Raw genomic sequence first — 144,179 nt, 5'->3', positions numbered from 1 at the left:
ATCTTATTATTGATACAATAATTATAATTTGATACTCTTCATTATTTATGCTGGGGCTAATCCCATATAATTAATAATGGATATGAAGAGTGTTTGCTTAATTGGATATCCATTGTGAATTTGCGTATTTGTTAATTTTTGTGGCGGAAAATTTTGAAATTTTTCATGATTTTTCTTGAAATTTTAAGACTTTCATAGCTTTCACACACTTGGTCCTAGGCTTAACAGCTCCATGGCACAGCCTTTTTCACTACTTCGTCACTCGGAATAACGAATACTTCCATCAAAATTGTTTATTTCCTTCAATCCCCTTCATGTTAATAAGGTTAATAGCTGTTTTTCTTTAATCTTTTTTCTCTTTTTTCATTCAATCATCTTTAAACCCACAGCGATCATCTTAGTAATATGCATGCAAGTTGAACGAAAAGAATCAAAAGATATATTCAGGCATCTTAACATGAATTACTTTTATGTAAAAATACACAAAAAAACGAAGCAAAAAAGGGAAATTTTTTATAATAGCGATAAAAAAAATGTGAGAGGAGGAAATGAAGGCAAACAATTGTTAAGTACAGAGGAAGAATTTAATGCGTTTTATGTAATGTGCGAGTAAATACTTACAGCTTTCGCGAGGCACAAAAGAGAAAGAATAAGGCGGAAAGTTAAATTTGATAAACTGAAAATAATAAGAAGAAATTTTTTACATTTTATTTACAAAGTTGAGAAGCGAAATTTTTATTTTTGGCTTTGTTTCGTGCAATTTTCTTTAAAGATTTCATTGCCTTTTTATGTTTTTATTTTAGGATATATTTTTTTGTGTGTGTATGAAATGAAAAATCTGAATCCGAGTGACACATGTGAAGAAAGTGGAATTTTTAAGGTTTGGCAAAAGCTCAATAGAAGCCGACTCCTTTGATATCCATATCAAGACAGCTTGTACGAATAATCATGACCAACCAGCTCCGATGGACACGTTCAGTCCAAGCTAGGTAAACGATCACTTGGAAGTCTCAAGAACTCATAGAAAGACGATGTCGATAGAGTCAGTTTCAGACACAAACTACAGATCAAGTATGATCCATGCGTCCCTCATTTGGCGCCTGAAGTCATCCTGAAGTTGGCGGCTTCGATTTGGTTTTATGAACAGATGCTCAACTCAGCCTTAAACAGCTCCCTAGCTGATCTTTCTTCATTCATGTCACTCAGAATAATAAAAGAGCATCATCAGAGCCTTAAAAGCTCCATACACAGCCTCCTACATTTTTGTCGCTCGGGTCTAAGCTTATAAAAGACTTTCTTTTATATTTCATTTTGCAATTGTTGTCTTCTTTGTGTTATAATAGCGAAGCTATCATCAAATGAATTCTCATGATAAGAAGTATTCGATTTGGTACTTATTCTTGGTTTTGTATTTCGTGGGCGTAATCTGAACTGGGGTGGAAAATGAGAGTTTAAGACAAGTTTAAGACTAGAATCAAACTAGAATTTACATCAAGTCAGGATCCTGAAATGTCAATTGTCTATTTTCAAGTTTTAAGGATGAGAAATTGCATTACGACGAGATTAATCTGCGTTCAAACTGGAGTTAGACTTCGAAATGAAGAAGATTCTGCCACGGAAGCTTTAAAGCACCAGAATTTAGGAAAGTCCCATTTGTTGCTAGTAATAGAGACTTAGAAGAGCATTAAAAGCTTCTATGACCAAGCCTTCTTCATTTGTATCTCTCGGGATCGTCGTTAGAACTAAAATTGCATTCCCGAATGCAACAAAATTCCAAAACTCTTGAAAAATGCTCAACTATACATTCTCTGTAGCTCCCTGATACTTCACCAAACTAAAGAATTCAATCAAAAATCAATTCGACAATTGAAAACTCATAAAAATTGCAACAAAACTATCAAAAAAAATCATTCACATTCCAAACAACTCTGCTTCTGATTTCGTCATGCTTCACTTCGTCTCTCTTCACAATTTTTATTGTCAATATATGTATGTAAGTTTGTCTTTTATCTCAGCTAACAATTCAACGATTTTTTTTTTTTGTTCGAATTCGATTCTAAATTGAGTATATTGCATCAGAACACTATGACAGAGGTGGGGAACCTGTTTGCTGTGTCACAATAATGTTTTGCGACATAATTTTTTGGTGCCATGCATTTTTGGGTATGCTATGAACCTTATATCATGTCCAGTTTCAATCGAGGCTTACCACCAAGGTGTACCGTGAAATATGATAGGTTGTCAGCCCCTGCACTATAATAAGGCAGTCAGTGAAGAGAGAAAAAATATATAAATATATATAAAACAGATAGCAAAAGGACTTATCAAAATTACTTTTTCATTTTGGCATATAGTGTATGTGTATCGAATACGAAAATAAGAATGAAATTGCTTCTTGCTTGTTAGAGCATCGAATTGTTGTCGTATCGTAATGGATGAAAGAAAGCAAGGAAGGAGAAGAAAAAATATAATCGTTGTTTGGGTATATGAATGCAATATTGCTTTCTCAACTATTATTGTCAAAGTTTATTGCAAAAAATCTTTATTGAAATATAGGAAAAAATATATAAAATAAAATAGACGATGTGAAGTGGAAGGAAGAAGAAAAAAAGTTGTGAAATAATTTTTGCCGCTCTTTTTCCATTTCTGAATGAGATGTGGAGCAGGGATGGAGTTATGATTGAGTTAGTAGGGGTGTGAAGAATTGATACAATTAGGGTAGGGTGACTCTATTCATAATTTTAAACATTAAATTTCATTCAGGCTGCACATTGCTATGAAGCAGCTATTGAAGTTTGAGTAGGTCTATTATGGATTGAATTTGGTTGACTAAACGTGATGTCTGTTAAGAAAAAACCCGAGCAACACAAAACAGGAAAATGCAGTTTTAAAGCTTATATTAGATTAGTAATTAGTCATCCTTACTTTACTTGCCTTGTTATGCTTTCTTTAAGCAAGCTGAATTCGAAAATGGTCGGTTGTTAACCTTTCCATCCCTAGTCTGACTGAGGGGTTGCTATCTTTAAGACAAGGTAGTTTGGATAGACTATTACTCTACCTTTTGACGAGCTTATCCTGGCAAATATCAGAAGTTTAAAGGATAGTGTATGTCCTTGTTATTTGGTCAGTTTAAGAGTCAGACTTCGGGATTCCCAATTCCTCAAACATGTCATTGAAATGGCAAAAATATGACACTAAGCTGACGTGACTCTAGATTGTAGATTCAGTGAATTATAAGCAATTGACTCGATGTTCCCACAAAAGAACTAATTGACTTGACATTTTTTAAGGAACTGTGCAGTCTTTCAAGTTGGACGTGCGTCTCTTTAATGTAGATTTCTGTATCCATTTCTACAATTTGTCCAAGCCTACAATTGCCACGACACTAGTCAGCACCTCCTCCATCTCTTCCTCAAACAATTCCAAACTCACCTCTGTATATCAACGAATAAACAGTAAAATTTATGAACATTGCAAGTTTTTTTGGCTTTTTTTTTATATTTCCATTCCACTTTACTTCCCACCATTCTCAGAGCCAGAAATCAGCCATTATGTTTACGTTTCAAGCAGTTAGCAATGTAGAAAATAAATGGATGAAATAAGAAAAAGTTTATAATTTTCCAATTGCGAAATAGATAAAGCGGAATGGAGCTGAAAAAAATAAGATGAGAAACTTTACGTCGAGCAAGTTAGGAGAGTAAATGGAAATAATTTTTTTGTGTGTTGAAAATTCACTGCTATTAATTTATTGAATTTTAAGGGAGCATTTGTGGATAAAGTTTAAAGATATTGGAAAATTTGATTTTCGAGTGAGAAAAAAAAGACCGTTAGAAGTTTATAATGTGCTGTTTATTGTTGGTGGTGAACATTTTATGCTTCTTTGGTTCTTTTATGCAATTACGGATAAATTTAATGCTGAACTTAACTTTTTGGTGTGGAAATATTGCGAGATAAGTGGACTATTTTGAGGTTATGTTGAAGTTTTTGAATTTTATTTCATAAAGTTCTAATTGGAATTAATGTTTTTGGTATGCTTCAAGTTGGAAACATGTGTGCTTAAGAGTGTATTCATGGATAGCGGGGTTTGGGGGTCAAAACCCTTCTTTTATTGAAAAATTTTCAATTTTTTGGGGTTTCTTATGAAAAAAATCCTAAAAAAGCCCCTAAATTTTGACTGGAAATTGATACTCACACTTGGGAGCTATGATCATACACTTTAATGTAAGATTGTCCATTTTGGGTACTTACTATAATTCAATTATAGGTTATGTAACTTAAGATATACACAACATTGCATAACACATACAAATCAAATGTCCTTCAATCACAATTCAGACATAAAACTGCATTAAACTAAAACATATTCACAAACAGCATACACATTCCCTGCAACATCCGTATAAGTCATTCATATTCACATTTGTAAAAAAATTTCGACACACCGACAAAATTACTTGTCAATACTCTCCCATATTACATTCAAATAAAGCACATTGTAGTGTTGAGGAAACATAGAAAGAAAGAAAACTTTATCAGAATGCTTCGCATCTGGCATAACGGAAATTTACTTTTTTCCAGAGCTCTAGTTCTGTTTTTGTAAGAATTTTTTGTTATTTTGAGAATTGGTGGACTTTTGGCTGGAATTGCTGATTGGCGCATTGGCTGGGAGTGTGAATTGGGAATATTAGGAAATTCTGGTGCAAATTTGGGAGTGTTTTATAGCTTATTAGACAATTATAGCTTATAATGAGATATAGCCAGCTATACACAAGTATCTGTTTCTTTAGAAGAAGGGCAAGATCCACTTATAGCCATTTCAGGTCCATCATTAGGTGAATGCAGAGTCCACATAGAGAGATCATTTTGAACTGCACGAGCTACAACTCAAAATCGATCAAATTGATCAAACAGAACAGATCAAACTTGATTTCCAGATTTGTCCAATAAAGTGATAAGGACAGTGCAATGAGTGCTGAATAGAAGGGAAGGTTTAAGTGTGCTTTATGCCGCACTCTCTAACTACTTCCGTTAGCTCAGGAGATAAGAGCACTTGACTTAAAATCAATACAGAATTAAGTGTTCGAGTCCCACTTAGGCCACAGTTGTGGGAAAGTGTGATTCAGACGGCATTAAGGTCTAGAGGATCCTTGCCTTGAAAAAGTCCTTACTACCGTCTGAATCATCATTGCATTGATTAAGCTCTTTGATATTTGTCCACTAAGCGCGTCGATAATGACGACTTCACATCAAAATGCGCTTCATTTCAACACAAACCACAACTCCACACTCATTCTGATTTTAATTCGCAGCAATATATTTTACTAACAAAATTGCTATTTTATTGCGAAAAATTCCCAATATTTATATGCGAAAGCTTTTGGCATTGCTGGCAACAAAAATAAAATCGAAAAATGAAGTAAAAAAAAAATAAGAAAAGTTTTTCAGTAACCATCAGTTGGGTTTGGTGCTATATACCAAATACTCTAACTCCGTATATCGCTGATTGTGAACAATTCATTTATTTTATTTTTACGATGTACAATTTTGTTGCTGCATGACTTTTCACTTCAACTCGCTTTTTTACATCCCAAAAGAATCTTTTTTTTTTTTATTTTTCAATTTTAAAGGAAGCAAAGAGCATAAAAAATTTCTTATGTGTGAAGGATTTGACTTCCTGAATGTTTACAGAAAAAAAATCGGGTAAATATAAATGAATGGATGAAATACGTAAAGCACTTTAGAATGCCAAATGCCAATCAACTTCAGACTTTTTTTTTCTTTTTCGTCTTTCCTCAACGTTCCAATAGCTTCCGTTTGACATTTCATTTCCTCAGCTGTTGTGTACTGCGGTTTTCTGCATTCTACATGATTCTCATTTGATGAATATAAAAACAGACTCAAGCTAGCTCATATATCATCCTCAATCGTTAGAGCTTTCGCCTTCTTTTCAAGCATGAATGTCATTTGTGTGATTTCAGGAAATGGAAAATTTAATTTATCTTCTTTTGCTGTCTTTTATAGTTTGCTTTACTTGGTAATTGATAAAGGAAAATTCAAAATGGCGGATTATAAGTTCAAAAAGTTGATTTTTTGGAGGATTTCTTAAGAGTTGGTCTTTTAGGGGTTTGAAATGTTGTTTGCTCCGGAATAAGCTACAATATTTTGAAGAAATTTTCAAATTTTATCACTTTAGCTGCTGAAAAATCATAGTCAAAAATCGCAGGTGGCAAATCAATTCAAAATTGAAACGTCAATCCAATGTCAATGATGTAGCTGCTTAAAATTCAGATAATTTAATGAAAAAGTAAACTTTCTTACTTAATATCTTCATTTCAAGCCTTTTTAATCCAGCCACCATTATCCCGTCTTCTACTTATAAAGTATAATGCTGTTCATTGACACAAAAATAATTGAATAGCTGAGCAATAAATTTTCACTTCACTTGTAATGCATAAGAAAAAAAAATATATGCGAAAAGTTTTGTACACAAAGTGAAAACTTTACAAGCCATAGAAGCTAAATGCATTTTTAAAAAGAATTTATTTCGACTAAAGTTTGAAAAATGTTGTAAAAATTTTTCATCGCATTTTCTTTTAACGATCCAAAAATGTAAAAAGTTCTCTTTAGCTAGTTTTGCACACACAAAGAAAAGAACCTTCAACAAACAATTTCATTTATGCTATCGAGAAATGTTTCATTTGATTTCTCTAAATTGATGTTTAAACTTTACATTTGGATTGGCATTTAAATATTTGCTGTAAGTTTTTGAGCTAGTTGAGTTTAATTAGAAATGCATTTTAGTCATGTTAATAGGAAAATTTTCCAATATGCAATAGTTTCTGAACTTAATGAGTTCTATAATTACTAGACATGCAAAATTAGTGCTGTATTCATGAATTTTCAAATTAAACAAAGTTTGTAATGAATTTTGATCTATAATATTTGAATTAATTATAAAGTTTTCAAAACGATTATACTTCAGTTGATTTGAAGCTATAAATTTCAATTATTAATTATATCTTCGAGGATAGTTCTCTAATTAGATTCGGTTCATGTATAAAAACTTAGCAAAAATTAGCTGTATGATTAAACAATTAATTAGTATGAAAATAATATTTTTTGAAAATATTGAATCCATGGACCCCTATAAAAATGGAGTGTTCTTTATTTCTAAGATTGTCCTTAAGCTATACAACCCCGAACCTTCAACTGTCTTATTTAAATAATTTATCAAAAACACTGAAATAAATATTATTCTTTTTGGATCCTCGGGGCGTTTACTTCCCATCGATTTGAGTGTTAACCTTTCTTCCGAGTTGAGCGTCAACCTCGCTCCAGATTGAGCGTCATCCTCGCTCCTGGTTGAGCGTCAACCTCACTCCAAGTTGAGTGTCAACCTCGCTCCAGGTTTAGCGTCAACCTCGCTCCAGGATGAGCGTCAATCTGATTCCAAGTTGAGCGTCAATCTCCCTCCAGGTTGAGCGTCAATCTCCCTCCAGGTTGAGCGTCAATCTCCCTCCAGTTTAAGCGTCAACATCGCCACAGGTTGAGCGTCAATCTTGCTCCAGGTTGAGCTTCAATCTCGCTCCAGGTTGAACGTCAATTCCTCTCCGGGTTGAGTTTCAATTTCACTCTAAACGCCAGTAAAGGAATCCCTTAACAAACATCAACAAAATCAAATAAAATTCAATAAGTTTTTAGAGCATAAAAATCCACCTTACCAACAACTTAATTGACCTTTAAAGCAAACACCTTATTTCCATCATTGAAAAATTAAACCATTTGTAGCAAAATACTCTTAATATCATGTTAAAATGTCATTAAAATTTTCTCATTACTCCGTCATTCTCCCTCCTTTTTTAAAAAATTGAAGAAGCACTGAATGAAAAACTTCATACTTTTTTATGCTGTTGATAAAGAGATGAAAATTATAAAGGACGATTACTAATTAAGTGAATTGCGGCAACAACAGTAAGAGGCAAAAAAAAAAAGTAAAGCACTAAAGCAAAAATGTCATTAACTATTTATAACAACTTTTCATCACCATGAAAAATAGATAAGACACCGTACACAGAATTGAGTCGGGTGAAAAATAAACTTTTTTAAAAAAAATCGCACTTTTGTTTCCAAAAAGATATACAAACTGAATGAATAAAGCACAAAACTGAAAAACCGGAGGAGGAGGCGAGAAAAATTCTTTTTAAAGCTTGCCCCGAACACAACTTTTTCATTTATTCATTCATCTCTCATCTATTTAGTCTTTTTATTTTCTTCCGATGCCTCTCTACCCACCGCTGGATGTTTCTGTATTCTTTGAGCTTCATCCAATCTCTCTCCATCTTCCTCACACTGTTCCGTCATTTGGACTTTTGTTGTCGAGAGAAAAGAAAGAAAGCAACAAAAATATAACAAACTTTTGGCTTTGTGGACGACACACCGTATAAATAAGGACAAGTTTTGTGGAAACTGTATCAGACTTAATGATGAGATTGCATTAAATATCTTTATGCTTCAATGAAATAAAAATAAAGTTTCTATCTTTCTTTCTTTTGCTATCATTCATTCTGTTGTACTTTCTTTCTTTCTATTATTTTATTTTTTTCTATAAAGTTTAAGTATTCATTGTATTAGACCGAGATAGAGGAGTTTTTAACGAGGAAGTTTGTTTGCCCGGGATGTGAATGGAAATTGGGGTGTTGAGTGGGAGCCTAAATCTGAGCCTGGATAAAGTTCTGTTGATACTTTACGTTCTAATGGATGGGCATTCTTGAAACTTTCAAAAGATATAACTTCGACTTCCAGTGATGATGATGCATTAGTTTTGAGCAGTGTTGTCCAAACTTTGAGCCACGGGATATCTTCCCAAATGTTTTATTAGCTCACTTTTGTGTCATGGCAGCTCAGTATTGTTCTGCAGCACGCAGTTTAGACAATACAGGTTTTCAGAGTGAATTAAAGCTCTCGTTTCAATTTTCTATAGGGATAACTTGATAATTTCAGGTTCAATCTATCAATATTCCCATTTGTAAGACAATCTAGAATCTCTCGTTCCAAATTTGTACTAAACTTTAAGTTGCTTACACAGTTCTTAATCCAAAATTATCCAACGTTCCAGTTTTTTCTTAAATTCATACATTAAATAGCTCAAGTATCTTAACTTCTGAAAAGACACAAAATTGGAAATGACAGGATTCGAACCTACTACTTTTGAGTTACCATACCATATTTGAGTCAAGCGAATTGCCGATTATTCTAGCGAGACACTCAACTGCTTGATTTTCACTTTGACGATTAAAAGATACAGTTGAAGCTATCATTAAGATTTAAGGTTCTCCTATATGAATCTGTCAAGACATTTCTTAAGATTAAACTCGCTTCTTTAGCTTGATAGGTAATTAATCTAATCAATACGTCGATGCTGCCTAACACTATTCTTCTTTCTTAAGCAAGCTATCTAAGACTACGCAAGACTTGCGATCAAGTCTATTTCAACAAATCACATTCTTTGTCAAAAAGCAATCAAAAAATCCATTCCAAAATTTGTCAAACTCAAAATCTTTAACAAAGTTTTTTTTATTCAAACTAAATCCATAAACCTATTACATCCCTTCCATGCCACATTCTGCTTCATTAAAATGAACAATCTCTTCTTGTTCTCATAAAAAATTTATATCCTACAACTCGGGCTGTGATGATAGAGCATAAGATTGTTAAACAAAAACGACAAAGTTGTTCTTTCAAAAAAAAACTTTTTATTCCTATTGCTGATGTCACTGAAACTGTTGGTCTTTTCTGACACTTTTCTCTATACTTTTTTTATGTGTGACATCAGTTGACATAAGATAGTCGAGATGAAAAAGAACATTTTACGCATAAAGAAGATTGCAGCTTAGAATTTGTCTTGAGATGATGATTTTTCATGGTGACAAAATTCTTTAAGGTTAGATAGAAAATTTTGAGGTTATGAGGATTTTAGAAACCACAGGTCAATTTGTGAGAGTTTAGATTGTGAATTTGTTGGATTTAATGAAACTGACTGTCGGGGGTGTTTTTGGAATGGAAACTTACAAATTTTGAAATGAGTGATATTAAGTATTACGCTTTGGAGTAGTTCATAAATGACGTCTAACTAGAAATTGAATTTTGGGATGGCCAGAGCTCGAAGTCGACATTTCCTTACAAAATCCCAAAAGTCGACTCTGATTTTGTTAGGAAATGTCGACTTCGAGCTCTGGGGTCGACTGACTCGTATGAGACGGTTCATTTGCTACATTACAGAATAACGACTTACTTACTTGGCCTGTCGAAGGTGTGTAAATGCGTAACATACGTATCCTTGTGCTTCACATAGTCCTAACACCACCAGATAGCAACATGTCCTTCTCGTGGTAAATTGAAGGGCGAATTCGAAAGGGCCACTGGATTAATAGGCTGTGTTGGTCTACTAAGCTACCAGCTTTAACAGCAAGTCTGAGAAACTCGAAGGAGAGCTATTAGAGCTGAATTTATCAACGGCGACTACAACTAAACGACAACAGAATAATGAACCCCTCCTCATTTCTTCTGGAACATAACAAATGAACGACCCCTTTGTGAATTAGGAGTATTCCTGTAGCTTAGAAACGGAACTACTAAATCCCTGTTAAGAATAATTCCCAAAATTCATCTAATTTTCACTTCCAAACAAACTTCACGAATTTTTTTTTTCTCATTTCCTCCCTCCACGCCTCATAAACTTTCACCCTCATTTCCCGTTTAAAGAAAAAACTTTCCTAAGATGACCAGCTGAGGTTTGTTCCACTCTCCCTAATCTCTCTGTTTTTTAGATTAAATCCTTTAAATAATAATTGCTGAAGGATCTCGCATTTTTACTGTAATAGTCAAACCGTCATAAAATTTTATTTTCAATTTCTCAATCGAGGACTGACTGGATATCCTATTACAGTAATTGTAAATTGGTTGTTTTTGAATCAAAGTTGATGTTTATGGTGAGTTTATTGGAAGTTTGTTATATTCTTGAATTAAATTGGATGTTTGGTCATATTCATATCGTGTTTCATGCATTTAAAGGCATTTTGAGTGGATCTGAAATGTCTGAATGGAAGGGGAACTTCAGGGATTGATACTTTACCCGGAGAACCCCTTACAAGTAACAAGCCCCTCATAAATGAAAAGCCCCTCGAAAGTAACAAGCCCCTCACAAGTAACAAGCCCCTCGAAAGTAACAAGCCCCTCACAAGTAAAAAGCCCCTCACAAGTAACAAGCTTCTAACAAGTAGCACTTCATGATAAATCTTCCCAAAATCACCTTAAAGGTCCGACCATAACGAATATGACATGAACATATCCACCCCCACTTTCCTTCCTTTAAATTTTTCACTCAAAAAAGAAATTTCCTCCATTAATTTAAACCATAAATTGCAGGTGATGTACAAAAAAAGGATTCTCATTGCTCCTTTAACTTCAAGTTCCACTTTTTTTAGCCGACAATGATGATGCTCTTGCTCATCTTACCTTAGAAGTTTTAAAACCAACTTTGTTTCCTCAAGTTAAATGGGGATGATTGTGGCAACTTTTTCTACTTCGTGTAATTTTTTGAGAATCTTTATGGACAAGAACTTCGCAATCTTTGTGTCTTATGCAGTCTTAAAAGAAAGAGTTCACATTGTGCATTTGGTATGATTCTGGAATTGAGGATGAATAGACAATTTTGAGGTTAGGGTAATGTTACTTGTGAGGAGACTGTCACTTGTGAAGGGACTGTCACTTGAGAGGGGACTGTCACTTGTGAGGGGGACTGTCACTTGAGAGGGGACTGTCACTATGAGGGGGACTGTCACTTGTGAGGAGGACTGTCACTTGTGAGGGAACTGTCATTTGTGAGGGGACTGTCACTTGTGAGGGGTCTGTCACTTGTGAGGGGTCTGTCACTTGTGAGGGGTCTGTCACTTGTGAGGGGTCTGTCACTTGTGAGGGGTCTGTCACTTGTGAGGGGTCTGTCACTTGTGAGGGGTCTGTCACTTGTGAGAGGTCTGTCACTTGTAAGGGGACTGTCATTTGTGAGGGGACTGCAGAAGGAAGGAAATGTTTAATCAATTGAAAGATCCAATGAAATATGACTACAATCCATGCTTTAAATAAGCTATAACAATTCACATCGCACAGTTTAGAAGACACTGAACACCAGTATTCTCTTAAGAGCTAACAAGATCTCTAAATTTAAAGTATGAGTAGATAGAAATGTTGGATGTACAGCACAAGATTAAAAAAAGAAGGAACTGAACAAATAAACTTTATAAATATATAAAATAACAATAATTACATTCATTTAAGAAAGATTTAATTGTGCTGAGGTGAACAGTTTTTGTGTGCTGGCACTACTGATGATACTACTCTTGCCTCATTTACCATTTTATATAGCCACATTAAATTCTCATTCGAGGATGGAGAAATTGTGTGGAATGAAGTCGAGTAGAGTCGAGTCGAAAAAAGTTGTCAAATATAATAGCGACACAACTGTGCACCAAGCAAAAAACGGCAGTCAGCAACACAACACAAAAAAAAGAGGCAAAAGTTCAGCTTTTTATCAAATTAAGGCAATTTACGATGAAAGGAGAATGCGTCCTACATAAAAACAGTCTCACCGACAACGGTTATGAGTCTCAACATGATAAATTTTCTACACCATTTACATTTGCATTATCTCATTATCTCATCCAGCATAAGTCTGTTGTTTGTTGAATGTATTGTAATTGACTGAAATTTTTGTTTACCAACCAGATTTTTACAGATAAAAATAGCAAAGCAGGCACCAGAAGAAAACTAAGCATTTCATTATTAATTTAATGACTCAAATTTATTTTTTAACTGCCATGTTCTGGACATTTTTTGTGTTTACTTCCATTAAGTATGCTATGTCTACAGCACAACTGTATCTCCTTTTTTTCTTCCTTAATTAGCGTATTAAAATTACTTGCCTTCTTTTTCCATTTCTCATCTTTCTTATCATTTTGTATTCATCTCATCTTCATGCTTTCATCATTTTGAAGATCCTTTAAAACTTAACGATAAACTTTTTTGTTCACATTTTTATTCATGTTTTTAAGAAATATGAAGTGATGAAAGGAGAATGTTAAGCAAGTTGAGGAATTTTTCTGTGATGGGATTTTTTGGGGATTGGATGTCTTTTTTAAGCTGAACTGCTGAGTTGTCTATTATTGAGATTTTGTGACTGACTTGTGGTAATTTGGGAGTTGAACTTGAGTTTCTACCAAATTTAACTATTATCTGAGCAGCACGATTCACTTTCACAGTACCCTCTTGATGCCATCAAGGCAAATTAGTGTCTTATCGTTAATACGGCGAACAAGCGACGTCCGTTCAAGCACGGTTTGCTTTTCAGGTTTGTTTTGTCCAAAAAAAGACCGAAAACCTCTAACAGTTGCATATTCAACATTTCAGCTGCATATTCAACCCCTAACAGCTGCCTATTCAAGATTTCAACTTCATTTTTAGCATTACTCTTCACATCATTCATAAACATCACTCAAATGCACCCCACAAACTCCCGTAACTAAGTACCTCTCAGCCATAAAGACAAAATAACCCTTAAATCCATCATTTCCTCCAAAATAAATGCCTCAAACTTGATTAAAAATTAATTTTTTATTCTTAAACTCACAACAAAAGTTTTCCAGTGACTTCAATTAGTACTGCCTGTGCGACGCTCTTTATTTGTCCACGTAGTTAAACTTTTTGACACTGTTTTGACTAACAACTGTCTGCAAAAATTAAAATTAATTTTTTTGTATTTAAGTTAAGCATCTTTATTCTGTGCTAATTATAATTAGGATTGCGATTTATGAATTTTAAAAAGTTTTTTATCATGAATTTGCATGATTGTTGGATGGATAAACTGAAGATAAACTTAGAAAGTTTGAATTAAGAATGAAAAAGGAGGAATGTCAATAAAGAAAGGCGAGAGAAATGCAATTTATGCAATTTTAAGGTAGACAATTCGTTAGACAGTGGATATTCGAAATGCACATTGCATAGAAATGGTGGAAAATCTGGGACTTGGCTATCGTGGCTCTAGATAGCGTAGCTCTGGCTAGCGTGGCTCCCGGTAGCGTGGCTCTAGGCAGATTCAATGAAATTCAGAGACACATCAGTGTCAAGTCTGTCTGAGGTTGCATTTTTGAATATTTATTCACCGTGTGCTTTTTGGGATAGTAGTCCTAATGGTACACAGCATCAAAAACAGTTTGATGATGCCATCACCATGATTGGATAGGATCGTGCTAACTTGTTGTCCATTCCATTCCAAATCCTGCTTTACACTGAACTATTGCTGGTCTATTGCTGGATTTTGTTGGGATTGTACTTTCCGGGTAGGTAAAATCATCAAACAAAGACGATGTTATTGCTCAACAACTAACTTAGCTCCAAATTAGCCTAAACTATTAATAGATACAGTATTGCACTTGGTATTAGAAATTAGCAATCAGTACCCAGTGATAGAATAAGTCTCAGGCACCTTCTAAAAAATATCATGAATCTCAATTGATCTTCACAGCCAACAATAATGGAATCATGCGTTTCATCTCCACAAAATCACTAAAATCTAGGGTTTCTGATGCCGTTAACGAAAACGGAAAACGGGCCGTTTTTTTGAAAAAATAAAAATGGAAAACAGCCGTTTTTCCGTTTTTTAATATGACTTTTTTCCTGAATTTTTTGAAATTTTTCGAAAATTTATTTAATTTTTCGACTCCAAAAAATTTTTTAATAAAAAAAAAAAAAAAAAAATTAATAATCGTCAAGTTTTTAGCCTTCGGTACACTTTTAAAACTAAATTTTTCATGTACATATTTTGGCAAATCAAAAAGGACTTCAATTTGAATGTGACGTATTGTTTCGGTACTAATAAAAAAACGGACCCGTTAATAGCCCTTTTTCAGAAACCCTACTAAAATCCCATCAACATTGCAATATTCATCCTACACTTAGCAACCCTCGATAAGAACCATTTGCTAAATGAACAAAAAATAGAACTTAACCTTCAATTTTACCATTTCTAATTATTTTTATCCGAAAATATTTATGAAAATCAGCATTACATCAACATAAAATGAACTTTTTCATCTATTTTCATTCTCATCATTTTATTTATTTTCTTTTTCTCATTTCCGTTTTTTCTTACACAGAAACAGAATTACGTAAATAAATGACCAAGGTTTAAGAACAGCAGAAAATAACTTGAATGACGAGATGGTTTCTTATACATTTAATAAAGGCTCTCATTGTCGATTATAAAGCTTCTTCAAACCAAACCAAAAAATGTAGCATAAAAAAAATATAAGATAGACAAGGACATCAAGGATGAAGGAACTAAAACCGCTTCAAGATTAAAATGAAAGATTTTTGTTGTCATTATGGGACGTTGAGATACGAATGGTAAGGAGAGAGATTTAGACAAATGGAAAAGGCAAGCAAATGTGGATATCTAAATGGATGACTATGGAAGATGAAAATTTCACATAAAAATTCTCTTCCATGATAATAATTCAAAGATAATCCCCCCTTTCGATGGATAGATGAATGGTGACTATTGTCTCGTTCTTTTATCTTATCCTTCTTGGTTTTGCGTGTTCATTTGGAATGGAGAAGCATATTTTGTGGTGTGTGGGATGTAGATTTGACAGACTGACTAGAATTCGTTTACTTATGTACAAAGATTATCGACGGTTTTCTCCTCTACACCTGGAAGTTCCTCAAAGTGAATGACCCTCTTACACCTGGAAGTAATAGAAAAGCATATTTTGTGGCTTTTGGGATGAAATTTTGACTAATTAACTGTATTTTTCAAAGATTATTACCGAAACCCCTCTCACCACCTGGAAGTGTTCCTCAAAGTGAACAACCCTGTTACACCTGGAAGTAATGAAAAACCATATTTTGTGGCTTTTGGGATGGAGTTTTGACTGTATTTTTCAAAGATTATCGACGAAACACCCTCTACACCTGGTAGTCCCTCAAAGTGAACGACCCACTTACACCTGGAAGTTTTACACTTTTGAAATTCTAACCACGAGTCGCAAAAGCTCTTCAAACTTTTTGTTGTATCTTATTTAACTCTAACTTGTCTCCCACTCTAGATGCTTATATTATCGTGCTTTCTTTTAGAACACAATAATCTCCTATCCTTGCATCTCAGAGAAATAACCCCTATTTTTGGGAAACAAATCATTTTGTGTGGACATTTTCTTATTTATTTTATGTATATTAAGCATTAAAGCTGACAAAATAGAATTTTATTAACATTCAGAACTTGAAATCTGCTCCAATTGACTCGACTCCATTCAAAATCCTAGTCAACTTCGAGCTCTGAATCAAATCAAATCGTAATAGCTGAACGTTTGCTGTGGAATATTCAAAATCGACAATATTCCACTGCAACAATTTTCTCATGCATACATAACATCCATAACATTGCACCAAATGCAATTTCCTGATTTAATATTAAAAATTTTTGCATCTACATCCATAAAAAAGTATCTTCAATATATTCACAAAGTGTTTTCATAAATCAAACCATCCATTTATCCAGAACAATAAACCATAGCTCAGTGAACAAAGTAAATTTCCTTCAATTTCCGAGAAAAACTTTCATTCCCAAACTCCCGATATAGCTTGTAAAAGAATTATTAAATGGGATTGTTTGGAGGTTATGGGGCATGTAGGGGGGATGAGGAGGTATTGGGATTTGACAAGCGGAAGGCGGTGATATGTTCAGGATTAAGCGGTATCTTGAGGTCAGAATTGATCGGTTCAGACAGCGAAGTACGTTATTAATTAGTGGGGAGAAGACTCAGTGGTAAGAAGCCATTTTGGAACCAGACCTTGGTGGTATGTAAGGACCGAAGGACAAGGCATGCGCATTATGGCATTTCTACAACATCGCACTAAAAAGTGTGTCACGACACACATATTGACCATCTTTGCGATATAGGCAAGGAAAAAGTGCCCATAACCCATAACTGAAAGCCATTTTCACCATTACGTCATTTACGAACTTTCCCCATTTAAATCCATGCCATAAAAGTAAACATCAAAAAAATTTAATAAAACAGAAAAAAAGAACACAAAAAAAATTAAATTTGTAACAAAAATTAATAATAAAAATTCGTTGGGATAGAAGGACTGCTGTACAGTAAGTGGATATAGAAGAAACAAGAAGCAAGGACCAAGCATAATAATTATAAACAATTTTTGATTCTTATTTAAAGATAAGATGTGCTTCGTTGAGTGGCGAAATTATTTCTTTTCTTCATTCCTTTTTTTTATATCCAAATCTGCTTCTGGCTGTTATTGCTAAAGTTTTACTGCAGCACTTATAAAAACAGAAGAATGAAGAGGAAAAAAAAAGATGTGTAATTAATGAAAAAATGAAATAATTGATATAAAAAGCGCAGTAAAGTTTCTCATTTTTTTTTTGTTCCTTGCTTCTTCTTTTCTTTTTGTTCAAGTGGTTGGAAAAACTTTCATTCATTAGCCAAAAAAGATATTGTACAGCACAAGGGAGGATTGAATTGAAATTTCATTTAATATTTTTGTCGATGAAGAATGGGAAGAATGAGCTAAAGAACTACTTTAGGTTGCTGTATTTATGGATGTTTGGTGATTATTTAAGAAAATAAAATTATGAAAGTTATTGTTCAAGTATTGGAGATGAATGTGAATGAGTTAAGGTTGGAATTGGATAGCCAATGGTTTATCTCGAGTGATACAAATGAAGAAGACTCGGCAAGGATGTTTTTGACAAAAAGTGTAAGATCTATGGATTTTTTGAAAGCTTTTTTGAAAACTTGAAGCTTTTTGAAAATTTGAAAGTTTTTTTGAAAAAATTGAAACTTTTTGAAAGTTTTAAAAGCTTTTTTCAATCTTTTAGAAAAATTTGAAAACAATTTTTACTAATAAAACTAAGTTTTTGAAAGCTTTTTTAACAAAAAGAATATTTTGAAAGCTTTTTGACTCTAATTTTGGCATTCAAAAAATTTTGAAAAATTTTGAAAAATCCTTTGAAAGTAAAATTAAATATTTTAAAAATCAAAATAAACTTCATTGAAAAATTCAAGCTTTTTAGAAATTTTGAAAGCTTTTTTTGACAAAAAATATTAGATTTTTGAATACATTCAAAGCAATTTTGATAAAAATGAGCTTTTTGAACATTTTACAATCTTCAGAATTTTTGGAAGTATTTTGAACAAAAGTTAGGTCAAAAAGTGAAAGGAATTTGAACACTTTGAAAGCTTTTTTGACAAGCTTTTTGAAACAAAATCAGAATTTTCATAAATTCAGAAAGCTTCTTGACTTTATTTAGAAATAGCTTAAACTTCATTTTAAAGAAATTTGAAATTTATGAAAACTTTTCTGCTTCAAAATTTTGATTTCCTTTTAAATTCTTAACTAAACAATAAATCATCTACAAATCTAATTTCCAACCCGCAGTTCAATCAAATCACAATCACCTTCTGGAGTCAGCAAATTTTCACTCAATTTAGTCCATTTGAAATAATTTCGCCTCGTTATGAATTTTTCTTCTTTTTTCTTTACCAACTCAATTGAAACTTTTCTTTGTTTCTTTTTTACTTAAACATTGAAAAAATGTTGAAGCAAAGAACCTGAAAAAAAGTCTGCTGCTCACTCAATTCTTCTTGATTCTGTTATCATTTCAATTATGTTTAATTTCTTTTACAAGCAAAGTTTTTCGCCATTTTTTTCATATCTTCTTCTTTTTTTCGTTCTGGTAAGTTAACAATATCAGTCTTAATTCTTTATGAAAGTAGGCAGGAGGAGGAGAAGAGGAGATAAAATGAGAAGTTTAAGAGCTGTTAAGGTTGTTTTTGCAAATGCCTAGATAGCTATTCATAATAAAAGAAGTCTTAATAGAGTAAGAGTAACATTAATACAGAATGAAGAATTGTTAGAGACATAAGTCGTCAACGACGACATGGGGTGGAGTTAGGGGTAGCTAGTGGGTAAAAAATGGTGCTTGTAGACTTGCAGTCCATATTATGCCGTTCATATCACATGTGACTGAGTGAAAAGTCACATAAAAATGTGGTAAAGCTATTGGTATGCCTCTAGTTTAGTCCACTTGACACTTACCCAGTGGTGGGCAACCTGTGAGCTGCGGCACCAAATTTTTGAAAATGCAATGAATTGCATGCCTTGCTTTGGTCGAGGTTGACCAATATGATGTACCTCGAAAAAAAGGTTGTCCACCACTGTACAAACCTCAAAACAGCTTAAATTCCGAATAACTCTAACCGATTAGTCAATCCAAAATCCGTCCCCAGAACAGCGTGACTCTGACTTAATCCCCAACCCAATCCGAATCCGTCCTCAGAACACCGTGACTCTGACTTGGTCACCAACTCAATCCGAATCTGTCCCCAGAACAGCGTGTCTTTGATTTGGTCCCCATCCTAATCCGAATCCGGCACTAACTTGTGCTACTCAGGAACAATTCTAACTCCATCCCCTAACCGACGACAACAACAAAATTAGCGAGGGGAGCCAAAAACTTTCCTTCCTTTTCCATGCTGTTTACCATTATTATTTTTATTTCCACCATCCATCGCCATTTAAGCAAATTTTCATCAAAAGTGATATAACTTGGCCGAATTTGTTTTTATTATGCTTTCTCTCCATCTTTTGTCATTTGCTTACAACATCGTAAATAGAAAAGTAAAATTGTCGTCCATTAATGGTAAATATTACAATCGCTTGCTAAACAGAATTCATCTCTAGTACTAATTAGTGTGTGTCTGCCAATATTTCACGTTTATGAATTGTCGTAAAGATAACAAAACACAGAAGACGTTCTTCCTTTTTATTTGAAATTGTCTGGCTTTTTTGTAGTGGTGGTTTGATGATTCTAAATTTTGTCGGATAGTTTAAGGAGGAAATGGAATTAGGAGAGCTTATTTCCGTTTAGCACATTGAGGCGAACTGCATTTTATGCCGAAAAAATCAGCCGTCACGACCATTCAGGGCTACTTCGTGTCTTACCGGCCACATTTTGGTAAGATAATCTTTGCCACTTAGATCAAATTATTTTGTCTGCTACAGCTGTCGTGAGGCGGTTGGCATTGAGGTTGGTAGTAGGGTCAGCAGGTAGCAGTTAGACTGATTGGGTTTTATGTGTCTTCGGTTTGATGGGGTTGATACTTTTAGTGTATGTTTGCGCAAATTTGAGTCTACAGGATTGTCAGTGTTAATTGATCTGATGAAAATGCAGGTTCGAATCCTATTATGACTGAACCTAGTCGAATCCTATCCTGACAGGACCTTGTTCATTATATATCGAGGAGGATAGACAACTCAGTTGACAACTAATCAAAATATGACAAATAGGACAAACATTGTCTGAGTTGTCCATCCCTCTAACATATCTGAATTGATTCCTGAATTAGTTCCTGAATCGCTCGCAACGCTGTCAACGTGACGTAGCGGTGCTATTGTGACTATATTATGTGGTTTTATCTGAATATTGAATCTTAAAAACGACAATCTGTCTTAGATACTAGGTACGTACAAATGGAACTAATCATCTGAGCTTGTAGGAGATCAGAGTGCATTTTGGGTGGTCAACAAGGCTGTTCCAAATAAGTAATCATCTTGAGAATGCATCCACTATTTACAATAACTCATAAAATGCGCTTTTATCTCCCATACCTTAACAACTCCCATCGTAGTTCTTCTCGCCACCAGCATTTTGTAGTTTGCCATCTTCTCCCATAATTTTCGACGCCAATTCTCATCGCCATCATATTTTCTCATAGTCATAAATTGTCGCTTATCTTAAGTAATTGTTTACGAACGAGGAATAGAATTTGTCAAGCCTACTTTCATTTCCACATCCCCATAATTTTTCTTTCCTTGCTAATTTTCATCACCGAATAATAAAAAAATAGACACGATTCTTTGGGTGACGATAATGGATGAAGAAAGAAAAACAAATCAACAACAATTTTTTTTGCTTTTCTTTGTGGTTTTTCTATTAATTTTCATCTTCCTTTTCCTCTATATACTTTTTTTTTGTTGTTTATGATGCTGCTTTTCCTTCCTCATTTTATAATCACCGGAATGGATTTGAGACATCGACGTTGTTTATTTTTCTGCCATCAATTTTAAATTGCAAAAAAATTGAGAATGAGGAAGAATATTGAAAAAATATTTTTGCCTTCCTGTGCTGGATTATCAATAAAGGTATCTGTCATAAACTGAGGATGAGCATTTTTTGAAGGTAGATTTATTTTGGGAATTAAAAGTTGTGAATTGAAGGTAATTTTGACTAATAAACCACATCTACACCTGGAAGTATACTCTGTGCAGTTCTAGTGTACGTGCTAGATTAGATGAGGAAATATAGACAGGTGCAGATGAGTACATATGAACCAAACTCAGATCATGAGTATAAAAGCCTCCTTAAATAGATCTCCACAGTCGATTGCTTTGTATAGAACATTGATAGGCAATCTGTAAGCTATGAACCGTGTATTATGTGCAGTTTTGGCCGAGGCTTACCCTTTCTGGGTTCCGCGGCACATGAGTATAGTAAAATAGCCACTCTCAGTATGATCTTGGCATACCATGATGCACCTAGGTGTGCTGTGGCAGAAAAAAGTTTGGACAGCACTGCTTTAAAGTTACAAATTTAATAATTTATCCAAGTGAGTAAAAAATGGTGCTTGTAGACTTGCCGTCCATATTATGCTGTTCATATCACATGTGACTGAGTGTAATGCCACATAAAAATGTGGTAAAGCTATTAGTATGCCTCTAGTTTAGTACACTAGACACCTACTTGGTCACCTACTATGATCCCTACTATGATCTTGGCATACCATGATGCACCTAGGTGTGCTGTGGCAGAAAAAAGTTTGGACAACACTGCTTTAAAGTTACAAATTTGATAATATATTCAATTTTTCCCAAAAATACGCCATCCTATATTTTATACCATAAGACGCCACTATACCTCGCATCCCCACCAACATCCTACCTTCTCCAAACAACGACACATCAAGTAAGTATTTGAGAAAAATAACAAGTAACTTTTTAGAATTTTTTTTTCACTTTTATTTAACACCATAAATTCTTCTACTGTTCCTTCCTCAAAAAAAGATGTTGATAAATTTACTCATGAGTCATTGATTAATTTATTTTTATGTTATTCCTTGCTACAACCTTGCTACTCCCCCTCCCGAAACTCAAACTCAACTTTTTTTATGGTCATAAAATTTATTTTTTAGAATGAAAAATATTTTGGGGCTGCAGAAGTGTGATGTTGTTGATGATTGAGATTTTTTTTTTTGTGCTACTTTTAGATACTATAGGTTGAGGATTCATGTTGTTATTGTTTGTTTTACAATGTTTATTTGTTTTTGATTTTATAAATGTCGCATGAACATGAATGTGATGCTGTAAAGTGTCAATTTGAGAATTTTTTAAGAGAAAATGTCAAGAAAATTTATTGGATTTTAATGTTTGGAAAAATTATTAGAAATGTAGGGAAAATTTGGTATTTTTTGGACATCAGCTGTTTCAAACAGTTAATGTTATTAATAGAAATTTAGTGGAACTTGAGTGTCACAAATCTTTATTTAGCAATTATTGAAATCATAAATTCAAATTACATTTTTGCTTCCTTTTGTCAATTTTGATACATTTGAGATTGATGGGGAGCTCTGGGTAGCTCAGCGTAGTTCTGCGTGGCTCTGAGTAGCTCATCATAGCTCTATTTAGCTCTGCGTAGCTTTGAGTAGCTCAGCAAAGCTCTCTGTAGCTCAGGGTACCTCAGCATAGCTCAACTTAGCTTAGCGTAGCTTTGAGTAGCTCCTAATAGCTCAGCGTAGCTCTTTGTAGCTCAGCATAGCTCTGTGCAGCTCAGCGTAGCTCTACGAAACTCTACTTAGCTCAGTTTAGCTTTGCGTAGCTCAGTGTAGCTCTGAGTAGCTCAACATAGCTCTTCTTAGCTAATCGTAGCTCAGAGTAGCACAGTATAGCTCAGCGTAGCTCTGAGTAGTTCTGAGTAGCTCTGCGTGACTATGCGTAGCTCAGTGTAGCTCTTAGTAGCTGTAAATTTGTGAACCATGATGGTCAGCCTCACTAAACACCCAAACCATCCCCTTACACATAAAATGCTCATCTCCATGACCCCCCACAAGTCATCCTTATTTTAAAAACATCCACAAACATTGAAACTTTCCATCTCATTGATTCAATTGATACAAATTTGATCATTAAAACCTAACCAAATGAACAATGTAACAAACCAAACAATTTTCTTTTCCTTTATCAAATAAAAATCATTAATCAACTTGTATCCATTTCATCAACTTCCATTTTTTTTTTGTGCCAAAAAAGATTTTCAAGTCTTCTTGCTTGACATTTAAGAGAATGTCAAATGATGTCGAAAATAAAGAAAAATTCAAAACTTTCCATTTATTTTTTTTATTTTGTTCCTGATAAGAGGAACTGCCATTTTGTCATTCAATTTCAGGTACGGATTTAACAATTTTCACGTCAATAAGGAACTGTGCCTCAATTGTTTGTTATTATTTGTCGAGTAAAACAAGTTTATGAAATTTTCATTCACTTCCAAATATTGTTTACTGTGCCTACTTAAATACTTAATAATAATGACGTCATTTAGCCACTTTTAAGAATTTGTTTTCTACCATTTTCTCTTCTTTCCTACGCCTTACTTCCATTATGGAAAATAATTTTGTTATTGGAGAAAACATTTTGACTACATTAAGATGCGAAAAATTGCCTCAAGTGTTGATTTTGTGAGAGTAGCTTGAGATGCTGATAGGAAAAATTTTCAATTATTGAAAATTTGAATAATTTAAGTATAAACTCTGTTGTTAGGTACGATAAACTAGAAATCATATGGGGGTCGTTTGATAATGATGTCTTGTACTAAATAAGGTTGGTTGTTCCCATCATTTGAATCATGTTTTGAAGCTGTGTGGATCTCTGTACTTCAATTCAGTGTTGATTTGGATTTGCCATTGCTTTTACAGAAATTCTGAGCAGCACATTACAGTGTGCTCCATTTTTCGCCGTAAAAACTGATCGATCTGAGCTTTTACAGTTGAGCAATCAGAGCAACTTTGCATTTTACAGTTAATACGACGACTTCGCGGTATCCTAGCGAACACTTTATGCTGTTCGGGGATTAAGCTTTTGATCGGTACAATCTTGAACTTTTACCTTTGAAATATTTATCTTTCTTTGATAATCTTTGCATTTAAAAGATTCACCTTTTAAAAGTCAAAGGTAATGTATGAACAATACTTAGAGGTTATTATCCGAAAAATGAATAGGAGTTGACATGTTTTCGAACAGCACAACGTGTATTTTAGGGCACCAGTAAGTCGCTATACTATCGGTAAACCACAACCTGTGGTTATTCTGTTTCATACGCCCTTAGATTCGCAATGTCTCAGTTTAGGCAACTTCACGAGATCAAGACAATTTGGGATTATCAATTGGCTACTCGATCGGCACAAGTTTTCATGTCAGCTAGAAGGCGTTAATGGCAACTTTTATGGCAGTTAACGTGAAAATGGCCACTTGGAAGTCATACGTCAGACACTTGGCGCCAACGAATAATTAATGTCTACCGAACTGGTCTCTAGAACCTATACTCGAGAAGTTACATGCTAGATGAGTCCCAAATCATGTACATCATTTACAAACATCCCCAAAAAATGAAACTTTAAGGAAAAAAAATTCTTGTTTTTCCAAGCGAATAAAAAAAAAATTTTTTTTGCTCCTTCCAGCTCGATAACACGTTTTAGACATCAACAAATCCTGTCAAGAAAATTGCGACGAGAAAGAAAGAGAAAAAAATTCATTGTTATCAACTCAAGATGCTGTTGTTGCAGTTGTTTGTGTCTTCTTATGTTCTTGCCAAAAGCAATTCTTTTTCAAGACTCTTGTTTTCCATTTTTTTTGTTGCTTCTTCCTTCCCACTCCTTTATCTCTTCCATTTCACAAAAAAATACTCTCTTAAAAAATTTGTTTTTAAGTTGTAAATAAAATAAATTTAATGCCAAAGCTTTTGAAGGAAATAAACAGGAATAAATCACCCAACGAAACTTCTACCTTTTTTTCACTTCTTTTTTTGTTCAATAAGCTTAAGATGCATGAGAGGAAGAAAGGAAGCACACAAAAAAAACTTATTCTCATTCATTTCATCAATTTGTTTGTGTTTTTTCAGGCTTCCTGATATCGTAAATGGCTGTCGGAAGCGTCAAAAACTTTTCCATTTGTCGTCTCTTCATGCGATTTTTTTTTGTGTTGTTGTTGCTGTTTGAAGGATGGTGGATTATCTCTGACAGTTTGTCAGCTCTTTAATTTGAAATGGCGTCAATATTTCTTATTTGTGGTCGTTTATTGAGTGTGCTTTGATATTGTATGTATGCTTTGGTTTATTGATGTATGCCTAACAAGATGGTATCATGGTACCATGTGAGCTTGCTTACAATCTATTCAGGTATGTCCTTTTAGTCTTCATCATGTTAATGGTAAATGCTCAACTATAAGTCACTAACATGAGAATTTTGTACTGAATTTTTAGTTTGACGATCACTCCGAGTGGAACAGGCTGCGATTAGTCAACCTAATGTCTAATAATTAAATTCGACATTTGTAGAACTTGCCAAACAATGTCATGTTATAGTTAGACGTTCGGTTAGCTGATCACAGCCTTTTCCATTCGGACGGGAAGAACCAATTGATCCTTTTTCACTTATTCTTATTATTCTCATTCTCATTTCACTCTATTCACTTTAGGATGCAACACATCGAGCATCACAGGAGGTTGCCAGGATATTGTTCATCTTTGTCTTGATGACGCAACTTCAAAATGTCATTGAGGAATCTTAAAAGTACTGTTTTTCAGCCTATTTTGATGCCGAAAATGTTCGAAACCTTATTACTTCTAAGGTTCTAGACACAATATAGCCTGAATGAGATTCGAACCCACGTTCTACGATTCCCGGTCACATGCTACTCACACTGAGTTACCTGAGGTTGTTAGGGAGAGTGGCATTAAGCATATTTAAACGTTCTTTCTCTATCCAGTGCTTATTATGCAGCGTATACCGTTGTATTGGACCACAAATCCAGCAGAAAATTGAAATATGTCCCAGTATCCCAATCGAAGCTCAATATCATTTAAGAAATTCACTTTCATTTCATTCCGATTCCGTTAAGGCACGATTCCGTTAAGGCTGTGAAACATTTTTCAACACCAAAGTGAATTTTACTTCCGCATGCCTTCTAAACAGCTGACGCTTTTTAAGGAAATATCCTCCAAAAATTAAACATTTTCAACTTGTTCTTCCTACATCCTTTCTATTTTTTTCCTATCATCTCATTCCTCCTCTCATCATCATCATCATCATTTATCGACAATACAACCTACTTACGTATGAAAGTATCTCTCTCCATCCCAATTCCATACCAATGACGCCTTCAATTTATCCATCCTTGTGATAACAAATTGACGGTAATTATTTTAAAATATTGATCGGAAGAATGTCACTACTGCTGATGTTGCTATTGCTTATGTATAATGTAACGACATGCTGTTATCATATCGATAATTTCAACGCCTTCCTTTTCCCATTTAACCATCCTTTCACATCACTTTCCATTCTTTTCATGCTCGCATATATACATTCTTTTTTGTTAACATGGTGGATTTACGTATATACGTAGACGAATGTTCACAAAAAAATATGGAAGCACAAAAAAAAGTATGTCGAGTGAATGGAAATGATGAGAAAGAATTATTAGAAGAGAACATTGACATGAAAGATTGACAACGAGCTTTAAGGCAAGGAGCAACAACAACAAAAAAAGTATTCAATATCAGAAGACAACGTGTCTCTTATTATAGATTGATGCATGTACGGATGAGCGCTTGTTTATGAAAAAAAAATTTTTTTTTTACTTTCCTTTTGTTAGTTTTCTGCATGTAACTTGAATAAGGAAGTATCATGTAGGATAAAGGGAAATGAAATCTAAGATGATAAATTGTTTTTGATGGAAAATGATGTAAATAGTTTTGTAAGATAAGGATGGGGAGAAATATGAGTAAAGTTTGAGATGAATCGTGGAGTTTTGAAGCAAACTTGAGTAATTTATTTAAATAAGGACTTTAATGTGTGTGATGGGGTTTGAATATGTAGGCATGTTAGATGTAGCTGTGAGATATGGAATTTAATTTTGAGTTAATGATGCTACTATCAAGCTACTTTCAATTACTATTAATTTGTAGACACATATTTTTAAGGAGGATTTTAACTTTTTTGTATGGAACTCAATATAGTTACTGGTTCATGGTGGATTTTGGGACATTTGCCTTGAAAAATCCTAACAAATCGAAGCTGAGCTTCGATCTGTAAGGTTAAACATACAACCTCCTCCTGACTATACTGCTACATCTATTATTTGAATCCATTCCTTACAGATATAGAGCATGCTTTCATGGTACAGAAATACCACTACAGTACCTAAAAGCGGTCTCATTTGCCTATTATGAAATCTTATTTTGACAAGCTTATGACGGGAATTGAACCCACGTTCTTTCAAATAAGGATACGGCCGGTTCATTACTTTGCCACTCCACTACTGAGGTCTTCTCTTTACACTAGCAGATTCATTTACATATTCAATCCATGATCCGAGTGACATGCTTCAACAAATCTAATTTTCTGCCATCAAAAATGTGGGAAAAATAGTCATCACGATGCAATTATGTAGATCATCTTCACGCAATTTTTACGTTTTGTCATCTACCATATGTAGAAGAAGTCTACCATCGCTACTGTGATTTACTGCCCTGATAACATCTAAATTTTCTATGAACGAACTCATACCAATCATAAACATCAAAACCATGAACACCATGGACTGATACTTAAATACTCAATATATTTGGACAAGGGGCCGTTCACCTGTTAACTAACGTTAATTGGGGAATAGGGGAAAGGAGGCTTTAAATTTTATTACTCTTTATGCGATTAAATTGACTTGAATTCCAGATTTTGTTGCGCAGAGAAATGGGAGGACGATCAAATCGTAGAACCTCCTATTGTTACGTAATAAGTGAACGGCCCCTAATGAAAAATTGATTGATTCCTGATCAAAACCAAAAGTTCGACATCAATCAATAATTTCAATCACATCACAGTACATCACTTTAAATGACACCGCCAAAAACCCCACAGAAAAAAGCTCTTAACCTTAAAGTCCTCTTATGACCCGTAAAATTCCATTTACTCTCACCAAATACATTACTTATTTTTCCAACACACAGCAATTGAATTTACTTGACACACAAACAATCAGCATCAACATCAACATCAATTGAATTTAAGCCTCTTCAAGTGAGATTAAGACTTAAAGCTGATTGAAATGTCCTAGGCATGCTTTTCAAAACAGATGACGTAGCAGAAAATTTGATGGAAGATGAAATCAAATTGGTATATGGGATGGTGTGGAATGAGTGGAAATGGAAATCAATATGTGTGTGTGCATGAGGAGAAAGCTCAAATCATTCAGAATACAAATCACTAAATGAATGACAAAGAATGATTTTTTAAATCTGATAACATTCATTCTGTATTCTCTTCTTCATCATTTTTATTTTCTATCTGTGTAGCGACTGTGATGTTGTTATTGCTATTAATGTTCTGTCATATATTCATCTGAGCATATGTGTGAAATAATGGATGGAAAATGAATTTTGTTTTTTTAAGGTGTTTGAGATTAAGCGCATTTTTGGGTTAGGGATGTTGGGGATAGCTTTGGGTATGCATAAGAAGGATGCATGTTGATCGGTTGTGAACTAGTTTCATTCTTCTCCGAAAAGCACATGTCGATTAATCGGTCCAAAAGTAGTAGATTGAAACTGAATTCGACATCAATACTGTGTCACGGTTTAGTTGAATACAAGAATACTAGCAAGTATGCACATGCTGCGTCAAACCTGCGCTTAGTAGGGTATGCAAGTATTTTACTGATCAATGAACCGATTTATTAGTATGAGCTTAGTAAGGTATGCAGCTATGCGTATACTAGGATATGCAAGTATATGCAACTATGCGCATCTTAGGGTATGCAAGTATGCACATACTAGGGTATGCAACTATGCGCATATTAGGGTGTGCAAGTATGCTCTTATACACAGTCAACTCTTCCAAAACTGATTCCTTTATCATTCAACCCTTTTTGACCAATCCAAAGTCCAAATCATCAAGACAAGACAATCATAGTCAGTCACATCAAACTCGATCAAATTTTCTCATTTCCCTTACTCCAATCGTCCGAAAATTGAAGAAAAATGAAGAAAATTTGTAGCATACATAGTGATTATTCACTTCCGAATCACTGTCACTGTATGAATTCCCTTCATTTTTCTTATTTTCTTTTCTTCTTCGTCATCATCATGATCATTTTATTATATATGTGTTTTTTGTGCTACTCTTCATCTTTTAGATTCTTTTGCGTAAATTCACTTCTCATTTTTATTTTCGTTCTTCTTCTTTTTTCATCATCATGTCTCTCATTTTTCGTGTACATATTATATTTGTGTGCTTATTTATGAAGTGGCTTAGCATTTTTTTTATGAACAAAATGAAGGAGCAGCACGATAAATGAAAGTAGGATCATCTCGTTGCACGTCGCATTCTTATGGTTCAATGTCATAAAATGAAGTAGAAAGTGAGATGAAGGGGAAATAAGAAATGAGAAATGAGATGGAATGGAATGAATGTTTAAGATGAGTATTTGGATTTTTTTATGTTTTATGCTGAAGAAAATTATTTTTTCAAGAAGGAAGTTGAAATTTGAAGAATTTGATGGTCTAAAATGAAGGATTTGGAGCTTATTTTAAAAAAATCTTTGTAAAATCGTTTTTACAAGAAAAAAAAACTAACGAACTTTTTAAATTTGAATTTTAACGGTCATTTAAAATTCAAAATATTAAAACCTTACAAATTAAATGACCAAAACCGTAGAAAATTGTAAGGTTTTAAGAAAACGCGTGCGAAATTCAATAAACAAGAAATAAAAAGTCAATTAAAGTCAGGAAAACAGTAAGTTAAAGTATAAACAAGAAGTAACCTCAATAAACAACATCAAAAACATCAAAATTCACCAAACATCACCTAATAATTGAGGGTCAACATACAATTAATATCAAAACAAAGAAATACATTCTAAAATTCACAAAAAATCATCCTCAAGTTACATGACAAGCACATAAATCCACATCACGCACCAACTTTTTGATGATTATTGGTCATAGCAACTGCATTACATTTACACAATTTTTCATATCTTGTTTAATCCTCCTTTCACTTTTACCAGCAATTATTTGATTCTCTCATGTTTCATGACAGCACTAAAAAGAGATTCCTACAACAACAGCAATAATCAAATAAAATGTCAGCAATAATAGTAAAAAAAAAGTATAGTTTCCCTCATCTTTTCATACCCATATCTGTCTATCTATCTATCCACATGTTAGTTTCTTTTTGTTCTCATTCATGCCTGCCTTTCTTGTCATAATATTTCTTTTTTTTTTGTTGCCTAGATATGAAGAGAGAATTTTCATTTCATACTGGCACCTTTTGGTTGCAGCTCGTGCTCTCTGAATCATGCCATATATACGAATATAATTTTTCTTCTAATTCTTTTTAATAGTCTGACACATTTTTTCTGTGTTTCGAAAATAAAAAAACTTTTTTTTTTGTTCTGTTCTATCCCAATTCTGTTTTATTTCGTGGCTTACTGGCACCACAATATGTCGAGTTTTGCATTTTATACAATTGTTTGTTTCATTTAAATCTTTTTTTCGGGAAGCTGCTTTTTTTTTTAGGGGAAATGAATTGGATTTGAGTGTGCAGTTTGGGTTGATGATTGGATGAAATTGAGAATCTTATTGCTCCAGTGATTTTGAAGGTAAATTGGAACCAGAGTTAACAATGCTCCATTTTGGTTTCGACGATAAACGAGAACTCATGAAGTCCTGCCAACTCTGTCTGGAATTCTATCGATTTTAGGTATACTACTGATCCATGGCCTCCTTCAGATGTCGCCTAAGACTGGTTCTAACGCCGGTTTCCGCCTGCCAAATGCCAATACCAAATGATGACATCTATAAAGCATAGAAAAAGCAAAAAAAATGGTTCCAAATCTGCTTGACTCTATCTAGTTCCACGATAAACTCATGCCGGTCACATTTTGAATACCATGTGCCTTTCGGGTATATCCAAGTTGACAAAAATAAGTTTGAACAAAACATCAACTGGACAATACCTGGCTATTGATTAATTACAACCTATTCTTGAATATATTTTAATCCAATCAAGCTAATAAGCAATCCAAGCAGTAATCTACTATACAGCCAACCAACTTCAGCTCACTAATTCAGTTCTCTAATAATTAAAACCCAAAACTTCACAATACTTCCAAGATCAAGATGAACTTAGTCATCAACATAAAATCCCTAAATTACACAAAAAGCGCCAAACTCCCAAATTCCTTTACAACTCATAAACATCACTTAATTCACATCTCATTCCAATCTTTCTAGTTTTGCCTGAATAGACTGTATTCACATCACACATCGTTATTGCTTAGAGAACAACCAGCTGATGAGAAAAAAGGCATAAATTCCCCCAAAAAAAATGTACTGATAGGGAATTGAAATATTGTTTTATCAAATTGGTTGACTCTTCTGTTGGATTGTCTGGTTATTTTCATAAAACTTCTCGTTCTGCATGGTCTATATGGTAAAGTACACAATCGAGAGAGAAGAAGAAAATGTAAAAAATAAAATTGCAAAATAAACAAAGTTGAAAATGTTATTTCTTTTTTGTTTTGTCGCTTTTTGGCAGGGGTGCTTAAGCTGTGTGAGACGGTACACCTTGTTGATAAGCTACGATCGAAACCATACAGGGTATAAGGTTCATGGTATTACCATGGCGCACACTAATGTGCCGCGACACTCAGGTTACCCACCACTGCTCTATATCCTCTTCCTTCTTATATCCACCACCCATTCCAACCTCTGTGAAATTTCATAAAAAGAGATCGCACATAAATCGCACAAATATGAAGTAAAAATTTTTTTTTATTTTTCTGCATTGTCAAATGGCTTTTATTTGAATTGCACAATAACAATACTAATAGTTGTTGTTCCATATTGCACAATGTTGTTATATTTATATATATCCATCTATGTACATGACAAAGAAGAAAATGAGTTGCTGATGCTGGTTGGTCAACAAACAATTGCTTGTTGTGTACATTTCTATTGTTTAAATGAGAAAAAAAGGATGGGGAAAAAAATTCTGATAAAAATAGAAATGAAATGAGAGATTTGTTGTAGTGTTTTGCAATATAAAAATGAAGTCCCCGGGTTTTTATTGTTATAGAGAAATATTTTTTATATTATATTAACAGTGCATGTTTTTATTTGCCTTTTTTTCTGGAATGTAAAGGGCTGTTCATTTATTGCGTAAGGCCACCTCCCTTTAGGTAATAAGTAGTCGTTAACTAATTACACTGTTAATCGACTTTCTAAAACCCATAAACCCTAACTACTTTTAAGTAGCAACATTTCAAACTGCACCCATTGTCCGTTTCCTCTACCGTCCGTTACAAAAGGGTGTTGTTTCGTAATAAGGTAACGGTCCCTAACGCGGATTTTTGAGTAGAAAATCTTGGAGAAAAATTAGCTTTGTTGTAAAATAAGTTTCAAATGGAGATTCAAGTGGTTCAAAAGGGGTATTAATGACACGGGATTAAGGGGTATTGATGACACACTAGCATGGGACAGCTAAATAATTTTGAGGGGAGAATTGGGTGACTTTTGAATTCCTTGTATGAATTGCCATAATATTGGTAGGTTTTTATGCTTTCTCGATATCGGGACGGAACCGGAAAGTTCCGAAAATCTTCCAGGACAGAAAATTCAGAAAAGCATATAGGTTTTGGGATTTTTTCACAAGAAACTATAAAAAATTGAAAAATTTCTTGTAAAAAAGAGGAGAAGGAGGTTTATGGGTCAACCTTCCCTTGACGACCAGTCCATCCTTTTTCTGAAAACTTCCTAGTGTATCACAGAGCAAAGCTAAGAAAGCACTGCTTTAGCCTACATAGCTTCAGAAACACTTAAAGCACTTTGAGCACTCACCTGCACACAAACATAAATTGGAAAGCTCTGTTCTACCCAACATAGCTTCAGTAGCACTGTAATTGAGTCAATCTTCCAAAAATCACGCTCAGATGCATAGTTTTCCATCAACTATTTCCCCAAACTTGTTCAATCCTCTCGTTTCTTTTATTCCATTTTTTTCCTCATCCCTCAACTCATTTAGAAGCAAATATTTGAGCTTTTATTGAAGCTGCAAAGCGGGAAGAATTATGATCAGTGAATGCCACTTACACAGTAAAAAAATATGTGCTATATGTTTTATTATTCAGCATCCGCATATCCCAATGTTGACCTCTCCGTTTCTTTTTTTTTCTATAAATAAGTCTATAAACATCCAGAAAAATAAATAAATACATATTGTATATGTGTAGTGCTTACATAAGTAGTGGCATTTCAACCACTCTACAAATATGCACACATATGGCAACATATAAAAAAGTCGCAAGTGCTATTCAACGTCAAAAATATATAAATCGTAAAATCCTTACTTATAGAATAAACTTTTCATTTTTTTTTCATTTTCGGGTATGTTTAGGAAATTTGCCATATGGTTCCGACAGTTTCTCAATAATTTTATTTTATTAAACAAAAATTGGAGCTTTTTTTGTCACATAAGGACTCCTTTTTTAAACATTTTTTACATGACTTTGTTTCAGAAAGTTAATTTAGAATTTTAATTTTTTTCATTATTTGTGGCTTTAAACAAAAAAGTTTGACATTTTTACGGTTTGGTGTTAGAGAAAGTTATGATTAATTAGAATAATTTAGATGCTAGTTCTAGCTTGGGTTTGGGAGAAAATTTGCTGCTTGAAAGTAGGTCATTCAGGGATATCTCTTTTAGCCAGAGTAGCAAAATAAGACTAAGACATCTGTCATAGACAAAAACCGTACAATTTCTTCATAATTTGTATGGTTTTTCTTACTAAAGGCAAAAACCGTACAATTTCTTCATAATTTGTATGGTTTTTCTTACAAAACCACATAAAACCATACAAATTATCAAGAAATTGTACGGTTTCTTACAAAACCACATAAAACCATACAAATACGGTTTTTGCCTGTATCTGCCTGTTCTGCAACTCTACCTACAACTCTCTTGTTTGTTTTGAATCAGAACAACCAGAAGTAAAATTATCAATATTATTGAAATAATCTCTGTCAATTCAATGATATTCTCAGCAGCAACATATTCAGGTTTAGAATTTGGAGTCAAAAATGACGTCGATTGAAGGCAGCAAGAAGCTGTTCAAAAAAGTAAACAAACTGATAATTTAATATATAACTCTTAATTTTTTTTCCTAGAATTTAATCAATGGGAGTCAATGTCATGTGTTATCACTTTACGAGGTAGTAATTATTATGGTTAAATCACATAAAAAGATGTGTATTTAAAAAAAAAAATAATTTTTATTTTACGTGACGGTTCATTGCTGAGGTTCACTTAAATAAGAATAGTAAAGAAAACTCTCGAAATTGACAGCAATGCCCGATCAGCACAAACTTTTCATGGCAGTTAGATGGAGGTCGCATGGCATGCAAGTGTGGACTTCGAAACAGAGTTGCAAAACAGGCACCTGTGACAGGGTAACACCGCACAATTTCTTGACAACTTGTATGTAATTGAGAGAAAAACCATACAAATTATCAAGAATTTGTGTGGTTTTTGCCTGTCACAGATGCCTATTTTGCAACTCTGCTTCGAAGCTTTATCGCTGCAATGAATAATTTGTGTTGATCGGGCTGTTGTTTATAATTCTTAATATTATAATGAACATTCTGTAAAGTCATCAAATTGCAAATATAAACAAGACATAAAATTGTACTATGCAATAATCAACAATTTTATTGGATCATCAGGAATCATTAAAATTAATACTTTATTGTTTGTTTGTTTCATCATACCCACATATATTAAATAGATGCATTTGAATACTATTCCATTTGACTTTCAATCCATTCATGAAATGCATCTAATTTAGTGTATACTCCTGGAATACTACCACATCCATTTGAGTATGATACAATTCCATACAAGTGATATTGACTATCTAGTGTAAGAATTAACATAATTTAATTAGGAACTGCAATTATAATTCTCGAATAGCACGACGTGTTCGCAGAAGCATGGCCACTTCGTCGTATTAATGCTCAATTAGACAAAAGTATGTTAGACTTAGACATGAACTGGACATTAATTAGCAATAAGATATTCTTGTCCACTAGGGACGGTAATACGCAAAGTTGCCTTGTAGGCACCTTGACGGCTGATTTCTGCTTGATACGGTTCAACGTATTGTGCCATATGGGTTAAATGTTTTAAGTCAGGGCTCTAAGTTGACTTGAATTTTGTATGGAAAAGTCATGCCGACTTCGAACTCTGCTTTCATTATCTTGGATACTTACTTTTTTGATAAATAACTGGACCTGTAAAGTAATTTTTAAATCAAATTGTCTATAAAAATCAAACGAATCAAAATTACCTCCCGAGTCGCCTCTACATGAATCTTCTTTATTTATTCCTAGGGCACAAAATTGGGTGTCATTAATGTCTAAATTATAATTGGCTTTTTTTATATCTCTTATGTTTTCTCTGCATTCATCAAAAGGAGTTCCTTGTACTGTAATTTTTTGAAGCCAATCTGATTTTTTTAAAGCTGAAAATTTAATAAAATTAATAATTAGAATAAGCTGCTTGGAACTTTGCAAGGTTTTATTTAGGGGAGAGAGGGTTTGGGATCAATTCCGTCGCTAAACATCCCAAGCGTCTCCCTGACTATACCCCTGAGCCTTTAATAATAATAAAGTAACACTTACTGTTCATATCGACAATTCCAAAACCAGTGACTGTCATATTCTTATGTGTCATATCCTTAGGACTAGACAAGCATATAGGTTGAATAAATTCATTGAATTTAATAGCTTTGCTAAGTTTTATTATAGCAATGTCATTTTGTTTTATGCCTCTTTTGTAATTTGGATGAATTTTTATCATATTTTTCTGTTAAAATGTTCAATATTAATTTTTATGAATAATTTCAGGAAGCCTTAATACTTACTTGAACTCTCATGTCAACAACAGGTCCATGGTCATATTCATTTTCGACGAGCGATACCTGAATCATTTAAAAACTTCACATAATGATTTAAGAGCTTAACTCGATCGGCACATATTGAAATGTTGCCACCACGACGACAAGGTAGCAGTATACCTCGGACCGAATGGCAGTCACTTGGCAAATTTGGTTGTTTTCGCCAAGGTGACAACATTTCAATAAGTCACTATAAAAAGTCACTAACCCTTCCCATCCTAACGATTACAGGAGTATCATAATTTACACAATGAGCAGCTGTTAAGACAATTCGATCAGAAATAATGGAACCACCACAATTAAACTCTATTTTACTCTGTGGAGTTTTTTGATATCCAAGAGCAACATGATGTGGAAATTCCATAGGTTGAGCCAATTCTCCACCAATTATGTTTTGAGTTAATCGTATTACCGGCGTACTGTATTCGCACAAAAGTCTTTGGAAAGGAGTGACAAGGAGAGAGGGTGCAGGAATAAATTCAGGTATATTTTCACAGCACACAACTATTTGATTTTTATCAAAGCCACACAAATTTATTTCTGAGAAATTTTTCTGCAGAATTAATTCTTTAATTGATCCTTCACAATCTTTCGGTTTTTGACAAATTCCTTCCGATCCATCACGCAAATGACACTCGTCTCCTAGATAGATTTCAAAATTATTTCTGAATTTTATTGGAGTTCCGTTAGAAAAAACACAATTCACGGTTAATATAGCAAATATTAAAATTTTAGCACACATTTTTATGCCTTGAGACTAAGCTTCAAGTGATCGCTATGAGATTAAAAACTCGAATGAAAGTAAACAAATTGCTGTCTTAGCATTATTAAAAGTGATATGATGAAATTGAAACCTTATCATTTTGTGAGTAGTATTAAATGTCTCCTTCATATTAAGTCATAAATTTAAGCCGAATAATCAAAAGTATTATGGAATTAAAGAATCACGAAATTTTCAAGGTTCAGCAAAAGTGTCAATCGGACGGTTTCTATTCGTCACGGAATGTTAACTTCCCCACGTGACAGAGTCTTCTCATTTGTGACGCTCTGGTATATGGTGTTAATAAAAGAGCTTTAGTGGAGCCTTGAAAGCTCCTTGATTGAATTTGTGCTGAAAACATGTGGAACACATTATGTGCCAAAGACCTCAAAACTCCACCAAACACACGAACCGAGCTGCATAACTAGAACGGTGAAGTGGAAAGAGAGCTTCGAAAATTAGACCTGACCTGGGATCGAACCTAGGACTTTTGGCACGTTAGGCTAACGCTCTACCATTTAGACCACTGATGCCATTTCACCACTTGCGTCTAACATCTAAATCCGGCTCTATCCTTCGAGTTCGGAATGTTAAGGACTTTAGCGTTCTTTTCTACAGATCCAATCTAAGATTTCTTTCGTCTTCCTCAAAAATACAACGATAAGAGCTATTTAATGAACACTGGATAGAGAATAAAGGTTCAAGAGTGCATTGTGCAACGCTCCCTAACAACCTCCGGTACCTCAGTGGTAGGAACATGCGATCGGATATCGTACGGCGTGGATTCGCATCCCACTCGAGCTATGTTTGTGGGCAAGAGTTCTTTTCAATCGAATTGGTAACAATTGGCAATCGGTAGCCAGCGATAGAGCCAGCCCCAGGCGCCGACTGAGGGAGGCCATGGATCACACTTAATCTGTACGGCCAGCGAAATAAGTTCTTCTCTATAACCTTAGAAGTAGTAAGATTCTGAACAAAGCCATCTTCTCTCGCTTGAGGATAACACCTGTCGGCTCTTCAGCTCCATATATTCCAAATTATGATGAGCTTTCAAAACTTTTTTTCATTTCAAATATATTTTCGCCATCTACTTATCATCAGATCATATTTACGACAACAGACTCTGTTTTAAGTAATTTGTCATGTACACAAAAGCTTCAAACATTTTTCAAATGTAGTTGCGAGATAAACAAGTAAAGTACTAGAAGAAAAAAATAAACAAAAAAGTCATATATTGCACTCTAAAAAATATGTTTTTTTTGTACTTTTTATTCTTACGAGGATTATTCCTATTATATGAATATCACCATCATCATCAACATCATGTGTTGTTGCTCACCACACTTTTGTGGCCTTCAGTTCTACATCCGAAGCTGAACAATAATGTCTATCTCATTCCATATGGAATATGAATAGGAATAACAGCATATATGTTCATTTTATATTATACTTAAGAGAAAAGACAAACAAGATAGAAAAGAAGAACGGAACTATCGCAAGTTATTTACATAAAAAACAGCCAGTGCACAAAAGTAGTAAAAATGAACTTCAAACTGCCATTTGCATCCATATCCATTAGTCTAATAACTTGTCTCTCACCATTCATAATATACATTTACTTATTATTATCATTATTATGGTGAGTAATTTTCTCTCTTTGAATGTTAATGGACCATCCCATAGAAACTCATCTGGAGAGTAACTATTTTTATAATCATTTTGGAATCATTGACATACTCTTACTGGTGTATTCCATATTGATTACATAACTGCCAGTTGACATAAAACAGATACAACTTTATGATTCTTACTGCATGTCGATGTTAATAATGCCTCAAAACAAGATATGATTCACTGATTTCTGTAATGTCGTGAGCATTGTCCTTTGTCATATTCACAATCGCAAATGAACCGTAAGCTACTGTGTGGTATCGGTCGTGGCTTACCAACTACATGTGTCGTGACACATGATTAAGAAATCGGTTTCTGTTAGGAATCGAACCCTCGTACTTACAAACGAGTGATGTAGAAATCTGGTCTGTTGACTAAATACTCGGCCCCAAAGGTCTAACTCTAACCCAGTAGATTCGTCTATATATGATTCGATATACTTGATTTAACTTAAACTCTTGTAGAGGAGGCAGTACTCTGATACAATTGATAATTAATCACAGTGCCTCCAGCTCATAAGGCTGAACCCTTCAAATATTATGGTTTTAATGCCAGTATTTAATTTTACATGTACCTCAACCACTGTTCAAGCAAAGACCGCTTTAATATGGTCTTTCTGTTCCGAAAAGAATATTTTTATATGTTTGGGACCTCTGGATTAAGCGCAATTTGATCATTGATCCCCGATACATTACAGATCAGTGACTCAACTAAAGCATGTACCTAAAACTACATTGATTCCATTAAACTACAAAAATATGGAATTCCATATAAAAATTCACCAAAATATTTACTACCAAAGAAAACAACCAAAACATTCCATCCATTAAAATATATCCAGCAATTCTAAAATAGTAGAGCATCCAACAACAACAACACAAATATCTATATAAAGTTTCATCTCAAAACCATACGTAGAACAAAAAAAAATGATTGCAAATAATAAACGGTATTACGAGTGGGTTGGTTAGATAGATAAAAGAGCCCTTGAGCATCTCTCCATAGCACATTATTTGTATGATTTTAACCTCTCATAAATTTGTGACTGCCATTGATGCTCCCAACATATATAGCACATAAAATGATTCTTAAGTCAATTAGATTTCAAATGGTGAATATGTTTGTAGCATATTGCAGGAGAGACAAACTTTATTTGAAGCTTATGTGCTTCTTATTGCTTATGAAATTTGTTGCCTTTCTCCAGTGCACTGATAAAGGTCAATTTATTCTGTCTTTATACTTTTTTGGTTGTTGTTGTTGTATTTGCATTACTTTGTGCTGTATTAAAAGTTCATTAGAATTCACAAAAAGGACCAAATAATCTTGTTATGTGTAAGGGAATAATTGATGCAAAAGTTTGAATCTATTCAATTACTTTGAATATTTGAATGAATGTCTAAAGATTGTTCTATCAAATGTCAGGTATAGTAAAAAGTTTGTGGCTGATAAATGCCAACAAGGATTCATTAAGTAAATCCAATTTGGAGAAATTTTCAAATTATATTAGAACAAAATGAAGGATCAAAAGGAATGTGAACAAATAAAGACTTTTAAATATTGCATTTCTCATCAAGTCACACAATGTTGACACATTGTTGTCCATATGGTTGTATGCAATATTACTTGTATGCTATGGAATGCAACACAAATGAAGACTTTTGCTTTTGAACAAAGCTCGAATAGCACATGTCGTTTGCTCACTATTCGTTCAGATCAATTGTGATCCATGACCTTCCATTGATATCACCTGAAGTTGGCTCTATTGCTGGCTTCCACTTGCCAAGTGCAACACTATCTCAAACAACAGCTTTCTTCCAAAAGAGTTAGTTAATAGAAGCAAAGTCCGGCACCAGATCGACTTGACTTTAGGATGGCGCACGATTTAAATCAAATTCGACACCAAATTATAGTCAAGTCAGTCTGAGACTGAATTTATGGACGATTATCCGATTTGTGCTATTTGGGAAGCAATATAACTTTAATTTACGTGAAGGAATGTATCCAAGAGGCGGAAAGACGGCAAGCCTGCAATACATGCTTAGATGCACAGGCCTGCATTTCTTGATTGTACCTCATAGTTTGTCCATGGCTGTAGGTCAGCATTTTTTGTCTGCAGATCTGGAATTCGGACAAACCTATCTATACACATACATCTTACTTTGCTGATCCTTGGGATCTATAATGATTCAAGTCCTACCTTACATCACGCTTAAAGCTAACTAGATCACTGGCTACGACTTGCCAATTACAAATTCTAAGCAAAACACTGCAATTCTGTCAATACTGTTTAATATGCATGACTACCCTAAAAATACTCAACAACAATACAACAACAATCTCATGTTAACAACCTCCAAGTCTTTAATATCATTTAAAGCAAGGCATTGACACTCTTCATCCGCTTTCATCCGGCCCATACAAATCATTCATCCGCTTTCATCTTCTTTCATCCGGCCCATATAAACTTTTCATCCGCTTTCATCCGGCTCATATAAGTCTTTCATCCGCTTTCATCCGGCCCATATAAATCTTTCATCCGCTTTCATCCGGCCCATATAAAACTTTCATCCGCTTTCATCCGACTCATACAAATCTTTCATCCGGATGAAATTTTTGTATGGAAAAAGAAAAAAACAATTCATCCGGATGAATTAATTCATTAATTAAAAATAAATTATTATTTTAATTTATTTAGAATGATAATTTTTTAGAAAGCAGTTTCTGTGATTTTTAAACATTATGTAAATACAGGAAAGAATTATTCGAGTTTAAAATTAAGATTGATTAAAATTTTGTAATATTTTACTACATTTCAACACATTTTTCTATTTTTTCACGTATATTAATAGTTTTTAATAACTAATATGGATTTTATGATGCAATATTCATCGCTAAAATGTTGAAAATAGCTCTTATGTTTCTTATACAAGGATAAAAATCCTCGAAAAGTCTAATTTTGCTTAGATTTTCCTGCATTAGGGTGAAAATTCCTCAGAAAAGCTCTGCATGGCCTCGGTTCTTGTATTATACAATAAAAAACATCGAAACAAGTCAAATTTTGCAAAAATTTCTTTATATTATGATGAAAAACTTATAGAAAAGAAAAAAATTCGCCTCCGTTTTGCTATATTTGAGAAAAGTTCCTTCGTAAAAGCCATATTTTTCCTGAATTTTCCTCTATTAGGGTAAATATCCCTCGAAAATGTCAATTTAGCTTTAATTTTCCTATTTTAAAATGAAAAATCCTCATATAAGCCCAATTATGGCTTCGAATTTCCAATATCAGGGTGAAAAACTCTCGGAAAAGCCTTATTTGTCCTCGATTTTCATTTATGATGGCGAAAAATCTTTGGAAAAGCCAATTTCGACTACATTTTTACATATTAGTTTGAAAAACTCAACGGATAAGCCGATTTTAACATCAGTTCTCTCATATTAGGGCGAAAAAGTTTGAGAAAAATCGAATTTTTGGCCGAAAAAGGATGAAAAATCATGAAAATTGTTATTTTTTATCTTAATTTTTCTCATATTTGAATTTTTCATTCAAAAATGCAATTATTCAAACTAATTTTCTCTTATCAATATGTTAAAACAACTTAAAATGTGATTTTTGTATTAAAAATATTCAATTAAATATTTATTTAAAATCATTCATCTTCTTTCATCCGGCCCATATAAATCATTCATCCGCATTCATCCGACTCATACAAATCTTTCATCCGCTTTCATCCGGCCCATATAAACCTTTCATCCGCTTTCATCCGGCCCATACAAATCTTTCATCCGCTTTCATCCGGCCCATACAATCTTTCATCCGGATGAAATTTTTGTATGGAGATGAAGAATCCTTTCATCCGGATGAAACGTGTGTCAATGCCTTGATTTAAAGTTATAAGCTCCCTCCGAAAATAAGAAGAATTTCATTTATTCTCAAGAACTCCTTAAATACTATAAAAAGAAACTAAATCCATTTTCTTTGAACTGCTTATTTATTTATTAAATGAAAAATCTTTTCTTTTCCTTAACATCCCTAAACTTTTTATTTGCTCTTCTTTTTCAAGCAATACACAAGAAAAGGAAAATATCTTCTTTTTTTGTACCTTTTTGTATTCATCTTCACACCAAATAAAGCTCTTTTAAAGCTTCTTTTTCACTTAAGCTTCTATGCCAAAATGAGAAGTGTGTTGTGTATTATTGATGAGTTTGTACTTCTACAACGTACTTATTCTCTCTCATTTGAATCCTTGGGTGGATTTTGAGTTGAATTGTTGAAAGTTTGGATGTGCTGCTGACTCTATTTTGAGGTTTTGAGACCAAAATGTCTAGTTAAATATACAATCCATGAATTTTCTGGCTGTGGACACGATTGCAATTTCCAAACGACCTCTTAGTGGTCCAGCGTGTTGCCCGATTGCTACACATTGAGATATCGTCACTACGGTGCCGAAACTTAGAGTTAAGTGTCAGTCAATTGACGAGTTTAATAGATTTGGTGAATTTTTGAAGAATTTTCTGATTAACTCTGATAACATGCACTTGGTATCGGAAATTGGCCAAATGGAAGCCAGTGATCGAGCCAGCTTTAGGCGACTCCTGTGGGAGGACATGGATCACATTTGATTTGTACGATCAGCGAAGTAAGAAAGTAAGTAACATGATACTTGCAGCTATATCTACTTACTTTCGTCCTTGTCTGAGGCGAACATGAACCCATTGCCGCGCGAAGTGATCGTCTAAAGCTCTGTCCTTTAAGAACAACTGCCAGTGCGGGATGTTACCGAATTCTTCGTCCATTTCGACACATCCAGGAATTCTTTGGACTTCCTCTAGATCTCTTACCATCCACAAAGTCCGATACTCGCCTATATAGTCACCTTATATACTGGAGCATCTTATGGACGTCTGTTCACAAGTCCGATTAACATCAAACGATTAACTCGGAGAACTGTAATGAACTTGCAGCTATAGCATTCTGTAGCAACCCAAAAAAATCACCACAAGGACACAAGCAATGCTAAGTTCAATTCAGTAGGTAATATTGTCTAAAGAATAAAAGCGATTTACTCGAAAATCCTCAACAAAAATGTTCTCAATTTTCATTTTATCACCTTCCCAAAAAAAAAAGAAATATCCTTCCTGTCGTCTTTCCACATTTACTACCCCACCTCCGTATCTCTTTATACATTGATTTTATTCTCTTCGTATAAATAAGAAGCCAATATTCAACAACAGAAAAATATGTACGGATAACAACAGCAGTAGCGGCAAGAATAATAGAGTGAGTGAGAGAGAGATTGAAGTGGTCATGGCAATATAAGACGATAAAGAAGCGTTGAAATGGAAATCTGATGATTTTGAGTACCTTGTTGTACAATCTCAAAAAATTGTGTTTTGTATTTTCTTTGTTGCTGCTATGTCCCATTAAAGTATTTTTGTTTATTTTCAACAATGTTGTCCATTCCGTACAGCATTTTATTTTTTCGGGACACTTAAATTAGACAAGAATTATTGAAGTAAGTCTTCAACGTAAGAGTAAGAGTAAGATTTGAAAAAAAAGTGCTGAGAAAAGCTTCAGACCACTCGAAAATCACTTGAGCAGTTAACAGACCAATTCGTAATTCTAATCTCAATCATTTACAGAAGCCTTTTTAAGGAGTCGAGTAATCAATTTGAAACATGGAAGGAATTCGAGCAGTAGAATTAAGTCGAGACGTTTTCCCAAGCGACACTAATGAAGAAGGCTCTATATCGGAGCTTTTAAGGCTCCGCTAAACCTCATTTATTAACATCAAATAGGAGAAGTCTATTCTTGACATTATAAATGGACCAGGTAGACCAAAGAACTCTTGCTGGGAATTAAAATCTAGAAGAAGCTACCTAAACACAGATCCAGCTTCCGACGAACTCTAAATGCCGCAATGGGCCTTCGTGCGCCTTCGTCAACGAAGAAAGTAAGTATGGATCAGCAAAAAAACGTCATATGCATCGCTCGAGTTTGGTATTGTTGGTTGGCAGAAAGCAACCTGGTTAAACCGTCAACTAAGAGATATATTGAATCACAGTTGATATGTATGCATTAATCCTGAGCATTCCGAGCATCAATCCCGAGCAACACAATGCAGCAAACCACATTTTCTGCTATAAAAATAGGTTGAAATGCATCGTCACAGTGTTGTAAGGGCAACTATGCGTCTTACAGTTAATACGTCGATACAACGGTTCCCTGGAAGACACGCTGTGCTGTTCGGGTAAGTAAGCACTGACGACGTTTGGTCAAGTTGAAAACAAGGCATGAGGTTGACTTGAGGGTAACATTCCGGCTACTTTTGGAACAGTACATCAATTTGCTGTTCGGAAAATATAAATTACAATTTATTTTAAGTGTTAACGACTTCTCGAGTCGAATTTTAATCCTCATTTTGGAACAAAAGAAAAAATTTCCTGTAAAAAATAAGTTTCTGAACAATTTTTTTTTTGTTTGCAGATAAACGGAAGGAAAATTTTTTTTCCAAAGCTATTTTCCATGTAGATTCTTCAGATTCTTACAGAAAATGCAAAAATTCAACATCGTAATTGTACAATCAGCATAGTACAAGAAAGATACTGGCAATGTAAAGTGAATTAAAATCAAATATTTAATGATGAAAATCCTTCTCGTTCATTCTTGTTTCTGTACATTCATTCTTCCCGTCATCATTGTCATCATCATCATTGTGCTATTAGAGTAAATGAGAATGGCAAGCACAAAAAAAAATTGGATTGAAATGGGAGAGAGAAAAAAATGAGGAAGAGATAAAAATTGTTTAGTGACAGAAATTAATTTTCGTGACAACTTTTTTGTAGCATAATAAAGTTGAGTAGTGAAGTTTTGGATCTGGATATTATGTTCATTGTGTCACAGTAGTCATGGTGATATTCTATTTTAATGCTGAAAACTAGCTACTGTTAGCTTTCAACTAGCGTTTATCTGAACAGCACAACGTCTTGATTTAGGAACCGTTTCGTAGCCACACCAACGTCTAGACGTGAGTAGCTACATGACGACTGATTTTGACCAATTTTTAAGACGAAAAATGACGTTCAACGCATTGTGTCGCTTAAACAAGCTGACTTTTGACGCTTTAAGTTACTAAGGGAAAGCCAATGGTGTATTTAGAGAAAGGACTTTGGGGGTGGTAAAGACGAACTCATGGAAGAGAGGGGTTAGTTGACTCTGAAGGAGAAGGCCGAACTGACGTTGCTGTTATAGCGAAAAAGCATCCAAATTAATCTAGGTTTGCCCTGAAATTGAATCCAGATTCAACTACCTCACTTGTGCTTTTTTGCTGCTATGCTATTCGCTGCTAAACAGAGTTATATTAAAATGTTGGATTTCCTAATACCATTGGTAATTGCCGCTACATTTTGCTACTCGTACTACTATGTTAGACTTCTGGCACAATGAAATCTACAACAACTAGAAGTATCCTACTAAAAATTAATTATGCGCTCCATTCACTTCTTAACCATATATTTATTCAACTGTCGTTGCTAGTTTGCATTTAATATTCCATATACATCACTTTTAATCCTCATTCTTTTCGAGCTGTTTTATATGAAAAATTGTAATTGAGGATTAAAGTTGAGATTTAAATGCATTACAGAAAATTCACTTACTTACAATTTTTCACATTATCTATACAGTATTATGTGCGCAATTTTCAACAAAATGATTTAAATGAAGTGAAATAAAAATGAATATTTCTTGGAAGTGCATTTTATATTTTATGCAGATTGCAGTTGTTCAGTTATGGCGAGGATGATTAGACAAGAATTTGAATAAATTGCGTCACTTTTTTGCATATTTTCTTGTTTAATTCGCTCGTACAAATCAACTGGGATCCATGAGCATCCTTAGACGTCCTTAAAGCTGGCTCTATTGCTAGCTTCCGTCTGCCGACTGCCGATACCAAATGCCATGCTATGTATCCCTTTCAATAGCTTCTATCCATGATTTTTTGAGCTTTCCTCGCATTTTTTTGTCATAAACGAATTACCCCATTTAATGAAGCTTCCATAGGTCCTAAAACCAGGCTTTTTAACAGCATATCCTGCCCAACTGAGTCTGTCCACCTTAATCTAATTTGTTTCGTCATTATCCTTATTAATTCCCTAGTAATCGATTGATCATTGCCATTTTTCCATATTAATAGCCACACATTGTATTAACATGCAAATCCCAATTAAAGCCACAATGAAGCCACAATTTAAAATCAAATTAAAATTATGACAGCTTAAAAAAGTCCACTAACAAGCTGGCAGTTAAGTATCTAGTGACAAGAGAGTTTTAATACAAATTTATTTTTTTAGATTAAATTTCAACTTTTTTAATAATGAAATTTTCATTAAAATATGATTTTTAATTAAGAATAAATCAGTTGTGAAGCTACACAAATTTGCTTCACCATAAATACAGTCATTAAAATATTTTTTATCGTAATTAGATAGATACATTGCAATTAATTGTGTTAATAATATAATGCGTATCGCTATAATTGGAAATATCTGCATAAAAAATTTATGTCTGTGCAATGTTACATGTGATATCAGGGATGGGAAATCTATGCTATTAGAGAGACTGTTTGGATGCAATGGATTCTTGCGAACAATTAGTTAGGCATGCTGTTTGGAGATGTGGAAAGTAAATTAATCTAGGGACGACCAAAGAGTACACATTGAGACGAACTTTGAGCTCAATAGAACGCTACTCACTAGCTGGAAATTAATAAGCAGTAGCGAGCGATAGAGCCAACTGCATGAACCATCTACGAGAAGTCATGGAACACAATTGATCTGTTCGGCCAGCGAAGCAAGTCGACTAGAATTTTATATGGAATCGCATCGACTCAAGTCGACTTTTCCATATTAAATCAGAGTCAACTTGGACCTCTGAAGAGACAACATTCCTCTCTATGCTGCTTTATATTTAGATGCATCGATTTTTACTCAAAAACACCATCGTTCGTAATCCCTGAATCAAAAAATAATTAGACCAAATATTTGCTCTATACCTGTAATTCATGTGTTCAATTTATCGAGATGATTAACTATAATTAAAACAAACTTATGATATGAGCACAATAAATTTATATTCTAGATAATTAAAATCAATGCATACCTAGATGCAAAATATTAACAAATTATGGATAAATTTTCAAATTAATTTTTTATCAATTTTTATTGAATATTTATATGAAATTTTTAGTTTGAATTCCCGATTGGTGCAGATGTAAATGGTGTTGATGAAGTGGTAAGGCTGGTTGTGTAATTATAGAGCTCTCAATCGGGTGTGTTTGGGCATATCTTGTCTCTTAACATCGACAGCCAACAGGGACCGCCTAAATTGAGCTCAAAATCGACTTGAATTGAATGTGGAGTTGAATTAACTGTTCCAAAAGAAAACCGAGTTGATTTCGATCATTGATTAGAACATGGGAGAGAGGATGTATATGGAGGGAGGATGTATATGGATTTTTGCATCACAGGGAGTGGGTCTGACCATCAAATCTCCTGAATTCGCTCTGAATAAAGCTGAACAAAGTCCCTGACAGCTCCTATCCCTAACATGCAAAAATCATGCTCTGAAGAGCAGAATAAGCACAGGGAGACACGTTAGCGAGCATGTCTAACTCCTAAGTATATTTAAGTAGAGCAAGTTCTTCAAAATATGCCCTTTGCCAATTATGATCCGTTAGGGTATACGACAACAATTTATGTCACTCCGGTTTCTATTTACAAACTTAAATTACAAATTTCCCAAACCTTGAGAATTTCTATCCTTTAAAAAACTCTCTGAATCAGCACAAACTTCAAAGTATTCCCTCATTCAACCAACTTCTCATCATTCCATCACCATAAAAAGAACTAGTTTTAAAATTACAATAATGCACCATTCTCATTAATTTCAATCAAAAAAAATTCTCTATTTTTTTCACTATCACAGCATAAATATTAATTTTCAACATCATCATCATCAGCATCAAGTTTGTAGTGTCAGCAAAAGAACCTTTCATCACATCATAATTCTCATTTATTTCATTTCCTCCCTTACTTGACTCCTTTTACTGCTTTTGACTTGTACAACGAAGTTAAGGGTATGAAAATATTCTTAAAATATTTATTTTATAATGAAATGATTTTTCTTGTTTTTCTCCTCATTGAAATTCATGAAAGGCTTCCTTAAATTAAGTTTGTGATTTCTTTTTTTTTGTGTACGGAAAATATTTCAATAATCAACAATCTTGTGAATTAATTTGAAGAATGGAAATAGTTTTCAATTCTTATTTTTGGATGGAAATAATTGTAATTTTTTTGAAGATTTTTCAATTAGGGGGCGTTCAGTTATTACGTCAACAATTACGTTTTATCAAAAATGTATAGAATTGACAAATTTAATTTTAACGCCCAAAAATTATTTGAAATTTAACGACTTTGGAGAATTTGAATTTTTTTCAAAATTTTGAAACTTTTTTACATTTTGGAATTTTCATTTTGCACATTTTGTGAGTGTTTTTTGAGTTTTATTAATGGAGACAGCAATGCACTCGGTATTGGTGATTGGTAAGCGGCAGCCAGCTTCAAGAGCCATAGATGACAGTTGATTGGTACCATCAGCGAAGTAAGTAAGACAAATTTTAAGAATTTCACTATTTACGACACAATAAAAAGGAATAACATAACTTTAAATCATCAAATATCTCTATAAATGATGCACGTCATAATTGAATGATCCAGTGAAGCAATCTTCTTGAGAATTTAATTTTATTGCCCAATAAAACACGAGAAAAGGTATTGAAAAATTCAATTAAAACATAAAAAATTGAGAATTTGCGATTCTTTGCCTTTCGTTCATTATTTTCATCCTGTATACCTGATGACAACGAACGATAAAGCAAGATGCTTAATGAAATGACTTAAAAGTTAATATCTTTCATGATTGCTTGACTTTTTATTCATTCGTAAACTGTCTGAATGATGATAAAAAATACTGCTGAAGATCTTTATCCTTTTGTTATTAATCTTGCATCTCTTAGTGAAATTATTTAGTCCATTTGTTAAAGGAATTTATTTGAAACATGGAATTTTATCTCTTTGGAAATGGTTGTTAAGGATTTTATGATTTTTAAGCTTTTTGTCATGGAAAACTTCATTATTTTAAAGGTAAACATTAAAGATTAGGGTAGAATTTTTAAGGAAAAATGTGTTTTTAAAGCACAGAGCCTCGACGGAGCTTTTATCATTTGTATCGATCGGGTTTGCATACAAAATCCGACTCAAAATCAAATTTTTATGAACTCTTAAATGAAAATTTAATAAAAAAATCTTTAAACTGCAGTAAAAAAAAGCTAATTAATTTCTTAAATGCTCATTTTTCATAACAAATTATATTTTCTTTCCGACATTTTCTTCATATTTCATTCGTCTCCTGTCGCTGTTGGTTAATTAAAAATTAATTAATTATTTTATGCACATAATTTTTCTCATTTTTTATGCGACTAAATAAAAAAAGAAATACTTTTATGACAGCCATTTGAGCTTTAATAAGGAGCACAACATTTAAAGCTGTAGAGATGAAAGTTGTCATTGAAAATTTGGATGAATTTTGAGCTGAAATTCTTAAAATAGAATCAAATAGAAATTCTACAAATATGGCAAAAGCTTCTCAACATCCATTCCTAAAGTTAGAATTTAAATAAAAGTTTTGGACAAAAAAAAAATGTATAAAACACATTTTAACCCTTTTATAGTCATGGTAAAGGATTAAGTTGCTATTAACCGATGTTTTACCTCAGATTCCTCTACTGTACTGCTGAAAAAATACAATTTTATGTAGCAAAACATACTTTAACTTTTTCTGAATGAAAAGTATTTTATACGAAAAGTTTTTTGTTAAAAAGGATTTGCTTTATCCTTTAATTAAATGTAATTTTTTAACCGGGGAAGGTTGCTGTCTGGAAGGATTTAATCGTTTGTATTTCAAAGCACATTGGCATATCCATAGAGAGATTAGAGGAGTTTTATTAGTCATAAAAGAGTTTTTTTTCTTCAATTTGCTTCCAGCAATCTACTAAATTTTTGAGAATAAAGTTTAAAACCTTCTTAAAAACTTTCTGGTTGTGTTCGTGAGTTCAACATTTGAAAATGTATGAGTCTATCTAAAGCTTTTATTCTGAAGATATTATGAGATTTTACCCTAAAACTAGTGCAAGCTAACTTCTCATTTGAAAGCTTCATTACTTACAAGCTTAAGAAGGAGCTTAGATGATTGGACATGAATAAAATCAAGTTTTAAATGACTAGCTTGAGGAATCAGTAAAAGTTTTTGTTTTAAAATTGCAATTAAGGGCAAGTTTAATGTCGTTAAATGTAATTTGAAACATAAAATGAGAAAAGTAATACCCGAGCGACAAAAATGAAGAAAACTTCGACACGGAGCTCCGTTAGTGTCATTATGACTGCTAAAAATAGATGGGTTCCATTTGCTGTTTGTGATTATTGCAATTACACATAGTTGATTGATATTTACGTCGTCCTATCAATCAATTGATCTTCAATCCGGATCCAGATGCCGGTTAATCGATCCATAATCCAGATCCAGACGTCACGCGATCCTGGCAACGGATTTTTGATCAATTGACCGACTTGCACCATTCAGGTCAATACTTAGTTCATCCATACTAAGTTGTCATTTTAATTTAGCATTTTAAACATTAGATCTTCTTGGTATTACAGAAATCTTATTAACTTTCAATCTCTGATTCTTCCTTATTTTACTAAAAATCAAATTTATACATCCTCGTGATTTTCTATAAATTCCAAACCAATTAATATATCTTAAAAAGTCTCGATAACAAATTTCAACAAGCAGAACAAATCCTGATATAGCACATCCAACAAAATGAAAGAAAAAAACAGGACCTAGATCCTTCAATTCTAAATAGTCATTTTCTTCATCAAAGCTCTTTAACTTTGGAACAACATGAGACTCAAATACTTTCCACATTTTTGGTAATCCAGCTTCAAATGACAAGTCCATAAAGTACTGAAATTTTTGTAAGAATGGATTGTGATAGCTTGCTTCTAGACGGATAAATTGATTGAAAATTCTTTCAGGCAGAACATAATAATATTCTGACCATAACTTTTTACCAGATTGTTCCAAAAATAGCAATTGTTCAGCTATATCACAGCGTCTGATAATAGCGAAACGTTGCTGAATTAGGTTAGATTCATGGGTATATCCTTCCGGCCATGATGTGCCTAATCTTTTTAAAAAGTCTCCTGATCTGTTAAAATTGTATATAAAGACTTCATCAGCTGTTATTTCAATATTTGCTGCCCAGAGATCCTTAATAGATTTTAAATACTTTTGATCTGGATCAATCATAAATGATGTAATGACGCTTTCGTAAGCATTGCTAAGGATGAATGTTGAAATGGATATCAAATGTACCAGAATCAACAGCACAGTTCGGTTCCTCTGTGAAAAGTCAAGTCCTTGACCAATGAATACCATGAACCATAATACAGCAACTCTACAATGAGAATCAACAGCACCACGTCCGCGAAACAGCCGCCAAACAGTAATAGTACATACAGCAGTAAATCCTATGCATGTCCACATATCTCGATCAAATGGCTTGCTGATTATGAGTAGGAAAAATGATGTCTTTCGTGGTAATGGAACTAATGCGCAATAACTGTTTTCTTCGTAAGTTATTAATGTAGGATCATATGAATTCATTGTGTACGTCTTACTAATCAGCAAATGTAATTTTCGATATCTTATATATTCATCCACATCGTCATATGTTTCTAAAGGAATCAATCTAAACTTTGCATTTTGGTGTTTTGTTATGGCACGGAAATAGTGAACCATAATGGAACTTATGTAACTTACATTGACATTATTGATAACAGCTATCTGATACTCAAATTGTTCTAAGTTTTTAAGCTTATCCGTAAATACTTGTGAACAATTTCTTGGATTTATATAGCCATACCTAATGTATTTATCGTTTAAAGGCTTCTGAGCTTCATACGCAATTCCTTTAGGTGACTCGTATACCAAAACAACATTCCAAAATCCATAAAATAGAAACGATTGAAGTATTTTGTGGCGATGTTTTTGAGAGAACTCAGGTGGAACCACACAAAGGATGTTCGCCATGTGATGCCAAATTGATGAACGTCTGTGTTTTGCAATTAAATTTTTAAAAGGATTGGCTGCAAAGATATAAAGAATTATATATTGAGTTTAAAATGGATGTAATGCAACGTTGTCCAAACTGATTAGTGCCACGACACTTTTGTGGTAAGCCACACCGACACTTCACTCGACATGAGGTTCATGTATGGTGGCCGCAACACACAATTTGGACAACACTGACATACCCGAGTGACACATACGGAGGAATCAAACGAAAGCTGCCTAAGTTTAGCATCCATATGGACCATTTGGCAGCTTTTGTTCCATGCCTTCTTCATTTGTATCGCTCGGACATGGACCTTAACTTAAGTATTTTAAATGGATCCAGAATTACACATTTCATACCGAATTATGACTGTCAAACACAAAAATAGCATATGATTTCTCAACTGTTTGTTAGTGATTTTCATCTCAAAATCTGTCACAACAATAGAATGATTCTCACCAACACATCTGGCAATATCATTAATATCAAAATTTTTCAATTCGTGATCAGAACTTCCAATCAAAACATCCTGAGTGTAAGCTTCTCGATATATTGCGTCGTTTAGAACTGAACAAATGCTTTTTATCAACTTTTCATCTCTGGTTTGATTTGGAAGTAAAATATTTGCAGTTTCTGTTGTTCTTGTGAAGTAAATGATGAGAAATATTGCAAGAAATATGAAAAATTCCATTTCTAGAAATATTAGGAATGCAATGATTGAATAGCTGGTCACAATGGAAAGTTCTAGCGATTATTGTAGCCATAACATTGAGAAATGTCACATGAAATGAAGTTCAAATAAAACTCAATGCTAATAGTATGTTATTAAATATTTAATTTACAATCATTCGCTAATTCTAACCTTAATTCTATGACGTACTGTTACATTTTGTACATTGGTGCAATATAGCGATAAGTGCTGTGTAATGGCAATGTTCATAGAGAAGAAGATTTATGTTAGCATTAAGCCATGCATGAGCAACAACCTCATGCTGCTTAATAACAAGAGCACTTGATATATAATTAGGAGGACGTAGGTTCGAGTCCTACTCGGTCCATGTTGTGTGGAAGTGAACTCTTTTCTCTAAACCAGAGGTGGGCAACCTGTGTGCCACCAAAATTTCTTAAAAATGCTATTGATCGTATGTCGTGGGCAGTTTCGGTCCATGCTTACCACCGAAGTGTACCATAACTTTTAGAACCTTAGTTTAAGTAAGGTTCCCAACATATTGCGCAATATTTCATGAATGTCCTTGAAATTTGAAGAAATAAATAAAAAGTGAACAATCTTATCCTATACGTTCATCAATTGATATTTATTAGTGATCCTGTACATAGACACTATTAATTCGTGGCCTTACAAACGCTCTACGATCCTTAAATTTGAGTGAATTTTTAATCCTTTTGAAAGAAGCATAACGCATCCAACTTTTAAACCTTTTATAAGATACAATCCCTCCAAAATATTTAATAAAATCTTGATGGAAAATTTCAATCAACAAGACAAAACCTGATACAGCACATCCAAGTAGCAGAATTGCAAACACCAACAGCAGATCTTCCAATACAATATATTCACTAGATTCTTCATAATTGATTCTATGTGGATAGTCCAAAAAATCAAATGACTTCCACATTTTTGGTAAGCCTGCTTCAAATGACAAGTCCATGTAATATTGAAGTCGCTCCAGAAATGGATTAGAATAACTAGCTTCCAAAAGGATAAATTGACCGGTGATCCTTTCTGGTAGGATGTAGTAATAGTCTGAGAGGATTTTGTCATACTTTGGAATTTTAAGACGAATAACATTTTCAGCAACATCGCAGGTTCTGATGAACACAAAACGTTTCTGAATTATATAATTTCCCTCATGTGCTTTTAAGCTTAAGCCTGATGTGTTTATTCTGGACATAAATTCGTTTGTATGCTCAAAAGTGAATTTAAAGCCCTGATCAGCCATAATATCATAACTTGATGCCAAAAGATCCTTAACCGTTCTTAAATATTCATCAACTGGATCAATTGCGAATGATGTAACAACACTTTCGTATACATTACTGAGTATAAACATTGAGATGGATATCAAGTGTAGCAAAATCAACAGCACAGTTCGGTTCCTCTGTGAAAAGTCAAGTCCTTGACCAATGAATACCATGAACCATAATACAGCAACTCTACAATGAGAATCAACAGCACCACGTCCGCGAAACAGCCGCCAAACAGTAATAGTACATACAGCAGTAAATCCTATGCATGTCCACATATCTCGATCAAATGGCTTGCTGATTATGAGTAGGAAAAATGATGTCTTTCGTGGTAATGGAACTAATGCGCAATAACTGTTTTCTTCGTAAGTTATTAATGTAGGATCATATGAATTCATTGTGTACGTCTTACTAATCAGCAAATGTAATTTTCGATATCTTATATATTCATCCACATCGTCATATGTTTCTAAAGGAATCAATCTAAACTTTGCATTTTGGTGTTTTGTTATGGCACGGAAATAGTGAACCATAATGGAACTTATGTAACTTACATTGACATTATTGATAACAGCTATCTGATACTCAAATTGTTCTAAGTTTTTAAGCTTATCCGTAAATACTTGTGAACAATTTCTTGGATTTATATAGCCATACCTAATGTATTTATCGTTTAAAGGCTTCTGAGCTTCATACGCAATTCCTTTAGGTGACTCGTATACCAAAACAACATTCCAAAATCCATAAAATAGAAACGATTGAAGTATTTTGTGGCGATGTTTTTGAGAGAACTCAGGTGGAACCACACAAAGGATGTTCGCCATGTGATGCCAAATTGATGAACGTCTGTGTTTTGCAATTAAATTTTTAAAAAGGATTGGCTGCAAAGATATAAAGAATTATATATTGAGTTTAAAATGGATGTAATGCAACGTTGTCCAAACTGATTAGTGCCACGACACTTTTGTGGTAAGCCACACCGACACTTCACTCGACATGAGGTTCATGTATGGTGGCCGCAACACACAATTTGGACAACACTGACATACCCGAGTGACACATACGGAGGAATCAAACGAAAGCTGCCTAAGTTTAGCATCCATATGGACCATTTGGCAGCTTTTGTTCCATGCCTTCTTCATTTGTATCGCTCGGACATGGACCTTAACTTAAGTATTTTAAATGGATCCAGAATTACACATTTCATACCGAATTATGACTGTCAAACACAAAAATAGCATATGAAGCCTTTCTCAACTGTTTGTTAGTGATTTTCATCTCAAAATCTGTCACAACAATAGAATGATTCTCACCAACACATCTGGCAATATCATTAATATCGAAATTTTTCAATTCATGATCAGAACTTCCGATCAAAACATCCTGAGTGTAAGATTCTCGATATATTGCGTCGTTTAGAACTGAACAAATGCTTTTGATCAATTTTTCATCTCTGGTTTGATGTGGAAGTAAAATATTTGTAGTTTCTGTTGTTCTTGTGAAGTAAATGATGAAGAATATTGCAAGAAATATGATAAATTCCATTTTTAGAAATATTAGGAATGCAATGATTGAATAGCTGGTCACAATGGAAAGTTCTAGCGATTTATGTAGCCATAACATTGAGAAATGTCACATGAAATGAAATTCAAATAAAACTCAATGCTAATAGTATGTTATTAAATATTTAATTTACAATCATTCGCTAATTCTAACCTTAATTCTATGACGTACTGTTGCATTTTGTACATTGGTGCAATATAATGATAAGTGCTGTGCAATGGCAATGTTCATAGAGAAGAAGGTTTAAGTGAGAATTATGCCATAATTCTTTACAACCTCATATTGGTCAGTAGGTAAGTAAGAGCAGTTGACAAGTAATAAAAATCACGTGGGTTCGAGTCCCACTTGGACTTTGTTGGGAGGAAGTTTACTATCTTCTCTAGAGCAGTGGGAGGCAACCTGTGTACCGTCAAAAATTATTGAAAATACTATGAACCGTATGACATGTCCAGTGTCGGTACAGGCACTCCACAAAGGTGTACCACAAAAAAAGGTTCCGCACCACTGCAATTGAACATATCCTCCAATGTTTCATGAATGCCTTTTGAGGAAATTTTAGGAAATAATCAAAAAGTCAACAAATTTATGCTTATACGCACGTCAATTGATATTTATTAGCGATCACTATTACTTCGGGATTTCACAAATACTCTACGATCCTTAAATTTGAGTGAATCTTTAATCCTTTTAAAAGAAGCATGATGAATCCAACTTTTAAACCTTCGATAAGAACCAATACTTCCAAAATATCTAATAAAATCATGATAGAAAATTTCAATAAGCAACACAAAACCTGATACAGCACATCCAAGGAGCAGAATTGCAAACACTAACAGAAGATCTTCTAATACAATAAATTCACTAGATTGTTCATAGTTGATTCTATGTGGATAGTCCAAAAAATCAAATGACTTCCACATTTTTGGTAAGCCTGCTTCAAATGACAAGTCCATGTAATATTGAAGTCGCTCCAAAAATGGATTAGAATAACTTGCTTCCAAAAGTATAAATTGACCGGTGATCCTTTCTGGCAGGATGTAGTAATAGTCGGAGAGGATTTTATCATATTTAGGAATTTTAAGACGGATAACATTTTCAGCTACATCGCAGGTTCTGATGAATACAAAACGTTTCTGTATTATATAATTTCCTTCATTTGCTTTTAAGCTTAAGCCTGATGTGTTTATTCTGGACATAAATTCGTTTGTATGCTCAAAAGTGAATTTAAAGCCTTGATCAGCCATAATATCATAACTTGATGCCAAAAGATCTTTAACCGTTCTTAAATATTCATCAACTGGATCAATTGCAAATGATGTAACGACACTTTCATACACATTACTGAGGATGAACATTGAGATGGATATCAAGTGTAGCAGAATCAACAGCACAATTCGGTTCCTCGGAGAGAAATCAAGTCCTTGTCCAATTAATATCACAAACCATAAAACAGCAATTTTCCAGTGAGAATCAACAGCACCACGACCTTGAAACAGTCTCCAAACACCAACTGAGCATACAGCAGTGAATGCTATCCATATCCACATAAATCGATCAAATGGCTTGATGATTACTAGGAGGAAAAATGATGTTTTCTCTGGAATTGGAACTAACGCGCAATAACTTTTTTCCTCATATGTCATTAGCTTTGACTGTACGGAATTACGAACTGTTGCGATATTAATCAACAAATGCATTTTACGTCTCTTCCAATAATCAGCAATTGCTTTAGTGTCAGGCAAATACAATCGTTTAAAATTGGAATTTTGAATGGGTTTAAGCATATTGAGAAAATGAATCATTTGTTTCGTTATGAAACTCAAGCCAGTGCTATTAATTTCAGCTGTTTGATAAGTGAATCCATCAAAGTCTTTAAGCTTGTCAGGAAATACAGAAATACTTTTAGTTGGATTTATAACTTTTTGTGTGTAATTTGCATGTAAATTTTTAATGTTTTCATAGACAACATCACTAGATGAAGCTTGGTGGACAATTGAGACATTCAAAAATCCGTTAACATGGAAAATTGTGAGGATAAAACTTCGTTGATCTTGAGTTAATGAATCCGGTACAATTAAGATAATTTTAGCCATGTGATGCCATATTCTAGACTTCAAATGAACACTGATTATGTTTGTCATGAATTCCTGATAAAAATTAGATAATGAATTTAGATATTTTTAAGAATGGACAATCTATGTGATCTAGTTATGGACTCGTTAAGTGAGGGTTCGTCAAACCATCACACTCATACCCAAAACATAGCTTGTTGTCCAAACTGTGTGTCGTCAAATACCATAAGCCGAATGCAATGCGCACTTTCGGCTGAGGTTTACCACCAAGGTGTGACACAGCACACAGTTTAGACAACACTGTATTAAGTTACAAACTCCTACGACAACAAACCGCAAAGACATAATGATATGTGGAATAGTTAGTGCGACAGACTTTACAAAAAATTGATCAAATTTTCACCGTATCAGTTTCCCTAAATGCTAAAATCACAAGTGAAGCCTTTCTCAGGTTCTTCTCTGTCATCGAAGTCTTAAAATCCGTCACGACAACAGGATGATAGTCAAAAATGCATCTGATAATATCGTTGATAGTTGATGACCACATCATATTTCCCATATTTCCTATAAGGATGTCTTTAGTATCATCTTTTGAATTCACAACGTCATTTTGAATATTGCAAATATTATGGATTAATGAATCAGTGTTCTGGGTTTGTGATTGAACACTGATTGAAATTAGTTTGGAAAATATCACTGATTGAAATTAGTTTGGAAAAAATCACAAAAATATTTACAAACTTCATTTCTCTACGCTTTATTGTTTAACCTCTAAACAAGAACTCAACAAGTTATGGGAAATTGGATGAAAATTACATCAAATCGCATTATTCAAGCTATAAAAAACTAATAAAGCAAATGTAATTGAAAGGTTGATAAATGAAAATTAAATGGAATGTGGTCACATCACGCTCTGACTTCTCAATTCTTCCTCTAGTTTCTAAAACTAGATTCAATCAACTCTAAACTCCTTAAATTCTAAGGGTACTCGAGATCGAAACTTCAAAGAAGTTTCAGACTCGATCTTGGTATCGGTCTCGAATATTACTGGAAATCGAGATTTTGACCAATTTAAGACGTTACATGAGAGAGGCCATGAATTACAGATGTACGACCAGCGAAGTAAGTAAGTATAAATTATATGCAGCACTTTGTCATATAGTTGATAATCCCCATTAGCTCAGTGGTATGAACATGTGACCGAAAATCATAGAACTTGGGTTTGAGTCCCACTCGGATTCCTTTATTCGGAATTATACCTTTCCTGTTGGATCCAACACATCTGAAGCTTTGTGAGTGAAACTAGAAGTGTTAAAGTATCGAATTTTTGCAGTTTAAGAAGCAGAAGGCAAATCAACCTGATGGAATCCGATTTTTAACGACAATTTTAATGTTGTATAGCAATTCCAATGCAAAAGATATAATAAAATAGTGCTAATTTCATCAGTAATCTATAATTGAATTTCCAATTCTATAAAATTTCCTACAATAATAAACTTTTAATTGTCCATAATTAAATAATGAAACTACAGACTGACGTGCATATAATACTTTGACATCACTAGTAAGTTTAATTTCATGCACCATAGTTGTTGTTATTGTGTATTCAATATGAAATTTTCAAATTTTCTTGCAGTCTTAAACTTAATCGCTTTCGAAAAATCAACAGAAAATGGCAAATTGGTAAAAAGTGTCTGCAAAACTGTAAATGACTTGACAAATCAAAAAATTCAAACTCAAGATATTCTCATTGGAACTTTTGGAGGTGAATTAGCGACTTTTGACATAAATGAAAGTCTCAAATGCATTAATAACAAACATCCAGTTGTTGTGACAGATTTGAAGATTATAATAAAGACTACATTTTTGAAGAAGGCTTCATTTATGATTTTAGTACTCAACAAAATTGATACGGTATGATTTATATGATTTAAGATAGTAATGAAGGCCCTAACTCGAGCAGCACAACGTTGCGCACCAAATATGTCGAAATAAGCCGTCATGGTGTCATCAGGGCATAGACGTGCAGGTTCCCTAGTGTACACCCTGTGCTGTTCGGGTTATACTATCTATAATTTGGTATATCAGCCATAATTGCATCAAATAAACAGTCATTGAATATTTCCAGAGATCCTTGGCATATTTAATATCAAATCATAGACGCTCAACGATATGGCATCACATGGCTAAGGTCATATGCGTAATGCCACCTGAATCATCACTAAAAGAACGCCTAATTGTAATTCAGACATTTTTCATAAATGGATTTTGGAATTTCGTTGTTGTGTACAGATCAGCAAATAAAATTGTGTACGAAATGGTAAAATCAATTGATAACAAAATCAGAATATTTAGGATTAAGAATCCAACAAACAGTTTTAAGATATTTCCGGAAAAGCTTAAAAATTTAGAAAGATTTGAGCTTCAAGTAGCTGTTGCCAAAACTATAAATGAAAAATACCTATTTTCCTTCATGATCCACTTCCTTCAAGCTCTTGAAAAGCATCAAAATTGTACATTCAAGCTATTGAACCTCTATAATCTTACTGAAATGGAGGATCTTTGGAAACGTCGTAAAATGCATTTGTATATTGATATCGCAACAGTTCTTAATTCCGTAGAACCAAAGTTAATGACATATGAGGAAACAATTTATTGCTTTTTAGTTCCAATTCCAGAAAGAACGTCATTTTTCCTTCTAATAATCACTAAACCATTTGATCGATATGTGTGGACATTGATAGCACTTTCTACTGTGTGTTCAGTTGCTGTTTGGCGTATGTTTCGTGGACGTGGTGCTGTTGATTCTGTTTGGAAAATTGGTGCTTTATGGTTTATGGTATTCATTGGTCAAGGACTTGATTTCTCTCAGAGGAACCGAATTGTGCTGTTGATTCTGGTACATTTGATATCCATCTCAATATTCATACTCAGCAATTCATACGAAAGTGTCGTTACATCATTTATGATTGATCCAGGTCGAAAATATTTAAAATCTCTGAATGGGCTTTTGTCATCAAACTTTGAAATTGTTGCTGGAAAAGCTTTTCATTATAATTTCAAAAATTCAGTTGAGTTTTCTACAAGATTCATATCATCTGATTTACATATTGGATTTTATCATAGTAAAAATGTGATTAAACCGCAGTACGCTGTTGTAAGGTTATGTGATGTAGCTCAGCATACAATACGTTTGAGAGGACCGAATGGAAAATATTTATATGAATATTATTACATTTTACCAGAAACAATTTCAAGTCAATTCATCCGATTAGAAGCTAGTTTTCTTAATCCATTCCTTGAACGATTTCAATACTTCATGGATTTGTCATTTGAAGCTGGATTACCGAAAATGTGGAAAGCTTTTCAGTCACAATTTGTATCAAAATATAAGAATTTTGAAAATTCACATGATTTTTTGGAACTAAAGGATCTTGCACCTGTATTTATAATTCTATTTATTGGACTTGCTTTGTCGGCTTTTGTGTTGCTGATTGAAATTTTCCATCAAGATTTTATAAAATACTTAAAGTGGAGTAGATTTCGAAATAGATTGAAAAAATGGACTGATCTACGGAAATCAAAGAAGAAGCAAAGATCAGAAATTATAAAGATTATTGTACAGTCTCAAAGGTCTAAGCTTTAAATTCATGTTAAATACATAATTTTAGGTTGAATACTAACAAAAGATCGATAATATGACAAGCAATTATGTCCAACAAGGCTCAATTTTGAGAAACTAGACAATTTTAGAGTGTAAACAAAGAATTTTTCAATTTTTTATCTTTAAGCTTTCTTGAAAATTCTTTAAATGGATAAAATTGTTAATCAGAGTTGTTGAAGCAGAAACAACATTATTTGTGTTCAAATAAGTATAATTAAAGAACTTCCTTACGGAATTAAGATGTTTATTGTTTGAAGTTAGAAAACAGACTGAATTATTTTCATGAAAGGGGTCAACAACTATGAAAGGGGAAAATCAACTAATTATAATTGTTAATTCAAATTGAATATTAAACGACAGTTGACATATTCTCAATAAAGCTGATTATAAGCAGTCAAAGTGATCTTAAATCATGTTTAAATTCAACTTAAATCTCTGCGGAATCAAATCTTTTGGCATCATTATTTAAAACTCTAATTTTAAATCCATTTAAACAACTTTTTCTAAACAAAAACTTTTCATTTTTTCCCTTAAATTCTAACTTTTTTGTCTAAAATGCTGCATAGAAACTTTTTTTGTTAATCTTCACTCTTTTTTGTGCTGAATTTTCATGGACAATTTAATGAAATCTAAAAAATTATTTTGTGAGTAAAGATGCATGAGTCTTTCTGGAGATGAAATGCATGAAAAAAATGGAAAAACTTTATTTCCTAACTTGACCAGATTGACCACATAAAAAACTTTTCCCTTTTTTTGCCACAGCAACTTTTTTTTGTGTATTCGCTTTTAACTCAATTGCAGATTTACAGCATAAAAAAAAATCTCGAGTTTAATGAAATTTTCGAAAAAAAAAATAAAAAAATTATTTATCTATTATTTGGTTTTAAGGGCTTTTTGTGCATTACATACAGCATAAGTGATCGTGGTGATGGAGGCAATGTGGGAGAGAAAGCCAATTAAATACAAAAAACTTTGTCTTTGGAAAATTTAATAACGCTTAAAACTGCTCATGAATGCTTTTTATTTTCATATTATGTGATGACTTTTTTGGCACTTGTGTGAAGTTAGCATTCATTTTTGGTGCCAAATTCAAGTTGAATTCTGAAATTGAAAATGAATTAATTTTAGATGCAAAATTCGAATTGAAGACTCAAAAACAGACAATTTCCCAACATCCTCCACAAATTTCCACTCAGTTGCCAACTTCACACAAGTCTCATCTTCATCACATAAATGAAATTAATGTGGTCATTTCACAAGTTGACATAATAGATGATGAATGCTGTGAATGCAAAGCTGTGAGTTTAAAAAATGTATTTAATATTTTTATTTTATATTCAAGTCATGAGCAGCTCGTGGTATTGAATAAATCATTTTTAAATTGTTTTATTTTCTTCTCTTGGATATGAGAAAAAAAATTTTTTTCATAAATTATATTTTTTTTATGGATGTAAAAATAAATTCTTGAGGTTTCGTTGTTGTTAAATGGTTTTATTTCAAGATTTACTATGGGAAAATAGACTGGAGAGCAGGCAGGCTGAATTAGAGTTGTTATCGATATGAATTATTGATTAATTCTCATTCTTGGTATTTGTAACATCATCCTGAACTGCATAATTTCCTTTAATTTATCAATTTTTCAGTTAATTGTTAGTTAATTCTGTTGTCAGTATTAATACAAATTTAAAGAAAATTGACATTCCAGAACTATCCGCAATTTGGTTCATTGTTAGTTTATCTTCTTAATTTCTTAAGAATGTGTCAACGGTTATTTTATATTCAAATTATATAACCACAATCAGTTGATTCTCCCTTGTTATGGCTGTTAGTCCCCTTTTGTTTACCCTTTTGTTCAACATTAGTTTGTTTTCGATCTTCAAACAATGTATATCAAATATTTATTTTTATTCGTCCAGTAATTGTTTCTCAGTAAGGAGTTATAAGTTACAGAAGTGATTACAAAACCCTTTCTTAATAGGACAATTTGCAAAATGTATTATAAAAGACAAGCAAAAAGAATAAATAATTATTTTCAAATCTTTAAAGTTTTAGCAAATTAGGAATTGCAACTTACTCTGTTCATTAGAGCACGCTCCTTGCCTGCTAGGTTCCTTAATTTTATCAAATATCATCACCATTCATATCCATAAACCTCATAATATTTCCACATTATCATACTTACATCATACAAAAAAATTTCATATATGAATGCATTAATTCAATATCTATCAAATTATGTGTGAATAATCGTATTAATTCATAGACATATTCATTCATTTACTAAACCACACATATTGCATTAAGTCTCGTAAGTAATATTAAACTTTTATTGATTGTGAATAATAAACCAGATTGAATGAAGGCAATCCGATATAAGCAAAAGAAAACTTTGTTCATTTAATGAAGCTGTAGAAAAGAACAGCACAATACTAATAAAGATAAAGTAAATTAAGTAATAATCAAGAAGATGGAAATCTCCATCCACAAAATTTTGACATTATAGGAAATAAGTCGAATAAATTACAGCCAAAAGAAATGTGTTTTAACCCTCAACAATACATCCAGGCACAGATATCAAGGCAATTTTCCCATCTCCTCTCATCAAAATCATTTGTTTTGTTTGCCATTTTATTAAATTGTTATTATTCCTCTATCTACCATCTTCCTTACCATATAAGTGCCTTCTATCTATGCCTCTATAATTCTCTATTGTTTGCTCTGTTTCTTTATTATTTACTTTTTTTTTGGGTTGACTATAATAATGACGATGATGATGATGATGATGATGATTCAAAAGAATTGGATATAGAAACAAAATTACAACAAAAGGATACAAAAACTTTTTTTTTATTTTATTTTTATTTTTGCTTTTCATTTTCATTTCAACGCGCCTAATATTAATGAAATTAAGTCAGAGCAGCACATACAAAAAAATGAAATGAGGAAACGAAATCTTTTCTTGGATTTTCTTGATGAATGCCTAAGGATATAGAAAAAAAATGGGGAACTAAAATAAATGAATGAATTGAATGAATGAAAATGGGTGTGCGTCGAATGTATGCGTGCCATATATGTGGAGATTAAATTCAATCTCTTTTAAGGCATAGCAGTGAAGAATTTTTGTGGCAAGTTTGAAATGTATGTTAAAGCTGGTTAAAGTGAGTGTTTTAAGATTTGGATGGAATAGAAATTCAGAAGATTTGACTTCAAATGAGAAGTTTCTGGAATAATCAGGTCAACAAGACATCAACAAGGAGATGCCGATGGTAAAGAGCACAGGAACGCAGGCTTGCTACAGCGTACTTGGTTAGAATCCGCAAAAACTTATCCAAAGCACCTTGTTGGAAAGTTGGCAGTCCTACAATCAGGCTAGAGATTGTTATACAACCGACCATTTCCCAAATCAACTTAAGATACTTAAGATAAACAGGATTGCTAGGATGGATAATTTCTACAAACTAGGTGGCAAAACCAGATATAAAATCAGATATAAAGCCTTTTGTTGTAACCTAAACTATACTTATTTAGTAATGCGAATAATCGAACACGATCCTCTACAAAAGCATCAAAGTTGGTCAAATAATAATCCACAAATATCCACTTCAACTGACTTCCCAGAATTGTTAATAGCAGCTCCCTAGAGTCAATTACAATCAAACAAAAATCAATTCTCAAACAGCAAATACCAATTAACAAATTAAAAATCAGACATTCAGTCACCAAACAAACATTCAACCCCGCCAACTTCAATTTAAAACCACACTGTCAAAAAGTGTGAGAAAATGGAAAAAATATACTGAGGATTATGAGGGTATCAAAGGCACTTTTCAAAATATTCTCTATTCTATTTCAGTTTATATTATTATTTCTGTATGAAAATTTTATGGGTGGGATGTTAATTGATAGGAGTGTACGCACCATAAGAAAGAGCGAAACAGAACCGAAACACACAAAAAAGATGGAAGACGACGGAAATGATTGTTCTATGATTTGGAAAATTAACATGCTATGACATCAAAAATTAGACAATGGAATGAGTGAAACTTTTGATCTTATTATTCCCATCCACAATAACTAGTCACAGCATGATAATGATGATGGGTTTCGTTAGTTTTTTTGTTGTTTATTATACGACGCCTTTTTTGGTTTCGCTCATTCGACCGAAATTTTATTTAAATTGATGATAGAAATTGGGTCGTGTCTCGTGGCTTTAAATATACTTTTTATTATTGTTGCTCCATTCATCCCATCCCATCAAGTTTGTTGCTTTATTCTTTTATTGTTTTCAATTTTTCCTCTTTTTCCTCACAGAAACGAACGGACGGACAGACGGACGGACGGATGGACAGACAAACGGACAAAGTGCGGACAATTGCATCTTTTCCTATAAGTAAAATGCGTTAAAACTGTTCCATGAACTCTTGCTGCCATGTAAGTATATAATTAGAATAAAAATTAAATAAATTTACTGTTCGCATCCTTACGAAGAGTTTTCCTCAACCAACAACCACGGCAGCCAGTCAAATACTTTCTTTTTTTCGTGTTGTGAAGGAAATTTATATGCAGAAAAATTTCTCATAGCTACGGATGCAGGAGTAAAGTTAAGTTGAGAAAGTTTCAACGATGAATCCAATTAACATTCTACTGCCACTGCTTTAAAGTCTGAAAATGCACTTAACTTCACTTTTTCCCGTCCGCACAGCCCGCATACTCATAATTTTGCGGTAATTTCGAATAATTTTCAAATTTTCCTTCGTGCAAGTGCTGTTAAGAGCCATGCATTGGTTTGGAAATGTTTTTTCTTTGAGGAAAATGAGGAAAAACATTGTTAATGAAATTTGTAAATGAGAATGGTATGAAATTGGCACTTCTAGAATGAATTATGGGTTGAACATGATATGCAAAATTAGAGAGTAATTGGAAAAGTTGTGCATTAAGTGATATTTTGTCGTGGATTGGTATCACGTCTGAGTATTTTTTATCGCATCGATTTGGCAAGGATGGTGTTTGTTATTCTCTCGGAAACTCAATGGAATCAGCTAGTCAAAATCATTAGCATTTTCAAAATAGTCTTTAAGTATGAACGTTTAACCTATTAATGCGTGTACATAATGTCAGAATATAAAGTAGTCAAGCCAAATTTAGGAGAATCTGTCAGTTGTGGAGAACCGCATTTTCGCCATAAGAATGTGCAGCCATGAATTTAGCCCTCATGGTGCGATTGGGACAACTTCGTAACTTTTTGCTAATACAGCAATTTAGAAAACAGATTGTGCTGTTCGAGATTGTGTTAGAGTTAGTAGGACTTTGGGGGACTCCATATCGGAGTCCTGCCAAATCTGCTTTGTGGTGGTTAGGGAACTGACCGAATCTTTGGCAATCTTTTGTGTGATGACGTGGGTTCGATTCTTACCAGAGACAGATTACTCAATCATTAGAAATAGTAGTAATGCTCACGACATTGCTTGGACATTGCAAGCTTTTGGATTTTATCAAGTCTCTATACATTGACCATATACAAAATCAAAAGCTGTAAAAGTCTGATTTCACACAAATGTAAATTAAAGGCAAAAGAACCTCAAAAGTCTTCATTATTTCCATATCAAAAAACAGAACAAATGAAATTGAACTTTTATATTCTGAATTCAATTATTTCCCAATCTATTGTCAAAGTCCTCATCCGTTCTCATTACATATTCATCGATGACTTTTGACAACAATTCGATAAAAAAAATCAGCTTCCAATTACTTCTTGTATACACAGCAATTCCAAAATGCAGCAAATATTTTTTTTCTAATTAAAGTTTTTCAATTTAAAATTTTTTATTTGAGTGTATCTCCATTTTTTACTCATTCTTATCACTCGTTCAGCATGTCTAGCACTGAAAAGTGCTATGTAATGAAAAAGCGCTGATGATAACGAAAAAAAAAAGCAGAACAAGAAGAAGAAGAAGAAAGAAAAGTTTTCACTTTAATCAAATAGATAAAAAAGCGAAAAAAAGGGAAAAACTAATTCAATTTAGACATGTAATATAAATTCCTCTCATTTCTCTTCCTTTCTCATCGTCTCAGCTTACACACATTTTCATCAAAAAGTATAATATAATATATAGAAGGAAGAAATATTCATTTCAATTTGTGCTGATTTCGCGAAAAACAAAATTTTTTTTATGTTCCTTTGCTGTGAGGCTCGAAAAGTTTTAATAAATACAAATGCCTTCTCTAACTCTACCGAAATGTGTGTGTAATATGAAATAGAGCAAGTTATGGAATTTATAGTGAAATGTTATTGGATGAGATTTGAGCGTATTTTTAAGATCTATTAAGGATAAGGGTGATATGTAGAGTAGAAGGGGGAGAGATTGAAAGGTTTGGCAGGCAACTGATACTGATTGTGTTTTATTGAGTCTAATATACAATTTAGTTGGATTTTTAGTTTGTAATCCAAACAGATAGCATACTTACTTAAATAAGCGTGCTTATGAGTATACTCAATCTATAGCTATCTGTATTCTACAGATCAAACTTCTTTGTATAGTGATTTGTGAGAGTCAATCCAAGATTTTCGAATTTTGAGGGGTAAATTCAATTTAAATTAATTTTGGACAACCCATGTGTGGTTTATTGTCCGAAATATCCATTATTCATGTACACTATTGCAATATCAAGTATTAAGCTTAGCAATGTCCAAACTAAATTCTAAATCCTGTTTTTATACGAAGTCCTCAACAACAAAACAATTCTATAGCAGCATTAAAGCAAAATATGCAGTCATCCAAAAAGTGGAATAAATTATCCATGCCAGGATCCATGCCATAAAAACACTCAACATCCCTCAAACATCAATTCCTCCCAAAAAATATCAATTACCTTCCAGTCATTAAGTCAAAACAATCATAAATTGCTCATCGACCATGACAACATGAGAATCAGTTGTAGAATAAAAGAAGTCATGAAAAGGAACATATATCCCATTCAGATACATGTGTAGATATGTATAAAAAAACATTATTATTATGATCATAAGCCTCTGCAAAAAATTCATTGATTCGTATAATATAATTTCCCTATAAACACAAACAAAATCCATGACTACATGCTCATTTCTTTTCCATATAATCATCATCATGCAAATGTAAATTCCTAATTAATTACAAAAAAAAAATACGAAATCCTTTTGATGGTTTTTTGAATTTATAATTCTGTATGGAAAATGTTACATTCAGCATTACTTATGCTTCCATGCCCTTTCACCACAAATATTTGGCTTTTAGATTTTCATACACAAAAAAAGACCAGAAATTCGTACTTTCCCATATATAGCCTCAGCAATATCATCATAATTCTCTTCTATACACTTTTTATTTTGTTACTCCTTTATATCTTTTTATGTGTATGCATATACAGGATATACATTCGGTAGCATTCAACCAAGAGTTGTGTTGCGGTATATTTTCATATTATAAATTTTATTTAATTTCAAAATGTATAACAACCAACAAACTACGATGCTATAAATATAAGATTTTTTTTTATCTCCATTCAGATACACATTTTTAATATTTTTTAAAAAACCATCTAGTAGAGTTAATATTGAAAGTATACAAGAAATTAAATGTATTGAACTATGTATGCATGTTGTGGATGTATGAAATTTTGTTCTTTTTTTCAATATTTTATACAATTTTAAAAAATGTAGATTAAATTTTCATGCTTAACAGCATGGAGAATAGTGAAAATTGGGTTTTTGATCGAATACTTAAGTGACTAGGCCTAGCATTTGCATTTGCTAACCATCCAGAATCATTCATCTTGTTGATATAAGTTCCGAATAAATTAGCGTTAGGCAAAATCATATTCGAATATTTGTCTAATCCTAGAATAAATTCAAACTTCAAAGTGGCAAGTGGTAGCCAGCGATAGAACCAGCTTCAGGCGACTCCTGTGGGAGGTCATGGATCACAACTGATCTGTACGACCAGCGAAGTAAGTAAGTAAGTAAATTCAAGCTTTAGTTGAGGTTTATTGAAATTACAATCAGCTATACCGTATTCGTTAGAATGTCGGACAACCGATTTTCAAAACCAGGATAACTGACAACCCGGGTTCAATTCCCACAAATTTCAGTCGAATTCGAGATTTTTTCACTTTTCATGTCTTGTCAACTTAGTTTGTAGACTAAAGACACACGATGGTGCAAGTACTTCATTTTCCCAGCCTGTTACATTGGTAATAGCTCAAATTAAATTATCCGACATTAAGCAGTTGAAATATCTAAAAATTCTGGAATTGTTAGGATTCGAACAGACAACATTAGAGTTACTGCACAAAATTTGAGCTAAGCAACATACCGATTACTCCACAGAGGCACTTCACTACAATTATACAACAGTCAAGCAGGTGATAAAGGTAAGATGCCATTTCTTCATCTCCTTCTTCTTGTAATCCACTATTGAAAAGATGATTTGAAGAATATCAACAAAAATGTGTCATCAATCCAAAGTGCCCAAAATCAGTTCCCTGTCAAAACTTATTATAGCTCACAATAAAAAGTCATTTTCACCGATTTATATTAAAAAGTTTATCATCCTAAATATTTTTTTTAATAACGAATATGAAAATCGAATTATCATTTTTATATCGATGTCAGAGCGTAATTTCGTCATCTCAGTGGAATTTTAATAATCAGCATCGACATGATAGTCAATAAGATATTATTGTTATTGGAATTTTAATATTAAAATTAGATTTCTGCTTCCTATCCCCAGCCTTTGTAGCTAAAAGCAAAAATAGCATTTCCATAATTTGTGAGACATTTGCTTCTTTTTTTCGGCTTTTCATTTCAAACCGAAAAGGATTTTGTCATAGTTTGCTTTTGGGATTAATTTATGGTGTCAAGTGCTTATAGGGCATGACATTGATTTAAAGGGTCTCATGGAAATAAGTTGAAAATGGAAGAAAAAGTTTGAATGATGAAATATGGTTGAGGTGAGATGGAAAGTGGTTGAAGATTGTAGGGAATAAATTTTTTTTTTTTTTAATTCTTGATAAATTTTTGAATTTAAAAGAATTTTTTGAAATTTTTGAATGTCTAACGTATTTTTAAATTTTAAATTCTTAACTGATTTCAAAAATTTGAATTTAAAACGAATTTTTTCGCATTTTGAATCTTCAAACCGAACCTTTAAAATATTGTAAAAATTACATAATTTCTGTACTAGATACCTATTCATAGAATGTGACACATGACAAATGTGTAGCACAAAAAAACTCTTTTTCATTCGACACATTAAAATTTATCATCTCTTAAAATGGAATTAAACGTAAAGATGAAAAGGAAGGAAATGAAAATATCATACTTCATCATTCTCATGTATGAATTTAAGAGCTTTTTGCTGTCATTTTATTCAAATATATATATATCCTCTGTTAAGATTTAATGCAAACACCCCCACAATTTTCACATTCCAATGTAATTCTATACATTCTCACCTGGTTTTTAATACATTGAGATATATTTTTTTATTACTTTGTGGCTTTCATCCCCTCTCATTTTCATCTATTTAATTTCAGAAAGCCATAAAGTTCGTGTATGTAATTATGAAATGAAATTGAATTTAAATTCTGCTTTTTTTCCTCATTTTTATTGTTATTTTGTTGAATTTGCAGCTTGTAAAATTTTAATATGCACGTAAAGAGATGAAAAGCTTGATAATGTCGGGGAATTAAAGTAATATTTTAAAGCTGTGTTCGTAATGCATTAATTCGAAAGCAATTTTTAGGGGTTAATCACAATTGCTACTTTTTGGAATTTAAGACCCGATAATTCTCTGTAGCTTAATCCAGTTTAATTCAGGTTTTACTAATTTTTTATGTTCCTTTCGTGAGAAACATTGCGTTTAGGAAACGAGTGTACGGCATGGAGTGAGAATGTGAGGCAAATCTGGCAGCCTGGTTGGTAGGTTTAGAATCGTTTTAAAATCCGGCAGGACTCCGTTTTGGAATCTGACTCTTGAATCTGACCCTGCACCTCTGATGTGAGTTACTGACTTGACACTAAATCTACGTCCAATTCAAGAAAATTCTCAGTATTTACCTCATCTTATTTTTTACAGATCAGTTTTGATCCATGGCTTTAGCTCGATGACGCCTGAGGCTAGTTCTATCTCCTGTCTATTGTTTTACAAGCTTCTTGTGCATTGCCGTCTCTATTATTGGCTTTCTTCTATGGATTTCGTTCGCAACCCACATGATCTTAAAGATCTGTTGTGATAAGAAGTCCAGCGTAGGTGTTGACTCTGATGTTGACTCTATCGCTGATTAATATTTGCTGTTAATCGGACAATGATGTTCAATATCAAGTTTGATACAATAATACAGCCTCCACAATTGAAACTAACTACTTCATACAGTTCATCCTTCATACTTCAGACAATATTTTCACTTGAACTCTTCGAAAAGCTCAAAGCTCTGACTCAATCATAAACCTATCCACCTCCTTTCTTACATAGCCTCCTTAAATCCTCACCACAACTAGTAAACTACCCAACAGACATCATTTATCTACAAATCACATAATGAATTAGCGTTTCCTTCTCTAATTGATCATTTTTTTGTTTAGAAAGCACTTAATTTACATAAAAATCAGCACATCCGCTTACAAAAGCTCCTTTTTTTGTGTATGCTCAAAATAATTTATTATTCTTTCATTCCCATTAAATGAATTGCTGCATATTTTCGACTTAAATTGCTGGTTCGCCAATAGAAGGATCATGATAAAATTGAAGGTATTTTCTTTTGAGTGGCTTATGGATTACCGCATACACACACACAGAATATATCATATCCACAGAAAAAAGGCAAAGAGAAGGAAAAAAAAATAAATTCAATAACATGCCATAATTCATAGATGCCTTGAGCTGTCAAAGGAAAAGAACGGAGAGCAAAAATTATATACATTATAAGGGAAAAATGGAAATAAGCAGCAAGAAGAAAAAAAAGTTCAACTGACAAATGAATTTTACGTGATTTTTCCATTAAATGTGAGGAACAACAAAACAAATTTGCCAGTTTTTGCTGCTCGACGCTTATCGAAAGATTCAGATTTTGCCCTTTTTTCCAACAGATTAAAGCAAATAAATTTCTATGCTTCCAATTTATCCTTATGTCTGATTTATCTTGGTGAGGAATGAAAATTTGTCGATTCTCTTTTCTTTTTTTCGCTTATTTTATTGCTTTCATGGGACGATAACTTTAGATTGAGGAATTGAATTTGGTTGTTCTTGTACGGCAGCATGTAGGGATATTTGGGAAGAACAGAATCGTTAAATCAAAGCTTCAGACTTCTTATTGTAAGGTTTTGTAAGAGTTTTCATAGAAAAGCGCATCAACGGTATAGGTATACACACTACCTAGACTGCCTAGAAGCATTCAGAACAGTTTTTCACTTAAAACTCCTACTTCCTTAACGAAAGCGCACGAAGGTTCGATGTCATTTAGAGTTCATCGAAAGGAAAGATCTGTCTTTAGATAACTTTTGCCAGTTTCAGAGCAGAATGACTGTTTAAATTGGCATTTTGCTAAGCATCTTCAAACAATCCCGGTAGCTTAGCATTCCGGTAAGAGCATGCAACCGGATAGCGTAAGACGCAGGTTCGATCCCCTCAAGAAGTTAATTGTTAGGAAATTGTTCTATCTTTTGGAACCGAATTATCTGTTTGTGATACGGTTTAGAATAGGTACACCACTGGTACGGTACAATGATGCACCAGGAATGACATAAAGGTAAACCGTGCCGCACTGAACCACCACCGAAGAAATCGGTCCCTGCTATACAATCAAGACTCAAGTTATCAAATTCCAATATTAAGTTTCAACAGCTTCAGATTGAATCAACATTAACAACCGTAACTAACCATCCCCTGAAAAACCCCTCTTTCCTCGTTCCTTAATGCTCGACAAATAGAGCAAAAAGAAGTGAAAATCGCGAACGTGTACTATAAATCAATATTACACAAAAAAAAGTATTGAATTAGATTGAAAGCAGCTGCAAAATTAAAATGAGATTGTTAACAAAAAAAACAATTGAAATTATGTTATGGAAGGAAGAAATATGAAATATGGCAGACTTAGCGTTAGTAGGTCAAAAAAAAAACGAATTATAATCTTTATTTTTAAGTCTTCAAGGTTTTGGATAAAAAATGTACTGGATGTTAACAAAAGGTTTTGAGTAGTAAAGCTAAGTCAATTCTATTTCTGAGGCTAAAAGATACTAGTCTATGAAGCTTGCCGGATTCGATTCCTATCTAAAATTTTCATATAATGCCTTACTAAATCCTAAACTTAACTATTCTAATTACTTCCGATTAAACAATTTCTTGCAATAATTTCTATTCACAGGAGCTTCTGATGGACTTGGTGGATGTAATGGTATGGATGGATAGCACTGAATTCCTGAAATACCAGGTAAATTTCATACTCTTCTTCTTGAAGAAACTGTACTTTCGCCGGAAATGCTTGCAGTATCAAAATGAGAATCCTGACTATCAATTGGTGGGCATTCAGCGACATGTGATGAAAATCTGTTGGAACGCTTGCTAGTTATTTGCCTTATTTGTTCAGGTTGCTTCAAATGAATGCTTGTATTTGACTTTCGCATGCTGCTGTCACTCTTGGCCTTTAGGTTGTGATGGAATTGATCTGGAATCTTCCACATGAAGATCGCTCCATCCAAACTTCCAGTAACCAAAAATTTCCCATCAGGTGAATATTTACATGCTGTTATACATCCAGCGTGTCCAATTCCTTGTGCGACAATTTCTCCCAATTCATAGTTCCATAGTTTTACAATGCAGTCACTTCCAGCAGATACGAAATATTCTCCGACAGTGTTCAAATCTAAGCAGTTAATTGGACCAAATTTACTTCCTTCCTTTTCTCTTACCAATGATCCATCATATACTTCCCAATAGCTAATCGTTCGATCTGTTCCTGATGTTAATATTTGAACGCCAGTAGGATAGTAACGAGCTGCTGTAAACTGAGTATTTGCGAACAGCACATGCTTACGTGACAATCTTAACAGATCCCAAATAATACAAGATCCATCTGATGATGCACTTATTACTTCTGTATCAAACTTATTAATCTCAACAGATGAAATGGGACCAAAATGTTCCTTCAAAACGCCCATAAGTGTCTGCTTTTCAGGTTCAATTTTCCAAACTCTAACTTGACCTTCAACACCGCCACTAACTAACATCCTGCCTGATCTTGTGAGTGCTACAGCAGTGCATCCTTTATTATGTGCATTTGGAATAGCGTAGATTAACTTTCCAGTCAATGGTGTAAATGCTCGTATAACACCATCATTCCATGCAGAAGCAATTGACTTGCCATCATAGGAAAAAGTTACAGACTTTGACGTAAAATTGGGTACAATGATACGAAGAAGTTCCTGCTTCTTAATGCTTGACCAAATTCTTATAGATTCATGACTTGCTGTTGCGAAGCACGAAGGAAATTCGTGTGGAAATGCTATATCATTAATAGTATGAGTGTGACAAGTCTTGAGCAATCTCATCTTATTCTTATCAAATGTCTGTAACGGAATTGAATAAATTTCACAACTTTCAGTTCCAATTATCAATGTTTCATTGTTAAGTGACTGCAACGAGGATATAACGCCTGCTATTTTGACACGACGTAAAACTTTGAAATTAGGCCACGTTGGTGATGGATAGTCCTTAAACTTACAATTCCGTTCTTCAACAATTTCAACACTTCCATCACCTGCTCCAATTATCAACTGTCCCGAAGGAAGAATAATCAAGTCTCTTACACCATTCTCAAACTTCTCACAGTCTTTTCCGTGTGGTTTTGCTGGGTTATGACGTGCATAGCATCCCAAGAGTGTCGGAATTTTATCAACTGACTCAATTGTGTCATCATTACAGTTCAAATTTACTTTAACAACGTCACCGGATTTTGTACCCACATACATCAATTCATCTCTTGATTCAACCTTTATGCATGTAAATTCTCGACGGAGTTTTCCCAAAGCTACATCTTGTGCAGAGATTCGACGTGTCGTTGAGTTTAACTTCCAAAGACGTAAATTTTCTGTTGGGAAATAAAGTTTAAGACTTTTTGAAATGACTTTAAGTGACTAGAACTTACGATTTCCACCAGATATAAAAATTCTGCTTCTTGAATGCAGTCCATTGATGAATATTGCTTCGCCTGTTGTCTCCCTTGCAGCCATTTGTCCACAAACAGCGATGCTATACAAACAAAGTCAGGAACTGTTTTACAGCATTAATCAAATTAACTTACTTTTTGTTGATGTTCCATACTATAATCATCCCACAATCCTTTCCACCAAGACTTATCACATGCTCTTCGTCAGCTGAGAAGCACAAGTCTTGAACTCGAACTTTGTGCAGTTCATGTCTTAATATTTCGCATTTATTTTTCCAATCCCAAACAAATAAATGAGCTCGAAATCCCATGTGATTGATCTAGGTATGGAATAAGTATTAGGAACATTGAAATGGATATTAAAAAGCAGTATAAATCCACCTGTCCTGATGCAATGAGCCTTCCAGATGGAGAGACTTCTAAAGCTGAAATATTATGAGTATGTCCTGACAAGAATGTCTGCTTGTTACTAGTCAGATGCAGGATCGAGATTTTATTGCCAATAGCAAATATCAAATGTTCTTGATCTGGATGTATCTTCAATGGTATACTTCCTAAATTTCAAATCATCATTTCCTTAATATTGAAACTTTTACAAAAATTCAAGCACATCCTTACCATCAAATCCAAATATTTGGATGATCGGCAGATCAACAACTTTTGGAACTAAATCATGTGGCTTTTGATCTTCCATATTCCTTTAATTCTTTAATAATTAATACACCGAATCAAACAAAACAATCAAGTTTGAGAATAAAAATGTTTACAATAAAATACATGCAGGTTGTCATGGAAACTTGTTTGAATGGTTTCTAGCAGTAACTGCACATTTAGATTGCATTTATGTTTAGAATATTAATTTGATGTAGAAAATATCGTTGGAAAACTGGAGCATAAGTAATCGAGAATCACGTTGAAGCCAACCTTTTTTTAATTAATCAAATGGATTGATAACAGGCTTAAGGACGCCGTCAGGGTTATTGAAGCTAGGCCGTTAACATAGCATTACAGTGAAGGCACTTCGTCTAATTGTGTCTTTCGGGTTGTTAATTGTTGCTATAACAATGTTTAAAGGAGGTCAAAGACCAAGAACAGCTGATGATCATCCATAATGCCACGATATCCCCCAGCGCATTACTAAAATCACAAAAGCAAATTCCAATAAAATCTTCAAGCCAATTTTCATATTTTTATGCAATTTTTTTTATTATTCTTATCTTTTCTTTAAATTGAGCTCATTAAAATTAATTATTATTTTCACTCTTCTTACATTTATCGTTCTACATGACCTGCATAAAGTAAGAAACTTTGAGTTGTAGCCAAAGTAGCAAAAAATGTGTTTCATGTTGTTATATTTTTTTTTCTTAAACATTTCAATTATATGCATTATGAGAAACTTTTCTCATGTTCCCTTTCATCATTATAAAGGTATTAACAACAAAAAAAAACATAAATAAAAGTTAAATTATGCAATGAATGCTTTTGAAATTTAATCGAGAGAAAAAATTGAGGAAAAATGTCAATGTAGATGGAAAAAAATGGAATAATCGTTTTATTAATGGGACATTTACTTATGATGTCTATCAGTCAAGAGTGGGACTGAATCAAGATTTTTGTATTTAAGAGCATTTGAATTTTTCTGACAGAGCAATAAATTTCAAAAAAATCCATATTTTATGGACGCTATTCGTAAATATCCCTTAAAAAATTAATAAAGGAAATAAACAAGACCAAACAGCGTTTTAAATATGCTGTATTTTGCATTCAAAAGCTATGTAGCTCTTGCAAATTAAGATTTATCCTCGGTAGTCTAGTGGTAAGTATCTCTTTGTGTTTTAATATAAAATATAACGGATTTTTTGAATTTAAAATTACAAAACTGTTGTATGGTTCTAAAAATAAATTGTTCAATTTTTGAACTTTAACTGATATTCAAATTAAAATTTTCAGTTGAAACTTTTCTTTCAATTATAATTTCAAATTTTCAGCAAATTAACATAAAATGTTTTTCAAATAATTCATAAAGCATAAAATTTAATAAATCATCGTACACAATAAACAGAAAAAACTTCATAATAATAACTCTACGATAACAAATGCAATCAAATTATTGCATTATTTATGAACATAAAGACGAAGTAAAAGGAGTAAGTAAAGTCAATAGAAAAAGGAAAAACTATCGGTAGAGAACAGCAGCTCATGCAAATCCTCACAAAAAAAATTTAAAACAATAAACTTAAACAATGAGACAGGGAGAGAAAATGATAAAAATTTATGTAAAGTATAATGAAATTAATTAAAGGAAAAAATTTTTCACGTCTCAAAGTTGTGTAATTTTAATTCAATTTAATTACGAAAGTAGATAGGAAGTTTAAAATGAATGAATGAAGGAAAAACTTTATTTTTTTTCTCTCACTCGAAACGCTTCATTATTTTAATGAAATTTTCTTCTTTTTCCCATCTTTTTCTTTTTACCACCGATGCTTCCGCCATTTCGCTTCCGACTATTTTTACTGCTTAATGATCCACTAAAACTTGTAAGTTCATCTCCTAATGATCCCATTGTACTTAATCTTTTTTGTCGATGTCTTTCTACTTTCGTCATTGGCAATCTCACTAAATTTTCTTCCTCGTAACGTTCACGTTCCTTCATCTCTTTTGATACCATTTGTTGTGCTCTTGATGAGCCCATTATTTCAACTGGCGTATCAAGGAATTCTTCTTTCCATTCATCAATTAATGCTGAATTAATGGCACGCTTTCGAGCACGTTCACGTTGCTTTTGTGCTGTACTTTCATCATCTTCGTAAGGCATTGATGTTATTTTTGGTGGAACATATTTTCCAACTTCCTTTTCATCTCCGTCATCGTCCATTTCTCTCTTTTTATTCCTTTTCTTTCTCATTTCATTCGATTCATCATCATTATCTGACATTGATGATGAATCGTTGTCGTCACTATCATCAAACTGTGACATTAAATTGCTTGGATTGGCTTTGAATTTGAGTGGATCGTTGGCATTTGTTGTTCCTGTAATAGCTGTCTTTACTAATTTATCAATCTGATAACGAAGTTTGTGATCAATTGGACGAATCTTTTCTAATATCGTTCGAATCTCTATCAGACGGTCAATTGATGGATCTTTTTCGATTCGTTGTCCTAAAAGTAGATGGAAAATGGACGATTTAATGAAAGGTTGTTATTTATATTGATACTGCTTCATTGACTGTTCTTGAAATTATAGTAATCTGTTGACAAATTTTAGCGGCCATCAAAAATTCAAATTTAACGGTTTTCAAAATTCAAATGTTACCGATATTCAAAAATTCAAACTTTAACGGTTATTTCAAAATGTTTGCAGACATGAATCTTAAAGAGGCAATTTAGATGTGCCAAATTCAGGATATCTCCAAAAATACAATAAGTCAACCTTGAAGCATACGCATCTATCAACAGATTAATATCATCTACAAGCAACTTCATCGTAGCAAGAACGTACGACGTAGCACGTATAAAGCTAATTCATCATACCTGAACATTTTCTTAAAACAACATAAGTTAGATTGATGAGATAATTGAGTAACATATGATATTTGACTTCGAGGAAGCTTAGACCGAATTCTGTCGATAATTCACCCGTTTTGACACGTTGTAGCATATTGCCGACAACATCAGACACTTGCTTAACATTATTATTCATTTCATCAATTAAGCGTAATGCTTGTGGAAGATCTGGCTTCTGTGTACATCCACCACCGTAATCGTCATCGGATGCCTACAAAAAAAATAAGAGAAATAGCAATAAAAATTTCTACTCATTCCCTACTTTAAAATATTAATTTCATTTTAATTATTTGCATATATTATGTTACTATACATATATATCCAACAGCATTATTTTTTGTGCCGATTTTATTTCATGTGCAATGCTGAGATGAATAATAAATAATATGGAAAACATGTTCTCGCGCGACAGAATATCTGTGTGCATATATATATAATCCTTTTTTTGCAATTAAATAGTTATTTGGACCACCTTGCCACTGTATGAAAAATATATATACATAAAATCGACAATCCGCTTGCATATATGAATTTTCCACGGTGGAGATGAAGTGGGAAGAAATTTTCGGATCGCATATTGCTGTACTGCATTCATTGAGCATACACAGAATTGGGCGATTCTATGAATGGATGGAATATTGACAATTTGCTTTGTTGGATGCCATTTTGGGAATTTTCGATATTAGATCTTGACTTTCTAGTTCAGCTTGTTGGAATTATTCCAAACTGGACACGATTTTCCTTCAGATCCAGTCATTCCATCGTTCAGTTTACAGTGAATAAAGATCCATTTCAGCACAAAATACCCGACGTAAAATCTCTATATCCAGCAGGCATCCAGTACACACAATAGCTGTCCAGTATTCCATCCAGTCCACACAACACCAAACCACAGCATTTAATCCAGATCATCACATAATTTCCTCGCAGACTTTCCCATACGTGAAAATTAAGAGGGAGGGAAAAACGAGAAAAAAATGAGATGCAGGATAGCAAACAGTTGCATGATATATTCGATTCGTTATTCCGCATTTATTTATTGATTTATTTTACCATTTTTGAGCGAATCATTTAAATAATTGATATTATTGAGCACATTTACTGGATATCTCTCAATTAATCATCTTTCACTAAAGTACCCACATCTGTTTAATTTGCTAATTTATGGCTATAGATCAAATGTATTTTCAAATTAGGACGTTTAATTTGTCATGTTTATGCACAATTTAGGATGATTTAATTAATATTTGAGTGACTTTTATTATTTTGACAGTTTTCCATACTTTTATCATCATAATCCACATTACACGATATTGTTAGTTCACTATTTATGCTATATTACCTGTACCATTGTGTAAAATCTTTAAATATATTAATTTCACTATATTTCACTTAAAAACGTGCGACAACTTTTATTTTGGTTGTTTTTGTGTTTCTGAGCTACGTTGCTTACTCTTCAGTTGCTAAATATTCAAATTTTTCAAAACCGTTAATATAATTTTTGAAATTTTTCATAGTTTCACGTCCTAGTAAACAAAGCAAAAATTGTAAATTTGCAAAAAAAATTCACAAAATTTAATTAAAATGGAAGAAGAGTACGAGAAATTTGAAATAACAGATTATGATCTCGACAATGAGTTCAATCCGAACAGAAACAGAAAGAAATTCACAAAGAATCAGCAGATTTATGGTAAGAAACATAAAATTATTAAAATTTACAGAAAACGTTTTAACAAAAAATTGCAAAAATTAATGAAATTTCCAGGTGTATGGGCAGACAGTGATGATGATGCAACGGAACTAGAAATGAAAGGCTCAAAAGGTGGTCGGAAGACTTTCAAAGATTATACAGCACCAGTTAGTTTCGTTTCTGGTGGAGTTCAGCAGTCTGGAAAGAAAAAGGAGGAACCAAAAGATTCCAAGAAAAAGAAAATTGACGATGATGAGGAAGACGATACAGCACATCGTGGATTCGGATTTAAACAAAATAAAGCTTCCAGTGACTCATCAGAAGAAGAAGTTCGTCCTACATTTCAGCCAAAGGAAGTAGCAGGAATGCGACAAGCGAAAGGATCATTGTCCAATAAAGGCTTAGGAAATTGGGAACAGCACACGAAAGGAATTGGAGCTAAACTTTTACTTCAAATGGGTTATCAGCCAGGCAAAGGTTTGGGAAAGGCATTGCAAGGTATATCAGCTCCAGTTGAGGCTCACGTAAGAAAAGGACGTGGTGCGATTGGTTTGTACGGACCTGAAAAGAAAACAAAAATTGCGGAACTAAAACCTTCAACAAAGAAAGACGATGACAAGAAGGATGGCAAGTCTGAAGAATTTAAAAGGCAATGGTCGAAAAAAGGACACAAAAAACGACAATTCAAAAGTGTTGAGGATGTGATCGAAAAAGGAAAGAAGCCTGACTACATGCTGTACGATAGTGGCAATAAATTAAGTAAAGTCACAGTTATTGACATGACAGGACCTGAAAAGCGTGTATTAAGTGGATATCATGCATTAAATCAAATGAAAGTCGCAGACGATGATCATTTAATAGAAACTAAACAGCCTGACCTTAAACACTTCCAATTACCTGAACTTATGCATAATTTAACATTAATAGTCAACATGTGTGAACAGGACATAATATCAAATGACAAAAGACAACGAACGGCTGAAGAGAGACAAAGAACAATTAAAAATGAAAAGGAACAGCTTGAAAAAATTGTAGTGCTGGAGAAAAAGTATATTGAGACATTAGAGGATGTAGAGGAACTTGTTGCGAAACTTATTGACACAGAAAATCCACCAAGCCTTGAAGAAGCTGAAACAATTTTCATAGAATTAAAAGTTTCATTTCCAAATGAATTTAAGGAATTTAATTTACCTGATTTGGCACCAACTGTTATAGCACCGCTAATAAATCAAAGTATTAAAGACTGGAAGCCATTAGAGGAACCAGCAAAGCATATAAAAATAATCAAGAAGTGGGCAGGCTTACTGGATTATTCAAAATCATCAGTAACAACATTTTTCGATCCATATGAAGCACTAGTTTGGTCATGTATTGTTCCTTACTTCCGACAAGCTGCAAATGAATGGAATCCAAAGAAGCATTCCCAAATGGCAGCATTACTTGATGCCTGGTCAGCACTTATGCCTGAAAGATTACTTGATAATGTTCTTGAATTAATCGTATTAAGTCGTTTGACACAGGCAGTCAATGAATGGGATCCACTAACGGACATAGTTCCAATTCATGAATGGATACTTCCGTGGTCAGGAATATTAGGTGACAAAATGCACGAAAATGTTTACAAAACAATTTGTGATAAATTAAGTAAAGCATTTCGTGCTTGGCATCCACAAGATCGATCAGCACTGGCTATGATTAGACCATGGAAGAATGTATTTAAGGATGAAGACTTACAAATATTTTTACATAAAAATGTTGTTCCAAAATTAGAGTTCCGCATGAATGAAATTATTATTGATCCACGTCAACAAGATTTGGAAGTATTTAAGCAAGTTTACGATTGGAATGAATTGCTGACAACTCAAGTCATGACTAACATCCTCGACAAATACTTCTTCCCAAAATGGATTCAAACTCTCGTTTTGTGGCTCAATCAGTCGCCTAATTATGAAGAAATCTCTCGATGGTACAAAGACTGGCAAAGTCAGTTCAGTGAAACAATTTTGAAGCAGCCAAACATCAATGAACACTTAAGACGAGCACTTGATTTAATGAAACGTGCAACAGGAAAATATGTCCAAGAACCTGTAACTGTACAGCCACTACCATCATTAATGGATCTTAATCTTAAGCCACCGTCAACAATGAATTTAGAATTTAAGGAAATTGTGTCACAAAAATGTGCAGAACGAGGAATTATTTTCGCACCGATGCCTGGACGACGAGAAAATGGCAAGCAAGTGTACAGACTTGGGAAGCTCTTTTGCTATTTTGATAAATCTGTATGCTGTGTCAGTCCAGATCCAGGAAAATCATCGCAATGGATGCCTATGTCACTAAGTGTGATTCTAGAGAAAGCTAAATGAATGAAATGATGGAAATGTGAGATTCTGGAATGAAGCGTCAGTTGGAACCAAGGAATCACAAGTCAGTTTTACAGCTACAAAGTAGTTAGAGATTAAAATAAGTTCTTGTGAAGTATATAATTTTAAAATATCATTTGAAGTTCAAAAAAGTCGGTTATTAAGTTCAAAAATGATTTTAAAATTTTGGAATATTTTTGGGCCGTTATTTTTCAAAAAAAATTTGGCCGTTATTCTTTAATTACTTTTTTACCGGTATTAATTAAATTATAAACTTCACAAGAATTATCAGAATTAAAATGTGAATCAGTCGCGATTCATTAATGCAGATTTGCACGAATTGATGCTGAACTTGTTAAAATCTGGAAGTTTTCTGATCAGATTATTTATGCGCGTGACAGTAATTTTCATATTTTATCATCTTCGTCTTTTATTTAATAAACATAAATATAATAATAATAATATTAGAAGTAAATTACACTTAAATTAAGCCAATATTATTTGTTATTGTATGTACAGACCAATGTGACTTTTCAGTGAATTTTAAGGTCTATTTTGTTTCCGTCAATTGCTTTTCCATATTTTGATGCAAATGCAGGAGCTCTTTTCATTGTTCTATTTTGGTACGGTGGTGGTGTGTCGTCAATTAACTTCCATAGTCCATAAAATGTTCCACTTATTGCTTGCCCTATAATTAACTTTTGAAATATTCGAATCATCTAGAACTTTATATCCATTCTCACCTATATTCATCATAAATGGACGAGAATCGACTCGAACGAATGCGGAAAATGTCACAAAAGTCACTAGAAATATTTTCCAGATTCTTGACAGTTTCATTGTTTTTATACTTTAATTAAATCTCAATAAAATGTCCACAATTCACTTTTTAATCCTTCACTAATTAATGCCTTGAAATCACTAGTAATTTATTCCCTTTTTTTTGAAACTTGTGTCCACGACAGTCAATACACAACTGAATGTGAAGCTTGAATGATGTATGATAAACACAAGACTTCTAGAAAGGAGATAATAACGATAAACAGAGTGTGACAATTTTCAAATTAAGCTCGTTATATGGACCGTCTTTAAATATTGCGACTCTTCGCACGTCTTGAGTGCTTTGAGTTTTTAACGGAAATTTTGAATTTAAAAATAGAACCATACAAATTTTTGAATTTAAAACATTTGTATGGTTTTGAAAAGTCAAGTTCAAATTTGCAGCTAAATTTTCAAATCTTAAATGTCCGTTAAATTCTTAAACTCAAAATTTTCACTTGAATTTTCAAATCTAAAATTTCCTTTAAATTTAAGAAGACAATCCCTTGTTTGTAGAAGCCATCAAGTGTGAATGAAAATCATGTGTCATACATAATCATCTGCGAACCTTTTTTATTCTCCTTTCTACACAATAACTTTAATTGAAGTGAATTTTTCGCTGAAACGATCTGATTTCTGCTTTTATTAAAATTTCTTGATATTGTTTATAGCCGTTATGTGAATTAGTAAATTATGTGACCCTCCTTTGTGACTGGATATTGCGATTCATAAATTTGATTTCATTCAATAAAATTGAGTATGACAATGTATAAGCTTACGCTGAAATTTGTAGAGTTAGGTACAGAATTAAAAAGTGAGAATTTTAAGATTAATTTCATTTTTATTGTCTGTAAATTATTTTTTGGCTCATAATTTAAATATCTTTCAATCTCTTACTTAGCTTTAAAACCAACAAGAAGTGAATCACATTTCAGGGTAATATTGATCTCAACTTCTGGTTCCTTTTCACCTGGAACGACAGTGAATTGTCTTAGAATGTTGACAATGTTAGTCTTGATGCTTGTCATTGCGAACTTTTGTCCCTATAATATAAAGGAATGTAGATTAGTCACTGCAGATCAACATAAGCTTTATTACGCTACTTACTATGCAATTTCGTTGTCCCTAGAAATACATCAAAAAATAATTAAAATCAACAAAGAAATGATAAATTTTCCTGACATCAAACTTACAGCACTAAATGGAATAAATGCAAATGCCGGCATATCCTTTAAAAATCTCTCCGGAATGAATTCATCAGGTTTCTCAAATACTTCTGGATTTCTAAAAGCAGTGTATAAGATCATGTTGTAGTTAGCATCTGCTGGTGCTATAAAATCTCCAAAGTCGACTTCTTCGAACAAACGTCTTGAGATGATCGGTGCTGGTGGATATAACCTCAAAGATTCTTTGATCACTAATTCAAGGTATTTAAATTCATTTAAGCTTTTGAAAGTCAATTCTCCATCCCCAAGCACTTCTTCAATTTCCTTGTTCAACTTCTGTTGGACTTCTGGATGTTTGGCAATCATGTGAAGTGTGAAGCAAATCGCATTTGTTGTTGTGTCATGTCCTGCAAATGTAAATGTGTCGACTTCTTCCTGGATATCTTCATTACTTAATGGCTTGTTGTCAATCGTTGACTGCAGCAGAACATCAAGTAAGCACACTTTCTTCTTTAAGCCTACATCTTCTTCATCCAAGTGCTCTAAATCTTCAGCCTTATTCAGCAAAACCTTTCTTCGTTCCTCAATTATTTTAGTCGTAAATTCCTTCATAGTCTTTGCATACTTTTCTTGCTTCCTTTTTGCACTTGAAAAACTGAACAGGAAGCTGCTCTTCTGCCATGGAGTGACGAATCTTGTAGCCACAATCCATCCAATTTTCTTGACAGCATTAAGATAATCAGAATCCTTTGCCTTCATTTCATATCCCATAGCAGTCTCACACAATGAACTTAAAATTGATGATGTTATGACTGGAAAGATGTTGAATGGCTGTCCATTAGGCTCACTTTTAATCCTTTCGATTAATTTTTGGTTCTGTTTGACAAAAACTTCAAAGAACTGCTCGAGAATCTTGAAATGGAAGGTTGGCGTGATGATTCTTCTTCTATTGAACCATTTCTTTCCAGAACTGAATAGTAACCCCTCACCAACTGCAGCATGCATAAAGCTATATTGTGAGCTTTTAGCTAGGAATTTTTGGTTTGTTGTGATTGTCTCAAGAAGCTTGTAATCATCAATCTTTAGTTCTAATGACGCTCCATTCCATGAACGTACTATTTTAGTTCCTGTTCTGCCAAACTCATCCATACTGTCCTTGATGAGCTTGTAATATTCTGAAATTGGAAGGATTTAGTGAATTTAGTGTTGGTCAACCATATTTGACTGGGTTTAAGAGTTGAAATTGGAAGAGGGTACAGCATTTGGTATTGGAAATTGGCAAAGGGGAGTCAGCGATAGAGTCAGTTTTAGGCACCAAGTGAGAAACAATCGATCATAGCTGATCGGTATAGCCAGCGAAGTAAGCAACAGTTAGAGAGAAGTCAAGAGTTTGAACTCTTGTCAACATTTGGAACCGATGTTCCGAAGATTTCATTCGAAAAATATTATGTAATCTCCCACACAGGTACTCTATTTGATAACAAATCGCAAATTTCACATGCATTTCTTGAAACTAAGAATTCTTATCACAAACGGATTTTGAACCGCGCAATCGAAATTGTATTTGTTTTGATTTATATATAGAATAGATAAGCTAAATTTTGGAATTGTTTGATATTACCAACAAAGCTTTGATCTTTCATATCTAATATTGCAAAGATAAGAAAACTTTTACTTTTTGGAACCACAAATAAGATAAAATTTCACTAGTATCAAGGTTATCTACACCAGTGAAGGACAGCCTGTGTGTCGCGACACAAGGAAAACTCGCCAATGGAAATGTCATGAATCGTGTGCGGTTTCGGTCGACGCATACCACCAAGGTGTGCCGTGTAAAATTAAAGGTTGTCCACCACTGATCTACACTAATCTCTCTGATGTTAAGGTCATTGTGAACTTACCTTTAGTTGATGCTCCAAAGAATATATAAATAGTTCCAATAATTGGCAGCCTGAGTGGTCCATTGAACTGTTTAGAAAGCTCTAACTTCCTTTTGTCTATTAAGAAGTAATCAAGCAGGAATAGGAAAATAATAAATAGTACCACGTAAATAAGCAACATCTTGACAATTAGAGGTTTATGTGATCACTGTTCATATTTTGCGAATACAGTTACAAATATTCTCCTTTAATTCGTATGTGTATAGATAAGAAATAAGCTGCATACTCTGAGCAGAAAGTGAAATAAGAGAATTTAGCTCTTGTTAAGCGAAAATTTTAGTTCTCTCGAAAAAAGCTTTTTAAATTCATTCATGACTTTGTATACAAACAATATCGCTTTGCCGGTGATTTCTAGACTCAAGGTCTTGTTATTTGTTTACTCTTAAACCTTATGAGAAGTGAGTCACACTTGAGAACAAAAATATGTAAACAACAAGTTCTATTCCAAAGGATTGCTTCGTAATAGCGACCTAAAGTAGGCAAGTTCAGTCATATCCATAACTTATAGATATCTTATAAGTACCTCCGAACTCTCTATAACTTCAAGAATACAACTTCGTATCACCTCGAAATGCATTTTCTTAAATTTGATTGAATATTTGAGATAAAGTTAATTTAAGTAAGATCGAGTCTGACTTTGTGAATGGCAAAAGATCACGTGGGCGTCCAAAGTACTCATGCAAGGAAGCTGTCGATCAAGATAGTATTACACTTGGAAATGGCAAACGTTAGCAAACGATAGAACTAGTTTTAGACATCTATGTGAGATCGTGGATTACAATTGATCTATAAGGCCAGCAATAAGTAAGTCTTGAGATAAATTTAATTTTCCTTCATGAGGCGAAAGTGAACTTATACGACATTACGTTATATCCGAACAATCCCTTATAAAAAACTGTAAAGCATGTAATTTTCCAATTAATTACATCAATATTTTTCTCTATAAAAGCTGTTCATATTTTATTGAAGAAATTAGTCATAAAATTCAATTAATTGAAGCCAATTCAAAATGTATTTAAAACTTGTAATCTCGATTGCTGTAATGTTTTACATCATTAATGGAGCTCTGACAGCTCCTGACGATGGTTTGTTATTTACTTTCCCGAGCGACATAAATGAAGAAGGCTTCACCATTAGCCCAAGTGAGATCAAGAGAAACAAAAGAGCTTTACCGAAGCCTTATAAGTTCTGTGGTTGAGCCTTCTTGATTTGTGTCGCTCGGAGTTAACTGCACATATATTTTCTAATAAATTGAAATTGTTCAGTTGTTTCAGGATGTCAAACAAAGTATATCATTTGCTAGATTCATGAAGGGAGTGGGTCTAAATGCTAGTTTATGCATCTACAGCTTGTTGAATTAGAATTACAATTCTATTCAAAATTGATCAGCAGTTTTATTGCAACTTAAAATGTTATACCTAACTGTCAAAATTATTTCAAATTTTTCATGCTTTGGACACTAATATTCAAATTCTCAAGTTTATAAGCAATAAATCAGGAATCTGGAATGCAATCTGTAGATAAATTGTAATTTTCAATTAGTAATGACCAAACAAACTTGAAAAACCCTCAACAATACACTCAAAAGCAACAAAGTAGTAAAGGGGAAAGATAAATAAAAGTGAGCAACTTTCCCCTCTCCCAAAGTTGCTCAGCATTGCTCATTCTCTAGAGTTTATTTATTTATTTTCTTCCATGAACATTTTGAAAAGATCTCTCGCAGTAAAAACATCGTCTCTTTTAGTCAAATTTTTTATTTTTTAGTTTCTTATAAAAAAAATGGATAAATAAATGAAATTTACATGATTTCCGTAGGAACTAAACGTTTCTGTGCTATTCGCTGAATATAGAATAAACAAAATAAATTAATTAAAATCTAGTAAAGAGATAAAAAAAATGCATTGGATAGTGGCACTTGAAGGAGGTAAGCGTAACAAAAAAAATATATATACGGCTAGTCAATAAATGGAATTAAGTGGAAGTGAAAAAATAGCGACAACGCAATTGTGAAATGAAGAAAAGAATTTTTTCATGAGAAAAAAAAATGACAACAACAACAAAAACAAATGTGTGCGAATGAGTTACTACTGAAAGTGCTAAGTGAAAATGAAAATATGAATAACATGAGGTTGAATGTATTTTTATCACTGAAAATATGTATTAATTGACATCAACTGAGAATTCAATATCACATGTATTATTGTGCAAAACGTAATTCCTCCTATCATAAATGTCTATCTACTCGCCAAAAAAAACAGAACTGGTTTAAGTATTGATCAAAGTTCGACCTTCAAGTCCGGCTGCTTAAGATTTTGGTTTCGTTTCTTCGTCTCTCAATTCATTTATGTATGATTCTCCCTCAATAATTTTGGCAATTGAACCAGATGTACGTACGGATATGATCAATAAACTCGTGGATTATTGAAAATGTGATGAAACTTTTTCTTTCCGGTTTGTTTTTTTTGTGAAATTTTTTTCGCCACTTTAGTATCACGGAACTTCCAAATTCTATTAATAGACATGATCGTGATGATACCTCTTTTCTTCGCCTGCTGGTAATTAATCGTATTCATCTGCGTTTTCTTCAACAGGCCCGCGTCGTGTAAATCATGCATCTGTTTCAATCGGCGAATACATCTACTCATTTGGTGGATATTGTAGCTTTGAAAATTATCGTGTTAGTCGACCGATTGACATTCATGTATTAAATACAAATACATTAAGATGGTCATTGATGCCCATGAAAGATCAGAAATATCCACAGGTTCCGTTCCAAAGATACGGTAAGTGAATTAAATAATTGCATAATTTATGTGTGCCAAAAATATCAAGCAGGCAAGGTATCTTTGCCTTATAAAAAATTCATAAAAATTAAATGATTTAATACGAAACGTAAAGAAAGAAAAAAAACTTTCAATTTCATTTCATAGACATTTATTTTTCTTCTTTCTCACTTGGCTCTGAATTTTATAGGGCACACAGCGGTTGCATATGAAAATAAAGTGTACATATTCGGCGGCAGGAACGATGAAATGGTAAATAATAATTACATAATTGGAAAATAATTTTTGCAATATTTAATTAAACAATGTCAAAAACTTTCACAGGTTTGTGATATTTTATTTTGTTATGATACAAGAACGAATGAATGGTCAACGCCATCAGTGAGTGGGAATCTTCCAGGTGCTCGTGATGGACATTCAGCTTGTATAAAGGATCATTACATGTATATATTTGGTGGCTTCGAAGAAGCAATTGATCAATTTTCATGTGATGTTCATTGTCTTAATCTTAAAACGATGCAATGGCATTTTATACATACATTAGGAACACCGCCATCATATAGAGACTTTCACACAGCAACTGTGATAAATGATCGAATGTATATTTATGGTGGACGTGGTGACGTTCATTCACCATATCATTCGCAAGAGGAAATTTACTGCCCAAAAATTGTCTATTTGGATTTAAGGACAAATCAGTGGATTATGCCTGCAACTATAGGAAAACATCCAATTGGTAGACGGTCGCACAGTGCATGTGAGTATTATTACTATTTACAATTGAATTGCTTTTGTCATTACGTCAGAGTATTATTACTATTTCCATCAATCATTTTCTCAAAGTTAAATTGCTGCAATAATTAGATTTTGGTATTTATTTTTGTGTACGCTGCTTTGGAGGGTTGTTCGTCAATGACGTCTAGTTGCTTGGGAAGAAGGGGAGTTAGGGCTGTCGTGGACATTGTTATCGAGTTGAAGGGGCCCTCAAAGGGTCTAATTTTACATATTCGAATAAACTCGTCCTCACCTGTTAACGTCTCGACTAGACTACTTAGTTTAGGCCGTTGACTAATCTACGTTACGCTACGTTACCCCGGGGTACGTTACATAAAAAACGTATTTTCAGACCCTTCTCCCCCCAACTTCCATTCCAAAATTGTAAACTTCATTTCACTCCAAAATCATGCATTATTTACAAATGACTCCTCATGCCATATACTGTACAAATTTCCATAACAAAGTTTCTTTGCCATTGTTACACGTGTTGGTTCTGTTTACTTTTTTCTTACCATAAGGTGATCATTTGTCGATTATTTTTACGTGCATTTTATAGCAATAAAGTCACTTTTTATGTGCATTTTGTCATTCCTGTTTTTTACGTCTTTTAAATATGACAATAAAATTTTATTATCAAAAAGTTTCAATGGAAGTTGGAGGAAGTTACTTTGTAGTTTTCACAATTCGAGTGAATCTTAAAATTCATTTGTGATTAAAATAGCATGTATAAATGGGTTATCTTGTGCTATAAATAGCCGGTGTGATTTTATTATTTTTAAACAATCTCTGGTATTCGCCAGTTTCCTGATTAAAACTGTTTTTTGTGTTAATCGGTTCGCTATAATTAATCTTCTTCTTATCTTCGGCACATTTGATTGCTCTGAGATGAATTCCTTTGGATTTTAAATACTTTTTGAGAGATTTGCGAAATTGACTATAAAATTTTATGACTTCAAACAATTTTGGACTTCAAACTTGAATCACATACCATATGTGGGAATGTAGGTCTTCTTATCTCTATAACGGCAGCTAGCCCTTATCTTTTTATTACGAGCTATCCAAAAATTTTATCAAATTCTTTAAGATCATTGTACTGAATTTTTATATAGGCCAACAACTTATAGCATTCAATATTTTGGATTTATGGAGGTTCAAGATAATTTTATGGATTGGGGAAGTACAGAAATGTGGGTTCAGTAGTACCTAGTTCCTCTGAAATATAAATTGCTTCAAAATGCAATGGATGAACTAGTATTTCGCAAACTTTTCCGAACACGACACAGTAAAGTACAGATTTAATGTAAATTTGCTGTGTCGTCACACAAGTTTGTCGTGCAATATGGTTTGGGAGGAGTCAACTTAAAGGCTTTATAATTTACACCATTAATTCAATTTGAATTCTTTATGAGATTTTTGAGTAGGATGAACTAAACTAATTACAAACTTCCTGGTTACTTCGAAATCCGTTCCTTAATGTAACATCAATATAAAACAGTGTTGTTCAAACTGTATAGCGCAGAAATAACAAAAAGGTTGGACAATACTGATTTAATACATGAGTACTGACGATTACGACTATATCAGTAGTGTATTCTAGTTTGGATATTTGTATTATAAAGATTTTTGTTATATTTGAATGATCAGCTACACAGTTGGAAAACATTGAAAAATTGTCACCACGTCGCTAAGACAACAGTAAACTCAAAGCCAAGCGACGAAAACAGCCAAATTCATCAGTTTCATGTCACTTGTTTTTAAGTATGCATACTGTTGTCTCCGTGCCACAATAACCCTTCTTTGACTTCAAATTCTATAAAATTCTACTTACCATGATTAAAAATATGTCCAAAATCCAAAATTCTTAATTAAGATCATTTTCTTAATGACCCTATGTATCAATCATTACAGCAATAAATTCACATGAACCATGATAACCATGATAAGTAATAAGAGTCTGTATTACAATTTGAATCAAAAAAAAAATAAATGATAATGCACAAAAATTCCCATCATATATTAACAATCCGACAATTTAAAAATTATAGCCCAATTGCGCCAACGTCATTCAATTTTGTCGATTATTCACTTTACTCGTTAATTTTCGTACAAAATGTAAAAACCTGCTTTTTTTAACTCCTTCATTACTGAACAATTTTATTTTTGTATGATAAAATCTGTTCACAAAAAAAGAAATATCTGTGGAAACATGTTCGTGGAATAAAGTGTGTAAAGCTTATGAGAGATCTTTTATTTTATTTTTTTGTTACTATAACAGAAGAAACGAGTTGAAAATAAAAAGAAGAGAACCGCTTTGGGATATTTTTTTCGAGACTATAATCATTGCGTAAAATATATGCATTAAAGTTGCAAGTAACGGTCAGCAAGTCGTAATCAATTAGATTTAATTGCTTTTTTTTCGTGAACTTCTCGATAATAAATTGATGGTAATTTTTATATTAAATTCAAATAAAGCATGCCATGTAATCCAACGATGATCAGGTTTCTTTTAAATGCAAAAAACTAATTTTGTTCGTAAGACATTGTATCCAAAAAGGTAAGATAATGAATGACTTTATGTCAGAAATTATTTGAAAGACTCCAATAAATGATTACATGACAAAAGAGACTCCCGAGCGACACACGTGAAGATGAGTCTGTCACGAAGCTTTTAACGCACTCGGTACAAATTATTCATGGCTGTCAACGTATTTGTCTTTTAGCGTCCAAGTAACTGTCATGGCTTTTATTCATTAAATTTTTAACTTAATTATGTACAAAGTTTGGATACATTTTATTTGTATTTAAATTTTTAAAGGATTCTGGCTTATCGCATTCATCACTTAGTTTTTGATTTTATTTTGAAATTGTTTTGCTTTAATTTATGTTGTGGTTTATTCGGTGATAACTGTCATGTGGCTCCCAAGTGAATGTCATGTGGCGTTCAGGTGACTGTGATATGACGTCTAAGTGACTCTCAAATGACGTCTAAGTGACTGTCATATGTCATCCAAGTGACTGTCATGTGGTGTACAAGTGACTGTCATGTGGCGTCCAAGTGACTGTCATATGGTGTCTAAGTGACTGTCATATGGCGACCAAGTTACTGTGGCTGTCTTATATCGTCCAAGTAGCTGTCATATGGCGTCCAAGCAACTGTCATATAGCGTCAAAGTGACTGTCATATGACGTCTAAGTAACTGTCATAAGACGTCCAAGTGACTTTCATATGGTGTCACAGTGACTGTCATATGGCGTCATAATAACAGTCATGTTGCGTCAAAGTGACAGTCATATGGCGTTCAAGTTGCTGTCACATGGATACATGCCATTCGACAGCTTCGTGACGAACCCATCTTGATTTGCATCGCTCGGGCCTCAACAAATTAGTAACGCTTCAAAGTTAAGCTTTCAATGTCGCATGAGAGGCATTGCCTTTCGTTACCATAAATGTGATTTATAATTATGTTTTCTTAAGATGCATAAAACATGTAAAAGCAGAGGATTTTTCAATGAAACATTTCAAATCTTGCGGACAGAAAAATGAAATTTAAATTTTCAACGAGTCATTCATCATTAATTATAAATCAGATGTGTAAACACATCTCATATTCTCTATTTCTTCTTCTTTATACTTTATTAAGTTATGAAAACTCAGCGACTTAGTTCAAATTTGTTTTTCTTCCTATTATAAATCTTTGGACTTTTGTTGTTATACTTTGCATTATAAATATAGATAGTAGCTGGAATAGAAAATTCTAGTCGTTGAGTAATTGCGATCCGTGTGATCTGTTCAGCACGAAAATAAATCAGCCCGAAACTCGAATTTCACACAGCGCAAAAAAATATTAATCAGGGCAACAAACCTTTAGCACATTATTTTGCAAAACAAACAGATGTCGTGTGGCATATGGTGATGCTTGATGCTGTGGCGATTTTAACTGCCGGCACAATGTCGCGTCACGAGTTTTGCCACTTGTCTTTCGTTACGAAACCTTTATAAGCACTCAGAGTCGTAAAAGTAACGTAGGATCGGCAACACGTGGTGTATTTTATGAAATGTCGCGAGTCGTAAAATATAAATTTACTTCTAAAAGGTGAAAGAACTTGTTGGAAGTTCTGTCCGAAGTTGGAGAAAAAAATTGTAAAGTGTCATTAAACTGCTTGTTTGTTGCGATTTATGTGAATTTTACTGAATCTACAATATTTATTAATTCGTATTTGCTTGCGATGTTTGAAAATTAAAGGAAGTCGTGGTTCAATGCCTTTTTACACTCAATTTAGGTCCAGAATTGACATTTTTATCTGCTATTTGAATGAATTTTTTGTAACGTTCATTTGAAATTTGAATAATATTTATTGTACATAGTTGAAAACCCCTTTTTCATACAAAAGTTCAGTCTGTTTTTAAACTCCGAAGAATAAACATCATTGTGAAGTAATCAAATCCGTAAGGAGTTCTTAATTACAATTACCACAATTACAAAAGTATTTGCTTGTAAAATAGTTTTGTACCATTAAGAAACCGATCTTTAAACCACTCGGCGAACCAATTAAAAGTTAATTACATGATCAACATCCCAAAAGCGTTTCATACAATACACTCAGAGCAACTTTCCATATCATTCTTAATGACTTTTAAAATTAAACAATTTTTAGTACATTAAATTTATTTAAATCACGAAAAAAATTCGAAAATTATTCTTTCAACACCAGTCATACCGTAACGTAATCTCTCATAAGTTAAATTAAAAACGCTCACGCAACAATTTGAGAATGTTCTACACACGAACTTACTTACATCATGAACATAAATATTTTGACATGTTCCGCAATCCATTAATCCTCAGACAATTGCAATACATATATTTTTATTTATTTTCATGAATCAGCTTTTGAATGGTCTTCACATCAAAAAACCGAGCTTATATTTACGATTATTGTGGAAGTGATTCCAATTAGTATTTACAATGCAATTTAAAATGAACATAAATTGAGCGGCAGTAGCCTACTGACTTGGAATTGTATAAATTTTTTATCGTGACGCAGGTCCAGAGGGGACATTGTTGATGTGAAACTGATTTTCTGATGTAAATTGGAAGATTTCTCGGTACTTAAGGGATTAAAATTGACATGATTAAGTGGTAATGTGCGATTGATTGCAGGATTTTTGGCAGACAATTGGTTGCTGATTGACTTTGTATTTTTATTGAGTGGAATTTCAAAGAATTGTAATTACAATTTGTGTATTTATAGTGAAATTTTCTATTTTTAATTGTAAATTCCGAGCGACACAATGTGGCAAATTGTAGTTAAGATCACTGCGCGTCTTACTGTTGATAAGGCGACTTAGTTGTGTCCTAGGGTACAGTAAGTCCCGAGCAACACGATTGGGTGGACGGCCATCAGAACCACTTCGCGCCTTACTGTTTATACGGCAACGTAGCGGTACAATAAATACCAACCGGCACAATGCCACGTTGCGTCTTACTCTTATAACAGCTTAATAGGAACGGTTTCCTAGAAACCACATTGTGCTGTTCAAATATTTATTTAAATTTCGGGGATTTTTCTACATTTTTTTATCTTTACATGACTTCCGTTCAGCTACATGCATTGAAATCCACTCTTACAACTACATCTACTCATAACCCTGACATTAATAATATAATGATTCAATAACATCAAAAATAAAAAACTGACAAATCATCACTATAATTTCCTACAAAATAAAAGCATTGAGATAATAGAATTGATTCAACGAGAAACTTTATCATACAAACTTCCTCAATTTGTACATCAAGTACAGAAGAAATAAAATAAAAAAAAAATGTGAGAGTAAATGAACCTCAACAATGTCTGCAGTAAGCAAACATTTATGTGTAATGAAATAAAATTCAAACTATTCTATTTTTAATCTCTTATATCATTCATGTATGCATTGTTTTCGTATTTTTTCAAGTATGTATCTTTGTAAAAAAGAAACGAACGGAGGAAAAATAATGACCTATTTTGTAGTTATAATGTGATTACAATGTTCATCCACTTGTTGCACATTCTTTTTTTTTTACATTTTAAAGAAATCATTTTATTTTTGCACATTTTTCATGTCATGACATTGTAATACAATGATGAACATAAATCGGATATTCTGTAGGGATTGGAATAATTTATCAATGCTTTTGTCTTGGTAAGGATCTGTTTATTGGGTTTCTTGGCTATTGATTGTTAAATGAGGATGGACTTGGCAGGGCTTACACTTACATGTTAGCTTCTTCGTTAGTTCCGCATCGTTGGAATAGCTTGGAATAGCCAGAATGAATCATGTAGAGTATGTGCTTGGGTAGGAGAGGTTGTAGAGCGATAAACACCTGTATTGCGTATTACAAACCTATGAGAAAGGTCGGAAATTACGTAACGCTTAGGGAAGGATAGCGAGTTTACAATGTTTGTTCATGATTTAGTTCCAAATCGTTACGTTGGAGTGAGAAGGTCCGAAAAAACCATTTTTAGAGTTGCCTAATTTCCGGACAGTCCGTACACACTCTTACATTTGTTTAATAAAAGCTTCTTTTTCTCGGGATAGCGACCGAAGTTAAATTTGATCGGACATGACCAATTCGATAGTTTTTCAACCCATGAATTCGGAGAACGTTGCACATCCTCATGCTATACCACTGAAGATGGACATTTTAAATTCAATTCCCCATTCTAACCTTCCATGTCGTTCATAAAATAACCATAACTCCGCCACTGCAACTTTGTTTTTACTCAATTAATAATTTTTCTCTCATCTGTGATATTATTTTGTGTTTCGTGATGAAAATTGCCAAGATAAGAGGATAAAATCAGAAATGTTGCTCTTCTCATGTTTAAAAATACCTATCAAAAATAAAATCCCATAACTTATATTTTTATTATATCATCTTATTCACAATTTTAATTGATGTTAAAAAATGCTTCAACAACAGTCAACCTCCCTCTATCATGAATATCAACAAGACAATTTAATCACATAATGATGATTGATATTTATTTCATTTTGTAAAGGATGAATGTGTTCTTTATAGTCTATACATAAGCGATGCTAAAATTATACTTGCTGATTTGAAATTTGTAGATTACAGTCACATTGTTGCTGCTTTAATTAATGCAAAAATGAAGATTTTTTTTCCTTTTCTTTTGGATTTTTTATATCGAATAAATTTGATCGCTTTTAGCGCAGTTGGAATATAAAATAAAAATTTATAAGCGCAATATTTTACTTTGTAAACATTATATGGGATTTTTTTTTGTGTGTGCTGTTTTAAAGGAAGTAGCGTATTACGTCAAGTAAAGTGAATATTTTTGCTTTAAATGAAGCAAATTTTATGCGTCAATTGATGCAATTATTCTGCATTAATTAAGTTCAGTTCTAAAGTTGTGATTGCATCTAAAAATAGATTTTACTGCCTAATGATGCAAAATTATTCGCATCAATTGATGCAATCTTTTTGCATTAAAATATGCAAATCTGAGATTAGGTTTTCTGAATCAAACGATGCAAGGTTTTTAAATTAAAAGAAGCAATCTTTTGCATCAAATTTAGTAAATCGTTTGGACTCAAATTAAGCAATACTTTTACATTAAAAGACGCAAAACTGGAAATATAATCATTTTTGTATTAAATGAAGCAAAACTTTTGAATCAAATTTAAGAAATCTTTTTGACTCAAATGAAGCAAAATGAGACATTCTTTCAAAATTCGTCAAGAAGAAGATGCAAGAGTCTGACATTATTAACTTAATGAAGCGAAATTTCTTGCATCAAACTTGGCATAAGAAGAATGAACTGTAAATTATCTTGCATCAATCAATCAAACCTCCAAAATAAACCGCATTTAAACTCTCAATTTGAAATATTTCCGAAGCAATTTTGAAGCATTTTACTTCAACTGTATTAATTTGAAATGCTTGAAATAAAGTAATACAAGGTCATATCCAATGAAATGAAGTAAAATTTCTTACCGCAAAATTATATTTACTTAAAAAAAATTACTCACATGAACTCATTATTTTCCAAGTTGGAAGAATCAACAGAAGAAAAAAGAGTTTGACCATCAGTGGTCTAGACAATTTTTTCCAAGCAGTAAATAAAGGCACAAAAAATCAATACAGCAAAATATAAAGTCAGCTGTGAACATGTTTTTAATCAAACAAGAAAAATCTCTTTACTGAAGAGATCAACAAACAAACAAACTAAAAAGGCTGAATAAACAGCAAATAAAATTAGCTGAAAATATATCAAATGGCAATAAGCAGAGTCATTTAAATTTATTCCAACTAAAGATATCAAATAAAGCAGAGACATGATGATCAAAATTCAAGTAAATGGATATAAAAAATCGACGACAAAAGCAAATTCTTGACGATCATCTTGTTCTGTGGCAGAAACTAAAACTGCATACATAATTAATATCTTATATGCAAATAAGCACTGATCATATTCTTTCTTTCCTTTTGTATTATTTTCAGTTGTATATAACGGACTATTGTGGATATTTGGTGGCTTCAACGGTATTCTCGATCTTCACTTTAACGATCTTCACTGTTTTGACCCAATTAGAAATATTTGGCAAAATATCGAAACTCACGGAACTAAACCAAAAATTAGGCGAAGACAATCATGTGTTGTCATAGGATCAAAAATGTTTCTCTTTGGTGGAACATGGTAAGTAATTTTTATAACGGCCTTGACCTTAATATTTATCGTCGTGAGACAGTTATCAATCAATCATCTACGCTATCTACTGTAAATCAAACAGATGATTATTTGTTAAACAAGATAATGTGATTCACATATGATGAAATAACAAAAGCTACAACGAGAAAAAAAGTGAAAGTCGAATGAGATCATATTGAGATTTACTTTAACTGCTTTCGTGAATGAAATGATACATATTTTTTTATTTTTATGGCGGATTTGATGACTGCTTCTTCAAAGATTGTGATTAATGGGTAGTAAATTTTAGGAACTTGATGATAATCTCTTGTTTTGCAATTAGAGTTGAGTGTAAATGTAATTAAGAACTTGAAATGGATTTAATTACTCAAAATGATGTTTATTCTTTGAAGTTCAAAAAAAGATTGAAGTTCAAAAAGGGGTCTTCAACTGTGTAAAATAAATATTATTCAAATCTCAAATGAACGTTATATCATTGAATTTAATACAAAATTTCTCATTGCTCAGAATAATGAAATTTTTGATTCCCCTGCTTATTCACATGCGATATGAAAATTCTAAATCCATTAATTACATTCCCATAATCATTAAAAATCTACAAAACTTTTCTAATCACTAATAAATGTTTACAAAATGCGATTATCAGTAAATTAATTCCGATGTAAATATTCTCGATAGATTGGAATCTCTATAATCATTCATCACGTTTTACAAAGCTGAATCTTGTTTTCATTAAACTTTACTCGCTTATAAGCGAGATTATGTAATGAGTATAATGCTTTTTTTTCTACATTCAATGACTTCCTACGTCTGTATTAAAACACTAATTAATAACTATTATCATTTTATGATGAGATATAATAATAATAATCTTTTTAATATTCATTTCTCTTTCTCGTCATCTTCATTTTCACTTTCAGTCCGTCGAGTAATTCAAGTAGCAATTCATCAGCGCCAGCACTTTTGATAGACTACAATGATACACATGTACTGGACTTTTCGCCTTCATTGAAGACTCTTAGCATTTTGGCTGTTTTAAAATATAATTTAGATCAATCTGATCTACCACAGGAAGTCAGATTTGAAATAAGAATGATGGTGCAGGAGAACGCAATAAGTCGACCATTATCGAATATGGGATAGCAATCAACATCAATGTTCTCAATCTTAATCAACTTAACATTTTTAATGTTGATAAATTTATTGTACAATTTATTCTGCAAATGAATTAAGGATCTTACAATGGAATGGATGATTCATTGTAATTTGTCGCCAACAACAATTTACGTACATTGTTATCAGGGAATGAAATAAAAACAAAAGAAACAAAAAACCAAGCAAGCTCACAAAATATGAAACATACACAAACACACACATACAATCGTTTAAGGAAGAAAAACAATAATGTTGCATCATTTTGCGAATTTGTATAAACAAAAGTGTCATTGACTTTTCAGCGATTTTTATATTCTTACTAAACTTTTTTTTTGTTATTTTTCTTGATAACGTCAAGTTTATCAGCTAATTATTTTTCAACAATAGAAAATTTTTGTGATCGATTGAGATTGTTATGATGATTATGTCAAGTATATTGATAAAGGATTTTTTGCAACAACAAAAAATTTGCAATCTAAAATTTTCGACGTCAACAAAATTCAATGTTCAAATGCTTTCAATTGGAAACAAGTAGCTTTTATTATCCACAATAACAAGTCGAGATTTCTAGGAATGAATGATTGACTTATAGGCTTAAATTAGTTTATGACTAATGAATAGCAAGCTGCGATTTATGACTAATGAATTGACAATTTAATGAATAGGAGTTCGCGTGATCACTGCACTATAATCTGGATCTTCATTGTACTTCATTGTTAAGTTTTGCGGTTTTGCACCATGGCACACCTTTCTGGTAAGCCACGATCAAAACCGAATGCGGCAAGCGTATTATGGCATTTGCAAATTAATTTGGCGGCACTCTGATTGTCTACCACTGATTTAGTTGGACACAACTACCTTATTGCTTATTGGCATCATTACTATCTGTAGCTAACAAAAGGATAATGTGAGGTGAGCTTTGTTCAAGCTTTGATTAAGAATTCGGTTGATTCTTTTGATTAAGTTGCTTAAATGTCAGATTTTCATGATTCAAACTAGTTTAGGAAAAACTAGAAATCTTAACTTTTTGTAGCCAGTCCGTTAATGCTTGGTTTATGCTACATACTAAAATCTACCCTTGAAAACCTCTACCTACTGATTATATTTGATAAATCTTCATAACAAATCTCAATCAATCATAAAAAAACCTTAAATTTATTCATATCAATCTGAAAATCTTTTATTATTTCAACGTTTTATTTAAAATACAGTAACTAATACATTTGTGTAGAAAAAACATAAACTTCTCTTCTATGCTAAGTTGATATTTGATTTGGAGATCATTAGTAAATTTATTTAATGAATTAATTTATAATTTTATAAATTATAAAAATGATAATAACAAAAGAATTATCCCGAGCGACACAAATGATGAAGGCTACGTCGTGGAGCTTTTAAGGCTCTGCTGAATGTCTTCTATCAACATCGTGTTAGTGATAAGGTTTGATGGAGCCTTAAATGCTCCGTGGCAGAGCCTTCTTCATTTCTGTTGCTCGGGTATTGAACGAAGACTAAAGAATGCTTATCTTCAGATAAATCTACATGTGGTATTATATATTAATAAAAAAATGATAAAATTCAACGCATATTCTGGCATCACAACATAAAAAAAAATCACATCAATGTCTTTTAAAGACAGAGTAAATAAAGTGATGATGTTATGTCTATTTATAATCTCATCATTTTTATTTCAACTCTTGTTCATCATTTAATATATTCTTGTCAAAACACAAAGTATATATAAAAAAATAGACAACATCAACGTGTAATAGTCTGAAGTTCGGTGGACTGAATTTTATTGATTAACGTACAAACTGGTAGGCATATGAAATTAGTATGAAGCTTAATTGATGAGGTTGTACAAAATATTTCTCGATATAAATCAATCAAGAGGATAATAAGTCACAGCTAATAGAGATGGAAAATGTTTTGGCTCCTTGATGTGCTGCGAATTGATAAATCGTTGAATTAACCAATTTTATGAGCTTCAAAAAAACTGAAACTTAGATAGATTATTTAAATTATTTTTGGACGTTAATCAATAAATTTCAACTTCCGACATGATAAAAATTTCATAAAACTTTATAGAACTTCTCTTCTAATTTATAATTTATCTCAATTTATAATTGAATCTAAAATTTTGCGTCATTAGATAGTGGAATGAAATGTGATTGTATAGATAACACAAAAAAAAATATATTCAAAATTTTGGGTCTTAATTAGATATTTTTTTACCGGTAGATTGACGGAAATGAAAATGTGATAAAAATATTTTATTATTTTTATGTAACAAAATTGCAATATTTATGATTTAATTGGTTATGGATACTGTTTTGAGTGGATTTATGAAGCCATTTTGGGAACTTGAAGTTCAAAGCCTCAAAAGAATACTAAGAATATTCAAGTATACTTCGACTTTAGGAACCAGAGCTTAAAATTGTCTCAAGATGTCATTTGCACACAAAATCCGAGTCGATGTCGAGTTCTACACATGTAGATCGTGACTTGTTTGACATGAACGCTCCATTTTTAATTCAATACAAATTTGGAATCCGAAATTGCACTTTTTGCCTATTTTGTGATGCTTATGTAGCTTCTTAGGCAGACATCACTATATCTGAGTGGCTCAATGTGACAAACTACATTTTCCAGCAAAAAATGGGTTAAAATTACCCATAACGGTATAATCAGGACTGCAATACGTCTTATCGTAGATAGACATATTGGAGCCATAATAAAATTTTGATATTCGGGATAAATATCTATAACAGACTACCGACTGCTCAGAAATCTTCCGTTAAGAAAAAATTTGAAATATTTGAATTATTTTTGAACGTTGAAAAATTCCATGAATTTTAAGAAAATCATACTAAATACTATTCAGTTTTATAAAGAATCATGACTTTAATACTTATTTCTGTTTAAAATCAAGAATTATATTATAATTAATGAGAAAAATGACAAATTATGATTTCAAAAATTTGGAAATGTTTTGTAAACAAATCTTTATATGTGTTAGTGCGTGAAATTTTAGAAATTTGCAATTTCAAAATTTATACTTAAAAACAGTGAACAAGAGTGCATAAACCTAATCAATAAAGCATAAAATTGCTAAATTTTGTTTTAAACACTTCAGCACAGTCTAAATACAGTGGAAAATACAGTTTTTTCATAAATGAATTTTTTCATCCAAAAACTGTCAAATGAAATTCAAATTTTCGAAATAATTGTCGAATTTTTTCGAAGTAAATGTCGAATTTTTTCGAAATGAGTTGTCGGTAGTCTGATCTATAAATTGATAAAATTTCAAATTGTGCCAAACCCAACTTTGGGCAGCTAAAATCGGAAAATATTGATAAGATTAGTTAGGTACCCGAACGACATAGAGCTTAGAATAAAGAACCCAAACTGACATGACTCTCGGAGTAGGTTTTAAAATGCAATTTGGTCATTGAACAGAATCTACTCTCAAAAGTAAGAATAATAGCATTATTGAAGGAATTAAAAATTCAAAACAGCATCCATAACCACAATTTAGCCCAAGAAAAATAACTAAAGTCTTAGCATTTTCACAAATAAGAAACTTAAAACTGACGCAAAGCCCCAGATTTAGATTTAGCCATTTTTAAATTATTTGTATTGATTTAGACTCAATTTTATTTTATGCATATTATTTTTAAACAAAACCTTTTTGTCTCTCCAAAATGAAAAGAAAAAGGAAAGAAACAGATGACATAAAACTATTTTAGCCAAAATGAATTTAATAGAAATAAAAAGAAAAAAAAAACGATTTAAATAAATTGCATTTACTTCTTCATTCATAACAAGTTTCATAATAGACTTAAACTAACTTTACAGCGTTACTTCTTCTCTTACACAAGTGTTGCTCGTGGATAATTTGCCATCCTTCTCATACATATGTGTAAAATCCGTCGATGTCATATGATGACAATAAGGACAATTAGCGTGATGATAAAAGCTATCGTTGGTACAACGACTGTTTGTTTTGAGACGTTGACAATATCGAAATTGAACTTTATGTCGTCATTATCTACAATTTTTGTCTCTACGGATGAAAGAATAAGAGGGTCAGTGGCTGTAAAAATGTATTTTACGACTTCAATGTTATGTAAGTAAACAAATCATGAACTTGAAAGAATCATATGGCTGATTGCGTGGGCTTGATATCGTCAAACTTCTTTTGTCCCGTACATCACAGCCAGGGGCGTAGCCAGGGGAGGCCATTCTCTCCTTCAAGAGTTAGAAAACCGTTAATTTAGTAACGTTTTTTTTATTTTTAAATTTTGTTTGATTTTTTTAAAAAATAAAATCAAAAAATAACGGTTTCTAGGGGGTTCAATAAAAAAATTTTCTGGCTACGCTGATCACAGCACTTTTTATAGCCAGTTGACGTTGTAAGTCGATACTAAGCCCATGAATCATAAGCTAACACTCGTCTTACCATTGCGTGTATTTAAGTATGTGCTTATAAAACTTGTTGGATGAAACTCGTGTTTGTCAATCGTCTTTGATGCTGCTAAAATTATGATGAACATGATAATATATGAAAAATATGAGGAACAAGAAGATCAAATTGAATTTTAGTACTTTTTCGACACTAAAAAAAAATCAATCTTCAAGCGATAATTCAATGTCATTGCCGAAATCAGCGAAGCAAATCGCACAAACTAATTTTCAACTTGTGAATGATCTTGAAATGATATTTTTTTTAGTGCTAAATAGCGAACAAAGTCAACTTACGTAAAAGTTTAATTATTTCTTCAGAATTACCAAGTGCATTTTTTGCAATACACTTGTAAACACCAAAATCATGTACATTAATAAGTTTAACAAGAAGTTTCATTTTGACTTCATATGCACCGTAACTGTCAATGCTTGTATTGTAGCTTCCACCCAGCACGTAGTCGTTTGATGATAAATCCGGATTTGCACGCATCCAATAATTTACTAAAAATTGTTAAAATATTTAAAAATAATTGCAGAAGGTGTTAAGTGACTCTAATTTATTTACTTTGTGTCTTTTTTAACTTTTATTTGCAGAAATAAATTTAAAAACTTTTTGGCATTTTTCTTTCGATAAAAATAAATGACTTGGGGATTAAACGTTAGTTGCGTAACGTTAAAAATAGTTTTGTGGGTCAAGGTGGCTCGGTGGTGGAATGGTTTTGTAGGAGGATACCTAATTATTGTGATACCGACCAAGCGAACATGAATTCGAGACTCGGCAAGGATAACTTATTGATCAGAACTTTTTCGAATCATATGCAGTGAAAACACTACTCACAGCCTCACCTAAACACCCCTCCCTCCCCCAGTGTTACAAAAGAATTGGGGAATCCGAGATCTGACTCCGAATCTGACCAAGTGTAAGCTTTCTCATGGTATTCCCTAAAATCACTACATACACCGCTGACGACCGATCTATGCACCAAAATTAGTGCATTAAAGGATAGAGTAAAAACCTATCCAGAATTGGGACCATTTACCAATTACGTGTCATATTAAACAATCCTTCCATCCAGATATGCACCAAATGACTCAACCCCAAAAGTTTAAATTTTAAAAACAAACTCAAATCTTATTTTCGAGGAATTAATTTTAATGGCTGATATTTAAAGGCATTATGCAAGAAATAAGACTACAATATTGGCAACAACAAATGTCCCGAGCGCTTCTGCATATTCATATGTGATATTAAGAAGATTATTTTGATTACTTTTTAAACAGGAAATTAATTCTGAATTTTAGCACTTTAGGTAATCCACTTAAATTTCAATTAAAGTCTTCCAGGGGCTACGTCGTGACTACAAAGTGTTCTAGCAAACAATGAGTATTCTGAATCAATTTAATTGAGTATATTCAATTTTATGAGCATTCTCTTTGTACCTTCTTCATATGGAACTGATCAAAATGACCAAATATGGTATAAATGTGACTAATCAGTTTTCATTCCACGACATATTTTTGCAATAATCTTGTAGACTTCTTGTCGACAAACATAACATCAATTTGTAGCACGTATCGTATGAGTAACAATTTGCAGCACGTATCATGTGAGTCTGAACTACATAAAGATCACGCTTAGAGGCTGCATTTCAGTAATTTTTCGCTTATTGCTTTAGCTCAAGATAATTGCCTATAATTTTCTATAAATATGTTGTATACCAATAAAACATAAACAGCTTAAAGATCATAAAACTTGTATCCGACACCTAAAATGCTCATAAAACTGCTCAGCCAATATTAAATCGCAGACAATGCCCTTTTAACATTCAATTAAAAATATGTCAATTCACCTGAATTAGGAAATGATTCTGTAAGACATTCCAGCATCACTTTTTGTCCAATTGCTGCGTGAATAACACGATGATGGGTAAATATCTTTGGTTTGACTAGAATAAACAAGACAAAATTAAAGGAATCGCTAATAAGGCAAATAATTGATTATGAATCATCAGCAATTTAAAGCATACAATTTACAACGACTTTGATTCTCTTTGATTTTGTCGGAGGAATTCCATTCTACGTAAATAAAAAAAGAGAGAGAAGAGAGCAGCGACAAAGATCCGCAAATGAGATAAAATCACCAATTTTGTTAATTAGACAATTTGCATGTTGATTTTTTATAATAAAATACTTACGGACGCTATACAAAGATAAGCGCCAGCTTGGTGCCTTGTTATATATGGAATATGAAGTATCGGACCAATAAACGTTTCAGCTGTTAAAGGAAATATCATGATATTGAGTATATTTGTTAAATTATCAAAACATACTCACATTCTTTATTATCAACATAAAGTTTCTTGTTGTGACCTTCACGCTTCCACAAAATTGTTGGCTCTTTGATGAATAAACAGAGAAAAATAAGACAATAAATACACAGTAGCTGAACATATTCATGTAATTATTATAAAATCAACAGCATGACCTACTAATATTATTGATAATAAAGTTAAATAAACATATAATTCACTTATATCAGTTAAATTAAAGAAACGTCAAAACAAATCAGTTATGAGTCGCTTTCAAGTGTTCATATGTTAGACACTTAAAAACTAGGATGTGACACTGCTGGTGTTTGATAGCTTGAGTTGATTTCTTAGGTATTTTCAATATTTTCTGACTCAGTTTGACTACTCTAAGAATCAGAAAATCAAAAGTTTGTGTTAAACAGGTTTGATAAGATTTATCAGTTTAACGGTTATTTTATAATCAAACTATACGTGCAACTACAATTACTTGAATTCCCCTTTTTATGGTTGTTAATCCCCTAAATAGAAAAATTCAGTTTGTTTACAATCTTCAAACAATAAAGAACAAATTTATCTAGTTATAATCTCCAGCTAGACTCTTCTAAGTTCCTACATTTATAAGTTACAGAAGTGCTTCCAACAGTTCTAGCTTGTTGCCTTACAATAAAACATACAATTTGATCAGAATATAATTATAAAATTCCATAGTCTAATCCTTACTTTACACTACTTTAAACATAGACATAAATAATATTTTTCAATCTTTAAAAGCGAGTTTTAATTTGTAAAAAAAAAAAAATAAACTCCAACCTGGTGAGCCACTTGCTGTACAACTCAAAGTCACGTTTTCATACTCTTGAATTATTACATCATTACTCGATGGGTCGTCGAGAATATCTGGAGAAACTGGTGGAATTGTTTCAATGAAAAATAAAATAAAAAGAAAAGTTTGGTTTAAAATAATAGGAAACCACAAAAGTGTTTCAATTGCCATGCTTACCAACAACATTTAAATACCCCATTTGACTTTTCATTGGATCTGTATTGATCTGTAAAGTAAACAATTAAAATTGGAAAATTGCTGTAATTTAATTATATTTTAAAAGACATTGATGGGTCCTTTGCTTATTACGTAACGGTTTTAGGGATTTAAGGGGTAAGTTGAGAATTTAAGGCATTGTATTTTGTATTTTGTAATATGGGTCAAAAATATCATCATCCAGAGTGAAAAAGACTGCAATTAGTCAACCGTAAGTCTAGTTACAAGCTTGACAAGTTACACAATTGTCAAGTTTATAAGTAGACATGCAGTCGGCAAATCGTAGATTACAAATCGGAAAGTCGTGGACTTAGTTTGAACATGACCCATTTGTAAGTCAGTAAGTAACATTCGAGTTGGTGAGAGTTACCGTCGATTGGTACGAATGCAATGCAATTGGTGGATATCCTATTGCTACGCAACTGCATCGACCCCATGGCACTAATTTTGTAAAGTCACTAAAGTCAAATTTCTTGAATGCATACAATACAACTACTGGTTTTTTAGAAAGTGGACATAACATTCTATAATGTGATTTACAATGTCATTTGTGCTAATGGCGCTGTTCCATAATTATTGTGCACCGAAACAGCAATTCATTAATGCAAATTATTGAGATATTTATAGAAATTGAGCGTTATGAACCATTGGATTCTTTTACTTAAAGCAAAAACAATAGGACATTCAGTAAACAAAAGAGATATTAGGTAATGGAAGGTCTGCTCTTACTGAATTATGGAACAAGTAAAATTGTAGCTCTTTTTGTGACTTTAATGACAATGTTTGCGAAATTTATACTTTTTTGGACCTAATTTAATAAGGAATTGAGTGGAACAATAGAGTTGCAATGTCACTACCACGTGATGACGACATAGCTTCTCACAGATCAGTGACAATGTCGTAATTGTACCGTAACGATGCTCAGATAGCCAAAAAATCATATTTTTGCAATACCACAGACTAATTACCCAACAGCCCCAAACTCACCTGACACATATACCATCCTCGATCAGTCTCCTTCACCTCCTTTATTTTTAACTCCCAAATTTTCTTCTCCGTATTTGTAATTGAAATTCGATGATTTTTAGTGATAATGTGATGTTGAATGGTCAATATTGTTTGTGTATCAACACGCAGCCATGCAACCTAAAAGGTAAGTAAGTGAATTAGATTAAAAACATGTTCACACTTCCGGTCAATAAAGAAATGGCCAATAAAAGTATTTTTTCGGCTGTGAATTAAGGAAGGAAGAAAATAATTATGTGGCAAACATCATATTTAAGCATTTTTAGGCTGTACAGTAAGCAGTAAAGTAGGGAAAAATTGATTTATGGATGCAAAGCTGTTATTTAGACACAAAATAAATTTGAATTTTATATCCAGTCATAATGTGTGCTGTCGCATGAGGACCGCTTTGTCAATTTTGTAGCTTTTTGTGACTTTCACTTCCGAGCAAAATTTTGTGAAAGTTCATCGCATTTTGGATTTTGTGCCTTACTTATTTATTATGTCTGATTGATGCTTTAAGTAAAGATCATCTAATACAATTTGTCATGAAAAAGAAACTTCCAAAAATTGCGTAACACATCCAGTGAACTTGTCCCATTTCTAAAATCTTAGACGTAATAGCCAACCCCACACCACTTCCTTTTTTCACACCACACAGCACTAAGATTTTTTCCTTCTTTTTTCACACAAATTTTATGCTTAAACAGCAAGCATAGAATTCCATTACTTCTATTTCTTCACATCCAACTTCCATTTTCTCATTTGGGGAAGTTTCGAAGGTGATTACTTAATAATTGATGATTGACACTTTGTGAACTTACTTTAAATTGATATAAGTCATGGACACTGCAAGTTAAAACCGCATCTCTCGATACAGCAACTGTTACATTATTGATTGGTGTTGCGAACTTTGGATCAGCTGAAAATGGAATGAGGAAGAAAGTTTGTTAGTTATGGTTGATGAATTCAAGGTTAGGTTGAGGTTTTGAGCATTTGAATGGCCCGAAAATGAATTTTGTTCAGTGGTGGACAATCTTATATTTTTCGCGGCAGAGCTTGATGATAAGTCTTAATATGGATCATGTTAATAAGTGTGTCGAGGCCTACAGACTGATCATCACTGACCATGCTTTAAGCTGTTCTAATGAATAAGCAATTAGAATTGATTCTAGAGTTCAAAATCATGCTAATTATCCATAAAAACTAATTCTTCAAGACCTGACTCAATCAAAAACCTTCAAACCATCAAAATCAATTTTTACATCTATCCAGATGTTAACAAACATTTGCAATCTTTGTATGTTCGCGCAAAGTTTTTTTCGTAATCAAAAATTTAAAGTCATTTATTAAAGCTTAAGCTTTCAAATTACTTTACTGTAAGCATGTGAATGAAGTTTTATTCAACAACAATAAAAAAACACATTTTGCATTGTTTTGCAATTCAAGTTTAAAAAAATAATAAAGTAAAGCATGAGTATCAATTATGTATGAATTAGTAATAAACATCTTAAAACTTTATAGGAACAAAAGACTTGTAATTTTCTTCTTTTTAATCGTGATATTATATAAATTGACACGAGGAGATTTGCGATATCGTTTAAAGTGTTATTCGATGAAAAGGTGTACCTAGAGCAGTGGTTGGCAACCTATGTGTTGCGGTTCACTAGTGTGTCGCCAACAACTTTTAAAATTGCCATGAACCGGATGTTGGATTCTAGTGTATCCAAAGCTTACAACTAAGAAATACCGCAGCACACAAGTTCCCCACCACTGAACTAGAAACTCTATAAAAAGTGAATTAAGGGAACTTTCAGTACGTGAATTAAGGCACAGAAAAATAATACAATTTAATGCACTTATGTACGAGTGGGTAGAAATAAATCAACTTATCGACGCTAGATGGTGACTAAGCGATTTAAAAAAGTAAGAGTGCCGCTTTGGATTGAAGCAAAACCTGTATACCATGTATTAATGATAAGTTCTTAAACCAGATTTTCAATACGATTTGAAAGTGTGAAAAAAATTAATTTTTAATTAAAAATCCCTTCGATTGCTTGATTTAATTAAAAGCTTTTGTAGATAAACAACACTTTGTTTCAGGTTATTTAAGTGGATACAGTTAGGTGCATGTGGAGTAATCGGCAAGGTATAATTGACCTGATTCAAATTTTCTTAAGATTAGATACTTCTATTGTTTAATTGTTTGAGATTAGGACGAAATTGGAGTTCCGCGAAACGTTAGATTAAGAAATGGGTTAGAAACTTGAAGTGTAACGGGAAAAATTGGAACAAATGCTACAAGATTACTTTATGAATGGAATAATGTTAGAGATAGAGTAACTTTCAAGCATCTGAGCTTTCTGAATTAATAGCAATTATATAGCATTTATTAAGTATATAAACTTCTGAAAAATCAAATTAGGCCATGGTGGAGATTTGAACCGACGACTTCGTGATCAATCAAATTTGAGCCAAACCCTCAACGTGTACTCTACGGAGACAATTAACTGCTGGAAGGAATGATCTGCTTAATAAATGAGTGCTTGAATTATTCGAAGTCAGTATGTATAAATCAATAGTCAGTATAGAATTATGAATCTATCATTATAAATAACAAGAATATAAATCGTCTATGGATCTTAAGATAAATCATTCAAACTAGCTTTGGACTCTTAGACTCCTAAAAATAATTTTTAAGCCCTTGCTTCTAACAAAAAAGTCTGTTCATAACAACCTTCAAACTAATTCTCGACATGATAAAGTCTCAGCAACTAACTGATTTATCTCCAACATTTCCATAAGCCTCAAAACTGAATTTAAATTTATTCAAAATTCAACGAAACCAAATCAATGATCATAACTAAGATTCATATCAACATAAGACACCTGCCCTAAAATTTTCATATTCAAATCCATCGCTCCAAATATCACCGAAAGACTTATTCAATTAAGACATTTCCATGTATAATGTCACTTTAAAAATTAAATAAATTGTATATGCTTAATATTATTTGCATCAAATTGTAATACCTATTCTACCAAATTACTCATTTAAAGGTGTTTATGAATTGCTTTGATTCATCAAAATTTATATCCATACGGATTATAAACATCAAAATGTCAACAAATGACATTTCTCGTTTCTTTAAATCGATTTTTTTAGAGGCATTAACATAAATTTATCCAACAAATTCATGTGTTATACATATTTATGTTTTGAGGAATTAACACAACATGACGGATGAAAACAATAATGGAAATGCCAAATGTCAAGAAGCTCCCCAACAAAATTCCAGTTTTCCATCTTAAAGGAATTTTTTTGTAAATTTTTGATTACATTAAAAAAAGTTAAATTTTATGTGAAAACTTTTTCAATTAAAAACAAACATTTCTTAAGGGCGACTTTATGCATTTCTTGCAATATATGTATGTGCTTCTCGTACATACTTAAAATAAACAGCAACAATAATTACAGATGAATATGTGAAAAAAAATATGGAAATTTTCTTTGTTTATGTTGAAGAACTGAAGTATTGTCGTCGCATATTTTAGTTGATGTATTGAAACGCATTGAATATGATAGATTCTAGTCTACATAAACTTAAAATATTTTGAAAGTTATCAAAATTTTAAATTGAAATGCTCAAAATTTTGAAATCAAACGGCTTTCAAAAATTCAAATTTCAACGGCTTTCAAAATTTGAAATCAACCCACTTTCAAATTTTTAAATTGTTACGGATTTCAAAATATTTAATTGAAACGGTTTTCAAACATTTAAATTTTAACGGCTTTCAAAATTTTGAATTTAAACTACTTTCAAAATTTTGACTTCAATTTCTTTCAAAATTAAAATGTGCAAAATCATATTTTGCTTCAAACCAAAGTGACTCAAATGCTTCATTCATCTCCAAAACAAAATTCACAAAAAAGCACTTTTAAAAGAATTTTTCCAGTCTCATTTTCTAGATGTTTAAGCAACAGGACTTCCACAAGATGAGCACATTATTTTTGTTTTTTTGAATTAAATAATTTGATTAAAATTTTCACAATTCACATGTCTTTGCGATTACATTTTTCGGTGATGAGCATGTTACAGGAAATTTAAAGAAAACAAAAGATTTCTTTTCGTGAACGAGACTTCATACGATTATGTCGAAGATGAGAAACTGGCGTGTATGTGAAAGTATATAATGTTCATTATTTTTATGTTGATGTAATTTTTTGAATTTTTTAAAGACTTTTTTTTGGAAGTGAAATAATGTAATTGAAACTTAAGTTTTTCTTTCTTTAATTTATGTACTTGCTGCTTTGGAGCTTAAGGGCATTTTAATGAATTTTTATAAAATTATGCAGTATCTGTTAAGCATTGGTAACCATTAACTTACTCGGTGGTTTAATGGCCTGGTGCATTAGTAATTTAAAACTTTAATTCCCACAAAGTGATCTTAATCTTGATACTTTTGCACTTAAGACTGTATAGGAAATATCTTGGAAATATCGTCAATCGAGTAGCTATAACCCACTCTCGATTCCGTCTACAGATAGAATCTATCACATAATGACCTCTAAGAAGTCAACTGCTATTTTTGCACCTATAGGCTATAGCAGATTTAGTCTCAATTGATTTTATATACATGCATTGAACGGATGTATCAAGCATTATTGATTCTATAGAAACTAGATTATGATAATGAATATTATTATGAATTATTACCGCCGTAGGATATTTGAAAAACACTCGAACCTTGATCATCGAGTAGTTTAAACGACCACACGATGTTTTTTTAAAGTTAATTATCTATTCGCAATGGCTATAAATAGCTTAGAAGTAATCATGGCAGCAAATATAACAATTTATCATTTTTTAATCATTTGAAACAATGATTTACTTAAAATTTAATTATTCTGGGACCGATTTCCCAGGTTCTAGATGTATAACTTCACTGTTCCAATGGTGTGACTAGTCGTTTGATACCAGAAACAGTCTTTTCATCCAGCACAAACACTTCAATTGTAAAAAGAATGTTTAAATTAGCAATTTCTTTGCATTCATACCGAAATGTCTGATCACTGCTCAATTTATTTTTAAGTATTTAAGTCCAATTAAAAAGAAATAATCATCAAACTCCAAAAAAATGTGCATCACATAAAAACCAAATTTTTTAATGAAAGAATTTATATTCACAACAATCAAAAGTCTATTGAATCTCATTAATTCATTTCACACAATTCATTAGCCGGCGCATTTCCATAATGAAACAATATCCATTATTACTAATGATTCGTTAGTCAAAAAATATTTAAAAATCCATTTCTGCGTGTGTCAATTGACATTTTAAGACGTGATTATAAAGAAACTTTAACCTGCATAACCTAAGGGTTATACTATCTCAGCTGTTAACTCTCAAATCATTATAAACGCTCAAGGAATCATCAATAAATTCATTTTTAATTCCAAAATTTTAAATCATTGCACATGTAACGCAGCTTGAGATTATTGTTTTGTAAGTTTCTTCAAAAAGAAGGCAGATTGAAATGTCAGTTTTGTCATTAAAACGAAGGGCGACTGTCTTCTTTGTACTGTATACATAACTTTTATGACACTTACGGAAGTTAAAAATTATAAATCATTTAAAACTTTCATCAGATTTGAGTTTGATGTCTTTTTGGTAGTTTATTGCAGATTGAATAGGTTTTGATTGCTTATTTGAGTTGCAGCTTCATTTTGTTGAAGATTTAATTGATTTGTTAATCACTGGATGATTGTTATCACTTAAATTGTTTTTAATATCCAGGTTTTGTATTTTTAAAGCTTTTGTATCCTTTTCTTTGTTACTTTTCAGTTCTTTTGATGAGTTTCCTTTAGATTGGCGATTTAAAGTGAGCTTGATTGAGTCAATTCCTTCTCTTTAATTAATTAAACTTAATTTTATACGATTTAATAATCCAAAATTTGTCAAAAACCAATCCTCGTCGATAAAGTTAATCCACAAGAAAGTTACACAATCCTTATATAATTCAAATATCAAAAATACGTTAATATTCAATTAGAATTGAAAATGCTCTCAAAATTCCCAACATCCAGAAATCATCAATTCCAATTACCAAAACTCCTTTCTTTATTGACATTTTTCTCCTTTTTCTGAAAAAATCCATCGATCGTTAGCACTCGAAGTGGCAATGAAATAAAGAACAGTATCCAAAATCCTCTCATTGTCCTTGACAATAATTTTCACTTCCAAGTTACTTTAAAATAAGGAAAAATCAAAAAAGAATAATAATTTCCAAGCAATCCTTCCGAAATCTCAAGAAAGACTAAATTACTGAAAGACGATTAATCCTCACATTGCCTGAGATTTATTTTTTTGAAAGTCTTCAGCAACGTGAAAATGTCTTGTTCCAATTGTCATTGCGCACTCTCTGTTCTTATTCATTTCTTTAACATTTTCATGATTTCCTTCTGTTTTTCATTCATGAATTCCATTCTTTCGTACAATTTTGATTCGGAATTTCAACGTAAGTATGAAAGTGGGAAAAGAGCAACCACACAAATTGAAATGTGGACGATAATCATAATTTTTATTGAAATGTTTTGATGGGCCAATTTAACAGCGCGTTAAAATGCTTTTGATTTACTAAAGTTGATGACGGCGAGTGGAATAACCGAGGGTCCAATTATATTTCTGCGTGGTTAGACTTTTTTTCTTTATTTTCTTCATATTCGACTTGGCGGGAAAAAATGCTTGAGCATGCAACATTAATCTTGGGGGAGTGTATGCAAATTCTATTTTAGATTCTTAAGCAGAATTACGTTGTGGACGAAAAGTGACTAGAAATAATTGATAATAATGAGCAATTATGGGGGAAAATGATTATTTTGAGATTTTTTGCAAGTTTTCCAGGTATTTTCATCGATTTTATTTAAAACAAATATTAGAAGATTGCTAAGCGGTTTTCATTATTGACAGAATGTTAAGAGCCTCAAAACTCACATAAACCCGAGCAGCATAATGAAGACGCTATTACGGCAAGAGGTAAGAATGAAATAATTTGGAAAAACTCAATCTATTTTACATAGTAAGTGAATGATCTCTAAGATATTTGTATACCAGTTTTTAACAGGAGGTACATGATTCACGTCTATAATTCAATAATTGTCACTATAGATCAAGATTTGTACAAGAAAAAATAGTGTATTTCACCGTTTAATTGCTGATACATTCCAATAAATTGCGATTACCTTTCTAGAATGTCCTTAATAAATAATTTTAACTTAGTAGTTTGCACTTTTATGAGTTGACTTAGCACAAGATTTATGTAATTTAAGTCTTAATTTACACGTTTTCATGTTTTGCACAACGAAGAAGAATCCGAAGAGACAGCTTAACAGTTCTCTTACTTACAAATTAAAGATTTGGTTTTTCTACATTTTTGGAGGTTAGAAACGGAACTTAACACTGTTTACTTTCCTCATACTCTTCCTGATATTGTTTTTTAAACGACACCATATTCAAAAAGGATTCTGAAATTCCACACGGAAGTCATAGCACAGATTTGCGTGTTGCCTATCTTAAAAGCTCAACATAAGCATGTATGTTCAAAAGAATTTAACATGTTGATATGAAATTTGATTCTTGTTATTTATTTTGACGATGAATATTTACTACTTACCATTAACGTTTACTACTTCTCCATTTCAATGAATGCGATCTTCTTTGTTATTCCTGTATATAATAAATATTCATTGTTTTTGCATTTCTTACGTCGTCAAGAATATATTTTTGCATTCAAGAATTGCAGATTTGTTAGTTTATTTATTGCGGTTTTTTGATTTTAAATTGAGATTCTTTTTATTTCTTTGCTTGATGAATAATTTGATAAGATCTTTATGCATCAAGTTTTTGAGAAATTCTTAAAATTGAAACTTGTTTGTATTCAAAGCATTCTATGGAAATATTTTTGAAATAAAAACGTGGTTCAAAAACTGCCACACAACAAAACTTTGAATTTTTGAAAACTGTTGAAAATTTTGAACTTTTAAAAATCGTTAATATTTTGATTTTTTGAAAATCGCTAAATTTTTTGAATTTCCAAAAACCGATTAAATATTCGAATTTTTGAGAACCGTTAAATATTTAACATCATTGAAATTTTGTATACTCAAGATTTATCAATTACAGAGAAATCAGAATCCCAAAACATCTTATCAGAGCTAGTTAAAAATACGTAGAAAACTCTAATACATCCTCCAAAGTCTTCCAAACTCACTTAACAAAACAAATGATTAAATTTTATTGTGCCTGATAATGTTTTTCCCATTTTTCATGTCGCAATACACTTCAAAGTGTGTTCAAAAACAACAACAGCATATCAATTGAACTCAATCAGGTCAACACAGCTGACTGAAACGAATGGATTTATTAAAAAACATATAAAATGAAAAACTCGTTTTAAATTTAATTTGAATTGAAATTTTTAAACTTTTTAATTTTTTTTTATACTGAAAATTTGTGTGATATTTCTTTTTTCGGTTTCATGAAAAATATAAACGATTCACATAGTGATACAATTTACAAAATTAAGGAAAAATAATAGAACAAATTTGAAGTTACAAAAATTAACCATTTTTTTCTTGTTATTTTTTCGCGGATAAACTTTAAAAATTAGCATGGGCATAGTTAAAAAGTAGCGTGTCACAACTTTCACCTTAGCTTTACGTTATTTTTTTACTTTGTTTCGTTTTTTTGTCACTAATAAATGTCTAACTTTACTATCACTTATGACACATATACTTCAACAACCATCAACCACCCCATCGTCTATAGAATTTATCCCAAAATTTCTTCCATGACTATTTTTCCTTTTTCAGCTACTACAGAAACGAATAAAACTAATTTAAAAAAAAGATCAGAAAAATATATAAATTGTTGGTTTTTTGTTTTTGCTTCACTTTTTCTGGCTTGTTGGCGTTTTTTTTTTGCTTCGTGATGAACTTTATAGCTTAGAATTTAAATAAACTTGTTGTCGCTGTTATGTGCACTCTGTCGAAAATATTTTTCATTAAAACGGTTTTACACTTTTTTTCATTCTTAATTGTTTAATCCTTTTTTCGTCCACCCTCCTTAATGAACTCTTTGTATGCCATTTGCATTTCTAAATCCATTTCTGGTTCGTCATCTGCATAATCCGAATCATCGCTGGAAAAATGGAAACTAAGCATTGACTTTTTTAAATCATAAATATGTTTGATGATACTTACTCTATTATTTCGTCAATATTAATTGGATAGTTTTCGGGCATATTCGAATTTAAGAACGATGACTCCTCCTCAGTAATGATTTTTCCGTCAGGTCCGTAGAACACTGGACTGTCGTTGTACTGAGGTGGATTTTGTTGGAGATCGGATACTGCAGCGGGTTGCTGATTTTCTGGTTCTAAATATATTCTTAGGACATTAATAATGTATTTTTTTTAAGGATTTTAAACAACTTACCATCTTTCCTTCCCCAATTATCAAAAAAGAGATCCACAACCGACTGAATTAATCGCTTTGTTGCAATATTTTGCTCCTCAGAAATTTGCCTTAACTGATTTATTGCATCTTCAACTTCCGTTGGATTTTCTTTCTGCAAATCATAACCGGCTAGCTGTAAAATTTAATAATATTTATTAGTTGAAAGTTTTTAGAAAGTTGTTCATGTTCATGTCTTACCTTTAGCGTTTGACAAACACATTTCACATTCTCCGGTCCAGCTCTGGTAAGTAAAAGCATAATCGAATCAAGAACATAATGCGATACGTCAACAGCTCTTCTTGTGTCCTGAGAAAATTAATTTAATTAAAGAAAATAAATCGATTAAAATTGTGATGTAACGGTTTTTAGATATTTGAAAATTTAACGGCTTTCAAAAATTTGAATTTATTTAGTCAAAATTTTTGAAATTTAACGGATTTTTCAAAATTTTGATTGAATTTATGATATCTTAATCCAAACACAACTCAAGTCTACATTTACTTCAGCACTTTGATGAATTCAATTAGCACTTCAGAATGCAATAATCAAATTACTGAAGTCGTCAAAGAATTTCTGTATATAATTTTTTAACAAATTGAGTCAACATGTAGTCTCAGATCAAGAATAAGACATGATTCTAATGATCCACAAATAAGTCACTTTTAGAATGATTGATAACGATACTTACTTCAGGTCTAGTCAATTGCACAAACAATTCTGCCAAAAATAATGTACCGCCTCGAACTTTTCTTTGTTCATTGTTCATAAATTGAATATGTTCTTGATTTTGAAAGTCCATTTTCATAACTAGCAAACCTCGGAAAGTGCTATTTTGCGAGAGATCCAAGTTATCAAGCAACAAACATAATCGTGCACCGGTGTAGCGGAAATTTTGCTCATTTATCGACTGTTAGATATAATAATTGATGATTAATATATAAAAAGAAATCAACGACCTCAATAAAAAGAGACTTCATACCTGCTCAAAAATCGTTTCGATTGCGTTACTCATCACAAAGTGATTACTCGCAAGATCAATAAACATGTCACGCAGTTTTTTCTGATAGGTCTCAAAGAGTCCAGGATTATCATTCAGTTTCATAATCACTTCACCCAGGTAATCCAGCGCAAGTTGTTCAGTTTCCGTCTGCAATTTAAGAATCTCAGTTTATAATAAGTATACAGTTAGTCGTGTCAAATAATTTTGAAGATAATTTACCTGTCTGTGAGGCACTGGTTCATGAACTACCTGTTCAACCGGTGGTTGTTGTTGTTGTTGAGCGTTAAAATTTAAACGATTTTGGATACTACTGCCTTGTTGCCCTTGTTGCATCATTCCATTGTCACCACCTCCACCATTACTTCCACTTGCACCTCCACCACCAGCATTATGACGCTGGAAGTTATTCATTGGTTGATGAGGTTGTTGATTCATCATTAAATAGTGCTGCGGTTGATGTTGTTGCTGATGTTGCTGCTGCTGATGATTGGAATAGTTTGATTGGTGATTATGGAGTAAATCAGGACGATAATTTCGATTAGACTGTTGCTGTTGTTGTTGATAAACTGGAAAATGAGAACGCTGTTGTTGAGCATAAGGTTGTTGTTGTTGTGGCTGCTGTTGTTGATTAAACGGTCTTAAATTTTGAGGATAAGCGTGTGGTGCCGCGTGCGGTGCCGGAGGAAAAACGTTTTGTGACGGTTCTTGATGATGTGCCTGATGGTTCCAATCACCTGATATAGGAGTAGAAAACTTAGGAATGAATTCAGGTGCACTTGCAGATAATTCTTGATTCCGATTTAATGCAGCAGCATTGTGTTGGGCTGATCAGCACCAAAGAATGTTAGTGAGGTATATTTTTTTACGTATATATAAATATAATACAGGTTTGTACGTGCAGATACAGTTATTTTTTTGAAGTCAATTTAGTAGTAGAAATTTACACCAAAAAATACAGAAGAAAAAACAGAAAACAGAAAAACATGAGTAAGAAAAATAGTTTAATTAACAAAATTTCTAGGTTCTATTCAAATATATTCGCAAATAAATCACCACAAATTCACATATTACGACGGACGACGACTTACTTCCCGTTTCAACGATACCAAACCAATTATTTACAGCTATATCCAATAGTTAATAAAAATACTTTTTTTTTTGTTCTCAACACACGATTTCTTAATTAAGATATTCTCAATAAACAAATTCTCTTTTTTCGCCATGTACACAATTAATAGTCGCTTGCAATTATTCATTGAGCACAGAAGCAAGCTTGTCATTTTCTGCATACAAAATTTTCTCTCATTTTCATCTTTTTTTTTCATTCTTTTCTTTTTTTCGTTACTGGATTATAAATAATGAATCTTATATACATTTTAAGGTATAAGTATTATATCAAATGCGATATTTGTGCAGGATTGGATGAATTATAGGCAGAGAAAGCTGTTTATATATGAGAATTATATGTGAAAATGCGTTTTACGCAATTTTTTGCTAGGTTATTTTTGAGCAAACAAAGGACAAGGTAGTTTTATATTCCATAAAACCACAAAAAATCAAACAATTTATTTAATATTTACCGTATATATAGGCGTTATATGCATCAGGATTGTTTGCTTGAGAATATCGTGGATCCATATATTATGAAGTAGAACAGAAAAGGAAAGAAATTAGAATATTTTTACACAAAATAACTTTTATACATCCAGAATTCCGAGCGACAGACACAAGTTTAACGAGTTAATGAGTCACAGCGAAATAGATTCGACAGGTGTAAATGCGCATTTTCCACGTTTGACTTTTTTCCGCTGAATTGATGCTATAAGCTTGTCTGTTTGTCAATTAAGTGATGCTATTGATTTTGATGTCTTCATTTTAAGCATTTATGGTCTTGCAGCTTACATAACTAAGCTTGATTCTATCATGATGAAGCGCTAACTAATTAATCGTGTTTGTTGGACATCACTTAGCTGGTATTTGAGTACTGCTGATCATGTAAATCATGTTCTGAGCAATAACTTCCTATTTTGCAGTATAATTAAAGATTATCAACCCGCTTCCAAGTATTAATCAATTAAATTGCGCAAAAATGTTTACGGACAGTCGGACAAAATTTCAAAAACAGACAATGTCATAACCAAATTGCTAACAATCGAGGGGATTAATCCTACGCCAAATAAAATTCGCATCAAAAAATTCCACATTTTCACATTAATTAAATTATTTTATTTACTTAAAGCATCCAATCTACATCCATTAACATGTCAATCATGCAGCAATCGATTAATAATGCTTAATTAGAGCAATAAATTAGAAAATTTTATTTGCCGTTCGTGCAACCTGTTCGAATTTCAAATTAAAGAGGTTGAAAAATTGCTACATCACTTCCAAATAGATTCAGTTGGTTGTGGACATCAATATTGTTTTGAAGCTGATGATTAACAATCATCAAGTATTTATTTGTTATCTGTGAAGCAAGAAAAATTATTAAAAATACAAATTGAAGTGATATGTTCCTATAATTTATACGTTAAACGTAAGATTTAAATTTTAATTTATTGAGTAAGTGAAAAATCCTAACTGCACAATTACCAATTTTTCATTTTCTTCTTCTTTTTTTGGGTCAATGACTCATCTGTTGACTACATAGCATTATTAATAATTTTTTTTCTTCAAATTTCGCTAGGTTTTCTTTGTCTAAAAGGAGCTGCATAAACAGCTGTTTAATTTGTCATTTAAGAAAAAAGTAAAAGAGCAAAACTGGAGATGCTGGCGTCAACCGTAGGAAGTAATAATAGTGATCCAGAGACGATACCGATTACAAATCCGAATCGGCAAAATTCATCTGTCGTTCGGCGAATAACAAATTTATTCAGAAGCAGACCGCAGACTGAAAGTGTCGAGAATGAAGGATATGTCGAATTTGGAGGAATTAGCAGTCAAACAAATAATACAAATAGTTCCGGTCAACAAAGAACATTAGGAACATTTAGTGGGTGTTTTGCTCCAGTTTCATTATCAATGTTTTCAGCACTCGTCTTTATTCGGTATGATAAGGAACTAAATTCAATTATCACTTTGATGACTAATATGTTTATATAAATCTATTGTGTACAGTGTTGGATTTCTCGTTGGAAACGCCGGACTTTATGTGACCTTGCTACAATTCGGTATCGCTTACGTCATACTCTTTTTCACTGTATGTTCAGTGTGGTAAGTGCTTTCATTATTATCACATGTAAACAGTATAAATTATGACTGTATATGTCAATATTTACAGTGCTATCTCAACTAACGGTGCGATTCAAGGCGGTGGTGTTTATTTTATGATCTCAAGGACACTCGGACCGGAATTTGGAGGAGCAATTGGAAGCTTATTCTTCCTCGCAAATGTCGTGGGTTCTGGTTTGGCAATAACTGGATGTGTTGAAGGATTAATTCAGAATCTTGGCAAAAATGGACTTTTATTACCAGAGGATTCGCCAGGATTGCTTGAAGATGGTCGATGGTATCGTTTTGGATATTGTACAATTGTCAACACCTTAATTCTCGTCGTGGTGCTAATTGGTGCACAAATGTTTGCGAAAACTTCAGCATTTATTCTAGGAATTGTTGTCGTTTGTTTGTTCTCAACATACGTAAGCTTCATCACAAAAGGAGAAATTGATGTTACTATTCCTCCTGAAAATACTTTGCTGAATCGGACGGAATTTCCGACGCTGCATTATACTGGACTTTCTATGAAAACGCTGGAAGAGAATTTGTATCCTAATTATGGACAAGATTACACATCAGGTGGCAGTTATGTCAATTTTGCTATCGTCTTTGGTGTACTGTTTTCGGGTGTTACTGGAATTATGGCAGGTACGGATCGATTAAAACCAATTTAAATCCTGGGATTTAAATTTTAATCCTAGGATTTATTTAATCTTTTGAATTAAAATTAATTTATTGATTTTTTTATAGGCGCAAACATGTCAGGAGAATTGAAAAATCCATCAAAATCAATTCCACGAGGCACACTGTCAGCTGTTGTATTCACATTCTTCTGTTATATGGCTCTGTCACTGCTGATTGCCGCAACGTCACCATCGATTTTATTGAGGAACAATTTCCTCTATCTCGTACCCGTAAACATATTCCCCGCTTTTGTGTCTGTTGGAATCTTGACAGCGACATTTTCGACAGCCTTAAGCAACTTAATTGGCAGTTCACGTGTATTGGAAGCGCTCGCAAAAGATCAAGTTTACGGATCATTTTTCAATTTTATTGTCAAAGGAACACATAATGGAAATCCAATATTGGCTGTAATTGCAAGTTGGGTACTTGTAGAAGCAATTCTATTAATCGGAAGTTTAAATACAATTGCACAAATTAATTCTGTGCTATTCATGTTGAGTTACTTGGCAACAAATCTTGCCTGTTTAGGAATTGAAATAACAGGCGCAATTAATTTTAGACCTACATTTAAATACTTTACATGGCATACAGCATTCGTTGGACTTATTGGAACATTGATAATGATGTTTGTTATCAATCCAATTTATGCATCAATGAGTGTAATTTTGTGCTTAATTCTCGTCATTGCACTTCATTTATTCTCGCCTGCTGCACAAGGCGCTCAGTGGGGTTCAATTTCTCAAGCATTGATGTTCCATCAAGTACGAAAATACTTATTGATGTTGGATTCAAGAAAGGATCACGTGAAATATTGGCGTCCACAAATGCTTCTTTTGGTCTCATCGCCACGCTCATGCTGTCCATTAATTCATTTTGTCAATGATATGAAGAAGGGCGGCTTGTATGTCGTTGGACATGTCAAAGTTGGTGAATTTAAGGATAATGAAGTTGATCCAACAGTTGATGAATACAATCAATGGCTGTCATTAGTTGATCACATGAAGGTTAAGGCATTTGTGGAATTGACATTGTCTAAGACTGTTCGTGAAGGAATTCAGCAGTTGACAAGAATATCCGGAATGGGTGCAATGAAGCCAAATACAATAATTTTAGGATTTTATGATGAAGAAGCATGTGTTGACTTTTTTGATGACGACAGTTCTCCATATCAGACAAATAAATTTTCTAGTTCCAATACTGGCGTTTTGTTCCCATACCGTAAAAAGAATGAAATTAAGTCACTAAGTCCCGAAGAATATGTCAGCATTGTTGGAGATATATTGAGAATGAAGAAGAATGTCTGTTTATGTAGACATTTCCATAGATTGAATAAGAAGACAATTGCAACCTCAAATCATATTAAGTATATTGACTTATGGCCAATAAACATTTTTGATCCATCTAACGAAAATCCATTCGATATGGCTTCACAATTTATGATGCAACTGGCTTGTATTATTAACATGTTACCTGTCTGGAAGAATCTTCAATTGAGAGTCTTCCTTTGTGAAACTGGTGATAATGAACAGCAACCGTTTGAACGTCCTGCAGAATTCAGATTGAGTCAATTGCTAGGACAATTGAGAATTCCAGCTACAATTCATCAAATTCCTGAATGGAAGAATAGCTCTGAAACGCCTAGAAATCGAACACTTTTAAGGAATCTGACACGTAATTCTGAAAGTGACACGTCACAAATGACTGAAGAGAATCTCAACAGAATGAAGCTTTACATGCAGCGGTAAGATGAATTTTTGAGAACCATACAAATGTTTCTTTAAATGATATTGCATTTGTATGGTTTTGTGGTGTATTTGATACATTTGTATGGTTTTGTTTAATTTAAATTTAAAATAACCGTTAATTTTCTATCTTTTTTCAGCATCAATCAAATAATCCGTGACCATTCAAACTCAACAGCTGTAACATTCATGTATCTTCCACCACCGCCAAATATTTCGATGAATTTCAAAACAAAGTGTGTTAATTACTTGGTAAGTGACATCTTTCATGTGTTTATAGACAATTTTACTAATTTTTATATCCCAACAGGATCTTTTGAGTGAATTAACATACGATTTACCTCCAACTCTACTTGTGCATGGTTTAAGCACTGTGACAAATACGTCATTATAAGCATCTGATGATTATTTTATGATAGCACCATGACCACAAATATTTTTTTCTCGTAAAGTATTTCTTCCTTTAACAAAGATGATTAATTATAGCATATATTTCTCTCATTTTTACATATTCCTAATAAATTAGTGCTTATTTACACTATAATTAAATAATATTAAATCAATTATATTTAGCACGAATAATAATGAATGCTGATCAGAAGCAAACAAATTAATTAATTAACATTTTATTGATCTTTTTGTGTCTATTTTTAAACAAAAAAAAATGATGAATTTAGTAGAAATTGTTGCAATTTATCGCGTATAGATCAAAGAGATTGAGATTTTTGATGAATGTATTGAAGAATTTAAACTGTAAATGATAAGCATGAAGTATATATATTTTTATGAGATGTTGTGAAAAACTGTAGAACAGATATCGAATGTACGATAATATTTCACTAATTTTTACCTTTCTAAAAATTTATATTTTGATAACAAACAACCTGAACGTAAATTAAAAAATTTGTACATTTACATTCCTAAACAATATCATCTATGATGTTATACTAAAAGATCAATTAATAAACATATTTATTCATGTGATTGCAAGGACAAAAGTTTGTGATTTTCTTCAAAAAAATTAAATTTAAAATTATTTTTTCAGAAACCGTTAAATAAAAATTTGAATTCAATCCAAAGTTCAAAATTTTCAAAAATCCAAAAGTCGTTATATCAAAGTTCAAAATTTTAAATTTAATTTAGCCGTTATAATTTAATAAAAATGCAATAAACTCACTTTAGTCCGTCGCTAAACAACTCAGATCGAGATTGTGTCCCTTTTTAAAATTCACACAGCATAGAGTGAACTAAAACCGAAAAAAATAACATTTAGGGATGAAAAGGGTAATTTGATGAAAATCGGATGTAATTGAATTACTAAAAGAATTATGCCGATGAAAAAGTTTTTGGACTGACTTGGATGTTGCCGACATGTGATTGGGATGAAATTTCACATTGATTGTTATTGTTATTCAATAAACCACCATAAATGAAGTATTTTTCTTATGCTGCTTCGGTAATTTGTGCCTTTTCATATTTTTTTCATGTAACAAAATTGATGACACGTGTCAGTTACAGAGAGGAGGTAGGCAGGCATAGGAGGAGTGCAAGTTAATTATTTTTTATTTAAAATTCATCGACGGAAATGGAAATAAAGGAGCTGTTCATCCTGTTTTGCCTGCAAAGATTGTTCCTTACAAAATATTTGCAATGAATTCATAAACAATTAAGGAACGAAGGACATGAAAATGGACAGAAGGGGTTGAAGAGGTTGTTGACATTAATGGAATTAATGCTATGGATATTCATTATGATGCTATTATTAAGGTGTCTTACTTGATCTTGATTAAATAAACATTTCTCGATGACAAATGAATGGATATAGACATAAAGGCTCGTCTCAATGGAAACAATCAAATTACTGGATATGTTATTGAAAGGGATTGAAATAATTACAATGAGAATCCAGTCAGTTCCTTTGTAATCATTTAATATTAAACAAAATTCGCGATGAGATTTCAGTGATAAATAAAGGAAGTTAATAAAAAATATCAAGGAAGATAAAAGCACCGTTTGACTTCCCACTTTTCATTTTCATTTTCAATTCACATCGATCAATGGATGTAGATCTGAAAATAGTAAAATAATAACAGCAGGACGACCTGCACGCTCATTTTGATTCAATTATGGGGTGAAGTATTGTAATAATTTGTAATGAGATTTTATCGAGTCAATAATAACATTAATTTGACAACATTTTACTTCCATTTATGAATGACATGACTGTAAAGTGGTGGGTGTGATTGGAACTGATTTTTGGAAATTATATGGAACTTAAGTGCTGAATTGATTTTTGATTATTTTTAGAATTTTGTTGATGTTTTGTAAAGATATGCTGATTTTGTAGCTGTTTGAGGGGTTGCACGGATATGACATTTATTTGAATTGAACATTATGCTTAGTGTATATTAAATTCAGCTTCCGATTCCCATCCTTGAAATCGTATACATCATAAATAGTAATAATATCTTACCTGATCTGCATGAATATTCATGCCTATAATAACGTTCATTTTACATTTGAATAATATTTATTTTACATAGTTGAAAACCCCTTTTTCATAATAAAGTTCAGTTTGTTTTTGAACTTCAAAGAATAAACACCGATATTATTGTTACAGAAATGCTGATCAGGAACCAAATTTTGAATCTACACCTCTTAAGATTCCATTAATGAATCAGAATCCACAAAATACATAAATCATTTGCTAATGAGCATTACACCCTTTATCACCATCAATCACTCATTGCTGAACATTTTCGAGGACTTTCTCACAAAACACATTTTTTTGCTTCTGTTATGCACAGACATGTTAGCGCCGATTTTATTTTGTCAACACTTTCAGACTTCTTTTTTTGCTGTGCTGTGCGTTACTTAACAATATTTCATGTTAGACATAATGAGGCACTTGAGTTGTGTTTACTGTCTTAAAAAATAACAACAATCGGTTTATCGTCCTAATCTCTTTGTAATATCAAATGTCACTTACTGCCTTGCTTTTTTTATATTTTGCATCATGTAAACCTCAGAAAGTCACGTGCCTTGCATTCTCAAATTTACTTTCTGCAAAACTATGCCTGAATAAAATTGAGGAAGAAGGAAATTTTGGGCCATTAAAGCAATTAGGATAACGCACATCACACAAATCCCTTTAAATTGTGCATGAAATGAAGGCAAAGATGTAACTTGAAACATCCTAATTACCTCAAAATAGAAGTAATGCTGTAATCCATGTATGTAGGCAGACATGACACAAATTAATGATGCGAATTTATTAATTAAGTTATGAAAATCAATTAAAATGGAACTAAAATGTTTCAATTTATTATCATCAGCATCGTTGGCTGTAAACGATGATAATAATTATGTGAGGAATAATTGACTTAATTACAAAGCGACATCATCATCGAGACAATTATTGATGATTCATAAAGCGATGCCACAACGATTTTCAATCAGCATTATCAATGTGTTGGTGACTTTTTATTACATTCTGGGGTGGTTCCATTTACATCCTTGAATTCTCATTGGTTGATTTCTATGTGATGGAATTGATTCCACCCCTTATACTGTATTTCCCCTGTCTGTGATCCAGAAAGTGATGATAAGATAATGTCAGAAAGTTTTTCTCATCCTCTTGCCTGCTCCTGCCTGCCTGCCTTGTTTCAAAGCGATTTAAATTATGTCAAGCATTGCCACATCTACACATCCATTTATATAAAGCAGCTTCAGATGTGAAAAAGGAAAAACTGAAAATTAATTTTCCATAATTTTTCCATTTTCTCGTTTTTCTATCATGAATCAGCACTGCTGACTGCATAAAATAAGGGAATCAATTTGCTTGTTGAGTTAATTACACAAAAAAAGGAAGTTTGCGATTGTATGTGTGTGCCATGATTTCGCGCATGATGTATTTATGTTCTATGCATACACATTTTCCCATTATCCCTTCAACACACAGCATTCGACGACGAACGATGATGATGACTGATGTGATGGCAAAAAAAAGAGAAAAACGATTTAGCATTTGATGAATTTTATCAGTCCATTTGCGGATGTTGAACTGTTAAGTTTAAAAGAAGTAATAATAAAGGAATAAGTAAAGGAATAAGCAGCATAAATTGCCAATTAACAATTAAGTTGTGACTAAAAATTGATAATGTCTGTTCAATTAATAGAAAAATCATCAAGTTATAATAATGTAGCGTCGGCTACAACAATTGCTAAAACACCATTTGGAATTGAAGATATTTTATACATAAGTAACAATAATAATCCACAAAGCATTAATAAGAATCATCAGTTTGATAATAAAAATATTGCAAGTGTTGCTAAAAATGGAATGAAAATTGGCGATAGTGAGGAATTAAAGAAAATTACTGGAAGTGAAAGGTGAGGATTTAAAGAATGATATGAGTGCTGAGCTTTAGGTTCTTGTTATTTCACAAATTTAACGGAATTATAAAATTTAAAATTAAATTCAAATTTTGATTGCAAAATTTTGAGAAGTTTTAATACAAAAATTCATAATTTAATTTGAAAAGTGCTTAATAAGATAGTTATGTGTTTGAAAAAGTGTAAGTGAATAAAGAAGGAATGACCAGTATGGATATTGTATTAATTGAGTCTTGAAACTTACTTAACTCTTTGGCTTTCGTATTTAGAAAATTGAATGCTCCGTAGTGAATTCGTAGATTCAAAAGTCTTTTAAGACTGATTCTAGAGCAAATGGTTGTCTTATTTTGTAATTTTACTTACAAATCTATGCCAATTGGCTTTACAATAATAATATTGATGTTTATTCTTTGGAGTTCAAAAACAGACTGAACCTTTGTAAAAAAAAAAAGGGTTTTGAACTACATAAAATTAATACCATTCAAATTTCAAATAAACGTTATGACATCCGAACAAATTCTCATCACAAAATTTGCAAAAAAATCAATCAAAGCAATCTTTTCTTTATTTTCTATTAAAACTTCTAAAAACCAACAAAAAACTAAAAAAACCTTTTTAAAAATTATGGAGTCAAGCAGTAATAACCAAGACGTGATTTTGTGTCGTGAAAACTACGCAAAATGGAAAAATCCAAAAACAAAACTTTGTAAAAATGTTGAAAAATTTACGTGGACAACAAAAAATCGAATGGAAGTGTCTTTAATCACGTTTGGTGCTAGATTGATAAGCATCAAGTTGCCAGACAGAAATGGCGAATGCAAGGATGTATTACACGGATATGACAACTTTGAGGATTATGCAAAAGATGGAAAATTCCATTTTGGTGCCACAATTGGACCTGTGGCTGGAATTATAAAAAATTCTGAATATTGCATGAATGGACGGTACCACAAAGTTCCTAGAAACTACAAAAATAAACATTGCATGAATAGTGGCAAGAATGGATTGCAAAGAGTCAATTGGATGTCACATATCGATGGAACTGATGTCATTTTAAGTCACGCAACAGATGGAACCAATGGATTTCCAGCAATAATCTTGATTCAAATTATTTTCTCTGTCTCGTCCAAAAATCACTTGACTATCAAAATGACAGCAAGATCCAACAAAGTTACACCAATTGATTTGAGTCAACAGCTGTACATCAATCTAGCATCGCATGATGGAGGCGATAATGAGCTTAAAGATCATCTAATAAGCATTAATTCCTCAAAATTTAGACGGAAAGATGATGAAGGAATCTTCAAGAAATCCTTTGAGAAAATTGAAACTGATTTAAGGAACTTGACTGAAGTTAGACAATTGATTGATAATGAAAGCAAGTCACTTGATTGCTTATATGAAATAGACAATGATGAGCTTATTGAGAGCATACCAATGGTCATGCAGGCCATACATCCATCAAGTGGACGAATTATTGAAATTTTCTCAAATCAACCAGCACTTTATTTATCTTTATGTCCGGAATTTCCTGTACGGGAATCTGAAGAAGATGAAAAGGCTGATCAGAAATCCAGCACAGAAAATCTCACATTAGAGTATCTAAGAACCAAACTAACTGAAAAGGAAATAGAATTCTTCAAATGTCGAGCAGATACAGAAGCTGTTGATTTAAAGCCTCGAGAAGTTTCAATTGTTGACGAATGTCCAACAATACCAGTTAGTGAAGAAGTTGACAAGGAAATAATAGGAAAAGACGGAACTAAATACTTTCAAAATTGTGGATTCTCAATTTCATGTCACAACTTCCCAAATGCAGTAAATCATCAGAATAGATATCCCGAAATTCTACTAAAGCCTGGATCTGTTTATGAGAATGTGACGATACTTAAATTTAAAGTTCATGTTCTGATTAGCCCTGCTGATTAGCTATTCTTAATGTGTTATAAAAGTTGAATAAATTAAGTTAAATTTTGAAGCATTTAAATTTGTTTTGGTTCCATTTTTGCCAATTTCGAAGATGCTGTACAGCTTTAAGCTGACTTTAAGCTCCATAACTGAAGCTTTAAGCTTCAAATTCCAACAATAATTCTAATTATTTTGATGTTTCTTTACATCCAGATCACTAAAACCACTCGACAAGCTCCAAATACCATCATCACTACCAAATCTTCCACTTCCACCACCAGGACAACAAATGACAATGTCATCAGCAAATAATGCACCAATTATGTACACAACACCGTCGCCATACAATGAACATCATCAAAATTACCTGCAAATGCTTGGTGCATATCTCCAACCAACAACAAATGGCTATAAATCCATACATGTTGATCCATACTTTTTATCACAAGGTATGTAAATGTCCTGTCCATCCCCGAAGCTGTTAATGATATTTTTTACACATACAATTAATTTAATTAAGAAACTTTTCCTTTTCGATAAATATTTTACAGGACTCTTTTCGAATTTTCCAGGTGGTAATGGATGTCACATGCCTGAAATATTGGGTATTGGTATGGGAATGAGTGCATTGAGACATTGTCGGAGGAGAAAGGCGAGAACTGTGTTTAGTGATCCGCAACTTACAGGATTGGAGAAGAGATTTGAAGCTCAAAGGTAGGTTGAAGATGTCAGTTTTGAGATTTAGGGTTAAGTTCAGTTTTAAATTCATTTTCGAAAGTTGAATTTTCACAAAAAAAAGAGTTCCGAAAGTTGAATATTTTGAATTTCAGTTTCAAAATTTAGTTTTCGAAAATTTCAATTTGTAAAGCTAAGACTGTAAAAATTTTAAATTTGAACCAATTTATTCTAAAGTTTTGAATGTGAAGTTTAATAAAATTTCAATTTCGACAGTGGTATTTTCGAAAAATTCGTTTTCGAAATCTAATTTTATGAAAATTTCAATTTTGCAGCGGTCGAAGTCAAATTGAGTTCGAAATAGTTTTCTTAGAAACAATTGAAATTTATATGAAATCTTATACTTCACAAATGCGAACAGAAAATATTTCCATGCAAATTTCAATCGGTTTTTAGCTAACCAGAGCAAATTCAAGTCGACTTTGATTTTTGCAAGCTTAAGTCGAATTTTTAAATGTTTCTAAAATGCATTTTAGTCAAACTTCAATTTTGAAAGTCAAATTTTCGAAAGTTTCAATTTCGAAAGCCAAATTTTCGTAAATTATTAAATTCGAAAATCAAATTTCCGAAAGTTTGAATTTCGAAACATTAAAATTGTGTAAATTCAACAATTAATAATCCTTTATTTACATCCATCTAGATACCTATCAACCCCGGAAAGAGTTGAACTTGCATCAGCTCTGGGATTATCAGAGACACAAGGTAATTAACAATTCATATAAATCAATAACTTCACTAACAATCCATTACATCCATTAGTAAAAACATGGTTCCAAAACAGACGAATGAAATTCAAGAAACAATTGAGACGAAAAGATGCTGCATCCAATTCCAATAACTCAAATGTTCAAGGTAAATTAAATTATCATCAAAGACAATTTTCTTAAAGAATTTTCCAAAGTTTTCTTTTGAAAAATTTAATTAAATTTTCTGACATTTTCTTTCATCACAGACTCAGATTCTTCACGAAATGACGTTACTACAACAACCAATTCCCAACGATTAAGTCAAACATCAAATGGAAAATCATCATTTACATCATACAAGACCAACACAAATGGAACTTTATCGACATCAAAATCAAATTTAAATTGCATTCTTCAAAATTACACAACAAATTCAATTTTAATGAAAAATTCAAGTAGTGGTAGTGAAAAAGATTCCATAAGTGATGACTCGGATGGCGATGAGAGTGATGTGGACATTATGGGTGATGATATGTTGTGTTGAAATTTAATTTAAAAAAATAACTTATTTTGTATATATTGTGTAGCATACAATATTGTGTATGAAAAATTGAATTATTTTAACATAGGCTTTTTTTGTCAATATAGAAAATGGATATTGAAAGAATTTTACTTCCATTAAGTCATATTTAGATTAATAATTTAAAAAATCGAAAAATAAAGCGTTAGAGACATAAAAACAGTTTTAAGATGAAATTTCAATTGTGTTTTTGAATTTTAAAAGAAGAAATTTGATGCTTTGGAAATGAACATTTACCTAATTAACGGACTTTTTCAATTCAAATTTAGATTTACCGAAAACTTTGGAGAAATGCGGGTTTTTGAACATGAATGTCGAAGTAAATATCAAGCATTTCTGATTACTCAAACTTTATCCTTTATTTTGGCCACTAAACATAAGATTTTCAAAGTCAAGTCCACCTTACATGCTTAAAAAAATTGCAAAAAGATAGGAATCTCGCAAAAACGTGAACGCATCTGAAAATCTTTAAGCTATTATTCAAATCATATAGAACCGTTGTATTTACTTAACACGATTAATCAACTTTTTTAAATTTTATACTTCACAAGTGTCAGCAGAAAAAATTCTAGCCAATTTTATTCTTTTTTAACGAACTTAGACGAATTTAAATCGATTTTGATCTTTGGTTTCAAGTATGCTTTACGATACACGGTGGCAGTGGTGTTCACTCTATCCCTAAGAGACCGCTTTTAGTTACCATAGTGGCATTTTTATACCATGAAAGCATGCTTTTTACCTGTTAGGTTATGTTCCTCGATTCATTGGTTTTCCTTAGAAAATGGTCATGCAAAGGCATTTAGCTATCACTGCGTTAGTCTGTTAAAAATTTGACTGCACATCATACCTCTCTCTAGCTATTTAGCTATTCTGAACATTCAGATCATTGAGATCCAGAGCTGCACTAGGAAGATTCGTGGATAATAATTTTATAACCTATAGTGGAATCAGAACTACTATTTTGTTGACATTACTGTCTGTAGCCTCCAAAAGTCTTACCTTCTTTATCTACTAGAGGCCGTAATTTTAAATTAAAATTCAAGTCATAATCTTCCCAAACCTTCCCATTCCATCCTCAACAAACATCCAAAATAGAACACAAATGAACGAAGAAAAAAATAAATAAATTCATAACAGCATCTATTGACGTTGCCATCTTGAATTTCCACAAAGCTTTTCATTCTACCCCACATTCACAGACACAAACACATTGAAAAAAGTCGAGAAGAAAAACGCCCATAAAAAATTTATTCCTCGAAAAGTACACAAGAATAGACTTTTCATCATCTACACATATTCATCGATAATCTCATCAAGAATCAAATAAAAGTCTTTTCAATCAATAAAAAAAAGAAGAACGGAACGACGATGGAAAATTGGAAAATATGAACGTGATTGATGAATTGAAAGTTGATGAAGATTCAATTATGTGGATAGAGATGTGAATGATGTATAGGATGAGTGGTAAAAGATAAAAGCGACGATGATGTTGAGTGGTAAGTGCCTTGTCAATTGGATATGAGCATTCAACTTTATGATTCTTCCTTATGGCTTGTTAAGGATGACATATTTCTAAATAATCGTCAAGTATAGATTGTCGTCCTTAAAATATCTTTTATTGCTGAGATTCATCATGTTTACATTTATATCCTTACTTTTGTAATTCAATACTGTTGAGAAGCACTTCCACTTCATTTCTCAAAAAATTCATCATATGGAATATTACTAAACATATTATTTAATAGTGATTTATAAACAGCTCCTAATGAGTCAGCCATGGCTGGTTTCAAGTCATTCAGAATGTCCATCCAATTTTCGTTCATAAAATTATTCAGTGCATCTCCAAGTTGGGCATTTCCATTGAATAGATTTGAGAAGTGTAATGATGCTCTGTAAAGAGAGGATATAGATTGAGTTTGAGGACATAAAGTTTACGTGATGTTGATGATCTTTTCAAATTGGATAGTTCATTTAATAAGACAATATGATGGAAGTTTGAGTTAGACTTAATTAGTCTGTTGCTCTAATTTGGACACTAATTTATTGTTTATTAACTCGAATCCAAACCAAAGCTTGAAGTTGACTCGAAGTTCATATGGAGTCAAGTCGATTCCAGTCAACTTTTCCATACAAAACAGAGCTGCAAAACAGGCAAAAACCGTACAAATTATTGATAATTTATTCGATTTTTCTTGCAAAACCATACAAATTATTTAGAAATTGTAGGGTTTTTGTCTGTTACAGGTGATCAAGTTCTGTCACAAGTTCTGATTTCTTGGGAAATGGATGCGACACAAACTAGATTACGCAATCAGCTCAAGTATGTATTGTCCCGATAAAGACAACGAATTTGCTAAAGCACCGCAGTGTCACAGCCAAGTCACAGCATTAACGGAAAAACGCGAAGTTGCCGTGAACGGAAGCATGTCGTGCGCGGTTTTGGTCGAGGTTTACCGTTTAGACTTGACTAATAACAACACTTAGTCACTAATTATCATAGCTTTATCACCAATACACAATAACCTACTCATCAGCATTAATCAATAGAATCACCTAATTCTATTTATAACTTTTAAATTGTCATATCCGGATATATCCATCGAACACTTAAGAGTAATTAACAAAACAATACAAACCGTTTGACATCAAAGTTCAATCGAAGCTTATCGATTTGCATGTAATTCTTTCCATTCTTAACAATCTTTTTTGTCAGCATCTTAATACTGCTGTCAACTCCAGCTATTCATAAAAACAATACAAAAAAATTAAGTCAATAATCCAAAAATGACGTCATCAAAAAGACTTACTGAATGTGATGTTTGCCTCTCCATCACCTAAAATATTCAACAATTGTCTTAAGTACAGTCAAGGACTTCCAAATAATTAACATACCGTTCATCGGAAGCACCAATATTTTCCCTTTTGCCTTGTATGGTCCAAACAGCTGAATATAATCTTGTCGATATTTTAACAGAATTTTAGCCTTGTCAATGTTATCACTAAAACCTTGAATTGTTGTGAAGTTTGTTGTTGGAAGTCCAGACATTTTACAATCTTTCATCTCGATATTAAGCACAACGGGTCTGTCTCCTTCTTGATTGAGTCCAATTCTATTGATTACGAGAGGATTGGTGCTGGGTAAGCCGAGTTCAGGAAGTCCTGGAATGAAGGGGGAATTAAGGGGGCTTGTTCTTAAATGACGTCAATCTAAATAAGGGAGTTTCTAGCTACATACTGCTAGATTTAGACCAAAATCAGACGACATAGTAACGCGAATTAAGGGGTTGTTCATAAATTACGTCAATGTGAAAAAGAGATTCTCTAGCTGTAAATTGCTTGATTTTTTTACAGTTATAGCTTCTTTATAGGAAATGGCACCCTTTTTTGCAAAAAGTCCCGAGCAGCGCAATGCAGTGGTTCAAAATCAGTAGTTCCAGTGTCGTCAAGGCAATTACGCAACCTATCGTTGATACGGGGACTTATCGGTGTCCTAGCGAACAAGGTGTGCTATTCCCGAGCAGCACAATCAACAGCAACCGTCACGGTGACGCCAAGTCAACACCTTTTTCTTGTCATTACTGCGGCGAACGACTAAGCGGTGCCCTAGCGAGTATAATGTGCTACTCGGGATTCAGACGTAATTTGCGAACAATCCCACTATAGGCTAAACAATCTTCATTCTTACCATATGCAGACTTGGCCATTATCTCATTTGCTACTCTAATAGCACACACCATGTCACCGTATTTACATTTTTGAAGGTCGGAAGCTGAAAAAAAAAGTTGTTAGAATAAGAAATTAAGAGATTAATTAGGAAGTATTTTAATATCAATGATCACTTACGATATTTCGCACAATTTATAACGCCAAGAACGATAAAAATTATCAAAGCTCTAAACATTTTTGTGTGATAAATGGAATGACTGATATGTTAAAGAGCTCCGAAGGATTGTCGGACAAACACTAAACTAAAATTAAGTCTCTGACTGCTCTTTTATACTCAAAATTAAGTGTGAGAGGAAAAAAAATGTTATTTGTGGATATAAAGTACTTCTTGAGCATTGATCAATGAGCTAATTGAATGAGTCTTTGTTCTAGAACTCTTTTTTGTTTTGTTCCAACCGGTCAATTTTTTTGGTGAATTTATTTCATTCAGTGAATATAATATCACAGGTGGTAAGAATGCTGCAAGAAGATGTTGTGCTTTATGTTATAATTTAGGTGGTCTATGGTAAAATTCTGCGAATTAATGAGAGTTCTTTGAATTCTGCTGACCTTCATTATAATTCTTGATTATTTAGTGCAGTGGTGGATAACCTTGTACTTTTCGCGGCACGTCTTGGTAGTAAGTCTCGTCTGAAACCGGACACGGCACACGTTTTATGGTGATATTCTAGTGTGCCGCGGCTTACAGGTTGTCCACCACTCATTTAGTGGTAAGGACCTCATTCTGAATATTATAACCTTAATGAACGTCCTCGTGATTATACTCACTAAATTCTTTAAGTTGTTGACCTCTTAAGTTGTTTATTTAAGTTATTTACTCAAAGAAAGCTCCTTAAACTCAAATTTAACTTGTTCTTTCCTCTACATGCTAAATCAATAAACAAATATGATCAACTTGTTCTGTGTATATATTTACATATATTTAGCATGCGTGACTGAATTGACATAGTTCTGATTAGACTTGAAATATTTCTCACATGCTAATGAACAGGATTTTAAGAAGTAAAAGCTTAAAGTCGCGTGCCTTTTTATTAATCCTTTCAGATGCAGTTTTGCTTTAATTTGGAGCTCGAATAACCGAATTTGTTCGAAATCCTACTTATACTAAGGTTCTAGAGAAAAAAAGATTCTTCCTTTCAACATGTCACGAGTGGGACTCGAACCCACGCCCTCTTAATTACAAACCAGGAGCTCTTACTTACTGAGCTACCGAGGGTTGTTTGATAATATGGCATAATGGCTACTTAAACCTTATTTTCTATCAAATGTTTAATCGTCATTACACAGCATTTGTCGTTTTATCGGACCAACACACAAAATCCAACAACCACTTCAACTTAAAAATAGATTCACTTTATGAATTGTCACATAATCAAACCAATAATCATAATCAATTTCACCAAAAATGTTGTTGAACAAATGAACCCGGAACCAATTTCTCTTCTTCTTAACTAAATTTAAAACCAGATTCTAGAATTCAAATTCTTAGCATTAGATTATTTAATTCTGATGATCATTTGCGTATTAAATCCACAAAAAATCTTTTGAGCCCGATTGCAGTTAGTCACAAAAACATTATCATTCCAGAGTTGCAAAACCTGTGACAAGCAAAAACCGTACAAATTCTTGATAATTTGTATGATTTAGTGAGATTTCAAGAATTCGTACGGGTTTTGCCTGTCACATGTACCTGTTTTGAAACTCAGTCTGATTGACGTCATTTATGTATGACCCTTTAAAGTTGCAAATAATTTCCAAAAATCAGTTCTCAATCACACCCACCACTTTACAGTCATGTCATTCATAAATGAAAGTAAAATGTTGTCAAATTAATGGTATTATTGACTCGATAAAATCTCATTACAAATTATTACAATACTTCACCCCATAATTGAATCAAAATGAGCGTGCAGGTCGTCCTGCTGTTATTATTTTACTATTTTCAGATCTACATCCATTGATCGATGTGAATTGAAAATGAAAATGAAAAGTGGGAAGTCAAACGGTGCTTTTATCTTCCTTACTTGCTATTTTTTATTAACTTCCTTTATTTATCACTGAAATCTCATCGCGAATTTTGTTTAATATTAAATTATCACAAAGGAACTGACTGGATTCTCATTGTAATTATTTCAATCCCTTTCAATAACATATCCAGTAATTTGATTGTTTCCATTGAGACGAGCCTTTATGTCTATATCCATTCATTTGTCATCGAGAAATGTTTATTTAATCAAGATCAAGTAAGACACCTTAATAATAGCATCATAATGAATATCCATAGCATTAATTCCATTAATGTCAACAACCTCTTCAACCCCTTCTGTCCATTTTCCATGTCCTTCGTTCCTTAATTGTTTATGAATTCATTGCAAATATTTTGTAAGGAACAATCTGTGCAGGCTAAACAGGATGAACAGCTCCTTTATTTCCATTTCCGTCGATGAATTTTAAATAAAAAATAATTAACTTGCACTCCTCCTTTGCCTGCCTACCAACTTTCTGTAACTGACACGTGTCATCAATTTTGTTACATGAAAAAAATATGAAAAGGCACAAATTACCGAAGCAGCATAAGAAAAATACTTCATTTATGGTGGTTTATTGAATAACAATAACAATCAATTGTGAAATTTCATCCCAATCACATGTCGGCAACATCCAAGTCAGTCCAAAAAATTTTCATCGGCATAATTTTTTTGATAATTCAATTACATCCGATTTTCATCAAATTACCCTTTTTGGTGTTTTTTTTAGTGCTGTGTGAATTACTTTTTAAAGTGCTGTGCATCTACTCAGCATGAGAGGAAGTCGGTGAATGTTAAAGTAAACTACAAGTGTTGAAAGGAGATACTCACAGTTAGACGTTTCGTGATAAAAGCTAATTTATTCGACATCATTAACATAATTCTTAAGTTACAGCCTGTAACAATTATACAGCATCTAAAGCATCTTCAGGACATTCATAGAAAATTTCATAATTGTACACAAATAGCTACAGAGCCTTATTAACTCAACAAGCAAATTGATTCCCTTATTTTATGCAGTCAGCAGTGCTGATTCATGATAGAAAAACGAGAAAATGGAAAAATTATGGAAAATTAATTTTCATTTTTCCTTTCTTCACATCTGAAGCTGCTTTATATAAATGGATGTGTAGATGTGGCAATGCTTGACATAATTTAAATCGCTTTGAAACAAGGCAAGCAGGCAGGAAGAGCAGAAGGATGAGGAAAACTTTCTGACATTATCTTATCATCACTTTCTGGATCACAGACAGGGGAAATACAGTATAAGGGGTGGAATCAATTCCATCACATAGAAATCAACCAATGAGAATTCAAGGATGTAAATGGAACCACCCCAGAATGTAAAAAATAGTCACCAACACATTGATAATGCTGATTGAAAATCGTTGTGGCATCGCTTTATGAATCATCAATAATTGTCTCGATGATGATGTCGCTTTGTAATTAAGTCAATTATTCCTCACATAATTATTATCATCGTTTACAGCCAACGATGCTGATGATAATAAATTGAAACATTTTAGTTCCATTTTAATTGATTTTCATAACTTAATTAATAAATTCGCATCATTAATTTGTGTCATGTCTGCCTACCTACATGGATTACAGCATTACTTCTATTTTGAGGTAATTAGGACGTTTCAAGTTACATCTTTGCCTTCATTTCATGCACAATTTAAAGGGATTTGTGTGATGTGCGTTATCCTAATTGCTTTAATGGCCCAAAATTTCCTTCCTTCCTTCCTCATTTTATTCAGGCATAGATTTGCAGAAAGTAAATTTGAGAATGCAAGGCACGTGACTTTCTGAGGTTTAAATGATGCAAAAATATAAGCAAGGCAGTAAGTGACATTTGATATTACAAAGAGATTAGGACGATAAACCGATTGTTGTTATTTTTTAAGACAGTAAACACAACTCAAGTGCCTCATTATGTCTAACATGAAATATTGTTAAGTAACGCACAGCAGAGCAAAAAGAAGTCTGAAAGTGTTGACAAAATAAAATCGGCGCTAACATGTCTGTGCATAACAGAAGCAACAAAATGTGTTTTGTGAGAAAGTCCTCGAAAATGTTCAGCAATGAGTGATTGATGGTGATAAAGGGTGTAATGCTCATTAGCAAATGAGTTATGTATTTTGTGGATGAAATTAATGCAATCTTGATAAAAATCGATGATTAAGAGGAAAAAGGTGGGAAAATGGGGTGGAAACATTGTTTAATTGCTGTGTGATCCTTAAAATGTTGATAATCATGTTTTTTGACTGTTTCTGTATCAACGGTCATTTGAAATTTGAATAATATATCTTGTTCATAGTTGAAAACCCCTTTTTCATACAAAAGGTTAGTTTGTTGGTGAATTTTGAAGAGTAAACATTGAATATTGAATATTTCAATATTTATTATCAAATATTGAACACAGTAAACCATAACTACAATTATATAATTGTTAAATAGCTTAATATCCTGAAAATTGTTCTAAAAACCTGCAAAAAATCCTCAAAATAGTTTAAAATAGTAAAAAAAAGCAAAATTTCGTTTAAAGTATTGATTTATTTCTTTCACAAGATTAATTCTTCATATAGACGTGTGTGTGTGTATGTGTGTATTTTCATATATATCTACAATAAATAGACTCATAGAGGAGTAAAAAATATTAATATAAAAACAATAATTAATAATTAATTAATCATGAAAAAAAAACTTAATCATCCAGACAGTTTTTCCTTTTTTTCACTTTGTATCATCGTTATTTTTATATGAAAATCATGTAAAAAGTAAAATACAATAAAAAATTAATAACACTTTACGTATTTTTTTCTCAGCATTTTACAGCAACATCATTCACGCTACTAATTAAATAATTTTTTTTTATTCTTTTATTTTAATACAAATTTAATTATCCTTACTGCTCAATAAATTTGTAAAATTTGCAAAAAGCATGTATTTTTCACTTCAGCATAAAAAATTGTTACTACTTTGTTGTTAAATCATTGCAACATAAAATCAATTTAATATCATTTTGAACAAGATATCATAAAGTTTTGTTTGTGTTTATGAGTACGGATTTGAGATTTTTCTATTTTTTGATTAAAAGATTTTCAATGATTTGAATTTATAGATGAAATATTTTGAAGAAACATTAGCTACTTTATATGAAATTCATGTCATTATTAGTCTGGGGTGGACTTATGAAAAATTGAGATTTTTTTAAAGATTTTTAGGGCTTTTTAAGTTATTTATGTCAATTGATGCTTTGTAATTTTCTAGGAATCCGATTTCGATTAGCAATAAAGTTTCGAGAGCTTAGTTTCTTGTAAGAATCGAATTTCGTCCCTCAGGAATTTCATCTGTTTTGTCAAAATCAGCTATCCTTATCCTACTATGCCATTACAAAGTAAGGTTTTTGAGGTCATATTATTAGGCAGTAAACCTGAATCCCTCTCTTTTGAAAGCATTTGGGTTCGATTCTCACCAAAGTAAGTATCAAACCTTTGTAAAACAGATTGCCAGCCTTCTTGAAATTACGAATTTTACATTTTTAATCCTTTTTTTATAAGATTCAAAAGATTCTTCCATAAAATTCCATAAGTCTTCCCTTTTCATCATT

General features: G+C 32.6%; 12 protein-coding genes across 15 annotated transcripts; 5 read left to right on the top strand and 7 right to left on the bottom strand.

Moving 5' to 3' along the window:
* Positions 1-35,133: 35,133 nt before the first annotated feature.
* LOC139097547 (venom protease-like) lies at positions 35,134-37,181 on the bottom strand. Its single transcript, XM_070649424.1, has 6 exons — positions 36,614-37,181; positions 36,373-36,429; positions 36,131-36,314; positions 35,797-35,970; positions 35,720-35,740; positions 35,134-35,364 (listed from the first exon to the last, which is right to left on the bottom strand). The coding sequence occupies exons 1-6, from the start codon at positions 37,145-37,147 to the stop codon at positions 35,249-35,251; spliced, it is 1,086 nt and encodes a 361-aa protein (XP_070505525.1). The 5' UTR covers positions 37,148-37,181; the 3' UTR covers positions 35,134-35,248.
* Positions 37,182-74,827: 37,646 nt separating this feature from the next.
* On the bottom strand, positions 74,828-77,248 carry LOC139097544 (cilia- and flagella-associated protein 52). The gene is made up of 5 exons (XM_070649420.1): positions 77,173-77,248; positions 76,936-77,108; positions 76,690-76,874; positions 76,534-76,637; positions 74,828-76,476 (listed from the first exon to the last, which is right to left on the bottom strand). The coding sequence occupies exons 1-5, from the start codon at positions 77,246-77,248 to the stop codon at positions 74,828-74,830; spliced, it is 2,187 nt and encodes a 728-aa protein (XP_070505521.1).
* Positions 77,249-78,924: 1,676 nt separating this feature from the next.
* Positions 78,925-81,556, bottom strand: LOC139097529 (neuroguidin). The gene is made up of 3 exons (XM_070649402.1): positions 81,461-81,556; positions 80,086-80,329; positions 78,925-79,713 (listed from the first exon to the last, which is right to left on the bottom strand). The coding sequence occupies exons 1-3, from the start codon at positions 81,467-81,469 to the stop codon at positions 78,989-78,991; spliced, it is 978 nt and encodes a 325-aa protein (XP_070505503.1). The 5' UTR covers positions 81,470-81,556; the 3' UTR covers positions 78,925-78,988.
* An 87-nt stretch (positions 81,557-81,643) lies between these two features.
* sip1 (septin interacting protein 1) lies at positions 81,644-85,075 on the top strand. The gene is made up of 2 exons (XM_070649432.1): positions 81,644-81,808; positions 81,884-85,075. Exons 1-2 carry the CDS (start codon positions 81,703-81,705, stop codon positions 84,172-84,174), a joined length of 2,397 nt encoding a protein of 798 aa, XP_070505533.1. The 5' UTR covers positions 81,644-81,702; the 3' UTR covers positions 84,175-85,075.
* Positions 85,076-85,811: 736 nt separating this feature from the next.
* LOC139097545 (cytochrome P450 4d2-like) lies at positions 85,812-88,244 on the bottom strand. Its single transcript, XM_070649422.1, has 4 exons — positions 88,058-88,244; positions 86,184-87,331; positions 86,098-86,115; positions 85,812-86,033 (listed from the first exon to the last, which is right to left on the bottom strand). Exons 1-4 carry the CDS (start codon positions 88,215-88,217, stop codon positions 85,884-85,886), a joined length of 1,476 nt encoding a protein of 491 aa, XP_070505523.1. The 5' UTR covers positions 88,218-88,244; the 3' UTR covers positions 85,812-85,883.
* Positions 88,245-89,807: 1,563 nt separating this feature from the next.
* On the top strand, positions 89,808-101,707 carry LOC139097515 (kelch domain-containing protein 3-like). The gene is made up of 6 exons (XM_070649387.1): positions 89,808-90,020; positions 90,688-90,879; positions 91,070-91,131; positions 91,204-91,636; positions 100,167-100,362; positions 101,295-101,707. The coding sequence occupies exons 1-6, from the start codon at positions 89,993-89,995 to the stop codon at positions 101,515-101,517; spliced, it is 1,134 nt and encodes a 377-aa protein (XP_070505488.1). The 5' UTR covers positions 89,808-89,992; the 3' UTR covers positions 101,518-101,707.
* Positions 101,708-105,138: 3,431 nt separating this feature from the next.
* On the bottom strand, positions 105,139-116,647 carry LOC139097514 (opioid-binding protein/cell adhesion molecule homolog). Of its 2 annotated transcripts, none has more exons than XM_070649384.1 (12): positions 116,459-116,647; positions 111,174-111,271; positions 110,332-110,490; positions 109,306-109,354; positions 109,116-109,211; positions 108,331-108,393; positions 108,192-108,271; positions 108,024-108,072; positions 107,847-107,942; positions 106,291-106,497; positions 105,992-106,066; positions 105,139-105,595 (listed from the first exon to the last, which is right to left on the bottom strand). In XM_070649384.1, exons 1-12 carry the CDS (start codon positions 116,565-116,567, stop codon positions 105,468-105,470), a joined length of 1,209 nt encoding a protein of 402 aa, XP_070505485.1. In that variant the 5' UTR covers positions 116,568-116,647; the 3' UTR covers positions 105,139-105,467. The 2 variants fall into 2 exon arrangements, with proteins under 2 accessions (XP_070505485.1, XP_070505487.1); XM_070649386.1 differs by having other exon boundaries at positions 105,992-106,063.
* A 2,161-nt stretch (positions 116,648-118,808) lies between these two features.
* LOC139097530 (polyadenylate-binding protein-interacting protein 1-like) lies at positions 118,809-122,620 on the bottom strand. Of its 2 annotated transcripts, none has more exons than XM_070649403.1 (8): positions 122,448-122,620; positions 121,087-121,691; positions 120,847-121,014; positions 120,556-120,774; positions 120,066-120,173; positions 119,847-120,000; positions 119,613-119,787; positions 118,809-119,550 (listed from the first exon to the last, which is right to left on the bottom strand). In XM_070649403.1, the coding sequence occupies exons 1-8, from the start codon at positions 122,503-122,505 to the stop codon at positions 119,451-119,453; spliced, it is 1,587 nt and encodes a 528-aa protein (XP_070505504.1). In that variant the 5' UTR covers positions 122,506-122,620; the 3' UTR covers positions 118,809-119,450. The 2 variants fall into 2 exon arrangements, with proteins under 2 accessions (XP_070505504.1, XP_070505505.1); XM_070649404.1 differs by having other exon boundaries at positions 121,087-121,601.
* A 633-nt stretch (positions 122,621-123,253) lies between these two features.
* On the top strand, positions 123,254-127,507 carry LOC139097532 (solute carrier family 12 member 9). 2 transcript variants are annotated; one of them, XM_070649406.1, is made up of 7 exons: positions 123,254-123,403; positions 123,554-123,914; positions 123,985-124,080; positions 124,148-124,731; positions 124,834-126,508; positions 126,650-126,761; positions 126,820-127,507. In XM_070649406.1, exons 2-7 carry the CDS (start codon positions 123,634-123,636, stop codon positions 126,901-126,903), a joined length of 2,832 nt encoding a protein of 943 aa, XP_070505507.1. In that variant the 5' UTR covers positions 123,254-123,403; positions 123,554-123,633; the 3' UTR covers positions 126,904-127,507. The 2 variants fall into 2 exon arrangements, with proteins under 2 accessions (XP_070505507.1, XP_070505508.1); XM_070649407.1 differs by having other exon boundaries at positions 123,260-123,429.
* Positions 127,508-130,568: 3,061 nt separating this feature from the next.
* bsh (brain-specific homeobox) lies at positions 130,569-134,858 on the top strand. The gene is made up of 6 exons (XM_070649430.1): positions 130,569-130,901; positions 133,026-133,261; positions 133,364-133,526; positions 134,188-134,249; positions 134,307-134,399; positions 134,500-134,858. The coding sequence occupies exons 1-6, from the start codon at positions 130,669-130,671 to the stop codon at positions 134,775-134,777; spliced, it is 1,065 nt and encodes a 354-aa protein (XP_070505531.1). The 5' UTR covers positions 130,569-130,668; the 3' UTR covers positions 134,778-134,858.
* Positions 131,529-132,833, top strand: LOC139097511 (galactose mutarotase-like). The gene has a single exon (XM_070649380.1). It carries the CDS (start codon positions 131,529-131,531, stop codon positions 132,831-132,833), a length of 1,305 nt encoding a protein of 434 aa, XP_070505481.1.
* Positions 134,859-136,403: 1,545 nt separating the features above from the next.
* On the bottom strand, positions 136,404-138,790 carry LOC139097534 (protein takeout-like). The gene is made up of 6 exons (XM_070649411.1): positions 138,657-138,790; positions 138,499-138,582; positions 137,706-137,972; positions 137,621-137,647; positions 137,450-137,552; positions 136,404-136,703 (listed from the first exon to the last, which is right to left on the bottom strand). The coding sequence occupies exons 1-6, from the start codon at positions 138,712-138,714 to the stop codon at positions 136,505-136,507; spliced, it is 738 nt and encodes a 245-aa protein (XP_070505512.1). The 5' UTR covers positions 138,715-138,790; the 3' UTR covers positions 136,404-136,504.
* Between the last annotated feature and the right edge of the window lie 5,389 nt (positions 138,791-144,179).

This window comes from Chironomus tepperi, unplaced genomic scaffold, assembly GCF_022539635.2.
Source record: "Chironomus tepperi strain 1889 unplaced genomic scaffold, CSIRO-AGI_Ctep_v1 contig_424, whole genome shotgun sequence".
In the NCBI taxonomy this organism is placed as follows: Eukaryota; Metazoa; Arthropoda; class Insecta; order Diptera; family Chironomidae; genus Chironomus; species Chironomus tepperi.
Note: the sequence above shows the minus strand (reverse complement) of the source record. Positions and strands in the feature narration are given on the sequence as shown.

Coding starts and splice junctions, on each gene's coding strand:
- LOC139097514 (XM_070649384.1), bottom strand. CDS start 116,567: ATGAGAGGATTTTGGATACTGTTCTTTATTTCATTGCCACTTCGAGTG. Junction 108,394..109,115: donor TACAGCAAGTGGCTCACCAG/GTTGGAGTTTAT, acceptor TATTCATCAAAG/AGCCAACAATTTTGTGGAAG. Junction 107,943..108,023: donor AATCAAAGTCGTTGTAAATT/GTATGCTTTAAA, acceptor TGTTTATTCTAG/TCAAACCAAAGATATTTACC.
- bsh (XM_070649430.1), top strand. CDS start 130,669: ATGTCTGTTCAATTAATAGAAAAATCATCAAGTTATAATAATGTAGCG. Junction 130,902..133,025: donor AAAATTACTGGAAGTGAAAG/GTGAGGATTTAA, acceptor CTTTACATCCAG/ATCACTAAAACCACTCGACA. Junction 134,400..134,499: donor CAATAACTCAAATGTTCAAG/GTAAATTAAATT, acceptor CTTTCATCACAG/ACTCAGATTCTTCACGAAAT.
- LOC139097511 (XM_070649380.1), top strand. CDS start 131,529: ATGGAGTCAAGCAGTAATAACCAAGACGTGATTTTGTGTCGTGAAAAC.
- sip1 (XM_070649432.1), top strand. CDS start 81,703: ATGGAAGAAGAGTACGAGAAATTTGAAATAACAGATTATGATCTCGAC. Junction 81,809..81,883: donor AAAGAATCAGCAGATTTATG/GTAAGAAACATA, acceptor TGAAATTTCCAG/GTGTATGGGCAGACAGTGAT.
- LOC139097534 (XM_070649411.1), bottom strand. CDS start 138,714: ATGTTTAGAGCTTTGATAATTTTTATCGTTCTTGGCGTTATAAATTGT. Junction 137,973..138,498: donor AATGGCCAAGTCTGCATATG/GTAAGAATGAAG, acceptor CCTTCATTCCAG/GACTTCCTGAACTCGGCTTA. Junction 136,704..137,449: donor TTGAACTTTGATGTCAAACG/GTTTGTATTGTT, acceptor CTCTCTTTACAG/AGCATCATTACACTTCTCAA.
- LOC139097532 (XM_070649406.1), top strand. CDS start 123,634: ATGCTGGCGTCAACCGTAGGAAGTAATAATAGTGATCCAGAGACGATA. Junction 124,081..124,147: donor TTCACTGTATGTTCAGTGTG/GTAAGTGCTTTC, acceptor CAATATTTACAG/TGCTATCTCAACTAACGGTG. Junction 126,509..126,649: donor ATGAAGCTTTACATGCAGCG/GTAAGATGAATT, acceptor ATCTTTTTTCAG/CATCAATCAAATAATCCGTG.
- LOC139097530 (XM_070649403.1), bottom strand. CDS start 122,505: ATGGATCCACGATATTCTCAAGCAAACAATCCTGATGCATATAACGCC. Junction 120,775..120,846: donor TCGAAACGATTTTTGAGCAG/GTATGAAGTCTC, acceptor TATATCTAACAG/TCGATAAATGAGCAAAATTT. Junction 120,174..120,555: donor TGCAATTGACTAGACCTGAA/GTAAGTATCGTT, acceptor TAATTTTCTCAG/GACACAAGAAGAGCTGTTGA.
- LOC139097529 (XM_070649402.1), bottom strand. Junction 79,714..80,085: donor TGTTTTAAGAAAATGTTCAG/GTATGATGAATT, acceptor ATCTACTTTTAG/GACAACGAATCGAAAAAGAT.
- LOC139097544 (XM_070649420.1), bottom strand. CDS start 77,248: ATGGAAGATCAAAAGCCACATGATTTAGTTCCAAAAGTTGTTGATCTG. Junction 76,875..76,935: donor GGCTCATTGCATCAGGACAG/GTGGATTTATAC, acceptor TTCCATACCTAG/ATCAATCACATGGGATTTCG. Junction 76,477..76,533: donor TTTTATATCTGGTGGAAATC/GTAAGTTCTAGT, acceptor ATTTCCCAACAG/AAAATTTACGTCTTTGGAAG.
- LOC139097515 (XM_070649387.1), top strand. CDS start 89,993: ATGCATTGGATAGTGGCACTTGAAGGAG. Junction 90,021..90,687: donor GATAGTGGCACTTGAAGGAG/GTAAGCGTAACA, acceptor TTTCTTCAACAG/GCCCGCGTCGTGTAAATCAT. Junction 90,880..91,069: donor GGTTCCGTTCCAAAGATACG/GTAAGTGAATTA, acceptor TGAATTTTATAG/GGCACACAGCGGTTGCATAT.
- LOC139097547 (XM_070649424.1), bottom strand. CDS start 37,147: ATGTGTGCTAAAATTTTAATATTTGCTATATTAACCGTGAATTGTGTT. Junction 36,430..36,613: donor TAATCGTTAGGATGGGAAGG/GTTAGTGACTTT, acceptor TAAATGATTCAG/GTATCGCTCGTCGAAAATGA. Junction 35,971..36,130: donor TGGAATTGTCGATATGAACA/GTAAGTGTTACT, acceptor TTAAATTTTCAG/CTTTAAAAAAATCAGATTGG.
- LOC139097545 (XM_070649422.1), bottom strand. CDS start 88,217: ATGTTGCTTATTTACGTGGTACTATTTATTATTTTCCTATTCCTGCTT. Junction 87,332..88,057: donor CTTTGGAGCATCAACTAAAG/GTAAGTTCACAA, acceptor TTCCAATTTCAG/AATATTACAAGCTCATCAAG.